A 136626-nucleotide genomic window follows, 5' to 3' on the forward strand; every position below is an offset into this window, starting at 1 on the left:
AATAATAATAATAAAAAGAAAATAATAATAATCCATTACTATTTCAACTACTATATTACAAGTGATAAAACTGTCACACACACACAATATATTCTAATATATTGTACCTGTGAATCTGTCTTTGGTGAAGCGTCTGTTACTCTCCATCCAGGGGAAAGTGAGCGCGCTCAGGTTGTTCATGGTTCCGCTGCCCGGCGCGAGGGAAGGATTCCCCCCGTGCAGAGGCCGGTGCGCGGGGACACGGATGACCCCGGCCACGTTTGCGTTAGTCCCGTTCACGTTGACGTTGACACCCATGTTCATGTGATAAGCAGCACCGCACGCGCTGCCTGCGCCGCTGTAGCCGGTGTTCGCGCACACGAACCCGCCACCGCCGCCTCCATTACCGCTGTAGGCCGCGTGTCCGTAGTCCGGCTCGTGCATTCTCGTACCCAGCATGCAGCTCTGCTCCACATTATTGAGGATTTGATCGATGCCAAAACTGATCGGCTCCACGTGCGCGTGCTGCTCTAGATGCGCCCCCAGTAAACCCATGTGGTCCATGACTGCAGCCGCGCGCTCCCCCTCACGCTCCGGCGCGAGGAACATTACCTGCTCCACGATCCACGCGCCGCACAAATGAGTCCTGAAGTTATCTAGTGGCAGTGTACCGCCCCCCCCCCTCTCTCTCTCTCTCTGTTCCTAAATACCTTAAAACAGAAAGCACCCCTCTAAGATAAGATAAGATAGTCCTTTATTTTCAAGTAATATTGAAAAACTTGCTCATGAAAATACTGTTTTAATGATGCGATATAATTTATGGCATCACTAGATTCTCAAACGCTCTACAGACCGTGGAGCTCCCACATCATACACGCTTATATGTGTGTGTGTGTGTGTGTGTGTGTGTGTGTGTTCAAGTCTGATCAAACTCACATTCGCTACAGATCATGTTCATAACTAAGTGACTTGTATGTGACTTTATAGGCCTCAGTGACACACACACACACACACACACACACACACACACACACACACACACACACACACACACACACACACACACACACACACACACACATTATTGAACTTACTGCACACTGAGGACCAGCATTTCCACTTTATAAATCAACACAATTACAAATATCTACTTCAAGAATGACATCTATATAGAACTACTGGTTGCAGTACCATAAAATGTCTGCAGGTGGAGCCCCAGAGCAAAAAGGGCTGGAAAACGTTTTCGATTTTTTTTTTTACTTTTTTATTTTCTATTTTTTTGGTCCAAAATTTGACAAAAATGTCAAACTATACTATGTCGACCAAAATTTGAAAAAACGATTTGACCAAAAATTTTTGGTACAAAATTTGACAAAAACGTCATACTATACTATGTCATCCAAAAGTTGACATTTTTTTATTTTTTTTTGACAAATTGAGTTTAGCATGTTATAGCAACCCAAGGAAGTGATTTCAATGAAAACAAAGTGAGGACCGACCAAAATGTCCTCACTCTGTAAAAATGACCTCACTTTGTTGGTTAAAAACCAACCAAGTACAAGAACACACACGCACACTCACACACACACACACACACACACACACACACACACACACACACACACACACACACACACACACACACACACACACACACACACACACACACAAACACATTTAAAAATGTATTTTGAAATTGTTTAAATGTGTTTTTTTTAATGTAGTCATGTATAATAAGTGGACTAATGGCTTTGAGAGTTCTTCTATAAATCAGTGAAAAATGAGTATTGATGTTGACCGTATTTACTGTAGTAAAGCGGCTCGTTATTAATTCATGCCCAGAGTGATGACACGCTGCAGAGTGTGCTGCATTTTCATTAGTTTTCGTGAGGACTAACGTGAGCCGAACACGCTGGAATATGTCACCACTGTTTCGCGACTGAAGAAGCCACCGCACACTTCAACTTTCGTCATGTTAAAACTGCAGATAAATAAGTCATTATTACATTCATTAAAAATATTAATGAGTCCGGAAATGATCAATGGCTCCTGCAGCTGCTCCAAATTGGGGGGGATATGTATGGAAAACTTTATTAGAACAAATGGATGAAATATGTTTCATTGTAGATCATAAATAACGAGCACATTTGTGCTGCTCCACGACACAAACCGCACCAAAAATTAAATGACAAATGATTTGATCTCCTTCTAAAAGCCGCTGGGACACAATTACTTAACATCAGACATTAACGCATTAATAATTGATTTGCTTTCAATGCTTCCCATTGGTCAATTGACCAACATTAAATTTTAATAGCCTATCCGCACATTCAGGTGCACATGTTGGTGTAAGTGTGCACCAATAGGCCCTAATGAATATTAAAGAAATAAAGAAATAAATCACTGCTGACAGTCCAGCCTCTGAAAACTTAGCCCACATGATATGATTAGTTAGACCACGGCTTAGATTCTGTTTTCTAACGTGTATTATTAAATATTTGTAGTCTATTTATTTGGTTTGGTGGTAAAAAGGTAAACTGAATACATCCACACTAACTGGTATTGACTGTTGATTTACCTTTGACCTAAACATCATCTTTGACAAACACCTGTCTCTGCTGCTGTTATAAGTACATATGACGTATTTATAACTAAAGCACTTCATTTATTAAACATGATATTAAACCTTGTTGCTGATGCATTTTAGTTAGTAACCTATGTAAACCTTATTGAAATGAACTGGCCTTGAATACAGCTTGACCAGGTATACATTTTTATTTACACTCCAGTAACATGTTACCAGAACACTATACATGGTCATGATTTATGTTTATACAGCACTTGTCTAGTTTTGATGAGCACTCAAAGCTGTTTTACACTATACAGTTTTGCCAATTCACACATTCACACACACACTTTCATACAGCGCATCTCTGTGCAGCACGTTTCCAATAATTTACCTTTCATATCAATTCACACTCTGCCGCACCACATTGTAAAAGTAAGCACAGCCCCCCCCCAGGCTACTTTTAAAACAATGCATCTGCAAACACTGTGCCAAAAAACATGTTTGTTGTACAGACATCATGTACAAGCTCATAACTCAAAGGACTGATGAGTATTTTATTGTGACACGACATAGTTTTACCGTGAGTGAGTGTTTTAAAAATGCATGGATGTGATCACAATGGGAGACTGTCCTCCTCGAAAAAACCACCACATTTGTACAAGCAGCGTATGACGACTGCCGGTTACGTTTTAAAATCAAGCGACCTCTTGCGGACGAGTAAATATCGACCCGCCGGTGTCTCACGGGATTTGTCATAAACTTTGACCTTCGTTACCAATCAATATCAATACAATAACATTTTAATATAAAAACAAAATGATTCCATCTCTTAATCATCCTGGTCACATGGGGCAGCCTTACTTTTAGCCTCTGCTGCAGCAGAGCTGCCTCAACTGCTTTATGGAGGACGAACATGCATTTTTGGTTTTCTTGTTTTAGGTCTTCAAAATGGCCTTGCCTTTAAGACTGAGAAATACATTTTAAGATGATGCCAAAAAGGTTGCCTGCAGGATTTCCAGACTCCAAGGAGGAATTGTGCCTGGAGAGGTGCAGATTGGCTGGACTGCATGTTATTCGAGACATGGTTCAGGAGGTTCCGTCACATCTAGACCCAGAGGGTGTAGAGCAACGGAGAGGAACAAGACTTCGGAGAAGATCTTATTGTGTCCCAGGGACCAGTTATTTATAGCATATGGACTCCTATGACAAGCTAACAGCTTTTGACATTGGAATAAATGATGAGTTTCCGCGTCATATAATGCAGTTAACAATCTCAGCAGGATCACTTATCCAGCGCCTGTGAAGTTGTAACGTGGCTAGTCTTCTCCTAAATGTCTTCTTCACTGTCGCCCCCATCATAAAACCATGTCTAACTTTAACAAACACATGCTGCATACTCACAGAAAGGTCAGAAACTCATCTAAAAGCTCATATAAACCATTCTTATGTTCACCAAACACAGTTAAAACACCGATGGATCAAACAGCAGGAGCGGGACACATGTTATTGTGTCATGTTTTCAGCATAGATAAAAGCTAACTGGGTAAACTTTAAATTATGAACATTTGAATTTATAAAAATTTTAGCTTCTATGCTACAATAAAAAAACAGTCTGATGCATTATGGACTATTATTGAATCCGTCTCTGAATTAGTTATTGCTTACTTCTGTAGGTAAACGTATGTGTCTAACAACCTTTTAAAATACAGCAGAATGGCATGTGCTTCATCAAAAACACTGCTAGTGTCTCCCTCCACACGTTGAGGATGTTGAGTTGATGTTGTAGACGATATAGATGCTTCAGCCCTTTGACCATCAACACAGACGTTCTTGATTTATGTCTCTGTTATTTGCCAGTGGACGTCTGACAGCTAATGTAAGAGAGACAGGGATGGAGTCAGTGTCCTAAACTGTTTCATCCACACAGATCATTGCTAACAGTTCCATATCCACTGACCCACAGCTTTGCAGACCTTTTCCATATAAGGTCTTGTGCCAGTGAGCAGACCTCTCAGGGAGGACTGACTGTGGCCGATGGGAGGAACTGACTGTGGAGAAATGGAGGAAGCCGTGAATGCACAATGTTTGGCTTGAGCTTTGAGTGAAATATGAAATGTTTACATGTTGATGAGGAAACCTCTTCACATTATGAGGTCTGATCTCTGACACTGAGATGACAGGTGGTTTCCAGAAAGGAGAAGATCTGTGTTGGCATTAATCAGATAAAGTAAGTGAGCACTAAATGTGGATAATCCACTGCATGATCTGAGTGAGTTCCTGAAAATCAAAAAGAGGAGGGATAAAGGTGCTCTACTTTTTTAAGTGTGGTGTCTCCAGATTCTCAAAGTTAATGCAAATCTTGTGATGGCAACATGTTTCATTACAGCCTGAGGTCATAGACACAACAACAGAACTGTGACACTGTGGTCCATCACCACTGTCAAACTGTGACTTCAGACAAAACACAATCTATCACGGGGAGGGTATTAGAAAAAACATCTAAAAAGTAAGGTCAAAATTGCTGTTCATTTTAGGTTGTGTCATGATTAATGAATCTGTGTTTCCTGTGTAAATACTGATTTTCTATCAGGATTTAGAAATGGTTGTAGCATCGTGAACGTTGTCATGCAAATAAAAAAACATCCAGCGTCAAAACTATGCTGGAAAACCCATAGACTATTATAATTATTTTTCAAGAGGATTTCTCAAAAGGTCTCTGAGAAAATCATTCAAATCCTTCTTCTTACACACTTACTAGACACACACACACACACACACACACACACACACACACACACACACACACACACACACACACACACACAGTCTCTCTCTCAACAGGTGGATTGTGTCCAGTCATGATAGCCCTTGTCAACACCCTGAGGCCCCAACAACTCATACTATCCTAGCAGTGGATTGAGTGTGTGCTTCCTGCTGTCTGAGTCAAACATGGTGGGATGAGTGCTGACTATTCTTGTTTCCAGCTCTCATCCATCCATTTGGTTTAGACAGATGGGAGATGGTAGGAATCATCCTGCTGGACACTTCCTTGTCACATGTGCCTTCACATACTGCTGACAGGCTGAGCTCTGGGTAATTACAATTTTTATCTGACCGCATCATCTCTACATGCACATGTATTTTGTACACAGCAAAATCTCCCAAATGAACACAGTCATTTTCTACAAAGATCAATGCATCAGTGTTCATTTAATCCTTTTATTAGAATTGACACATTACTGTCACTCTTATTTGGTGTAATTGACACTTTAAACATTCAACACTGTCAACACTAACCAGTTTTCAGTGCCGGCATAAACAAACTAATCGCTTGCTTAGGGCCCTGTAACCATGAGGTGGCCCTGACCAACATGATGCTCGTGAGCACCTGGTCGTCCATGTGCAGCCAATAAGGTTCAGACATGATGCTCTTGGTGAATAAACAAACAATATGAAGCTGCTGCTGCTGCTGAGGAGGACTGAGGTAGATCTGGCTTGTTAATGATGTGTGATGTGCGTCTGAACAAAGGCTTGTTCCTCGCACCAAGTCATAGTTAGGAGTTGGCACTGAAATAAAATGTTACGCCATTGAATGTATAATCATTTAAATGGTAAAATACATCAAATGTAAATAGGTTAATATGGTAACCCTCCTTATTATTCTCTAACCTCCAGGTAGTTTTCTTTAAAAAAGTCTAAAAAAGGTTGGTGACCCCTGCAGCATTTCATTATTTAGAAATAAGAATTGTTTTTTTGGACTATTTCCCACAGTTTCTTTCATGTTTTACATAAAACATACTAACTAAACTAATAATACATAATAATACAATTGTTTTGTTTCTGTGGCTCTTTTCTGTGCATATTGCATTTTTTTACAATACATGCACAGTCTTTTGTTTTATTTTGTTACTTTTTAGAAGGTTGACGCAAAATTCACCTCAAGACCATTCTGCTTTTTTTTTCCATTTAAGATTCAAGTTTGTATGATCTCCCTGTGTGTGTTTGTGTGTATGTGTTTCCTCCCATAGTCCAAAGACATGCAGGTTTGCGGATAAGGCATATTGGGCACTCTAAATTGAACGCTAGAGCAAATGGTTGTTTGTCTGGCCCTGTGATGCACCGTTGCTGCACCAGCACCCCAGCAACCCTCATGTCAAGGATAAAGCAGTACAAGATGAGTGAATGAGTATACTGACACCTTTTTGTTTGAAAATATATTATTACATTGTCTGAATTTAACTTTATGCAATTCTACATTTCATACATTTTGATTAATTGTGTTTTTTTCCTGTGTTTAATGGTTTTTACTCACCAACCACAAACCAGGTATTGCACCCAGAAAGGGTTGAGGATCTTGCTCAGGGGCACCCCAGCACTTGCCCTGTCCCTGGATTTGAACCCAGGTACCCACAAATTAACAAAATATTTTATTGCAAAATAGCCTTTCATTAACCAGGAAAGGTAGACAAAATATATTCCACTCATGGCTGACACTGTGGTGACAAAATGAATAAATAAATCCAACACAGTAGATACAGTAAAAAATAAATATAAAACTGGAAACTTAAAAAAAACAGCCATGAAAACACAATACAAATTTCATCCACAGGAAAAGCCCATACCAAATCCTTCTACACTTGATCCACCTCAGCACTCGTACCCTCTATCAGTCCACTGTTAATCCACTGTTCTTATGTAGTGGATTTCTTTCCAAGACTATTTCTATGTAGCTTATTCCTCTTTTGTAAAGCCCAATTTATACTCCTGCGTAAAGTGCTTTACGTCGATTACGGAGACCCATCTACGTCGCCGTAGAGCCTGTTGGAGAGCCTCTCCGTTGTCTCTTTGAATAAAACCGTCTGCTAAATGTAATGTAAATTGGACACTGGACCATAGGTGTGATTGTGAGGGGATGGTTGTTTGTCTCCATGTGGCCATGTGATGGACGGGCGATCTGCTCCCCCCTCATGTGGAGGATAAAGTGGTAGAAAATGGATGGATGGAAAAGTCCAAACGGCATAAAACATTCAATTATTCAGCATAGTTCAGGGGTTAGTATCCATGACATGACAGTGGTCATGACATTTATTTTCTCTAAAGAGCACTAACAGTGAGCCTGTGGCTAATGTGTCTAACTGGGGTTATGGGATACATACTGAGGGAGTAGTGGGATCAGTGACATGTTCATTCACATGCACAGACTGAGATGTGGCAGCTGTGTGTCATGGAGATCCATGGAGACCTTATGTATGGACGACTCTGTCAGGAACATGCTGAAGATTAAAAGTCACAAGTAATCAAACCAGGGATCTGCTCTGAAAATGAAGGATTTGCTCTGAAAATGCGACGTTTATGAACTGACCATTGCATTTTGGAGACCAGGGGAAATATGGAGGCTAGATTTTGGAGTGAGCTTGAGAGGTCGAGGTTGAGGGTTATAAGCATCGTAACTCTGGGCTGAGTGTGTTTCTTCAGCTTCCTGGGGCTGCTCGGAAGTGCTTCACTACATGCCTCTCAGGACTGTCCAACTCAGAGATATTTATGAGTTTGAAAGCCCAGAGTTCACACACTTTGTTAGGCAAACTGATTCTGGTCCATTTAAACAGACCAAAATATAACTGGGGCCTCCAGTCTTCTTCTTTTGTCAAGTTCACACTACATGACTTTCAGAATCGCAGATTTGCTGTGCATGTTACACTACAAACCTGCTGACGTGTGATCTGGAGTCTTTGATGTCACTGTGATTTCTCTCTACATTATTCACCAGGGGTCAGTTTCACAAAGCAGATCCAACAAACTCTGAGTCTAACCCTGAACTCTGAGTTGATCTACTCTGAGATAGGAACCTGTGAGTTTTCAGCTGATTTGAGTTAGTTTGATCAACTCGGAGTAGTTTCACCTGGAGTTATACCACAAGTATAAAAAGACAGCATTAGCCCCAATTCGAAGAGTCGCCATGGCAACGGGGAAGAGTAGGACTACGTTTTTCACCCCACGGAGTTGGAAATATTACTGCGCTCATACGGTGAGTTTTCGCATGTTTTTCGACCACTGCAGCAGCAAATGAGAGGGAGGTGGCGTGGGAGAACATTTAAATGTAGTCCTTATCACAATAATATTACAGGGAGAAACTGCTTGAATGGTAGCCTATTATTTTATTTCATTAAGGTGTAATCTATCTATCTATCTATCTATCTATCTATCTATCTATCTATCTATCTATCTATCTATCTATCTATCTATCTATCTATCTATCTATCTATATGTATATTTTTAAGCCTATTCATAAAAATATTTATTTCCCTTTCATGACTTTATTTTACTTTTGTCCCAACCGATTCTGATGGCGCTATCTACCTTGTAACTGTAAGTAGGCAATACTCCAAAGATTTTGTCAAATGGTAGTTTAAATTATACTGAAACGTATAACTCATCTATGGTGACCAGTATGAGGAAACTGTATCTGCTGCCTTTACAGAGGGGGATCCAGAAAGGCCTATAGAGGTAACATCTTGATATGTTATTGATAGTTCTCTTACCATTTACATTTCATAACATTCTGGTCAAATATAGAGTGACATTTAGCCTACACTGAAGTTTTAACATATTCTCATCCTTTTTTAACAGAACATAGCTGTGCAGCAGCAGGAGGCGTCACAGGAAGAGTTTCTCATGTGTGTGTGTGTCTGCTGGAGGAGTCAGCAGGGCATAAACAGAAAATCACAGTGATGCACCAGCCTCTAGTGATATTTGCCGTGACAGAAATACGAAATACAAAAAGTTCCTGACTGTTAAAAGAGGTTGAAATCTAAATTTTATATAAAATACACACCAAATTTGATGGCATATGCATTACACTATAAAACAGGGGTCACCAACGTGGTGCCCGCGGGCACCTGGTAGCCCTCGGGCAGCCAATATGGTGCCCGAGGGCTCACTTCACCTCAACTCACTTGCATGCATCCATATATTCACTCGGTAAAATATCATTGATATTGTTTATAAAAACTGATAATTGTTAGGAGTAAGCACTGGAATGAATGTGTATGCAAATGAATGCATAATATTAATCATTTGGTAAATGGTAAAAAAAAAAAAATGGTGCATAAAATGTTTATATGGTAGCCCTCCATATTATTCTTTACCCTTCAGGTAGCTCTCGGTCTCAAAAAGGTTGGCGACCCCTGCTATAAAAAATATATCAATATAAAAAGGACTTAAAGGGAGCCTGGCTGATCTCTGACAAAACAGACCTCATTTCACTGCTTAGCCCAGGATATCAATCATCACTGTTCAGTGACCTCCACCACAAATGTTTTATACTATTTGTGTAGTACTTTTTACATGCTGAATATTTTCTCAAAATGTTTTCAGATTTCCATTGTGTATCTAAGTATCTAAAATGTAGAGAATAATAAAAGCAAATCATTGATTTAAATTGTCACTCCTGAAGATAAAGCTTAGATCCCCCCTGGTGGTGGTGGTGGTATGACATATTTGATATATTAATGACACAATTCTAAGCATTCATGATTAACATGGTGCACATCTCTGTCTGTGCCACTGCCTCTCTGTCTTTGTGTGTGTGTAAAAAAGTACCACAAAAATAAATGAATAATGAAAAAACAAGTGTGTGCGTGTTTATAGTAGAGGTTGAAATTGTAACAGCCTTTTATTGACAAAAGTTTTGTTCAATGTTCTAGGAAAACACAGCAACATCAATCTAGTGCCAATTACACTTGACTACATGCCGACCAGGGCTTTAGTATCTGTGACAACCTGGATGATTGATCACCTACAGCAATGATTCTCTAACCTGATCAGGCAAATTACCATGGCGACCGCCAGGGCCATCTGAGTCCCACACTGCAAAATTAAATCCACAGAGCTCATCACCTCAACTCAGTCTCTCTTTCTCTCTCACTCTCTCTCTCTCTCTCTCTCTCTCTCTCTCTCTCTCTCTCTCTCTCTCTCTCTCTCTCTCTCACACACACACACACACACACACACACACACGCATTCTTGTACTTGCTGCACACTGAGGACCAGCATTTCCACTTTATAAATCAACACAATTACAAATATCTACTTCATGAATGACATCTACAAAGAACTACTGGTTGGAGTACCATAAAATGTCTGCAGGTGGAGCCCCAGAGCAAAAATGGCTGGAAAACTTTTTTTTAATTTTTGGTCCAAAATTTGACAAAAACCTCATATTATACTGTCGTCAAATATTTGAAAAATGTAATTATTTTTTAAAAATGTTGGTCCAAATTTTGACAAAAACTTCATACTATAATATGTTGTCCAAAATTTGAAAAAATCTTTGACAAAAAATGTTTGGTCCAAAAATCGACAAAAACGTCATACTATACTATGTCGTACAAAAGTCAAAAAAAAAAAAATGAAAAAAAAAATTTTGGTCCAAAATTTGACACAAAAATCATACTATACTTTGTCGTCCAAAATTAGATATTTTGTTTTTGACAAATTGAGTTTAGCATGTTATAGCAACCTAATGACGTGATTTCAATGAAAACAAAGTGAGGACCGGCCAAAATGTCCTCACTCCGTAAAAATGACCTCACTTCGTTGGTTAAAAACCGTCACTGGTCCTCAGTATGCCACAAATACAAGAACACACACGCACACACACACACACACACGCACACACAAAACCCCACAATTCCCACCCCCACCCCTTTGTATACACAGACATGGAGAGAAAGAAGGTCTAGTGGAGCCTCTAGGGGCTCAGCACCAGGTGATAGGAACACTGAGGGGACATGAAGACGTATTAATGTACTAAAGACTTAATGAACCTCCATCCAAAGAAGCTGCAGATGAGTGGGAGGAAAGGAAGGAGACGGAGGGGGGTGATGGTGTTTACTTTATTAGTTTACAGCAGATTAATGGGGATAATCATTTAAGTGATGGAGATGGATTACCCTCTTAAATCTGGATGCCCATCTACAGCCAGAACACACACACGCACTTACACACACACGCACACAGCTGATGAACCAGGGTTTGCATTACATACAGGTATGTGGTTGAACTGCTGTGGTGATCCTGTCACAAACAGATGTGATGCAGTCAGTCAACATGAGATAGCAATGAAAAGACCTCACGTGAAGAGAATATAATGTGACATTAAATCACACATATGTTAATTTGTCAGGGTCTCACAGGCTTTTATCACTTGACTTTTTCAAGTCAACAAAAAGAAAAGACAAAGATCATGTATGCTGTAGCAAACTGCTGTAAAAATACAGGACATTTGAACAGTAATGTACTGTTCTTCATGAATGCAGTTCAGTAAAGTAAATGTTGGGTAAATTCGTCGGTTAAGTCTGTATCAGAATCAGTTGTGAGAGTCTGATACGCTTGACTGATGTCTATCTATGTTTCCTGTTGTTATCCACATGTTTTTAGTTAACGTTAGCACAGTTCACTTTAGCTGCTAAAAGGACAACATTTGAGTCAGTTAAACCAGTGCTTGGAAAATACATAAAGATGATCACTTGCAACATATCTACTAAGAAATTGAGCATTTTTCACTATTTAGAAAAAAGTCATACATATATCACCATACAGATAGTAAGAGTATCTGTTTATTATTTAATATTTATTTGATGAGGTTCAATATTAAGTGCCAACACTCAATAATAACTGTGTTTTAACATTGTTAGGCACTTTGTTGGTCTTATCTTTGTCCAAGCCTTTTCAATGCTAGCAATTTTAATTTTGCAATATAGTTTATTTTAACAGCACAATAGCAGCTAAATAGCTCACAGTATTATACTGTAAAGTTTATATTCTGTACATGAATGAAGATTCAACAGTGCATTGCAGAAGAACTTCATTGTGGCAAATACAGCACACATTTGTGGCTGCACTTCTCAAGACAGATGTCGTCATGTCGATGGGTTTGAAGTATTGACTGTGATGCTACTGATTTCGCTAACTATCTGAGAGTTAGCACATCATCAGCCAGGAGCTCATTCAGTAACATACTGATACATCCACACCACAACACAGAGACATTTACATGTATTTCATTTTATTTGATATTAGATCTATCTTTGATCCTTCTAACTCTATTACCGTTCTGTTTTTTTCATTTTTATGAAATTTATATTCATATTCATATTTAGAAGTCTGCTCCTGGAGGCACAACATCAAGATCATGGGGATACAAGAGGGTGAGGAAGAAGGTAAACCCATCCAATTTGTCTCCAGATTAATCCCCAAACAGTTTGGCATCGTAAACTTCCCACGTCCAGTTAAATTTGACAGGACATCGCGCTGCTCTCCAGCTGAAGTGGTCGCCAAGGCCAAACCTCATAGCACTTTCAGGAGAAGGATTCTCTATCTCTCAGTCTTGGTTATTTATTATGTTTATAATTTTTATCATATAATCACCGTTATTATGATGCTATGATTAAAGTTAATATCAAAACATCCTAACTGATTCAGAACTGTCCTGTCTAAACATTTTTGAGTCTGTTTCTTCCTGTTTAAAAGGGAGTTTCTCTCCACTGATGTCAAGCGCTTGCTCATTGTATGAATTGTTGTGTTGTTCTGCTCTCTGTAATGTCATAAAGGTTTTTACCTTACTATGAACAGAGCCTTGGGATAATGTATGTTGTGATTTGGTGCGATACAAATAAAACTGAATTGAATTTATTGATAAATATAACAAATAAATGCCAAAGTTGTAAATGTAATTTCTTGTTCAGTGTTTTTGCAGAACTTTTTCCATGTTTTTTTGCTGCCTGTGTTTTTACTTTCCACTCCACCAGTGGTGAGCTATATGCATGTAATGCACTTAAACATAAAGTGGAGTTTTTATGGAACACTTGAGGCCAGTCTGCAGTCAGATTTAAATCCAAACTATTCAGTCTGAGTGAGAGTGGGCACTTATATTGTGTTACATGTCTGTAACCATAACCAACTATAGGAAACATTGGAGAAGTAAGGAAGGTGAGAGACAGTGTGTCTGTGTATTACAGTGTTTCTCCATTGGTTTGGCTTATTTCTTGAAACAGAAATTACATTCTCAAAATTCTAAGATCGTTTGGCAAAACAGTCTTAGAGTTCAGCACAACACCATGGTTCACCTGCAAAAGCTCATATCTCTCCCATAACAGTTCACTTATGTGTCAAAACTACATTTCTTTCTCATATAAATAGTCATCACCCCAGAATCCATTGTTCCTTTGGCATTGTGTAAACACTGCAAGTCAAAATGTTTAGATGTTTTGTCGCTGTGGCAGAAGACCATTGAAATATCCCTCATGTAATATCATCACATGGAGCAGGGACCTCTGAGAGAAGAAAGTAACTCACAGCCTTTTAACACCACTTAAATTAATACATGGACCCAAGTTAAGAAATTGTAATTAGTTAATTTAGATAAACCTTCTAAGTTGCAAGCTTTATTTTTTTGAGTTGTGATCAAATTATAATGTTGGTAATCAAATTAATTTTGTATAAAATGTATACTCAGATTTCATTGTTGGTGGGTTTAAAACAAAATTCAAGTTAGTAACTTTTTTTTTTAACTCAACATTGACTTAACAAGTTTAAGTTCCCTCTCCTGTGAAATGTTGCAAGAGATTCATATATGATATTCATGGTATTATGTTCAGGACCTTATCTATGTTCCCTGGGTCCTATGTTCCCCGCTTTCTTTGTGACCGGGGAACATAGGACCCTTTCTCTAATCCTAACCCTACTCTTTTTCAAAAAAAGGGTCCCATGTTCCCCTGTCACATACAAAGTGGGGAACATAGGACCTTTTTCGGGAAAACGGGGAACATAGGACGGGGGGAACATAGGTACGACCCCTTATGTTCTTGACTAATTTTGACAATGGAACAGACTATTGTGCAAGTGATGACTTACACAATGAAATGATGCTGACATGTTTTGCAGAGAACAACCATTAGACTGAGAATCGACAATCAGTTTAGATCAACAAGATCTATTCACTTGGAAACTGTGCTAAATGAAGGCTAACTGTGCTAAATGTAGGCTAACTGTGCTAACTGTGTGCTTCCTGTACTAAATCATTTGCAAAGATGTATTGAGATACTACATGTACTAAGACAATTGCAATTTGATGGGTGTTGAAAAAAGTAAAAAGCAACACGCACCCCCCCCCCCCCCACACACACACACACACACTGTGGTTGACAGAAAAGCCCAAAATGTCCTCACTCTCTTATAGGTTTATAATATATAACACAGCTATTCTTCTTAGGACAACTCATTGACTGCCATTCATTTGGACAGACTAATGTTTCCCCAAACCTTAACCATACTCAGTTAATGTCTAACCTAATGTCATAACTCAGCCCTAAACTTAGCCAGGAATTAGATTGTGCCTCATTAGGAGCAGGTTTGGGTCTCCATGAGGACTACTGGTCCTGACAAACTTAGTGTTTACAGTATACCACACACACACACACACACACACACACACACACACACACACACACACACACACACACACACACACACACACACACACACACACACACACACACTCGACTATGCACCCGTGCTCTGTCTCAATCTGTCACCTGCCTTGACAATGATATCTATCTTGCAGCAGTGTCCAGGAGATAGATGGGGAACTAAAGGACAGAATGGTAATTAAACCTCTTGGTGAATGTGTGTGTAAGTGTGTGTTTATCAGTATGTGGAAATTCACATTTTCACATTTGCTTGTTTGTATTTGCTCTTAGTACAACATACTCGTGGATGTGTGTGTGTGTGTGTGTGTGTTCACAATATAATCTACTGAGTTTATGTGAGTGTGTCTATGAGTGTGAGAATAAGCATCACAGCATGTTTGTAGGTGTGTGAGTGACAGTTTATTGCCAGTGGATGGAAACAGTAATCCCTCTTCAAGAGCATGGTGACAAAGTAATGTCTTAATTTCCTTCAGGGAGCTGTGACTCTCTTCATCAACTCCATATCAACTCTAAACTCAATCACCCAGCAGGCCAAGCAACAGGCTAATGTTTATTTACAGCTGTAAACACGAAGCAGCTGAGATCTCTAATGAAGTCAGCAGTGGGATAAGCTGAGAGCCAGTGTAGTGTTTATGTGTTGGGATTTGTTTAGGTGTCATTGTAGACTGAGATGAGCTGCTTTAGGCTCCAGGTGGAAGATCAGGGCTGAAATACTAGATGATGGATATATGAACTGAGAGAGAGAAAGAGATTTGATTTTTAAAAATAACATTTATTTACATTTTTCTACATGGAAAAACATTCATTTAAAACAATGCTTCACATCTAAAAGATTAAATTAAAAAATGTGCAAAAACCAGGTCATTATTTTTAAGACTGCATATGACATCATTAAAACATCATTGAGTTTTAAAAGATTTTTATAAAAAGCAAATTCTAGTCGTACTCTTGCTCTGATTTTGCAGGAAAACACCGCATTAACTTCTTGACCTTCTTTGTTCTCTAACTTGTTTTTTCTGGTAACATAAACAGCAAGCTTTGCGTCGCCTAAGATAAAGTTTAAAAGCTGCCATTTAACTTTGTTTGTTCTGTTAAAACCAACACCAAGAATAAAAACAGACGCAACAGTCGGGTTAATCACAGTGATGAAAGCATTGGAGGCTAAAGCACCATGTAAAATCCTCCACTGGAGGTCACCAGTCCTTTTTTTGAGGGGAGGTTTATAAAAACTTTTCCACTGCATCGCGTAAGAGTAAGAAGTTTAAAATGCGAAATAAAAAAAACAATAAAAATGTGAAAACATACTTTTTTCAATTCGCCATCAAGATGTTTTCTGACTTTGCGTACAAGTTTCCTTAATCTGTACACTTCTTGATCTATAAAAGCAGACTCCCCTCTGTTCTTCATGTGGAATCTAAGCTGAGTCACAGAACATTTCCAGATCAGGGAAGTATTCGTTTATGTTAGGCTGTCTCATATTTTTAGTTTCATGGAGAAACAGGCTAATCATTTTAGTGGAGTAAACTTTTTTTTGTTGACTGCTACTTAGTTTCTGCAGTGTTGCATCACTGCTGTCAGACATATAATCACCTTCACTGTCACTGTTTGTTTGTTTCTGATCACTCAGTCTACTGCTCTTCCTTTCACCACACACATTATTTGCTTTTGCTTTTCTTTTAGTTGGAGTTGGTTTAGACATCACTGCCTCTTCTACCATCTCCACATATGTTCCATTTTTTTGTTCACGTTCTTTGTTCAATTGTTCCTCACTTGTTTTCTCTTTTAATTTCTTACCTACCTGATCCTCATTTAACTTTTCTTCATCTACCTTATCCTCACTCACCTGTTCTTTTTGTGCCTCACCTGTCTGTGCCTGACTCACACACACACCAGTGTTACCAGTCACAACACACTCACCTGCATCCATGCCACTGACTCCACTCTTATCTACATCACCCTGTGTTACACCAGCACCAGTTTTTTCCGCAGCGTTACCGGGTCGCTCAGTCGCAGCTCGTCCTGCGGTCCCGGTCTGCACCGCAGCAATCGACTGCCAGGGCGCGGTCCACGGAGAGGCAGCGGCTCTGGGCAGCGTCGGTGGCATTCTCCCCATCTGACGTCGCCCCTGCTCGGTTGGGGCAGGTTTTAACTGTACGTCCCTCTTCACCACATCCAAAGCATTTCATTACTTTGGATGTGGCGAATAGGACATAATCGCACTCATCCACCTTTACGCGGAAAACCAGATCTAAATCAGCATCGCGTTTGTTCAGTATCATGAAGAGTTGTCTCCTGTGGGAGTAATTGTGCATCCTCCTTTTGCAGAAATAACAGCCTCTAAACGCTTCCTATAGCTTCTAATTAGAGTCTGGATTCTGGAGGAAGGTATTTTAGACCATTCTTCTTTACAAAACATCTCCAGTTCAGTCAGGTTTGATGGTTTTAGATTCGACAGAAGATTCGGCTCTCCCCAACGGGAGTTGGCTCTTCATGTTCACTATAAAGAATCGGCTCTTAGAGCCACTTGTTCACAAACGACACATCACTGATCATTTCACATGACAAAAATCAGGATCTGATCTAATTAGCTGAGCTTTGTGCTTGTGAAATTCGGTACTGCAGGAGTCAAGTCAGATTATGGACTTTACTCATTTATCACTTTTCTGTAATTCAAAAAAAAAGAGAGAAATGTATGAAAACTGGAGCAGTGTGAACATAGATTTTATGAACAAAACCAGCCTTTCATGCAACTGCAGGTCGTAGGATTAAGAAATGTGTAATGCAAGGCAGGTGATTACTACTCACAAGAAATACTGTTTCTTTCAACTGTAACTAACATTGTGAGCACATGATCACTGTGTGATTTCTGCTGTGGAGTGTTTGATTGTGTGAGAGCTAAACTTACAGTTTTGTTGTTTTGAAAGAGTTCTGATAATGAGACATTATTTGCAAACTCTACACTCAACAGACATAATCTATGATCACTATCTGTAATATGACTCCATAAAACCATGATCATTCATGCAATTCATGTCCTGTTTATTTTACAACAGCATTGCCCTCCCAGCCATAGCTTCTATGAGCTCCTCTGTAAAACTGAACATTTTCTGTGGTAAAATGATGTGTTTTCAGTGAGTCCACAACTTTCAGCTGATTTATTATACTTCATGGCTGCAGTGAAGTCAGGGTTGAATGATGCATGAGTGAGAAGCTACTCAGCAGATTTTTGGCAACTGTGGAACTTAACGGAGCGACAAAGAATTATTTTATATATTTGTTTATTTTATGTGACTGTCATGGAAAATAACGTCTCAACATACTACATACATCCTGTTTTCCCCTTTGCCATATTTACGGTTCAACCTCGTAAGATAGAAGCTTGTATCCACACAGGCCGGCCTGAGCCTGGGTGCCGAGGTCAAGTAGATGCATATAGACCCCTGAGACACAACAGTATAACTGTGCAAAATCTTCTTCATGATCCTCAGAGCCATCTTAGACTTGTCTCTGAGCTGTTCTTCTATTCACTCTCTCTTTGCAAAGAATAAACCAATGCTTCAGCAAGTTAATTTTGCTCCAACTTTATTTCTTCATCAGACATCTTACAACAAAATGTGCCACAACAGTGACAACATGACTACAACTGTAAGATAAATAATATTCCTGAAATAAAAAAAAGATAAACTTTTGGATGGCATTGTTGTTTTCTGCAATGTTGTGCTGATGAGTAGTGGTGCTGGAATGTTGCAGTGTCTGAGTGGTATTTATAACCCAGTTATACACTCAGCAACTGTAGACGTGCTTGTGTGATAGAGGGTCCTTAAGGTCACCTGAGAGGCACAGTCTGCTATTGTGTGCTATTGAGTTCACTTTTCAAGTTCACTTAATATATATATACACACACACACACACACACACACACACACACACACACACACACACACACACACGTCATCATCATCTTCATTATCCAGAAATATTCAGGCTTGCTTGTTGAAAACCAGGAAGTGGCCATATCGTCAAATAGATTATTCTCAAATCCAGTGTTTTGGATTAGGAATATTTTATTATTTTCACTTTTTCGATTAGGGTTGAAATCCCTAAAATGTGTGTGTGTAAATGCAGTACATGTATATCCTCTTTACTGTTTCTTCCTTTTTAAATTCAGTTAAAGCTAATTGCTTCCAGCAGGCTTTTCTCTCAGTCCGTCACGCTGCTCTCATCATGTGATTACACTGTGTGGGTTTGTTATCGTGAGGCTGTGGTTCTGCTGCCTGACCAACTGCACATGAACTAACCTGTCTTTGGAGGTCTACTGCAGTCGCCATGAGATTCTTTGTCGTATAGAGACTAAACCCATTTTGCTGCCTGCTGTTTGGGTCAACCTGACAAGATTTCCCAAATGGCTGAAGAGGTTTTAATGCCAGGAAAAAACAATGCAGTAAGTTGATACTGACTCAAGTGGGATTTAGATTCAGATCCAGGGTTATTATCTGACTGAGGATAGTTTCAGACATAGCAATAGCATTTACTACCATTTTTCAGACTGGTAGCCTCAAGTAAAGCTCATATACAATTTGCTACTTTAAAATAATTCTCAAAAACACTTTATGCTGCTTTGTAAATACTTTTAATATATATTTAGTTTGTGCATTTGAATTGACTAATTCTATATATGAGGTGTTTAGTTCTTCTAAACAATTCAGATGACTGTGTGTCAAAATATTGACTTGAATTGTAAATGGTCTGTGTTTATATAATGCTTTGGAATGATCAATAGCTGCAGCCCTGCACTGCTTATCAGATTATATCCTTATCAGATGAGTCTGTTTGGAGAATTGGGCAGAATTACTGGTATATACTGTAATTCAGCCTTTGTGGAAAAAAACCCTATTGAATTTAGAAAAGCAAATATATGCTTAATATCACACCTGCTGTAATTTCATGGATGTTCATGGCAAATTATTTCCATCTACCCTATTTGTTGATGTATCGTCTTCCTAATGTAAAGTCCTGCTTTAACTATGCTAGTCATGTCATCAAGTTGTTCCAGGAGTGATAATCAGGACATTCTGTGCTTTTAGAGGGTGTTCATGTGTAGTTGAGAAGTTCTCGGAACCCCTTGTCCTTCTTTCAGCTTTGTCACTTTCAGAAACAGACAATGGGCACTTTAGTCAAAAAGAGTGAAACGAAGATGAAAAAAGTAAGAGGCTGGACTTATTCACAGATATGTTTAATTTGTAACAAACTGAACTGAGACACCACAGAGAGAGAAACATCTGTTTGCTTTATATAACTATTACTAACTCACTAATCATTCAGGGGAAACTTTATTATTGCATAAAATATAACTACTTGTGTACAAGTCTTTGTACTTACACCTAGTGTGAGACTGAAACATGCAGTTTTCATTTGTAATTTGTTTTATTGAAGATAGAACAAGGAATCCATCGCTCTTCTACAGATAGCTGCTCTGTTATGTTTTGTATTATTTGAACACACTTCTCTCTCCCTCTGTCTGCAGCACCTCACCAGCTCTCTGTTGGCTGTAGCATTCCTTACATCCTTTGGTAGCTCCATGCTTTATGGCTACAATCTGGCTGTGGTCAACTCTCCTGCAGTGGTGAGATGGAACACACACACACACACACACACACACACACACACACACACACACACACACACACACACACACACACACACACACACACACACACACACACACACACACACACACACCGTGAGAGATTGTCAGGTGTGCCGTGGGAAATTATCCAATGTCACCTAATTGGTCTAAAAACATTTTTTGAAAACAAATAATTAATTATCTGCAAATAATATGGATATGAATATTCAAGACACTTTGATAAGAATGACTCAATTGTTAATATAGGCTACAGAGTATTTTTTTTTTTGTGCCTTGTGATTTTTTCAATGAAAAAAAATTACCTTGGCTCAAAAAAGGTTGAAAAACAGTGATTTACACAGTGGTCACCCCTTCTATACCCTTGGTCCAATTTATTCAACTGGGTATTAGACACTTCAGATCTCTTTATAGATAATAGTTTCCATTTGAGTAATTAACTGAAAAGTTTCGTCTCCCGAAGTATCACATCTTTAGGTATCTACAAGTAAGACACTTCCCTCTATCGTAAACTTTTAGACATAAGGCAGGCTTCCCTTGATAACATTAAAATTGCATGTGAGCAGGACCTGAATTTACCTACATCAGAGGACATATCCAAATAATTAAACACAAAATATAACCATGTAAAAATACCATGAAATATGTTATTTTAAATGCTCTAAGATCCTAGTAAACACTGACGGTGCTTCCTTCAAGTCTGCTGTACTGTGTTACCCATCATGTCTTTGGTTATTCCTGAACACCCCAAGCAAATAGGCCAGCCGTCAAGAGGCATTATGGGTGTAACTCTACAACATATGTTCTATGGAAATAAAGCTGGAATTCAGAAACTTTTTCAGCAAAAGTTTCTGAATTCCAGCTGCAATTCAAAGCTGCAACAGCACACTGACCCATGATCGATGTCGGAGGAGCTGCTATACAAGTATAATAACAGTTAGCAAGGCCAATGAGCACCAAGCACTTAATTATACATGAGCAACATGTATTTGCTATGCAGTGACAGTGAGACAATAATGCACCAACCAACCCACTGACGACAAATGAAAAACTTCTGATATTTTAGGCTGAACATCAATGGAATTCTGCTAGAGACACAGACCTACACTGTGACTGTTTCAAAGAACATCAACATCCTTTATTGTCTGAGCTTTGACGGCCAGTGCTACACAATCGTTATTCAATCTAACCTGTGTTTCTCTGAATTGTCTTTTATTCAAACACATTTGGGTTTTTGTGTTAATTCTGCCACCTCTCCTCACCTCTTATCTACCTTGTTTCCACACTCCATCAAACCCTCAGTATATTAAGGACTTCTACAACAAGACAGTGCTGCATCGAAATGGAACAGGACTCAGTGGGGAGACGCTGACTATCATGTACTCGCTCACTGTGTCTGTCTTTGCTATTGGAGGTCTGCTGGGCTCCGTCATTGTGGGTATGCTGGTAACTCGCTTTGGCAGGTGAGAAACAAGTTTGCTTACAATATATTGTGCCTGAAGCATAATATCACAAATCACAACATGCATTATCTCAAGGCTCTGTACTTAGACAACATCATTGAGAGCAGAGAAACCCAACAGCTCACACAATGAGCAAACACTAGGCGTCAGTGGAGAGAAAAGAAAGCAGAACCAGACTCAAAGATGTGCAGCATCTGCCTCAACAGAAAGGAAAAATGGAGGAGGAGACAGGGTGAGGGAGGGGGTGAGGGAGGGGGTGAGGGAGGGGGTGAGGGAGGGGCCAGCCTATAGAACAAGAAGTGAAAAAGAAAAAAAAACTGTTCACAATATTGCATCATGGTATCACACGTATACTTAATAATAATATTTATGATGCAAAATGAATGTATTATTTTATCAAAAACATACATTTATTTTAAATTAAATAAATATATAGTGTAGAAAATTGTAATTAAAATTTGTGAAAGTGTATGTTGTGTTTTCAAATAATGTTCCCTAAAAGAAGCATATACAAGGTAAAAAGTGTAGGCCCAAGCACTGAGCAATGATGCATTATCATTAACATTAACAAACTAGAATCAGATAGGTATGATTTTTTAAATTACTTTAGGAAATATTTTAGACCTAAGTCAAATTCATTGCAACTGAGTAGCAAATGTCAATTTTTCCAGAACTAAAAGTCTTCCTCCTTCCCCTGTTTGTCCATCAGAGAGCAGCAGTACAAGTTTAACCCCGATGCCCAATGTCGGCAACAATGTCAATTCATCATCATTGTTTTATAGAAACACTGCTGTGTGATTCCTTTTTTTGCACAGCAGCATTTGATGGCCGTTATGATGTATGAGGACATCTTATGTTGTCCATGCTGTTTCATAAACCTTTGGTTCATAGTGTGTGTGTGTGTGTGTGTGTGTGTGTGTGTGTGTGTGTGTGTGTGTGTGTGTGTGTGTGTTTCAGGAAAGGTACGGTGGTTAAAACAACAGTGCTGGTGTTTATTGCTGGCACACTCATGGGCTTCAGCAGGATTTGTGGTTCACCTGAAATGGTCATCGTAGGCCGCTTCATCACAGGGATTCACTCAGGTAACACACACAGGTTTCCACGTTTAATTTTTCATTAGTTTTTACAGCAGAAACAAACCATTACTTTGACCATAATCAGCTAATGCTTAGCCCAATCTTTAACCTAACAAGAACACACACTATTTGATGGATTGTGTTCAATTTACCAACTTCCATAACTACTACTTTGATGCCATAGTCTTTGTCAATCAATTCAAAGTCTAGTGCTCATATATCATCTTCTCTGCTTTTGGTACTTTAGGCATCTCTCTAAGTGTTGTGCCAATGTATCTGGGTGAGATTGCACCGAAGAACCTGCGGGGCTTCCTGGGTCTAGTGCCAAGTATTTTTATTGGCACTGGAGTCTTTGCTGCACAAATCCTGGGCCTACATGAGCTTCTAGGAAAGGTATTTAAACACTGCTTTCTAATAAGAGCTTTTATTCACAGATAATTCAAACTTGGGTGTACATGTGGTTAGGATGTGGAGAAAAATACTGACTTATGAAACAAGAAATGTTACAATAATTTACAGGTGAACTTTGATGCACCTTTAATATTCACATCAAGCAAGTGAACCAGATAAAATACATGTACCTGAAAGGTGCCGTCAGCATCTGATGATGAGCCAGTAAAAAGAAAAGTAATAACTGAGTACCAGTGGCAGTTGCTGGTCTTTGACACAGGGGAAGGTCATTTCAGATCCAGTTATTTATACATAAATTCTGCCCTCCACTCTTTCGCCATTGATAGTCTCCAAACACGACAAAAAGTCGTCAGATTTAGCAACAAAGTCTCCACTGCTCTGCCAGAGAGAGACTTTAAGATTACAAAAGAAAAGAGTAAAAAAAATGCAATAATGAATTTAAATTAAATGTGTTGTTGTGGTCACGCATTGGTTCAACCTGCTTTATTAACAAGAGTCATATTCTCCCCATGCATATAATTCAAATTGTGCTGGAACTATTACAGGAGGAGCACTGGCCCCTCTTTCTTTCAATAATGGTGGTTCCCACCTTCATCCAGCTGATGCTGTTGCCATGGTTTCCAGAGAGCCCCAGGTATTTGTTGATTGAGAAACACAACGTCCATGCGACCATCACAGGTGAGTGCTGGGCACACTGGCTTAAACATTTTGAAAAAGATGTGTTTAAATGCATCAACAGAAAGACACTGCAAAAACAAAACAATGGAAAACCAAAAACACACAAATCCCAAAGCAACTGCATGAGAGAAAACACATAACAGAAGTGCTCCAGGCCTGTGGGGGCGCTGTCGTGCAGCTCTACGACCAGCACTAATGAAATACATTGAAGTGGCTCTGTGGTGTAGTGTGGATGGATCAGTCTGTTACGAATGAGCTGATGATGTGCTAACTCTATGCTAGTTGCTAAGTCATTAGCATCACAGTCAATACTTCATACACAAAGCTGTATCCTTCACACATGCTTCAAGCACATCAGCACATGTTTGTGCTGGCCGTGGAGCTAGTGAATAACAATACAGCCACAAAACGTTCTGAAACGCACAGTGGATTATTAGAAGACAATTAACATTTGTCAATCCCTGTATGTATCCCTGAATTCAAATGAACACTAACGTTACGAAGATTAACAACGTTAATGAAAACTCACCCAATAAGAAGATAGAAGGTTAATAAGAGCTTCAGGGTGCTGGCGTCACATCATCATCTTAGACAACTACTGTGTATGTCCTGCTCTCTTTCCGCTGCTAAATAATCCATCTGTTTGTTGTTTTTGCAACGATGAAGTCTGCTAACATTTATGCTAAAAACTCTTGAAACTAGCACACTACAATAACACTCCTGCCAACTGAACTTTCAAGTAGCAATCACTCAATGTTTATATTAAATAATATTGAAAAATGCTGACTGAGGGTTATTCATTTCCCTCACAAATTGAATACAGGTGATACACACATCAGGGTGGGGCAGACAATCAAATAAGAGTGTACTCTTGTGTACTATTGAATCTTTCTATGGTGTGCTGTATACATTCTGGTCTCTTGTCTCTCAGCACTGAAGAAGTACAGAGCCAAATGTAACATCCAGGCTGAGATCGAAGAGATGCAGGAGGAACAGCGTTCCCTGTCATCAGTGCAGACGCTGTCAGTGTGGAAGCTGTTGCTGGATGACACAGTCCGCTGGCAAGTGCTCAGTGTTGCTGTTATCAACATTGGCATGCAGCTGTCTGGCATTGATGCGGTAAGGATATGCATGGTTTTCCTATCACCGTAAAACGTAGGCAAGTTCAATCAACACTATGATTATTCCATATAATGTAACAGTACTGGCTACACCAGAGCACCCTCTTTGTGCATGAGTCACTTCAATGGCTGCATACATCATCGCTTCCAACATCTTATCTCCTGCTTTCAGCTCTATCACTCTACATCAAGTTCTAGTATGCCATGTCAAATTATCCAGTCTAAATCTGGTACTGTCTTTATTGATAGTGGTTCATATAAACATCTCCATGCTGGTTTACCGTCACCTCACATACCACACACTAAGGTCTGCCAACCCAATTGTGTAGTTTCCCAATATTGAGGAACAAGTATTGAGCTTTGTTGAGAGGCTTTTAAGGAGAGGGAGAGTGAATCTCACACACGAAGGAAGCAAATAGAGATAGATTTGAGATAGATTGTAATCACAAAAAGGCTACAGGGAGAGTTGGCTAAGACTCAAAGAGGCAGATTGAGCGGCAGCAGAACCAGGGCTGCCAACTTTTGAGAAAACCGAGTGAGACATCGTGGCATGCAGGGCAAATGTATGGCTGGCCCAGTCGAGGTTACCACCACACACCCAATATATTTATTTATAGTAATATTTTATCCAAGATTATTAATGCTTTATACAATATGCTTTACATATTAATAATGCTTAATACTCATAATGCTTTCAACAATAATAAGGTAAAAATCATTGACACATTCTGGATTTGATCCGACAACCTTCCTGGCACAATTCCACCTACTCAACCACCGGACTATCACTATTATCCTTTTTGTGTAGGTGGGAGAAGAATATTTATGAATGTACTGGCTCAACCAAAAATAGTTCTCTGTCAGATATATTTGGAACCGTTTTTAACCGTGATGTACTTCTGCGTGAGAAATCGGAGGTGTGGCGTAAGAAGTCAATCAAATGCGCGTGTCTCACGGCCAATGGGTGAGGTTTGGCAGCTATGAGAATGGTTTTGTTAACTGCCACTGGGAAGCGGGGTGACACAACTGACGTGGATGATTTTTGTTGCTAAATAAATCCCAGAGATAACTGCCCAATTGAAACCCAATTTACTGACGAAGGGCGAAAAGGCCACATAGAGACAAACAACCATTCACTCCCAATTTGCCCTTTTAGTCAGTAAATATGATCCTGAGGAGTTTATGGTCTAAATCAGAGGACTTTAGTATAACATAATGTAAATTATAGTCCTATTTAAAGTCAAATAGATGATAAAGCACTGCAGGGGCCGCTGCACAAGTTTTCTTATACTATGCCTACACAAAAAATTTGATTAGAATGAAAATGTTGCTCCAAATATTTTCATTAAAGAATCTCTACGGTCACTACAGTTATCTTTAGCCACCGTCACACTTATACTGATAAGATTTATTTTTAAAAAACAATTAAAATTGCATCTCATGGTAAAGCTTAAGAGGCTTTTAGCTATTGTCTGATCATCGGCACTTAGAAAAACACTTAAATTTGCTTCTTGTCCGCAGATCTGGTTTTATACCAACGACATCTTTGAAAATGCAGGTATCCCAGTTCCAGAGATCCCGTACACCACAGCAGGAACAGGGATCATAGAGATCATCGCTGGACTCATTGGGGTAAACTTCCTGTGAATGTTGTCTCTTAAATGGTGCTAAACCTAATTTTTATGATACTTTAATTTAAGTCATGATAAGATAATAAGATATTTGCAGGAGTGGAAGAAGAGACCAACTTGAGGAGGGAGACATGGAAGGTGGGGTGAATCCTCAGTGATTGAGGTAGCTTGAGCCGGATGGAGGTGGGATTGATGATTTTATCTACGACGAAGGGGCCGATGAACTTGGGAACCAGCTTGCGGGACTCGACTTGGAGCAGGAGGTCCTTTGTGGATAGCCAAACTTTTTGGCCGGTTATGTATTCAGGAGCGGGAGTCCGATGGCGGTTAGCTTGCTTCTGCGACTGTTGAGATGCTTTCAGGAGGGACGCCCTGACTTGAAGCCATACGGCCTGGCAACGCCCCATGTTCGCCTGGACGGATGGAACTGCTACCTCCCTTTGCTGGAAGTCGAAAAGGGGAGGTTGGTATCCCAGGGAAGCCATGAATGGGGAGACTCCTGTTGAAGCAGAGGAAAGAGAATTATGAGCATATTCGACCCACGGCAAAAAAGAGCTCCAGTCTTCTGGATGGCGAGCAGCGACACAGCGAAGAGCCACCTCCATATTTTGGTTTGCCCTCTCTGTTTGGCCGTTGCTTTGTGGATGGTAGCCGGAAGACAGACTGGCGGAGGCCCCTAGTGCCGCACAGAACGCCTTCCACACCTGGGAAGCAAATTGTGGTCCACGGTCCGAAACAATGTCTGCGGGGAAGCTGTGGATGCGAAAAACGTGTTGAACCAGAGTCTTGGCTGTTTCCATGGCAGAGGGAAGGGCGGGGAAGGGAATATAGTGGACTGCTTTGGAGAATCAATCAATTACAGTCAGTACGGTAGTGTTGTTGTTGGAAGGAGGCAATCCTGTGACAAAGTCCACAGCAATGTGCGACCAGGGGCGATAGGGAATGGTGAGGGGGTGCAGGAGATCAGCCGGGGGACGGTTGGACGTCTTGCCTCTGGAACAGGTGGGACAGGCCGAGACAAAGGTGGTGACGTCTTGTGACATGGGGCCACCAGAAGCGCCCAAGTGTCCATCAAGTGTCTCATTGTAGACACATTCAATTTTGTCCAAGACGTTTCAGTTGTTATCAGAGCGTCATCTAAACGCAGAGCTTTGTTCCAGTCTCTTTTTGGCTCAGAAGAAGTTGTCTGCAACTTGCTGGGCTTTGCCCAACTCGTTGGTCTATTCACACAGCGGTGCCCCCTCCACCTAGTTATCACTGTGAATATTACCTCAGTAAGTTTACTGAATACAATGTTAATAGCGTTTAAAGTATAAAGTGTGACCTGACCTCTATCTCTGCTCCTGCAGTGTTTCACGATAGAGAAGTTGGGCAGGAGGCCGCTTATGATTGGGGGCTTCGCCATGATGGGAATGTGCAGTGCTGGAATCACACTGTCACTCATTCTACAGGTGTGTATGTGTGTGCACGTGTGTTAATGAGAACATGCTGATCCACACAGAAAGGTTAGTGGTTGACATATTATGTTTCTGTTTCTTTTGTCAGTTACCTAATTTTACTACTCATTATTAGTTGCTTCCTATGGGGTAAGATAACTGTCAAAAAGATGTGCACATAGTCGGTTGTGATTTATTCAACATGAATACGAATTGACAACCATGAGAATACGATTCAAAAAGTTAAAAAAAACATGAATCCACAGTTGTGAATGTACGAATCTGCAGCTGTCACATACTGTAACTCTCATTGATTTCACACACTGTGCATGCCTTGAGTTACACCCACAGTTATCTTACCTCATAGCTTCCTGGTAGCCGTCAAGTGCGAGTGGAGAAGAACCAGAAATAAGTAGAAAGAAAGACAAGTAAATGAAAACTAATTTGTGTGTATTCCTGCTGGAACAGTGATTTACAGTCAGGGTCATGTAGCAGAGGACTGAGCTGTGGAGTGTGACTGACGTTTTTTTCTTTCCTTTTCCCTAAAGGTTCACTTATCATTCATGCGCTACATCAGTGTTTGCTGTGTGGTTGGCATCATCGCTGGCTTCTGTATTGGTCCAGGCAAGTTGTTCTACACTGGATGTAAAACAAGGACTGACCGGACCGAACATGTCTGACATTCAGGGGTGGAGGAAGTACTGAATCTCAGTAAAAGTACAAATAACCAGAGAAATATTTACTTTAGTAAAATTAGAAGTACCAAAATGACAACCCTACTTAAGTAAAACGAGTATAACGAGCTGTCAATCACCCACATTGACCAAGGGGTAAGGCTATGGCGCTGCGTAACTGAAGACGCTGTAGAGTCACAGAGTTGTTATTACGCACCACACAGGAAGCATCGATTTACAACAAGTTTTTCGTTCTTTTTAGACCAATAGTGACATGAAAATAAAATTAAATGGGTTTTAATAATTTGGTAGGAAATCTCAAATGGCACAGATGGTGCCAAACTGTGCCAACAAGAGAACGCCTAGACATATTTTTACTAAAATCTTGGTCATTTCACTCTGCTTCACTTCATCAGACTTTGCACAGCTCATGTCCACATTGTTATATGACCTCCATGCATTTTTAAGCCCCTACTGCATATTTTAAAGGTGATATTTGCTTTAAAATGCAATAACAGTGGCATCTACAGTGAAACTGTAGAGCTTGTAACTGCAGAGATTTACTCTATTTAGTTTGAAAAAATAAATCCCCCCCCCCCCCTTTTTGTTATCTAGGCCACGCCCCTCTTCACCACACGAGACGCTCATTGACTCATTTGAATTTGACACACATGCTTTAACACATGTTGTTCCAGGAGAACCAGATAGGACTACGGGATTCATTTGAAATGTTTTTTATGAACATCGTGATAACATAGAATTGATATAGACCAGTGTAAACTAAGGGACACAATGTTACTAATTTCAGCTTGTACACAGGCAGAAGAAGGCTTTACAGTGAATGTGGAGGTCCTCCTACCTCAACACACTTAGACCTTAGGGCAGCACATTGGTTTTATTACATGGTTTTATGCTATCCTATAAAAATAAAGTGATTGATTGATTGATTGATTGATTGATTGAGTTTCATGTGTTTGCTTTGTTCATGTTTCAGCGGGTGTTCCCTTCCTCATCACAGCAGAGTTGTTTAAACAGTCCCACCGCCCGGCTGCCTACATTGTTGGAGGATCACTCAACTGGATGTCCAACTTTACTGTGGGCTTCGTCTTCCCCTTCTTACAGGTAAATGTTACTTTCATTCATTTCATTTGAATTTGTTTATTTGTGGATTTAAATTTGTGGAGATATTGCATGCAATCATTCCTAGAGACCACCTTTTACATAACATTCATTCAATAACACATGAATAAATTAAAGTAGATTAATTTATCAAATGCATCGTTACTGTTCAGAATAGTATTTTGTGTTACAGCAATGGCTGTAAGAATAGTCAGAAGCATTATATTATTATATTATAATACTAATAATGCTATTATATTAGCATATTTACTCTCGGCATGAATGATATTGTGAATTGGGTTACAATGGTTTGTCATCTTCAAAAAGCAATTCCCCTAAAGGTTTTTGATTTAATGATTTAAAAGTGATTTATTGCAATGAATGTAAATGATCTGAATGCTGAACGACCACTGGGCTGAATTGTACTGTGGCCCTGGTCTCAACACAAATGCAAAAGCCACAACCGAACTCAGCAGTTGTGCAGCTGGCTGGTGTGCACGGAAACACAAATTACCACAGTGGCATCTCGTGAGAAGTGTCAAACTGCCGATAAGCCTGCGCACCGGACAGTAACGACCCTACTCAGCTTCTTGATCTTCTATTCAGCATGTTTTGTCTGCCTTCTACTAGTAAACCTGCACACCAGCCTGCAGCATTGCCACGAAAACAGGGATGTACTTGGCCTTGAGTTTTCAGGGCCCCTGTAGAATTCCAATCTGTAGTTTAACTCTAGAAACTGCTTGTTACTGTGGGGACGGGATGATCTCTACAAAAGTGTCATTCTATTCTTACACCATTTGCTCTCTTCTTCTCTCCCTGTTTTTCCAACGACTCATCTTTGTACATACAACTATCAGATGTCAGCAGGGTCTTACTGCTACTTGGTGTTTGCCACCATTTGCTTGTCTGTGGCTGTTTACGTCTACATTGTGATCCCAGAGACCAAAAACAAGACCTTTATGGAAATCAGCCGATTGTTTTCGAAGGAGGCAGTCCTAGAGACCCAGGGCCTTTTCAACGTGGACCAGCTGAAGTTGAAGAAGATGAACGGTTATGGCGGTTTAGAAAATGCTTCTCTGGAGTTAGACAGCTCCTCTTCTGTACCGTAATGGAGCCTCGGTTTTTTTTTTACTGGGACTACAAAAATAGCTCACAACTTCCTCTTCCCCTTTTGTGTGTTGCAATATGCACATGTCCACCTTACCTAGTCTCTGATTGAATACAGCTGGGTTCACATTAAGGTTCTAAACTGCTGAATATGCAGGATTGTATGAACTCTTGCTCTGAAACATCTTATCAATGTGATGTGTGAGTCTGTAATAGAAACTGTATATCTTGCCTGTTTTCATAAGATGCAAGATCAGTTGAAGCAATTTGGAAAGAAAAATTAAGATTACAGATTACATACCCACTTTCTGTTCATACTGTAAAATGAGCACTGATCACAGTTTAATTTTATTTCAAATTATTATTGGTGAAAAAAACATTCTACCTCCAAATCAAAATGTTTAGATTCTCTGAATAAAAAAGCTGTTGATTTGTATTAATGTCACTATGTTCCCAGATTTTGGCTTGTGAAGACGTTGCTAAAAATTGACCATCAACTTGATGACATGACTCACCAAATTCATACAATGATATCAGAGCTCAAAGGCATCATTAAAAGTACAAAATGCAAAACTGAGCCCCAGCACATCTGCACAATGTCATGTGATATTACACTCCTGATCAACATTTTAAGACCAGTTGAAAGATTGCAAGAATTTACATTTTTCACTGTTGGATCTTGAGTATTAAGTAGTGCTTCAAAATGCAAAAAGAAGAAATGGGAGTGACACAAAACAAAAAATGAGTAAGGAAATTTATTGCAAACAACCATTAAACTGAAAAAGGCTGTTCATCAAGTTTAAGACCACATCCTTTAAAGCCTAAATCTTCGCATAAATGTGGATTCAGTGCCATTTTCTGTCAGGTATCCACACTGTCATGACCTCCTGATGGCAAAGGCAAAAAAGCTTTCTTTCTTTGAACGTGGTTGGATTGTTGAGCTGCATCAGCAATGCCTCTCACAGCCTGCCTTTGCTGTTGAGGACACATTAAGGCAGTCATTTTAAACTTCTTAAAAGATCCTGAGGGCCTGAGCCGGAGGATCCAATTGGCTGTCCGTCAAGACACGGGACGATCCTCGACCCAAATTAAACTTGTCACTGGTGCCAGCTGCAGTCCCATAACCATTAGACGGCATCTGCGAGAGAAGGGTTTTAAGAACAAAAAACACATTCAAAGACACAAAATTGCCTGTTTGGAGTTTGCACGAGAGCACCAAACATGTGACATTGAAAGGTGGAAAAAAGTTTTATTCTCTGATGAGATGTTTTCTGCACGGCACAGTGGAGGAGATGCCATCATGATCTGGGGGGCTTGGTCCTTCAATGGAACAATGGAGCTTCAGGTTGTGCAGAGGAGTCTAACTGCAACTGGCTATGTGGAGATGATGCAGGGGGCATCCCTCATGACTGAAGGCCGTTGTGTGGTAATGACTGGGTTTTTCAACCGGACAACGCTGCAGTTCACAATGACCGCCTGAAAAAGGACTTCTTCCAGAGAATAACATCACTCTTTTGAACCATCCTGCGTGTTCCCCTGATCTAAATCACATTGAGAACATTTGGGATTGGATGGCAAGGGAAGTTTACAAAAATGGACACCAGTTCCAGACAGTGGATGCCCTCCGAGAATTTTCACCACTTGGAGCAACATTCCCACTAGTCTCCTGGAAACACTAGCATCAAGCATGCCTTTGCCATCAGGAGGTCCTGACAGTGTGGATACCTGACAGAAAATGGTACTGAATCCACATTTGCGAAGATTTGGGCTTTTAAAGGCTGTGGCCTTAAACTTTTGATCAGCTGATGAACATTCAATTTAAGTTTAATGGTTGCTTGCAATAAATTGCAAACTTCTTTTGTCCCTCCCATTTCTTCTTTTTGCATTTTAAAGCACTACTTAGAACCTTATTAAGATCCAGCAGTGAAAAATGTAAATTCTTGCAATTTTTCAACTGGTCTTAAATTTTTATCAGGAGTGTATGTTCACTGACTTGCATTAAATCAGTCATGAGTCCAAGAAGAAGGTGTGACTTTGCATCAGTACACTGCTGTATATTTAAATGGCTACAATTGTTTCCTGATATCTTGTAAGGTTAAATATTGGACCCTTAAAAACAGGTCAGAGAAAGAAAGAGTGGTGATAACATTTTACTGTATTGCCAGCAGGTTGACAAAAGAAAGGAGAAAATGTGCATTCTGAATATGTGGAAAAACAGAAGATAACCTATTTAAAAAATACATTTATAATCATTTGCATATAACAGTTGAAATGTTTATGCATGTTTGGATATCTTTATATTGTTGTTAACATGTATTACTCCCAAAATGAACACTGCCTTGTTCCAAAGTCCATGTGTGGCAGTGAGCCCACAAGCCAATAGCCCCATTGATCATTTTTCTGTAAAACCTCTGTAATTCTCTACGCACAACTCCAATGCAAATCATGTTTCACTGCTGACATCTAGTGGACAAAAAGGGAATCGTCCATTCAGTCAAGTCTTTTTGACGCTCTTCCAACACAACAACAGCTTCACCAGTTTTGTTAATTGATCTCTTTCTCTCTGTCTGCACTAAAATCTTAGAAAAGGCAGTTGCTAATCAATTATGTGAGTATTTGTGCATTAATGGCCTGTTTTTAGATGACATCATATCACAGACACAGCAACAGTCAGGGTTAGTCAGATTAGCAACATTCTCTTGGCCTCAGATAATGGTCTTGTCTCTTTATTTGTCCTGTTAGATCTTAGTGCTGCATTTGACACCATTGATCATGATATTCTATTGAAGGAACCGGGGCAGACGATTTGGATTACAGGTACTGCCCTCTGCTGGTTTAAATCATACTTATCTGATATATTCCATTTTGGTCCTGTAAATGATAACGCCTCATTGCAAACAAAAGTTAGTTGTAGAGTAATATGCCTCCTTTAGGGACCATTATTAGAAAGCATTAGAAAGCATTAGAAAGCACAACATACATTATTTGTACCATGACAATTTCCAGGACAGCCTTCTTCCACCTGCAAAACATTATGAAAATTTGAAACATTCTGTCCTTTAAGGACGCTGAAAAACTAGCCCATGGTTTTGTTACATCCAGATTCGATTACTGTAACTCCTTATCAGGATGTTCAAACAAGTCTGTTAAAACGCTTTAGTTAATTCAAAATGCTGCAGCAGGAGTTCTGAGAGGAACCAGAAAGAGAGACCATATAACTCCAGTTAGCTTCTCTACACTGGCTCCCCCTACAGTTCAATTTAAAATCCTCCTCCTCACGTACAAAGCACTTAATGGTCAGGCCCCTTCATACCTGAAAGACCTAGTTTTACACCCCAACTGATCACTTAGGTCCCAAAATTCAGGCTTACTTGTGGTTCCTAGAGTCTATAAGAGAGGCAGAGGCTTCAGTTACCAGGCTCTTCTCCTGTGGAACCAGCTCTCAATGACAGTTTAGGAGGTGGACACTCTCTTTATATAAAGTTAGACTTAAAACGTTCCTTTTTGATAAAGCTTATTGTTAGAGCTGGCTCAGGGAAATCTGGACCATCTCTTAGTTATGCTGCTATAGATCTAAACTGCTGGTGGAATTCCTGTGGTGCATGAACACTCACTCTCTCACACTCAGGATATGAATATGACTTCATTATATTAACCTTGTTCTTTCTCTCCCTAGTTTCTGTCTTTGCTTCCATTCCTATCTCTCTCTCTGTGTCCTCATCTTGCAGGCTGCAGGATCCAGATCCAGTATTGAGGCTACTACTATTATCATATATAATATATAACCATTATTATTCTGCTATAATTAAAAGTCAATATCAGTATAATTTGTTATCAACAATCTCTGCTGCTGCTTATATAAATGACACGGTACTTCCATAAACATATCATCATTGACTGTCCTGTATAAACTTAGAACTTGGTACAGTTGTTTTTTGTATTTCTGTTCCTTGTCTCTTTCTTCTGTCTCATCACCCTCTTTTCTTTCCCACCTCTCCTCTGTTCCCCATTTTTCCTTTCACCCCAACCGGTCAAGGCACAACTTTAAGATTTCTTCCTGTTAAAAGTTAAAGTTGTTTCTCTCCACTGATGCCTATAGTGTTTGCCTCATTGTGTCAGTTGTTGGTTTTCTCTTCTCTCCATGATGTTGTCTATGTACAGTGCCTTGAGATAATGTATGTTATGTCCACAGTTGTAAGATTTTGACATATCAGCCACTATTTTCTAACTCACACAGCACATAGCTCCAGAGGATAATCCATTCCAGTCTTTTAATCCCATATCTGTCAAATAGTTACAGTAACTTGACAGGCTTCACTAGAACTTGGCAGGTGACTTACTTACTCAGACTTAACCCAGTTTTTGCAGGGTCAACATTGCCAGTGTTTGGATGAAATGAAAATAATGTAAATCAATCAATCTTTATTTATATAGCCCACAGTTTACAAAACATAGTTTGTCTCACGGGACTTCACAGGGTTGGTAACATCCTCTGTCCTTAGACCTTCGACCAGGGTCAGGAAAAACTACCAGGGAAAAAACCCTTGTAACAGGGAAAAGGGTAGAAACCTTAGGGAGAACCACAGGTGAGGGATCCACTCCCTGGACGGACAGATGTGCAGTAGATGTTACCCAAACATATAACACACAATGACAAAGTAAGTAAAGCCAGCAAGTAAAACGTCTTTTAATGGTTTGTCACAGTCTGTAGTGAAGGCTGTTGTGGTCAGAGACTTGAAGATGACGGAGTCCTCTTCCCTGTCCAGGCCTCGTTCACTGGTGTCAGCAGAACTCTAAGAGATTAAAAGTCAGTTAGAGATGAGCTACATGTGGATTTATGTGCTACATGTCATGGGGGAACATAGGGTAAGTGGTGAAGGTTGAGAAATTGAGGACAGGGTGAGAGTTCAGCTCGTGCAAAGTCTGTGTGCTCTTTCTAAGTGCATGATGGGAAATTCCCCCCAGCAGCATACGTTAGAGTATTCTAATCAGGACATACCTGATCTAGCTTCTACTATAGTCTATGTTAAAGAGGTAGGTTTTCAGTCTCACCTTAAAGGCAGAGACTGAGTCAGACTGTCTGACTGAAAGCGGAAGTTGGTTCCACAGGAGAGGAGCCTGGTAGATAAATGTTCTACTACCTATTCTACTTTTATGAATTTTAGAACCAACCAGTAGACCCAAGTTCAGGGAGTGGAGCGGTCTGTTGATATAAGGTGATTACATCCCAAATATAGGGGCTGGATTTTTTAGTGTATGCGAGAAGTAGTGTTTTGAAATCTATTCTACTTTTCACTGGGAGCCAGTGAAGAGAAGCCAAGACAGGAGTTCTATGATCACGTCGTCTGGTTCCAGTCAGTATCTGTGCTGCTGCGTTCTGGACAAGTTAAAGTCTTCTCAAGGACTTACTAGGACATCCAGACAGTAAGGAGTTACAGTAATCCAGCCTAGAGGTTATAAAGGCGTGGATTAGTTTCTGTCTGTTACTGACCACTCAAATGCAATAAAAATTCACACACATAAACACAAACACACACAGAAAGCTGTGAGTCATATCAGTCTTTTTCAGCTCCTCGTTCTGTTTTTTTGTGTTGTCTTTGTTCCGCCCTCCATTCTAAAGAGCTGTGGATGTGTTGTGTTGTTGTGTAAAGGTTCTGGCAGATAGTTGATGAATGTGGCACTGCTGTGCTACAGGCTGAAAGTGTTTTGTGACAGAAAGTGTTACGACTCTCTTTATGCTTTGGCACCAGTGGCTCTGCGGTGGTGAATACTGTTTCTGCCGCATAAACGTACAGGCTGGGAATGCCCTGAGAATGATTCTGATTATAATTGTACAGCACTTTGTGATTTTTTTCTATTAAAAGTGCGATATAAATAAACTTTACTTACTTAAATGTACTTTCATATGTGTTTATGATGTTTACTAGAACATTTAATTTTCTTGTTCTTGTGAAGAGTTGGTCCATACAAACCAACACAACTCTGTCTTCTTAAATCTATGATAGCTTAAGATTTGCCACTTTAAATCACTTAAAAATGTCCCGCTACTGGTGCATTTCTCTCGTGACATCAGAAGTAGAGAAATACTAAAAAATATAGTCCCTGGGTCCATACACACACTGTCCTGGTGTTTGAAATTAGTACTTGACACATTAAAGGTCTTAACCTGAGAAAATATCATAAGGGTTGAAAATCCCACAAACGACAAAATGTTAAAGACAATGTAATGACTGCCAGTCATCAGGAGTAACATGGATTAGGTGAATTGGTCACTCTAAATTGACCGTAGGTGTGAGTGTGTGAGCGAATGGTTGTTTGTCTCTATATGTCTCCCAATGTCAGCTGAGATAGGCACAGCACCCCCCCGCGACCCTCCGGTGGAGGATAAAGCGGTATATATAATGGATGGATGGAGGAGTAACATGGGTCCATGCATCTTACCCCACATCAACGTGTAGATTAGCGTCGCTGGGAATCGAACCCACATTCCAGTTAAAAGACAAGTCATTCTACACCCTGGTAAACATCTGTGGGTTGTATAATCAGAATGTAATCGCTGCATCACCAATGCAAACAGGATGACATGATATGCTTCAGTTATCTCACAAGAGAATATGACTCTTTCTCACCTGGTGGTTCATCCTGGATGTGACTCCTGTGACCACATACTGTATCATCAGATCTGGCTTCGCTTCCCTTTCTTGGAATACCCACTGCTGTCATGTTTGTTTACAAGAACTAGATGGTATTTTTTGGAGGAGTCCATCTCTAATGTATCTTGAGTCAAGGATTATGTTTGTGCTCAGGAATGAGAGGCTACATGTGTGTGTGTTCAAACCACCTCCCAATGTGGTGTCTGTGATCTGGGAGTGTCCAGAACTGAACATAGCACAATGTGGACATGATCAGTTCCCTCAGGATGGATGTTAACACTAGGTCTGCTATTAATCATTTCACCCAAAGTAAAAGATTGTGACACATTTAAATATTGTGAACCATTAAGATTATTCATTAAAAAGAAACACAAATAGCACAACCATTAAGAAAACTAGTGTGTCTAACTCTACCTCTACCTTAACAGGAGAGTGCCAAAATGTGGGACAGTATGGATCGATTATTGTGGTAGGGTTAATAACTTTCAACAATCAAAAGGAAAATAATTGCCTCAAGGACTTAAGTGAACATGTCTCTGGCCAAACCGTTATCAGCTAAGGCCCAAAGCACATAGAATTGGTTCAAAACATAAACCAGAGAAGAATACATTGAGCATGTGCATACAACGTGCACCGTGTACAAACTTACATTTTTTATTTATTTATTTTTTAAAAGCTTCATTTGAGTAGGACACTCTCTAACGTATACAATCACAGAGACAGAATGCAGAAAAGCGTGGTGACTAAAGAAAGAAAATAGCCTCTAAGCGCTTACTTCAAAAATGAACCAGTTGCAATATTCCCTCAGAGCTGGAGGTGGGGGTAGTGTGGGAGTCCTGTGCCTGTTTTAAATGTTAATCACCACTATCTTACCCTGGGGCTACAGACATGGCCACAGATACTGGCATGCTAACGTGTCTGGCCAATAAGCATCTGAGCTGAGCAGGTTTCTGCCGAGCACTCCACTCATGTTTATTCTCCCACATCATTAAAGGCCCTCACATGTTGATTGCAGCCTTTCATTCCTCAGTGTGTACGTGTTGAGGTGATTTTCCACCTGCTGGCTTTGATGTGGATTAGCAGAATGTATGTGTAAAAAGTACGGCAATTGCCAGGGTCAGAGGTTGATAATTAACCATTTAATGGTATCTTAACATTCATTAAAAGAAGTCGTCCGTCTGGATGAAAAGTTCACAGATGTTCATTATCAAAATGACTTTAACTGTTCAAAACCTTTGTTTTAGCCACTAATGTGACCAACCAGAGGATATGAAGCATCACAAATCAGCAACGACATGACACAGTGGTTTACCAGGTTTAATGATTATTACACAAAAGATTAAATCATTCTGCACCACTTCAGGATAACTGAATGGTTAGAGCTTGAGCTGTACTTGACAAATGCACAAGGTAATCATTGTCAATTGGCTATAAACATATATACAATATAACTTGCAAATTCATTCATTTTCAAATGACTTTAAACATTATTATTTTTATACATACTGTATATTCCCTTTTATTCTGTCTATATGATGACTTTTTAACACCTGTCTACAGGTGACCCTATTGGCTAATTCTGGTGCATTTACAGTAATGTTTATGAATGTGAATTGTCCCTGTTAACTAAACCAATGGAACGATGAAAGAAAATAACATACAACCTATAACATTATAATATACATAATAATACAGTTTATTCTGGTATATTTCCATTGTCACTGTCAAAAATGACACAAACAAATGAACCCTAACCCTGAAGACTGAAAGGTTTCAGCAGATCTAAGTCTTGGTTGCATGTACAAATAAAATGAATGATTCCAGACTTTTTTTTTGTTGAGGATATTTATACAATTTTTATACACTACTCAGATTTACAAATGATTTACTGTAGGTCTATAATATAACTGAATGTTTATACTCTCTGTTTTTCAGTTAGCTGTAAATATATGGTATACTGTATGTTAACAGTATGTTGAGTTCTGTTTCTGCACTTTGCAGAAAGTGCCACTAGAGGACACTGGTAATGTTTTCAAAGCTGACAGTTGCTTCTTGTATCAGAGGTTGGACAAAGAAACATGTGGAACTACAGCAGCTCATCTTTAAAGCCTATCCAGCCTCTCTCTCTCTCTCTCTCTCTCTCTCTCTCTCTCTCTCTCTCTCTCTCTCTCTCTCTCTCTCTCTCTGTTGAATTACAACAGGGTCACAACGACACCAGTCACCTCGACCCTCCATTCACTGTCCCTTGACTGGAAAACATAGCACAGTCATGTTATTACTCTGTTCATTTACGACTCTCAAACCCTTGAAAACAACAAATCACCAATACACAGCTCAATACGCAAGGTGGCTCTCAGTGTCTGTGACCTGACCCTTCTATTGAGCAGAGGGAGTTTACCTTGAAACCTATTTGAAGTCATTGTGCCCATGCAGCACTTCATTGTGAACTGGGCCCTCATCTCAACAAGAAGTGACACTTCACAACTACCTGCCATGGTGGATCCCCCAACAGTGCTCAAAAGAGTGTCTGCCTCATCGAATGACAATACAACTGTTTCCCAGTTGTGACCCCAGTGTTTAGTCCCTGGGATCTTGAGCCCTATGAAGTCACTTTATGGTCACTAATACATGAAACACAACAATAGCAGACTATGATTGGCTGAGCTGTGAATCGAGTCAGTGTGATTTACTTTTGGAGAGCTGAGCAGAGTCTGATTAGGCATTAATAGTGGTTAAGTTACTAGAAGTGCACATATAGACTGCAATGGAGTAAATGTCAACAGTTTTTTGTACAGTACCAAACGATTACCTACAGGTCTGAACCCTCCCAATGGTTCCTGAATTCATGCAACATGTTCAAACGAGGTGGGTTTTCAAGTTTTTGATTCCAGGTTTACAGGAATCAACATCAACTCAGTCTAACAGTTTCTGCATTAATTTGTTTTTCACCCTAACATTTGGTGTTTAGTGGACGGCAGTCAAGTCTGAGCTTACTTGGCCAGAAGAGCTGTGGTCAGAGGTGTGTCCAGCCTTGTTAGGTGGAGCTCAGTCCTCATAGAGCCCAGCACAAACTGACCATTTGTAACCTGTGATTTTAGAAGCAGCCACATTCTGAACCTGGCCCGGAAGATACTCTGATCTGTGAGGTTGACCTCGGTCAACTTTCAGTCCCAGAGTCTGTCATAAACTTATACTACAACATACTTGTGTTGCTCTCTGGATGAGGTTTAAACTTTCAGAATGCATATATTCTGTATGGTAGGATCTCGTTACCATTTTTCACAGCAGACATTTTGACATGAAAAACAGGTAACATCAATAACAGTGGTTCCTTTAAAATGTCTCTTTTCAATTCCTTATAATCCAGACAGGGTGGCAGTAATCCAACACACACCCTGAAACTGAGGAAGATAAAGCCATGAAGAGTTGGAGGATTACTGTACATCCTCTAGTGGGTGGTGTCACACATCTTTCAATATTTTAACAGAACAAGTTGCTGACTGATATGTCTTGTCAAAAAACAATGTGGTGAATATAACACAGGGACACAAGCAGTGATGCATAAAATCAAGCTTAATCTAATTCAGTTTCATGTCTATAGGTCCATTGCTGTTTATTCCTTTTCTGTGGTAATGGGGGTGAGACTAGATAAGCTTTGCTTCTCCCGCTCTCCCTTTCGGTCATGGTACGAATTTAAATGTTGATGTGTGCAGATGTTGATTAACTGTCATGCCCGAAATAAACGAATAATTCATTCATTCATTCATTCATTCCTTTTTGTATTATAGATAATGGATGAATAGAAGTCAAAACTGTAGAGGACCAAAATTGTTACAATCACAGTATTTACCTGTGATGGTCTCACCTTGAGGTTATTCTCCAAGTTTGTCTTTAATGTGGCGTTATGAGGCACTGATACACAGTGTTCTGAATGCACTGTGTGCACTAGGATGAGACATAGAAGCTCACGCTCAGTGACAACATGACGGCAAGCAGGGACACCACGAAAAACCGATTTCTTAGACAGCTTAAGTCTAAGCTTTCTTAAGAATATGTTTGCCACTTCGTGTCTTTTAAGACTGGAAATTTACTTTTATGAATCTTTGGAAGCCACTTACTCTCCAGCCAAGTCCATGGAATGAAGCCAGCAGATATTATATTATATTATATAACAGCATAGATTTAAGCTGTAGATTGTATAGTTTGTTTTAGGTGGTCAAGAAGTCATTGAACATTACTAATTGTTAGTGAAACATTTTAAACACAACATAGATGTGCTGTATGAAAGTGTGTGTGAATGTGTGAATGGTAAAACTGTAGTGTACAGCAGCTTTGAGTGTGCATCAAGACTAGAAAGGTGCTATATGAATACATACCATTTACCATGTCCATTAATGACATGTGGACAGACCTCTTACTTACCTATACTACAAAAAAAGCACACAATAAGTCAATATGGATGTAACTGTCATGTTGATTTACCTCTTTGTCATCTTGACAACACTCACAATAACATTCACATTCTCTATTTTCACTGACAAAGAGAATATTTCTCTTCTCTTTCTAGTCCACATTCTTTATTCTTGATCCAGCTCCATGTGTCCCAACTAGTGTTTTTACCCTGGGAGAAGCAAAGACATCTAATCATAATTTGTCCAAATCACAGCACAGACACGGTATAGTGAGCGGCCCACCGCAGCTATGATGATTACACTGTAAGCAGTGGTTAGCAGGCCATAATAATAAGTGGTGGGAACTGACAGGATGGGTATGGAGAGAGTATGAATGGAGATGTGAGGGAGAGAAAAATATGCTGAAGATGTACTATATGTTTGCTTGTTATTCTGAGAGACAAACTAACATGTTTTATTCCTCCATAAATATAATACAATAATCCATCTTATTCCCACATATTTACTTATTTACACTTTATGTTATGAGCTATAGATATAGTCACATATGTAAATGTGTGAATATGTAACTGTTTGCATTCATTTCTCACAAAAACGTGAATGCCAGTTTAACCACAGTACTACTGCCGACTGGTGGTATGTAGCTGTAAAGATCATTTTTCATTCACCACGGTCAAACTGCAGGACAGAGCACAGCCCGCTCACCAGCGCCCCCGTCTGTCCGACCAATCCAGTCATTAACGTTCCCCCTGAGACCTTCCAAATACAGTCCATCATAAACCACAGAGCACCAGATCCATACTGTAGATCCAAGACTGTGAATAACAACAACTTACACCCCATCTACTCCATTCCTGACACCACCAGCTCTACTGAGATCCAACAACACCTGAAACTGGCTCTACTCAACACCTGCTCACTGACCAATAGTGCAATCCCACATTAATCAATCACTGACAATAAACTGGACTTCTTCTGCCTCATCGAAACCTGGCAAAAACCCCTCGATTACTTCTCCTTAAACCAGACCACACCAACTGGCTACACCTACACCGACAAACCCCACCCAGACGGAAAAAGAAAAGCTTCAAAATGTCCACAATCTTCATACCTCCTGCTCAGTCCTTCGAACATGTTGTCCTCAAGCTGTCTGGTCTCACTTCCCTGGTCATTGCCATCATCTACCATTTTCCCTAAAGCTGACAACTCCTTCCTCTCAGACATCGCTGAATTCCTCACCCAGCTGTCCACCATGTCCCCCTTAATCCTCCTGCTAGGGGACTTCAATATCCACATCAACAATCCAAACTGCAAAATTGCAATAGACTTCCTCGAAACTGCTCCACTGCCTTCACTTCACCCAGCATGACAACTTCCCCACCCACTGTCGTGGCCACATCCTGGACCTAGCCTGCTCCGCCGGTCTTAAGGCCACATTATACTTCTCCGACTGCGTATGCGTTATCCGACTGCGTCACCACGGAGACGCCTCGAGCCTTTATACTTCTGCGTCGTGGTCACGGACACGCGCTGCAATTTCCCGCCCGATCAGTAGGGGTCGCTGCGCAAGGTTGTTGTGCTTCTGGCTACAGTGAGCAATGGCGTCCGAGAAAGAAAGAGAGCGAAAGACTGTTGTTGTTGAAACAGTGGCCGTTTCTCACTTTTCTGTGTCACTGAACGCAGTTTTAAGATAATTTGAGGCGAGAAATTGTCCATTTAGAGTCTAAACATGTGCTGTGTGTGTTAAGATATGACGTATTTATAGTTTGGCAGCGACGTTATCGGCGGGGTCAGCTCCGCGTCTGTGGATGCTCGGTGCTCACTGTGAGCCGGCACAGAGCAGCTTATCTCGGCCTGTCCTGAGGACCAATCACAGCTCTTGTCGTGTCCGTTGTCCCTTGCCGGAGTGACGGACACTTAAAAAATATTTAGTGCAGTTGGAGACGACGTAGAGACTCTTCGACAGGCTCTGCGTCTACGCAGAGGACTCTGAGTGACCTACGCAGAGCACTTTATGCAGAAGTATAAATTGGGCTTCACCCTGCACCAACTCTCCAGCACCAACCTCCACATCTTCGATCATCTGTCCATCACTGTGGACTTCAAGACTCCCCTCCCTCCTCCACATCTTCAATACATCCTTCAGAATCCTTCAAGTCCATCTCCCCATCAGCATTCACTCACTCGCTGGCAAGTGGCAACTCTCTGTCCACATCCACCTCCCTGCTGACCCCCAACCCCTCTGACCTGGTCACCCGATACAACAACACATTATCCCTCTGCCTCGATAAACTGGCTCCCTTAAAAAGAACAAAACTGTTGCATCATTTGTAAATAAAACCAATGTGAATGTGGAGATGTAGTATTGTTCCAGAGACACTGCAGGAGAGAAGGAATGGAGCAGTGCCACAGACAGCAGAGAGCGACTGTACATCAACACACACACAAACAAACAAGTCAACAACAGTTGTTTTAGCTATGTACGCCATGTGTCTCTCACACACGCTCACGGACATTCTTGGACTCATCACAATTGACTGTGCTGACACAGTGAGGCCAAGAATAGCATTGAAAAAAAGGACCTATTGCTAACCACATTTCACGGCTTTATTCAGTGGATATGTAGACATGCTGGCACTGTTTTGGCAGTTATGTAGCATTGTCTAGTGCATGCACATACACATACACACAAAATTGTGTTTAATTATTGTGAGGGGTGTACTGGGCCAATCTCAGCTGAGCAGGGTGATAGGCCAGGGTCAGTTTGCCATCCCCATCCCCATATTGCATGTTTTTGGACTGTGGGGCACACACGGGGAGAACATGCAAACTCCATGCAGAAAGCCCCTTGCCCCAGCCGGGGATCGAACACAGGTCTTTTTGCTGCAAAGGCAAGAGTGCTAACCACCTACACCAACCCCAACCGTGTGGCCACGGTATTGTAAGGATCAGATATATATATATGATATATAAATATTTTGCTTGATCTACCCGGTTCTCCCCGGCTCTCCCCGAGCTCCAGGAGTTGTCACAGTGAGCAAGTGCCATTCACGTGAGGGCAGGGTTACCCAAGGCACGTGGAGAGCCAGGAGCACTGAAGAGGAAACACAAACGTTATTCTGACTATCCCGTAATTTGTAGCTGCATTTATTGGAGACATGGAGCTCCGGCTAGAGGATGAGTGTTGTCACAGAGTATGAGAGTTGTTGCAGGTTTTCAAAAAATAGCACGTCAGGACTCCTAAAACACAGTTTATGTCTGGATAAAACAGCAATATGATAAAACATATCTTTGCGCAGGTTCATCTAGACTCTCCATGATGCTGTAAAACTGGGAGCTGCTGCCAAAGTGGAAAGCTGCGGTTTCTACTGCATGACATGTTTTTTCAGGTTTTAGGGTTCACATTTTAATTGTCTTAGTCGGCCTTTATTGTTTTTTTCCCTGAGTGTTCCAAGTAGGTGATATGTCATTAAATATATTAGTATTAGATGTGTTAGATATGATTGTAAGTTTAATTCAGATATTCAGTTTAGTGACATTTCATTACTGTAATGGTCTGTTTTCACCAGCAGCAGCAGTGTGTGTGTGTGTGTGTGTGTGTGTGTGTGTGTGTGTGTGTGTGTGTGTGTGTGTGTGTGTGTGTGTGTGTGTTATTAGCATATAGCTTCAGCCACAGATGGATTGTTCTGTTGGTCTTATCCTACAGCTGATTGATCTGTTAACAACAGTTTCCTTTACAGACCTTTGATTGAGTGCTGGTTACCTTTGCCTGAAAGCCCCTTGTGTGTGTGTGTGCGTGCGTGCGTTTGTGTGTGTGTGTGTGTGTGTGTGTGACTGGAGGCTGGCCCAAAGCAGGCTCAGTTGGGGGTTTTTCAGGTCCTTATTTATGAGGTCTTCTTTACATATTCATTCTGCTGCTGTTATACAAAGGCCACAAGTTGCTTTGCACCCTCTGTGACTTTAGTGCAGTGTGTCAGTGTGTGTGTTGAAAAGGCGAGACAGTTTTTCCTCTAACTTCTCATCTTTCCGCCTGTCATTCATTGTTTACCTAATCAGATGTAGTTAGGATTTGATTGAAATAATTGTGGTTTCATGTTACAGATGATATTTCGGGCCATAAAAACCATCCTTTGTGATCATGTCTTTGGCCTAAACTCAAGAAAATGTTTTGTCTGAGCCCAACTCAACTGAGCCCTACACAGTCAGAGTAAACTGAAGCATACTTTGACTATGGTGGTTGTTCACACACACATATATGAGTTATCACTAGCACTGATATGAGTATAACAGTCAGCATTAATGACATTCAGTTTTTCTTTAAACTGTAACCGCTCACATCTTTTTACATTATCCAACCAACATGGGTTGAATTGTTGCAGAGGAAACATTTTTTTCATGTTCTATTTATTTTTCCTTCTCTCTCTTCTCTCTAATAACCTGGTGTTATCACATTTTCTGTATGCTGGAAATGAACTTGTCTCTGCGATGCATCAGGATAACATTGACACATCATTGACCATTAAGCACTCAGCAACTGTGGATCTTGTGCAATTGTCTGTGAGTTGCAGCACTTTTCTCATGTTCCCATGAGAAAAGTGCAGTTATCAGTTATCCACTGTCACAGACATTTGCAACTGATCAGCGGCTTCATGTGTTTTATTGATCTATTCATCTGCAACATTAACAGTGATCGTGTAGTGTAACAGTCAATGATTCATTGACTCTTTCCTTTCTTTTTTTTTACCATATTTGAAATATATTGCACTTCTGTCCATTCTGTGGACAACTGGGATTCCTCACTTTTGACTCTACTAAGTTGTGAAAGGTTACTGTTCTCACCGCTGTCATTTAGACATATTAGAACAGTCCAGCAGACAAATTTGTTAGGTCCAGACGGAGGTTGTCCCATCATGGTTCTAAAGCTTTTGTATCCATCATACAGTGAGTCAGAAAGAAAGAGAGAGAGAGAGATGACAGCTGCCGAGATAACACAGGCGTGGTTGCCATGGTGAGGGCGTTTGATTGACAGCTGGGGGGTGGCATTTGATTGATAAGGACCCCCCTGCTATTCCAGTGACAGCTCCTGTCAGAGTGCCAGCTCATCTCACATCAGATGTATCAACTGTTACAGACCTCTCCCTCCCCCAACACACACTCATGTACCTGCTCTCTCTCTCTCACACACACACACACACACACACACACACACACAGGTTTGTGCAGCTCACACAGACCACTCATTTGAACAGCCTAAGCAAAGTGTTATATCTAACTGATATCCAGTTAATGCCTAACCCAAACCTTAACCTAACCTTAACTTTAACCTTAAACTTAACCAGATTTTCTGAAATTGGGTTCTCATTAGGACCAGGTTTCCATGAAAAGTACTGGTCCTGACAAGATAAGTGTTTTTTCCAGAAATGGTGTGTGTGTGTGTATGTGTGTGTATATATATATAATATACATGTGGGGGTTTTTTTGTTTGTCTATTTTTTTTCAAAAAATTCTTCCAAAGGCTAAATATCTAACCATTGTGTTGTTGGCAGTGTGCTGTTCATAAGTATTAAAAGGACTAGAGTGAATGTGCTCTGCTGGGATTGGATCATTTTCAAATCCTTAGTCCAATTATACATCCTAGAATCCATCCTGAAGTTGGGGGTGGTAACGTGTTCTCTCCTCTTCATCAGTGTAAATGTACCAAGTGTTTCCTTTTTCCCCCTTTTTAAATGAATGAACACCAGCATCACCACTAAAAGCGAATAAAGTCTATTTCTTCTGGTGACAAAGGGGCTTTTCTGATCATTCTAAATGAATCACTTAATGTGATTAGTGACAGTTAATCAAAATTCACCTCACTTTAAAGCGGCAGCAATGTTTTGCTAGTTGAGATTTTCTCTTTTCTGATCAAGCAGTACTGTTCTTGTAGTGTTGCTAAATGTATTGTCAGTGTTTCTCATTACTTATTTAATATGCAGCTGTTTTATTTGTCCCCAAGCAGCTTTATAACCAAAAGTATTGTGACATTTCTCAATGTTTCAAATTCACTGACTTGCAAGTGGTCACATAACAATATTTTGCTTATTTGTATTCTGATTTTCTTTAAACAAGGACTGGTATTATGTGAGGGAACCTCACCATGTGACACACACTTCAAGGTAGATAAGACGACTGTGCACTTCAGTGATGGTTAAAATGTGCAGCAAATGAAATGCTTTGCTGGTATTTTTGGCAGTGGGTGAGTAGCCAAGGAAAGACTCAGTTTCCCTGGAACACCCAGGACACATCAGTGAAGTAGCTCTAAGATCAGACAGGTGTCAGTCTGAGCTGCTTGTTAACTCAGATAACTATTTCAGTCTGCTGATAAACACAGAACTTGTTCTGGAAAGGTAGAAAGACTTCATTGTCCAAATTAGAAACAAATGGGCAGACACTCAGTTACTGCAAATGATCAATATGTTCAATACCTTAGCTCAGTCTTAATGGTGTTTTTGTACATGAAATTATAATGGACTAATGTTATCATTGTGGCCAAGCATATACAATGATGTCGTGTATAATGTAGAATAATTACACACAGGTTTTAGCTCTTGGGTGTGAATGTCAAGGTGGTGGATGTGTCATTGTCTTACCTGACACTGTGTTATTTTTGCAGTCCCTACACTAACTAATAGTGTTTGTATTGTGTATAAACAAATGATGTTGTTACTGTATATTGTCTAGAAGTTTGCTGAATATAAACAAAAAAAATACTAACTACCAACATACTGTTTTTGAATATATAAGCCCAGTTTACTTTGAGCACTCCCACACTGACTAGAGATACCTGAGAAGGTGTCTGTGGTGGAGTGAATGTGCTGTCATTCCATAGCTGGACTGTCAGGGTCTCTTCTGTGTGGTTTCTCTGGGATATTATCTTTTCTCAGATATAAGCGACCTCCTCTGTCACCAGCCAGGGGTGAGAGCACAGATAAAACATCTGATGGACAGCCTCGACTTCCCCCTATAAAACCACCTCTGCACTTCCCACACCCTTCAGACATCAGTCCACTAGGGTTTGACTTCTGCCTAAATACACAGTGGAGTAGAGACGGGCATGAAAGGCAAGAGGAGAGTGACTGAGTTTGTAGATCAACAGCAGCAGAAAGGTCAAACCATCATACAGGGCCAAACGCCAAGGCTGCTATAAGCATCATCATCATTGTTATATTTTCTACCATATTTTTTTTGTACCATAATGCTTTTTTAAGCATTTTATTCTTAATGCTTAAAAAAAAATATATATATATATGTTCAGCAACACACTGTCTGTATAAGTTGTTCTCAAGTTTGCACAAACATTTCTTCATGACATATACTGCCTGCAGAACTAAATATTATTGTGCTCTCTCAACGGACAGTTCTGAATTACAACTACTTGTGTTATAACAGGAGGAGCTCAGGCCTAATTTCTGGCAGGACGACTACTCGTAGGGAGGTTAAGGCCAAAAAATAGGCCTTTGACTTCAAGTCATGATACAAAGGTCCCCTTTGGTATGGAAGTACATTAGGGTCATACAAATCTGACTGCCATCCTAGATCCAGCTGAAATGGGGAAGAAGCATGTGAAATCCTTGCCACCTCACTAAACAACAATGGCTCTGGATGTGTCACTGCCACCTGATGAGGTTTTGAATGTTCCTGCCCTGAATACCAACAGTCATCCTCATCCAGCCTCCCGTCCTCTCATCAGTGTGATTGAAGAAGGTTAGAGAGAGGTTAGTGGTTAGAAAGAGTCAGAAACCTTCTCGTGAAAGAGAACCTTCAATCCGGAGAATGGATCTCATGGGCTGCATATTATGGCAGCATCACAGAGGCTACTTCCCCTCCTTGCTTGGCCTGCAATAAAAGTCCTTAACAAGCTGATCAACCACTCCTCACACTGGCCAAGTAACTTCAGTGGAAGTTTCCCCAGACAGAGCTTGGCGAGGATTCCTTTCTGGTAACAATGCATACCGAGAAGATGCTGTGGAGTGTGTCTGATGACTGACTGGATGGCAGTGGGTGAACCACAGCTCTTACTAAAAGTGGCATCTCGACTAGTGGCAAAGCTCAGGCCTTCATTAGATGCACCCATTGCCATTTTTTGGGCCAATTGCAATTTCCGGTTGTTTCTGGGAGTTTGACCTGCCAATATCGATTTTAACTTCTCTTTCTGTCTATTCTCTGAGGTAACTTGCTATCCGGAGCCTCTGCTAACTGCTAATCCCGTTAGCCTCTCCACCTGTACCAGCTCATGTCACAACGCGTGTTGCTGTTGCGGCGCGCTGTTGATCATGTGGCGTGCATGTGCATTTGACCGCTATATCTCTGTCTGACTGGTCGGTCGCCGTTCATGGCCGATCACGTGAAAATTGGCCAATTCTGGTCACCGGCCGATCAATCGGTGCATCCCTAGTGTTAACCGCATTTGCAGAACCCGATACATGCGACAGGTGTCTGGAGCTGCTCTCTATGTGCTCATGAAGATTATGATCAGTACATGGAGCTATGCAAATGTTGCATGCAGAGGCAGCCTTGCATGTCGCTCTGTGGATGTCTTGGCTCATGTTCCCACAGTGGTACAGACATCTAGGGAATCATCTTAGTGTTGTAAATGGAATGTGTTTTTGGCATGCGTTTTTTAAATTAAAAATTGTATATTTTGCCTCCAATTGTCATGGTAAGGAGAACATTATTGTTTTTAGTCTTGGAACCTATTTTTATTGGATTCCTTGACCCCACAAATTTACATTTTCACACAAAATGTGTTATTGTAACTATAACAGAAGCAAAGATATGGGCCCACCTGTTTCCATAAATATGTCAAAAAATCATCTTAAGAATAATAGTTGCAGTACGAGTCTAATAAGTCTAGTCTAATAGTCTAATAGTCTAACTCCAGACTCCAGGCTGTTATCCCGTTAATATTGTGACAACATCCATCCATTATCTACTGCTTTATCCTCCACCAGAGGATTTTTTTTATCAGAGGTTGAGATGATCAATGTTGAAAATGGATAAATGGATGTTGAGGGTGATAGTCTGAAAATGCTGGTTACAGGCCAGGTTATAATGAAACATTAGCGTTCTGCAGCAAACTGAAAGTAAAGAAAAAAAAGAACAAGGAAATATGCATGAAGGGATTTTTTTAAGGATGAACAGAGGGTGAAATAAGTTATTAAATTGGATGGATGAAGAGAGGAAGGAGAAGGGAGAAGTGGTTATGAAATCCAAGACAAATTGAACATGATGGGTTATTTGGCTTGACAACTGATGAGAGGTGCGGTTGACAGAAGTGAACTAGTTCTATCACACCCTGTCAACCCTGTTACTTCATTTGAAACATAGTGGTATGGTGTTACCTAATGCAGGTAATGGCGCATTTCCACTGCATAGTCTCTGATCACCTCGCCTCGGCACAGCATGTCTCAACTCTGCACGGTTTAGTTTTCCATTACTATAGTACCTCCTCAACATGGAAGTTATCACTGCATGGCTGCATGAAACCACCATGACTTTGTTTTACACAAGACACACACAAACTAGTCACTAGTGACTTGTAAAGCAGTTGTTTTCAGTTATTTCAGATATTTCCGTGATACATGACTGATATGGCAGTCTGACAACGTCATGCATAGCATCGGCTCAGCTCGCTTTGAACCTCGCCAGAGCAGGTAATAAAAAAAATGACCAGATACCAGATCCTATCGCTAATAGGAAAGCAAAAAAAACATGCTGTGCCGTGCCGAGTCGCACCGTGCCAAGACCGTGCAGTGGAAAAGCTCCATAAGTGTGCAGAGCTGTGCTCCAGCTCTAACCCTCTGAACAGTGTATGGTAAAGTCATCGAGACCAGCATCTCTTTGAAGATGGAGACCCAAAGAAACACAACAGCTCTGAACATGATGCAGTGTCAACCTTATCCACCAGCTCCACATTTTCCTTTTCCTTTTTGAAAATTCCTACAAGACCCTGCACTTCTCTGCTTTTTCTATTTATTTTCCATCTTGCTCGGTGCCTGATATCCCCTCCCCCCCCCCCTCCATCCCCCCCTCCCCCCCTCCCTCCCCACTCTTTCCACTTAACTCTACCTTGTCACTAGCCTCTGCTCTAGTGCTTTCTCTCATTTGCTTTCTCTGAATGTTCTTCACATACCAATTGATTTCTGATGACTGTCAACATTAAACATAGTTGTTACCACAAACTTCTAAGTATAGACAAGGGAGACAATATTTGCTCCACCTCTGTTTTTATAAGGATTCTTACATACTTTCTAAATCTCTAATAACATTCACAATAATTGATTTGGTCTTTTATCATCTTTGGTGCACTGTGGGTGTTCTGCCACTACTGTCTTTATATGATTTTTTTTAAACAAAAGTGGTCCTGTATTACACCATAACAATAATAACCATTGCCTTGTCTGAACTGAAAAAAAAGTTAAATGTAAGTAAATTAACATTGCTAGGCTCCACACTGATTACCTTCCCCCATCAGTCAGTGGGCCTAAATAACGGCACTCTACCTCCCCTCCTGTTTAAGTTACCCTGTGACATCACTGTTGAAGTCAGTATAGCTACCAAAAAGAGGAATACTTCAGGCTCCAGATTTTATTGTGAAAATGTGTCAAAGAAGATTATTAACTTAATAAATAAAACAATAACCTTGCTGTCTGTTTTTATTGAAAGTTGAAGAATCATCAACACTATCCCTCCTCCACCTCCCACACCAACAACTGCAGAATGAACCATTTTATATATGGAGGAAATAAATTACTCATTTTACAGACGATTATTAATCTGTAAAATGAATGCCACGTCTGGTAGGCTGGAACAGAACAGCTTGTTGTGGCTGTGGCTCATTTACATGTGACAATGCTAATTGTTCTGCGGACCATGGTCTGCAGAACAACATGCATGTTTGTTAGTCTAATTGTGTAGGTGTGTCTGAAGTCAATGTGTTTATGTGTGCATTGACTTGAATGACAGATCGTGAGTCAAAGCAGCTGCTGTAACATGAAATATGATTTAACCATTAGCAAAGAAATCATATGAAATCACTGTTCCTTTTTGTGGTATATTGAATTTTACTTGGACATGAAATTACATTATTGTAGTCATTCGTTCATTCTTCCACTCTCACACCTATGGTCAATTTAGAGTTCCAATTTGCCTAATCCCCAAATCTCCCATAGCGTCAATCCCCAAACCCACAAATCCCCAAGTTCTAAATTTGTTTAGATCATCTAGACCAGGGGTCACCAACCTTTTTGAGACAGAGAGCTACCTTAAGGGTAAAAAATAATATGGAGGGCTACCACATTAACATTTTTTTTTTGTTTACCATTTAAATGATTAATATTATGCATTCAACTGCATACACATTCATTCCAGTGCTTACTCCTAACGATTATCAGTTTTTATAAACAATATCAAAGATATTTTACTGAGCGATCATATGGATACATGCAAGTGAGGTGAAGTGAAGTGAGCCCGCGGGCACCGTATTGGCTGCCTGCGGGCTACCAGGTGCCCGCGGGCACCACGTTGGTGACCCCTGATCTAGACTATCTTATATACTGGATTGTGCTACACTGTTCTGCCACAACCTTTGGGAAGTTAAGTAAATAAGTGGAACATCCTGTGTGGTGACGAAAGGAGCTGCACCTCTTTTAGCTTGTATAAATCAATGCAGCTCAGACGCTCACAGCTGCACTTATTATTTTGACTGACCATGACTCTGTTTTATTTGTTGTGAATTATACTGTCTTGTGTTTGTGTGCTTCTATTTGCTGCCTCTTTAGGACATTTTCACTTTATCAGTACAAGTGGGGAGGAAACAGTAGATCAGTGGTAGAACAAAATGTCTTTCAAGTAGAAGGTTGTGGATTTGTTTCCTTGTTCTGCTAGTCTACATGCCGATGTGTCCTGGGCAAGACACTTAATTCCACCCTGCGCCAGCACCGTGTAACCGTGTACAGTAAAACTGTAGTTTCCTGGACATTGTTCTCCAGAATCTGCTGATATTGAGTGGAATCCATGCGACCCTCAACTTTAACATGATTCCCAGTCCCTGCACTGGTCACACAGCCCCACAGCATGATGGAACCACCACCAACTGTTACTGTAGGTAGCAAGTGTTTTTCTTGTAATGCTGTGTTCTTTTTCCACCATGCATAACGCCCCTTTTTTTGCCCAAATAACTCTATTTTACTTTCATCAGTCCACAGCACCTTATTCCAAATGTGTTTTAACATACCTCAAGTGACTCTGTTTGTGACGGGTGCAGAGAAAAGGCTTTTTCTGCATTACTCTTCCATACAGCATCTCCTTGTGTAAAGTGTGCTGAATAGTTGAACGATGCACAGTGACACCATCTGCAGTAAGATGATGTTGTAGGTCTTTGGAGCTGCTCTGTGGGTTGACTGTGACTGTTCTCACCATCCTTCACCTCTGATTATCTGACATTTTCTCTTGTTCTGCCACTTCAGGCCTTAACTAGAACTGTTCCTGTGGTCTTCACATTCCTCACAATGTTCCTCACAGTGTAAACTGAGAGCTTAAATCTCTGAGATATCTTTCTGTATCCTTCCCCTAAACCATGATGTTGAACAATCATTGTTTTCAGGTCATTAGAGAGTTGTTTTGAGGCTCCCATGTTGTCACTCTTCAGAGAAGATGATAAAGAGGAGAAACATTTACAATTGATTGGATTCACCTGTGTATGGAGGTCAAGGGTCACTGAGGTTACCGAACCAATTTTGTGTTCCAATAATTAGTGCTAAAGGTATTGAAATCAATAAAATGTCATGGGTGCCTAAATTATATATGCACATGCCTAATTTAGTTTAAATAATTCTTGCACACTTTCTGTAAATCATATAAACTTTATATCACTGTGTTTTGTCTCCTATATGATATATTTAACTGACATTTCTTATCCAAACAACCAATGATCTATAAAGGAAAATCATGAAAATGTACACTTTTGCATACCACTGTATATATACATATATATATATATATATATGTGTGTGTGTATATATATATATGTATAGATATAGTATATACAGTACTAGCCAACTTAACATATGTAAGGATCTTGACACTGCTCTCAAATGCAGTATTATCTATTATGAATCATTTATTTAAATTGTTCACTGACTATTCATTAATGAAGAATGAATTCACTTTTGATTTGTTTGGTCTAAATAAAGATCAGTTGAATGAATACAACACTAAGCAAAGTTATTTATTATGTATGTAGGGTATAAGTATAGTAATCAGCAGTGATTAATGAAAAAAGCATTTTATTTGAATATGAAATCCTTCTCTGCTTTGTGGTCCTGTCTTCTCTCGAGGAAAACAGTTACATTACATTTGTACCCTAAAGCAGCAGCATAATCAAAGTAAAAGAAAAGTTGTATTTTTCAGTAATGTGGACGTCAAACATAGCAACTGGTATATGTTTCAAAACTAAAACATTAAATTATATGTAGAGTTGTTTAGGAACAGCGAGATGAAGCATGGGAATGGAAGGATGACGACATTTACATCACAAAGACCACAGTGAACCTCAGCAGACTGTTGAAGGTGAAAACCTTGCAGACATTTAACATAGATAATTTAGTACAAGCATCACAAAACAAGGCAAATATTTTTTTAAAAGGAGCAGTCAGGACTTACCCTATCTATCTATCTATCTATCTAGATGAATCGAGTTGCTGCAAGTTGATTTTTATTACAGTTTTATACCAGTGGCGTGAAATGTTAAGAAATGTAAAAAAGAGGATGGTAAATAGATGCAGCAAATGACGAGGTGGAATCTAATCCAGGTCACTGTGCGTCAGCTCTACTAACTGAGCACATCATTAAAGTTATTTTGTGTTTGTATGTCCTGTTTAATTTAATTATAAGCCCGACACATGGAGTTTTGATCACGAGTGGAGGAGCAGAGGGAAAAAGGCCAGTAAAAGCCGAGGGGGAGGAGTGCTGGCCTCCTGCAGAGCTCCTGGAGGGTGCAGGTCTCCTGGGGTTATGAGGAGGGCAATCAGGCCCAGAGCTGGAGTCCAGAGCGGCAGCTACCTGTCAGTCATCGTGACACAGACGATGCAGCCACAAACAGAGAGAGTGAGATGCTAATGGAAGAGAGAAAACAAACCCTCATAACATACATTGTGTCAGACGGGCAGATTATTGATGCCGGGCCCTCAGAGCAAAGCCTCACTCATGTCTGAAATTGTCATATATAAATACACCATCAAGGACAGTGGGCAGAAGTGCCTCAGCCTCTGCAGTGCCCACTGGTGGACCAACCCAGTATGTCAGACTGACACTAAAGCCTGTGATGGATGATGGGAGGCTGAATTATCTTCAGCTATTTAGATAATCATGCAGACATTTAAGTCACCACAAATAATTAGTCACGACTGGACAGAGAAGCAACCTTTGTGCATGTTCCTGACTCTGTTCATGATTCTCCTGAATCACCATGATGTCAATGATGGGTCACTTACCTAAATGACTACTTTTGTTTATTACACAGAGTTTGCAGAGTTTCTGTGTCCTTGATGTGGCCGATACTGAGCAGTCTAATTAATAGCCAAATCAATCAATTAAGTCTAACTGCTAATGTCATTGTTCAGTGGATATAAGGAGTTAAAAGGGTGCGGTTAGCAGATAATTCATCGTTAATTGTGTTAAACATAGAATTGGGCTGTTGAGCAGCTCTTGTCTGCTCAGTCTTAATTAATTGATGTTTCACTCTGTCATCAGCTCTTCAGTCACCGAACTTAACGTGTTCATTCGGTTAAATCCGCGAGTTGTTGCAAAGGTTTCCGTTGCAGCTCAAGCAGGTCGAGTTGATGCTCTGAGGCCAGAGGACAGAGGCCACAACCCGGGCTTTATTTAATGACGGGAGGGGTTGTTTAAAAACGCTAATCGCCTGTAATCCTTTTAATGTCTCACGCGTTGTTTGGTCAATACACAAAGCTGAGCTGCTCTGGAGAGAGAGAGAGAGAGAGAGAGAGAGAGAGAGAGAGAGAGAGAGAGAGAGAGACAAGAGTATGAAGCGATGAGCGGAGGGTCGTTCATTCATTCATTCACTCACTCACTCATTCATTCATTCATTCATTCATTCACTCATGCATCAGATGACGCGCTCAGATATGCACAGCTCGATGAAGAAGAGCTGCTCAGAGTTCGCTTTATTGCCTTTTTTTTACATAGTTGTGTTGGCGGCATGTGCAGGCTCCTCCTCGACCCCCCATCTGTGTGTGTGTGTGTGTGTGTGTGTGTGTGTGTGTGTGTGTGTGTGTGTGTGTGGACCGCTCCGCAGGTGAAGAGATGTTTTAAGTCACGGGGGGGAGGAGGTGGAACGGGGCCATGGGGGCGATGTCCACTTTTGTTCTACAGAAAAAGGGGCTTGTTCTTAACAGTTCTTAACAGGGATTGTGTGAACGCCGAGCGAGAGGCTGGACACGGGAGTGATGGGAGCACAAGACATGATCATCAACGGCATCGAACACTGACACAGCGGAGCAGCCTGAGCCTCGTCTCCACACACACACACACACTCAGAGCAGCAGAGGATATACAGTGTGACAGCACCAGGCAACTTGTTTGCGCTTCCATTTTACGCACAGCTCCACTTCTGCAAAGGCAACATCGCAGTTGTTGACAGACCTTTTTCTGTTAATGGTAAATTGCCATTCATCACAAGTGATAACTGTTCCAACTCTCTGAGTCGAACCTGGCGTTGACCGGTGATGGACACTGATTTAGTGAAGAATGCGTCCGCAGTGCGCGCGTGATCTTCTCTGTCCTCTCTGACTGTGGATTTCACTTCACTCCTTCACTACATTTCTTAACACAATCGGCGGGATTTTGCAGCATCGACGGGATCCTGCTCATCATTTACTGGAGTGTTTTTTTCATTGCTCTCCAGGATGCGACCCATCTCATCCAGACCCAGCTATCTGTAAGTGCTTCACCTCCGTCACCTTCACGCGCTCTTATTATGCTCCTTCATTCCAATGAACTAAACACATGTTATCTTTTTCTTTCTTGCAGGCTACTACACTTATTTGCAATGTGCTACTATACTCAGGTATGTCACCACTTACCCTTCTTTAAATGAAATGTTTTGCAATGTTGTTGTTGTTTTTTTTAATTATGACACAACTATAAGTTAAATATACCAATACACCAATGCTGGTGATTAAGCGGAGGAAAGATGAGAGATCATCACAACATTATGTGATGACTCTCCGTGGGCAGCGGAGGCGCGCGGCCTGCCGGCAGGTTGTACTTAATCTCCCCGGCACTGGCATAGGACGCGCGGCGGGGCAGACCTTCACCAGCATGTGGGGGTCAAGACATGGAAAGCAGCCTATTGTTCATCACAGTGGACTGGCTGAAATAAAAGTGTGACAGGATGAGCAGCAGTAGCGCGGCCACATTCTCCTGTACACAACCTGTAATCACAGCGCGTCTGCTCTGGAAGTGGTTTATTCCATTTGGCAGCTGCAGACCGGAACTTGTGTCCAACACAAAAATAACTCACTACAATTTCTTATCATACAATAACACGAGCCTGGCTTGTGGCTCACAATTTCAGTTAAATGTTAAGTAGAATGAAAAAAAAAAAAAAAAAGACGTAAAAAAAGACTATGTACTGATTGTGATGGCATCTAATTCCTGACAGGTAACCAATCAGTCCCCGCCTAATTTCACGCAGCATGTAAGCGAGCAGAGTAAAGTGACGGACCGCATGAGCCGCAGGTTGATCCGGATCTACCAGCTCTACAGTCGAACCAGCGGCAAACACGTCCAGGTCCTGCCCAACAAGAAGATCAACGCCATGGCCGAGGACGGAGACGTTCACGGTAGGAAAAGCTCACACAAGTCCCGCAGCGTGACATTCATGTTTTTATTTCTTTACAATCCCGCATTTAAATTTGCCAAATTTAGTGGAATAAAAAAAACAATAGGTTACCACATTCTGAAGGTCACACTTTCTTATATTAAAAATGATTTAAAAATGAATGCCATTAGCTTATTTTAATATCACATTTTATTCAAATATTTTAATAGTAAAGCTTGACTATTTAAATATTAAACATGTCAAAACAATCAAACAGAAACCACATATTAAATTAAATTCACTGTAAGATTGAATATCGTAGTATAAATCAGTGTAATTCACTACATTTGTACTATGAAGTTCTATTTGTTCAAATGCTGCTGCATCTCTGGCATTTTCAAAATATGCTCTTATATATAAGTGAGCTCCTCTCACCTCATGTAGTGAGTGTGGTCTCAGTGTTGGGTGGAGTGTGTGTGATGCTGAAGGTGATCCTCCAGAGATCCTGCAGGTCTGCTAGAGCCATTACAAGTCATCTTACTTTTAGCTCCTGAACATTTCCTGCATAGCTACTCACTCTCTCTCTTTCTCTCTTTCTCTCTTTCTCTCCCCTAAACCCTCACCTTCAGCTTCTTCATCCAGACTCACATTCATACATGCATTTGTCAGGCTTTGCAAATCTCCTTTGTATTTATATTAAATGCAACATTAATTCAGTGATTGCCGTCTGTTTAGGGAGCTCTTATGGACCTGTGTCTCTACTCTGAACGCAGATTTAACCCACAACCATACAGTACACTGGTGTGTGTCATTGTGTGGTAACCCTCAGAGACCCCACTCGTCCTGTGCTTCATATACAGTATATGATGATGTCACTTCACAGAGTGGAAACACAGCACCCAGCCTCATTGTTTTCTTTTAAAATTGTTTTATAGCCACCCAATAAAGCCACATTCGACGAATAGCCAGTGTTTCACTGTCTCTCGGTGCTTTTCAGAACATACAGAGATAAATGTGTGAGGTCATTGCAAGTTTATTTGAAAAGGAATTCTTTATCCATTCAGACCTCTCACCATTTTTGATGGGAGCACGAATCCCCAGGAATTGTCTGACATGTTTCAGTGTGTTTGAGGGGAAAATACATTATTAATACAAGGATTGTTGTACTGTTTGTAAATATAACTGTTGTAAATATCTGTCCATCCCTTTGTGCCCTGTTGTTGATGTTTGAAGAATGATTGAGACAAATAATGACATTTAAACCCACTCTTTCTTTATTTGATTTAGCTAAACTCATTGTGGAAACGGACACGTTTGGGAGCCGAGTGCGCATCAAAGGAGCTGAGACGGGATTCTACATCTGCATGAACAAGAGAGGGAAGCTCATCGGCAAGGTGAGGAAGAAAAGTTGACTTGAGCGGAGAGAAAAGTTGAGGGCAGGTCCCACGCTGAGATTTATGAGGACAATTTTCAGTCAAGTCAGGGTGGATTGTTATACCAAGGAAGGTCAAATCAAATTGAAGCTCAGTCTACCTAAAATATCACACTGCTATGTATTAATGAAACAAAACAGGTGGGTGTTAGGAGACTGTGCACAGCATGAATACACATTGAGATACATAAATAACCAGGGATACAATTATGAAAGTGGGAAATAAGCAACAATTAATCCAACAAGGAATGCCACCAGTCTTTTTATCACCATATGTTACATTTAAATTAACATTTGCAACATGTGTGTATACATATACATATATATATATATACACACATGTTTGTGTGTGTACTTATTAGCCATAAGTATGAGGTGCATTAGACTCTACCTAAAACACACACACACACACACACACACACCCACCCTGCACCCTGCGTCGTGCACCATCTGCCCTGAGCTACAGCCTCAGTCACAGCTTGTCCCAGAGTGTGCGCATGTTTTGAAGGTAGATAGAATGAACAGAATGTTTGCATTATTTCCGACATGTGCATGCACTTCTGTGTATCAGGCCAATTAAAAAAAATAATAATCATCATTTGAACGCCTCTTTGTTCAAAAAGGTGAGAGCACGTTGTCACTGTGTATCATCATGACAGTTATATTTCATCATTAATTGGAAATTATTTTCAAACAATTGGCAAAAAGAAAAAAAACGATTACAATCTAATTCATCCTGTCAATGAATCGTCTTCACACTCTGAGCTGAAGTCGATGAACGTGTCTAACAGGGTTTGACCTCAACACAGCAGTGGACTGATGTGTTAGTTTAACTGAGTCACAAATATGACAGGAAATCTAAGCTGAATTGAAAGTGGTCATTGGTGTCTTTGTTAAGGCTTTCTGTACTGAAGGACTGCTGGATGTTTGCTGAAGGGGGAGAAGAGCCATTGCTTACTCTCATCCCCCTCTTTCTGATCTGTAATGACTGTAGCATATGCTGCATGGATGTGGGGAGGGCTGTGTGAATATGTGTGTGTGGGTGTGTGTGCAGGGACAGGCTGCCCAGGGATGCCTTTTTCTATTTTTCCCATCTGTAAATCTTTATCAACAGCTCTCCTTTGAACATTAACATTTACTGATTTTCTATTCATGTTTTTTTTCTGTAGCAAAATGGACAAGGTCATGACTGCATCTTCACCGAGATAGTTCTGGAGAATAATTACACAGCGTTAAGGAATGCCCGCTTCGAGAGCTGGTACATGGCCTTCACTCGCCGCGGGCGGCCACGGAAGGGCTCGCGGACACGCCAGCACCAACGTGAAGTCCATTTCATGAAGAGGTTGCCAAGGGGGCAGCAGCCCACACACTCCAGCAGTCACCGGGCTTTTGACTTTATCCACTACCCGTTCAGTCAAAGGACTAAACGTGCACGATACTCATCGGAGCGCTGAGGAGGAGGAAGATAGAAAATACAGAGGGAGGAGGAAAAAGTGACTGAATTAGCAGCAGACACACACACTTCCTCTGCTCTCTACAAAAAACATTTTATCCTGAACATTACTATATCCTAATATGAAGTTAAGTAAAAGGAAAGTTGTATATAAGAAAAGATTAGAAATTTATTTTTGTACTCCAGACTGACTTGTGAAAAAAAAACGAAAAAATATTTGTGTTTAGATGTACTCATTACTTATTTTCTGACTGTTGTTGGGGCTATATTTGAAGAGCATTTTTTTTTCCTTTGTTCATACCATTTTAACCAGTGTAGTCATTTTTTGTGACTCTCTCCTGCTGCGCAATGGGACTTTATGATTGAATGCACTGCCAGGGAATGCTGCGTTCACAGACACTGTCAGACACTGTATTGCATTAAGAAGCAGCGCAGTGCTGAAGCGTTTAACAGCGTCTGATGGAACAATGTAGCAGCTACATTTCATAAACACAAGTTTCCACTTGTTCCACTGACTATAATGTTGACGTGTGCATAATGCATTAAGTGTTCAAATGCCCTCAATACACCACTCACCCTCATTCACCTGTGTTCTTGTTGCCCCCTGAATGTCTGTTTTTATACATATATAAATATATTTTTTTTGAGGATGTATAAAATTATTTTAAGGATGGAATATTTATTTAAACATGTAATAAATGTAAAATAGATTACTGATATTAAACTCTTGTTTTACACTGGCTTGGCTTGTACACATCTGTGCACACAAGCATGTTTATGCTCTGTATGAACTGCTCAGTGTTGGTGTGATAGCACTGAGTCCTGCTTCGGTTGAGGAAATAAGGAACTTTGTGCAGACAAATTATGATTTTTCTACAGACCATGGATTTTAATTGAAGAGTGAGGAGTAATGTAGAGCAAAATTGCAATCAGGATGTGTTCAAATCCATTTTAGATGTGTGTAATGACTTAACATAAGTGGTGCAATTTTGTTGCATATTATTGAAGTGAACAGTGGTGAAATACTACACCACTGATTTAAGATCTGGTAATAGTGATTCAGTCACACATGCAGTTCCACTCCGGTCCACAAGGTGGCGGTAATGTAGAAGACTTTGCAACACCAATGTCATTATTATTTACTACAGAATGTGCATACTCCAACCAGAGGGGTCATGTTCTTTCATAAAATGCTAAAGAAAAAAATGTAAAACAACATAAAAAGCAGTCTTGAAGAGGCACGTTTTGAGGAGTGATTTGAACGAGGAAAGGTCAGAACAGTCGCAGATGGGTTGGGATAGTGAGTTCCAGAGGGAGGAGGCTGAAATGGAGAAGGTGGTGGCTGCAGCTGGACTCTGTGGACCTGGAGGCTGCAGCATGAGGTGAGGAAGTTCTGTGGGGTAAAAGGAGAACTGGTTATGGAAGGCTTATGAACATGAAGAAGGCAATTCACAGACTTAATACATTTCTATACAGAAAAAAAAACATGTTCCATTGGGGTTCAGACAATTCCTCCTTTTGGAGAAGTTCTCCTGCTTTGGAGAAAATCTTTCACAGGGTTCAGATGATGATTTTTGTACAAATTGGGATAAAGGCTCGAGACACGATAAAGGCACTAAGTGTAAGTGGTTCTTTTGTGGAATTAAGTATGTTCAGAAATTGTGCCAAAACTCGAACAAGTTCCTGAACCAGTGACGCCCCCCCCCCCCCCCCCAAAAGATAAGTAATGAAGGAGACCTTCATTACAAAGGATAACATGGTCATTACTCTGGATAACAGCAGCCTCTCAGTCTCAGTGTTTATGTTGTTGTGATGAAACCACTATGTTTGTTTTGGCTGTAAAACACAATGAAAATAGATAAACAAGAAAGTTGTAAACTGAAACACTACTGACACATAAAAGAATAAGATTTGTAATGACTGGAGAACAACATAATCCAAAGCATGCATGGAAACTCCATTCACAACCTCCCAACATGTGACAATATTTTGAGTGATTCATCAAAGTACACCACTATAATGCTAGAATCATTAAGGAAATCTCTGAATTGTGTGTGTGTGTTTGTTTAACAGCAGGGGAGCAAAGTTCCAGCATACCTGACTGAGAGTTGGTCATAAAGTTCCTTCAGAAGGACATTTGTTGCAGATGCTTTTATGTTCCTCTCACTCTACACTGTGGTGTTTGAGGAGCCAGTATCTGCTATATGCTCTTATGTGTGGACATGTTCACATGTTAAACTGTTTACTTGAAAAACTGTGTGAACCCATTCATTCGTCCTATCACGTTCCATATAGATGAGGTTTGATAGACACTTTTAGCTTTCAGTCTTGCTTCTCAACTCAGCATTTATGAACCCCCTAGAACACTGGTGCACTTTGCCATCTTCACTGCAAAGTCTGCAAATGATGATTTATAAACATTTCCCTGTTCTTAGTAACCAGTTGCTGGATGTAGCATAAATCGTGTCTGAGGATAAATGTATAGCATGCATACGGTGTGAGGTGGATGGATAAACTCCTCATCTTGCAGTGTTAACAAAGCAGCAGTTGAACCAGGCTGAAATGCAAACAAATGATCAAAGTGAAGCTTCAGCTCCACAGTTTATGTTCAGGCCTCATGTGAGACCTGTTGACTTTTCCAATTGGAGCTGTAAACTTTTGTTTGTCAGTGCATTTCCAAGACTGACTGTCAGTCTGATCTGAACAATTACCAGCTAAATGTGTTTGCCAGCTCGGACAGAGCCTCCTCCCTCTTTGCTGCCCTAAAAAGATCAAAAGAGAAAAACCCCCTCCTCTCCCAACATCCCTCCTCCCAAACCTCTTCATATCCTCTCAGCCATGACAGTTCAGCTGCAAAACCAACCATAAATGATTTTTTTCGACAGCCCAGTGCTTGGGACATGGTCTTTTTGAGCACTCAGCTTTCAACAAGAGGACACGTCTTGAAGGAAAGAAAACGATCTGCATATTTCAATTATGTGCGGTTGTGCTCAGCTGATCAAAGAGCTGCATAGATGCAACTCAAGTCTTCACAACCCTCATGATGGGAATGATCACAGTTCTGTGTCTGTGCTGCCGTCACTCTTGGAAAAGAAGTTTTAAATCTCAATGAGTTTTTTTACCTGGTTAAATAAAGGAAAATCAAATTATGCTAGTGATGTTCAACGGTTAGGATGTCAACCATGATACAACCTTTGCACTTTTAGTGGCTAAATAACCTCTCGGCTGTGCTGGCTGTACATTAAAATATCATTTTTTTGAAATAAAATCTGGGGGATTATCCTACACTGAAAACATGGGACTAATTGTCAGCCCTGGATCTTCATGGCTCGGACCAGCCCACATACGTTCAAAACATTTTACTGGAAATATTTAACTTCCCTTAACACTTTGTATAATATGAAATAGCACTCGATTCTGTACAACATTGTTATTTATTCTGTATTTTATCAACATTCAAATTTGCAATTCGACAAGTTAACCAACTAATATATAGCTGTCATTCACACTGTAAAGAGAGTGACAACCATCTGCACCTGCATTAAATCACAATACAAAAAACAATTTGTAAGGCACTGACACATCTGTCACATTTAAAATGTGTTATATATTTTTCTCAGATGTATGACAGCCCATTTTCACTGGTTATAAAACTTAGACTGGATTTTTTTTAAAAATACAATGGTTAAGTCATAGTCAACAGTAGTCGTGGGGCGATAACACTTGTCCGATGTCCGATACCAATATCACAAACTCAAGTATCTATCAATACCGATATCAGTCCGATACAGTCATTTTAGACCATTTATGAACTATGAAGCTGTTAACAACACATTTGTGTTGAGTCATTTCAAAGACATAATTCCCCAATTGTGTAACAAATATCGTTCTCCCAAAAAGCTAAAATGCTTTTGCTGGTGGTTTTAATTTACATTTTTACTAGTGAAGCATATGATATATAGGATTTTTGGATTGTATTGTTGTCCAATATCCGATCCAGTGATTTTGTGATTTTCGAACCGATACTGATACTGACCAATACAGATTCCCATCCTAGTCAAAAGTGAAGAATGTGCGATTAAATGTCAATTATTTTTTATATTTCTTAATTATGATTTACTTTCTGGGATTAGGTAAATTGAACACTCCAAATTGATCGGTGATTGATTGGTGATTTTTGGAAGCAAAATTGACGGCATAGCCGCCAAACAGGAAGTTAGCTCATATATCGGAACGCTTTCACGTATCGAAACCAAACTTTCGAAACAAAATCATTAAAAATGTATGGATATTTCACAGATTTATTTACATGATGACCACAGCAAGTCAACTCTACACCTTTGTCACTGCCCCTATCTAACCGTATACTGACACAAGTGCAGCTCTGCCTTACCATATCAGGATCATGCATGCATACACCCAGCAAATTCAATACATTTCACAGTCATGGTGTTCAAGTCTAACTTGTTTCATTGTGATGATAGTACAAAAGTTGATAGGAGAGTAATATTCCAATGTTTACATCTATAAAGGCATACAAATGAATATATTTACGTAAGATTATGTATTATTTTGTTGCTTTGAGGTGTTTTAAAGACTAGCAATGCATTCTGGGTAGGCAACGGCCATTTCACCGAAGCTGTAACTTACTATTACCCATAGAAACGTTAAGTTGCTTTGCATCCACTGGGTGAAACAGGTATATTTATATATCCATAGACATTTCAGATTACATGTTGAACCTGTCAGTATAGCGAAAAAAGAGGTTCATCTCACACTTTTAATGTTAATGCATTTATACACTAGGTGGCACTGTTGTGTTACATTTCACATCTAAATAGATTAAATCATTACAATTACTGTGGATATTATGGTATACACATATGTTCTGTGTGTCTGTAAATGGAGAAACAGCTGTTACAAGCTGCTCGCATTAGTGAAATGCACCTGAGCAAGAACACTCTGCAGTTCCCCCAGAAATGCATTCTAGTTACCGCTGATGTTGATTAGTTATTGTAACTGAGTACAACTGTGTAACTGTTTCGTTAGCTCTGGAAAACATTGGCATCAGACCTCAGTGATCTGACGACATGCAGAGAGAAAGTGAAGTATAACTGTTCACACCTGGAATTTAAAATGAGTCCTGAATGTGTCTCCTGTGATCGTGTGATAGGATCTTGTTTTCCTCTTCTCTATACAACACCTACTGATGTCATAGTGCCACGGAGAGAAAAATAGTCAAGCAACTTGAATGAATGATTAAACATTATGATGAGTTGAAGAGCTGATGTCTGGCCCCTCGGGCGACACATGGGGTCACATGTCACAAAGTGGCCACTGCAGTGGGTTTCACACTGATGTGTGAAAGATAAGGGAGCTCGAGAGACGGAGTTTTATGGACCTCTTGGTTGTAAACCAAAGGGCCATGTTATGCTCCACCGTGAATGAGCTGATCTCCAACAATACTATACTGTAGAGGTGTGAATCTTCACTGGTCCCACGCTTAGGTTACAATTATCCAGTCAACGATTCGATTTTCGTGAATACTGCACATGGCTTTGTTTTCATCAAAGGATACAAACAGTCTGATATATATTCATATGGACTCCCTTTTTATTTTATGTGCTCTGGGAAAGCACAAACATCGCAAAAGCTAGAAGAACAAGCTTATGTAGTGTTTCTTGTTAACAATATGTTAACTGATGACATGTTACTGATTTTTTTTTTTTTACCAGTGAACAGCAATAACTGAGATAAGCCGAGCCTATCTGTTGTGTGAATAAATCTGTGAAGTGGCTGCGTGACGGGAGCTTATACCGTGACTCCAGTGTTCTCAACAACAGAATAAGGCCTTAGAGTCGTGGCTATGAAAGCTGCCACAGATTAGGTTATTCTCTTCCCTTTCTCCAAGCTGGACTAGGTCTGCTGTCCTTTTGGCAGCCGCTGACGTTGACCTTAGCCTCTCTGGGTGAAAGTGGCTAACGTGGTTTCTAAAGGTAGTGGTATTCCTCAGGTATTTGAGTTTTGTCTGACACTACACACCACGTGTGCCTTGTCCAGCTCGTGCTCGTCAGTGTCTTCATAAAATTCTAAATTTGTCCAGATGACCGCTTTAAACATGCTAGGTGCATTTTTAATCACCTTTTCCTCAGCCATGTCGCACAACGAATGAGGTGACGTCGGTCAGATGAAAGAAAGCAGGACAAACATATTTCCCTCGGCCATCAGAACTTTGAACACACTTTTTTTTGTTTGTTTTGTTTATTAACTTATACATATTTGTTTATGCTCAGCTGCAGGTCAGTGAACAACTTAGTTCTTCTGGAGTGAAGGAGAGACGAGGATGGATCATTTCCCTCCAGCAGTCAGTGACAAACATGGACAAGTTCTTTGTGTGATATTTCATCAAGAATTGTAGGAAGTGTCTCAGTGGTGATTCTCCTTCTACAACCACAGCTGTCAAGAACTATTACAAGATCATCAGAGTCAACAGCAGACAAATCGCTGATTGTTTGCATCAAAACCTCACATTATTGGGTGCTCACATTGTTGAAAAGCATCTGCTCAAGGAAGGCGAGTGCAAGTTTGTTTGGCATATACTGACAATCTTGGTAAACTTTTAACAAGACTCTGCCAACTGCTTTCCATGTTTCAGCAGGATGATCATGGCACATGAAGGGCATTTTAACTGATGTGCTGAGTGTGCGTCTATCAAAGAATTCATTCCAAAAGCAAGTGCAAAACATCACTCAATAATATATATCTATATATATATAGATATAGATATATATAGATATATCTATATATATCTATATATATAGAATCAATCAATGAATTAATTGATTTATAAAAAAGTAACTGATAAAGGCTTTAATAATTTTCCTCTGCATACCTTGTTCTTCTAGTATGTTGTGTATTCCTGTTTCTACTTCCTGTTCATTCCATTCCTGTCTGAAAACATGATATTTTGTACAGTACATTAATACATGCTCAACATCTTACTTAATTTTACTTAATCTTGTCTCTGAAAAGAAAACGTTGTTTGTGTACAGTAGAAACACAAGCCGCTCTCCACGTCATCACGTCACGTGACCGTGTCGTCACGCGCTGTCAGCTGACTGCATGGACGACTTCCGGTTTCCTTCTGAAAACATGGCGCACGTTTTGTTGGAGCTGAGCCGTGTGTTGACAGAGCAGACGAGGTTAGAAGAGTTAGAAGAGCAGCAGTAACAACATGTTCCTGCAGCAGCTGCCGGAGGATGTTCTCTATCACATCATGTCTTATCTCGACTGCACGTCTCTCAGTCGCATGTGTCAGGTGAGCACGAGCATCTGCGTGTTTGTGAACCGGGACGCTGTCTGGAGGAGGATCGCTAAACAGGTTCTAAACACTGGCATCAGTCAGGACGGGACGGACATGTAAGTGACAGCTTCACTCTCTGCTCAGGAGTCAGACAGTGATCTTCACAAGTCTTTCAGCCAAACCCCCAAAATGACAGCAGCGATTCACGACCCATGTGTTGTTTCCTGTGTTTTGATGCAGCTGTCATGTGTTAGTCCATCCATCTATCCATTTTCTACAGCTTTATCCTCATCAGAGAAAATTAAAAAGCTTATATAGCACATTTTCAATTCATATTCACATTTTTTTAAATCTTTTGTTACAATAATGGATCATTCCCTTCATATAGTTCCTTGTTGCATTTATAAAATGAATAGACACCAGTGCAGATTTAGGTGTTTATGCCAAGTCTCATGTGTAATTCGTGAAATGTGCATATGCCACCCAATCATGGTGTAGGCATGATCAACCTTTGATAACATGGCAGCTGAAGATAATCTTAATTTGAATACCATGTTTTATTTATTTTTTATTTAACCTTTATTTAACCAGATAAAAAACCCATTGAGATCAAGATGTCTTTCACAAGGGTGACCTGGTCAAGAAAGGCAGCAGCACACATCAAAAAGTTAAATAAGAAGCAGGAAATGCAACATTTACAAAACAAAACATTGAAATATAAAATTGCAACTAGATAAACATAAAGTGCAGGAGTTGTGATCACAGTAACGATTTAAGAACATAGACACTGTTCAAAGGATTTCTGATGTCTGTCTTTTAAGATGGAGCAGAAAGCTCCTAATGAAATAAAAGCCGGCATTTTAAGTTCAGTTTGGAGAGTATTCCAAGCAGCAGGGGCAGAGAAAGTGAAAGCTTTTTTCCCATCTCGGTCCGAACACGTGGAGCAGACAAGTGCAAAATGTCATTTGAAGTCAAGGCGTAGTGGCTTCTGGTTCTCTGAAGAAAAGTGCTTAAATAAGCAGGAACCAAGACAAGAAGAGCCTTATAGACCAGAGTCTTACAGACAGGGAAGACATGGAAGCATTAGCATACAGTTCACAGTGATGAGTGAGGCGACTACAGGCAGTGATGAACCTCAGAGCACAATGATAGACTGGTGTCAAAGACTGTAGACAGCTGTTAGAAGCACACATGTACACAACATCGCCATAATCAAGCAGTGGTAAGAACGTGGCAGATATCAGGAGCTTCATGGATCTGAGGGAGAAACAAGACTTGTTTCTATAAAAAAAGCCGAGCTTGTCCCTATATATTCATGATTCCCCTTGAGTTTATGACACTGAGATGTGGAATGTGATTACAGTAAATGACACAATAAAATAGATCAATGGAAATCTAATACGAACATCATCATCCAGTGTGGTTCCCATACTGAATAACCTATATTTCCAAAAAAATATACATTTAATTGTAAGAAATGCACACAACTCTTCATGTGTTAGGGTTCTCGCCGTTGCTCACAGACACTGTTCTCTGCCCTTTAGCAATCAGCAGTCCAGTGCAGGTTTTTTTTTTTTTTCTGACCTGTTATGGACCAAACGATTAATCGAGAAAATAATCGTTAGTTGCAGCTCTAGAAAACAATAAAACATTTTCATATTGCTCTTTATATCTTTAACACTCGGTGACAAAAACAAACACTAACAACATATATGCACTGGGAAATTGTGTAAAAGTATAATTTTGTTCTCAGGAATAGAAAATGTATCACTGTTTATGGTCATTACACAATGTGTGGGGAAGTGAGATCTGATCACGTGGTCACAGAGAAAATGATTTGCAGTTATCATATTAGACATGAAGTTAGTGCAGTCTGCATGTGATTGGATCACAGTACAGATATTAATACATGTTCTGAAGTAAGACAGGAGAAATTGTAAAACTGATGGACAGAGGAGAACCTCAGAGCAGGTATTTTTATTTATGCATGCTCACTGATCTTTTTTCCTGAAATTATAATGACCTAAATAACTAAGTCTCATGATTTGATTCAAATCCATCATGCATTGCAATCATTGCATCATTAATGATCTATATAGATGCAAATGATCACCTTTTCACAAGCAGTCACATATAGTATGAATCTAAATATGAAGTTTGAATATTTCTTTACAAATGAAATGGAGATGTTCCATGACCAAAAACAAAACTATTACTTCTGCAGCTCACAGATTATGTTTTCTCTCCCTCCTATCTATTATTTTCCTCTCTCATCTTCTCAGGAATTTTTCTTTGCAAATGTATAGTTTGAGAATGATGGATTTACTTTTACATCTGTGTGTATTCAGTGACATCAAATCATGTGATCTGACATTGTTTAGTTGATTAATTACTGATAGCATTCTGTACAATAAGAATATTGGCAAAGAATTGGCCTTTTTTATCACTAGTTCTGTGAATTTTAGTTCTCAAACTCCTTTGTCATTGCAGATATCCTCACATCCCACTGAAGGAGAGAGTGAAGATAGCTCAAAACTGGTGTGATGGAGTCTGCAGAAGGACAACTCTTCTCAAATGGAAAACAAAGTAAGCAAGTTGGTGTAGAAAATAAATGATCAATAACATGTGTTTTTTTATTTAATGGCAGAAAAGCGTGCATATCCTTAATAAACATGTTAATAATATTAATGAAAAAGATTCCAACACCAAATTTCTACACAAATGAACCAGGAATTATCACTGTCATATTGAATAGTACTGAGCCAGAATAATCATCAGTGCTAAAATGATCATATTTTAATCAATTATCTAGAGCTAGCATGTTTTTCCCCAAATCTAAATAACCCAAAAGGCAAATAGTGAGTGTGTGATTCACGTAACCCTAAGTTTTTGCTGATGACTCAATTAAACAAAAACCTTTTTTTTGCATATTGTTTTCTGTAAAATTTCACAGGAATTTGTATCTGTGTAGCTTCACTTTCTTCACTTCTACATTTGTAGTAAAAGTCATTTTATGTTTGTTGTGTCTTCAGACTGTTGCCATGGTTGCAGCTGGAGAGGGATTTACTGTTTCTATCCCAGGCTGCTGATGTTGGAGTTCATCGTTTGCACAAAGACTCTGGGAGGCTCCAGCGCAGTCCTTCACAAATCTACTCGGGCCACGATGGTGATGTGTGTCGCTTCGTTCTGACAGACTCTCACCTTATCAGTGGAGGAAGGTAGCTCATCATCATCATCATCTTCTCAAACTTACGCTCAATATTAAACAGTGTTATTCAGGTTAATTAAGGTGTTGATCATACAATATTCAAGGTTTTATAAAGCAACTAGTAACATCAGTTAACATAGTAACAACTGTTAGTTGTTTATGACTTTTATTTTGGAAAGTAACAAGTAATGTGAAGCATTGGTTATCTTTTTGGAATTGATAGAAACTCTTAATGAATATAATACAATAGGTGAAGAATCACTTGTGTCTTGGAGAAGTCCCATTATCACAATATAGGAAAAGCCTGTTTCAGTTTAAAGCTGTACATAAAGGTACGTTCAGATAGCATTCACATCCTGAGGTGATTATTATTTTTTTTCTTTATTCTCATAACAACACTGTGTAGGGATGCACCGATTGCTCGGCCAGTGACCGGAACTGGCCGATTTTCACGTGATCGGCCCCCAAAAGATTTTAATAAGCCGATCAAATGCACCCGCATCGCGCAGCATCAGCAACACACGTGCACGCAGCAACACACGTGCACGCGGCTACACTCACATGTAGTAGAGTGTAGGGCTGGGCGGTATACTGGTTCACACTGAATACCTTTTTTTTTTCCCGTTATGATATGAATGTTTAATATACGGCCATACCGGTGTATTTGATTACACAACATCCGCGCAGCTGCGGCGCTGCTGTCTGCTTAGCGAGTGAGCGCTCTGCATGTAAACGTTTCATTAATGTTTATATATTTGTATATATTATATATTATATATCACTGAACGAAGCCTGTCGTATTTGGGACAAGAGTCAGGACCTTAAATCACTTGCACAAAACTTTTGATCAGCACTTGTTTGTTTGTCATTTAAACCAGTTTGAGCAGAGAGCGCCGGGGGCGGGAGAGAGAGAGAGTAAGAGAGAGAGTGAGAGAGAGTGAGGTCTGCGCTCTTGGTCATTAGTTAATTTACTTATTTGTGTGTAGGTAATATGTTGTGAAATATGTTTAAATTTAAATAAACTACACATACAGGTAGTGATTCGTTTTTGTATTTTTAGTTGGATATTGGATGTGAACTGATTGTATTTCTATGTTAAAATGTTCTATTAAAGAAAATATGCAAAAATATATATCTTTCTGTATGCTGTAAAGTGGTTTAAAAAATTGTAATCGGAATCGGCTAAAATTTGTAGTGGTACGTCAAACTTCTTGAAAAATCGGAAATCGGAATCGGCCCCAAAAATGGCAATCGGTGCATCCCTAACATTCTGCAACATTCCAGATAGACAAAAAAGGTAAGACATTTATAGATATGTTTAAACAGATAAGTAGGTTAGTGAGCTAAGTTGAAAACAAAATCTAATTTTTCAGTTCCATGAAAAAAAGGCTCTTTTTTTAACCCACATCATCATGGTAACTCAGGCTCTAAACTGATGAGGATTTGGGATGAACATACCCAGGAACAGCACCGTCATTTTACTGTTTCTCTTCTAGGTGGATAAAGGAAAATGTTATTCAGTTAACCATGAGAATATTGAACAAAGTCTCTAGTAATAAAGCTGGTAAACTTAATGAATTCACTAAATCATTTTCTTCCACGTTTCAGGTGATTTTAATGTCGCATCTGAGGTGAACAGACACTGACATTCATGCAATATATCATATAATCATAATGTATCCAACACTGAAAGCATGATGAATGGACAGAAGTTCTTTCTTCATTTCTGTTCTCTTTAGTACAGACGATCAAATGTTTCAGTAAAATAGTTTTTAACTGAGAATTCTCCATCATTGACAGATCATAAAAAAATAATAAGATAATTCACACTCAACACTGTCAATAACCACTTGTAAACAGTGGTGCCGGCAGCCGTGATCCTGTGTCATTAAATATTAACCTCTGCATTTTTATTTTTTTTTATATGAAATCCCAATCCAACCTCAGTTTACATTATAGAACAATAAACTCTGTAAGTATTTATATTTGGCTACATATGCTTTCAGTCGGTCCACAGTTTTTCTCTGATCTTATTAAAAGGGACTGTATCGTATCAAATGTTTCATAAGTTTAAATCTGTGGTCGACCTTCAAAAAGAAGTGAACGTGCACTTTCCAGGATAACCTGGCTTGACCAAACCCCGCCTTCTTATCCTGGTTTGACGTTTAAGACTCGCTTTTTCAGATATCCTGGATATCTTATTTCTAAAAAGCAGGTTCTTCTTGTGTGTGTGATGAAAGTGATCTGCAATTCTTGGGTTCCAACTTCAAACAGGGAACATACATTTTGTGTTTGTTATCAACTATGTCCTTCATGAATCACCAACAAGGCTGACACTGTGTTTTTTTTCTTTCTAAATTCTAGGTCCTATAATCACTATTATTAGGCACACATCTGCTCTTGTCTGCACTGGGCTGCATGTGTGTCTGACATGTGTAGACAGTCCTGAGCCTTATACTCTTTAAGGTGTAAAACAGTGTAGTTTTAACCTTTTGTATGCATACTTTTAATTATTACCATAAAAGTATAATTTAATTGGCAGGCCTGATTGTTTGAGAGGTATTCAAGTCTATTCATGCTGATTTGAGACAATCCAACCAATCATATTAGCAAGTGTGGAAAATAAGTATTGGTAACATCTTAATTTATTTATGGATTCCTATCAGGATGTGAAGAGTGTGTAATTGAATAAGATAAATGTGTTTTAGAAATCAATTACAGCACCTTTATGTAAATACCTTTTGTGTGTCAGTGATGGCAGGATCCTGGTCCACAGTAGGACAAGCAACATGTTGATGGAGTTATCAGGTCATAACCAGGAAGTGAACTGCGTGGACTCTAAAGATGGACTAATTGTCAGTGGTTCCAGAGACCGGACAACAAGGGTGAGAGCACATTTTCTGTAAAGTGATGTGCAATATCATTGGATTATCATTGTGTGTTATATTCCTCAGTCATTTTGTTTTACAAAGCATATCAATGATGATAATGATAAATTGACTGTAGGTGTGAATGTGAGAGTGAGTGGTCGTTTGTCTTTGTACGTTTGCCCTGCGATGAACTGGCAACTTGGGGGAGGGGTCGGCAAGATGGCGACCTGTTCAGACGCTTTCTCTTGAGTACCAGGTTAGCTGCTATAAACTGTTGCTAGCAACATGGGTCATTGATGTCCAAGAGAGACACAAAGAGGACAACTGAACAACCTGAAAAAGGGACAACTGTTCTTGATGCTATTCCAGAGCTTACTCAGGTTTGTGCTCACCACTACCTATGTCTCCTTGTAAAAGTCCCAACACAAAGAAAATCTGCACTGAATAGGAGGAACAGGTGGTTTCCTCTGTCCACATTCTGAAAGCCATTCAAAATCTGTACGACCGCTTCTCCAAGTTTGAAGATATGGTAATTTAAAAATAAATAAATACAATAAAAACAAAACTTGGATTTGGATTTATGGTCAACACCAAGAGAGAATAAGAGCACACTCGTTCAGACACAAGGTATGGAGAGCATCTCATCAATGTCATGAAGAAGACAAATCTTCTTGGCACATGGCAAGGCCCAGTTGCCATTATTGACTAGATGGATACAATATTGACTGCGTAAATCTGTCTCTGACTCAGGTGTCGCAATCCCTCTGACATCAATGTGAAACCTGCTTTTATAGGTGGTTTATTTCCTATAACTTTGCTATATGTTCACTTCATTTGTGATAAGACAAAGATGTGTGTTTGCATGGTTCTCATTTAGTGTTTTCTTAGCTAAGAGTATCTAATTGTTCTGCATGTTCTGTAGACGGTAAAAAGCTGATCTCATTTTCTTACAAAAGCCTCATTTCGTTGATAATGATGTGAAGTTCTGGAAAATGGCGGACCACTGTTATTTTTGACATGCAACCCAACTATTGGCAGGTGTCCACATCTTCTTTAATAATTTAAAGCTGATACTGTTGAGTCGGTCATTGCTGATTAGAGCAGCAGGATAATCCAATATAACAGTATGTCATTTATATAGCCATAACAACAACAACATTCATTTTTGGAACATTTTTGAAAACCCTTTAATGGAATTTTTAAAAGGATGTCTAAATAAAAGAAATGTCCACAACTAGCTGACGATACAACATTATTTCTAAGAGATAAACATCAGATAGAAAATGCTTTACTGCTTATCTAATATATTGATGGCTGTATCCAAACACTACAAAAAGGTTTCCTGTCTTAAGATCAGTTCATCAACGATGCCCAGTCAGTCTCTCCCTTTTTGTTTGTGATTGTGGTTGAATTGCTCGTTTTACATATTCTACATAAGATACATTTACAGCTGCATCAGGCTTAAAACTGTGCTTATTTCAAACTGGGGACAAATCTTGGTGATATTCCAGTTAAGAACTGTGTTAAATATCTTGGCATACATATTTGCAAGGACTCTATGGAGCAACTCAACTTCTCCCAAACTGAAAAAAAACTAAACTATTTTGTGGCTTCAAAGAGATCTATCCATTATATGAATTCTACCTTTTGGGTTAAATGGCAAAAAAAAGTTTAAAACCTCATTTTATTATGGTTAATATATTTAAATAAGTGGGTGGTTTGCATTTTCCCTGTGTAATTATAGTGAATGAATGAGTTACAGTAAAGTTATTACTTTGATCCATGTGCAATGTAACATCAGCCTTCAGATTCGGTTTGATTCAAATTCAACTGTTCAGTTTTTCATATGATATACTCTCTTTTATTTAAATGATGCTTACTGAATACCTTGATTTCTTTAGATATGGACTTTGACCTCCAGCTACCCAAGAGTCACAATTCCCATGTATGAAAGAGTGTGGTCTGTTGCGATTAGTCCCACAGTGAGGTAAGCATTTGCTTTGAGTCTTTCAGAAGTGTTTGTTTATCAATTTTTACAAAGACAAACACATTTTCGTGGCTTTTGTCAGTCGCAGAGTTTTCACAGGTTTTTCAGGTTTTCAGTTAACGGGAAGGTTCATTCTTAAAGCAAACGTGTTAGTTCCACTTTCAGAAATTCAGTCCAGTACAACTTCAGTTTTGGCTAACATGTTTGCATGTCTTTTAAACAGTTTCGTCTAACCAATGAAGTCATTATATCTGCGAGAAACGTGCGCAGATATTATGGAATCGGTCTCGCACTTCCGCAGATTTTAGCCGTTAATGCGATAACTGGAAAGGCGTTTGAGATTAAATGTTCTTCTTTTTTATGGGTCACATACCCCCTGTTTTGAGCTGTCTACCATTATTATTAATTAGTCAATTAATTAATTAATGATATAAAAACCATATTTTGGCCTGTATCTTCCAAAGTATTGCAGGTATTGGCTTCAAATTTTGCATGGGCATCACATACCACCTGAGAATTATCCCTATCTTTGTAGCTTTATTATTAATTAGCAAATTAATTAATTTATTATGCTAAAAACACATTTTGGGCTTTATCTTCCAGACTGATGGAGATATTGCCTTCAAATGTTGTACAATGATTCATGTAACAACTATCTACAAGTACAATCATTATTACTTTGGCTATGATTGGTAATAGTTACATAATAAGTTCACTGGTTAACTTATTAGTGAACACAGAAAAAATAGTTAAGGCATTTTTTCTTTATTATTGAGCTCATTTGGACACATTGAGGATATCATGGGTTTATTTAGCACTTATTCATAATATTATTACATTATAATATACATTTATTAATTATCATATGAAAAATAGTTAAGCCTCCATTTCTTTATTAATGCATTGAATGGAAAGTTTGAACATATTGTAGCTTTTTCATGAAATGTAATAAACTAGTTCATGACATTTGGACACTTTGAAGATATGGCAGGTGTGGTTAGCATTTTAATATTCATAATATTTAACAAGGTATAATAGGTTAACTAGTTTGATTAAAAACTAGAGAGAAATGTATGAGTTCAGGTATTCTGTGTTCAATATGGAGTTTATATGGATACTTTGAACATGTATAAAGTGTAGTCAGCATTATATCATAATATTTAACTGTTATTTTGTTGAATTTATTAATAATTCATTAAAACAGTTAGTGGCAGGTGTGAGTGCGTATACTTTGGGTATTTTGGAAAGTTGAGGATTGGACAAGTTCGCGGATATACCTCTTGCTGTTGGCCCCCGACAGTGTAGGCTAGTTAAATTATTTCTTATGTAAACATAAGATCAGAAGTGGTCTGGCCATATGGACTTTGTAATGGCTGAGAGTTAGACTCAGATGCAGCACACAGTACAACAGACAGAGAAAGCTGGACGTCAGCAACAGTCACACACTGCCACAGCAGACAGGAACCAGTGGGTCTAGGGCAATTCTCATAACCGGGGAGAGTAGACTCAGTTTGTGCCTCTGTCCTTATAGAAGCAGGGATGTAGGGATGAGTCAGGAATGTCCTTGGCTAGATCTGGCCCAACATTGACAAAGAAATTGATGAATCTCTCTGCTATGATTTCCATGTTATCTTCCTTCGTGTTATTATCCTTGAAGTAGGGAGGGTAGCTAGGTTTTGTCTTTTTATTTTTGATCACATTGTTTAGAATATCCCACAGTTTTTTGGTAAGTTTCCTGTTTTCTGGTAGTAGATTACTGTAATATTCTGTCTTGTGATCATTTAGGATGTTATTTGGTTTGTTACTGTATCATTTGTATCTTGTTTCTGACTGGTCTGTCCTGAACAGAGGCGTGCATCATCATTACTCTGCCTTCGTTTAGGAAATTAATTCCACTTTTTGCAGTCAGCGAGCAGAGCAGTCAGGGAATCACCTTTGGAGACATTTCAGCACACAACATTAAAGTAGTTTAAATGAGGAAAGTCTAAGAGGCTGTGTAATGTAATGTCTCTATAATGTCTGATCCTGAGAGGAACAAACAGATTATCTACATCATTAATTCTACAATTTGCTGGCTGGCTAATGGACACCTGCTCACTACTTTTCACTGAACACCAGCCTGGCTAAGGTGTCGGCTTACTGACATATTTGTTACACTGACCTCTGCTCTGCACACCAAGCAAATCACAACTCCATCCGGTTCTTTAAAGAAAAAAAAGAAATCACCTCAATTTACACAACAAAAGGACACACAAAACAAACCGTACTCAACACAATGTGCTGTGTAAGTGCAGCATCACACAGTTGTGTAGCACACTTAGCACACTGGACCAGTGTTGGGGCAGTTACTGAAAAAAAGTAATACATTCCACATTACTAGTTACTTTAATAATTTTTAAAAACTTTTAAAAAATGACTAGTTACATTTTTTGTTACTCGCTGCTTAGAGTAATAAGTTACACTACCAGTTACATTACATTTGGATTACTCCATGACATCACCTGAGATGTACCATACCTTAGTTGTCAATTGTTACACTGTAAAATTAAACACTATGCCTAAATCAGTGTGTGTTTGTGTGTGATGTCAGTGAAGGTGTGTAGTGAAGCAGGAAGTAATGTGTCACCCTGCATGTGTTTAAGTTATTTTCCGTTTTGTGAGAGAGTCTCATAATAACTAGAGAGGCTGTGCATCATCCCTGCAGTGCTGTAAATAAAAGTGCTGTTGTTCAACGCAGACGGAGTCCTGTAGTTATGTGTGGTTGCTGTATGACCTAATGCAAGCTAAAGGAGCTAGCGGTCTTCGGGGTCTCCCTACCACGGTTTGGAGGTCTGCCAGCTTGTGTTTGTTACAAAAATAAGTCTATAGCCCTCATGACATTAGATGATGATGAGAATTCAAAGGAAAACAACACTGAATATGTGCGTCCTTCCGCTACCTATCAAAAGCGATTCGGCACGGCGAGCCGCTCCTGGGACGCTGCTGAGATGTTTCCGCTGGTAATGCTCTCATTGATTAGAATGGAAGCTGCAACGGAGACCACCACGCCTCTGACGTGCAGCGGCTGTAACACGTCCAGTGGAAATCCGCCTTTCCTTTTTTTTGCTCTCAAATCTCTTTTTTGGTTTCAAATCTATTCTATTTGATTGAATAATAAAGGAACATGTTTCTCTCCATACTCTCACAGCATTCCCACACACATACACAGTGCATTGTCTCTAATATTGGTAGGGACAATCTGTTGTACCTGACTGGCCAATAGTATCACTCAAAGTCTTGCACACAAGTCTTTTTAAAGTAGATTCATGTAAATATGTTTGGTATACTCAAGGGTGTAGATTTGCATATGGACGTTATTATTTGAAAATTGTTATTATTTGGAGAATATTTAGAGAAACCAGGTCAAAAAATACCAGAATTTCCCCTTTAATCCCTCCTGGTCCCACTGGTGATCTCACCTGTATTAAGCAGCGTTCTCGCCTTCTCGTTCTAACCCTAACCCTAACCCCAACCACAACCTTCAGAGAGTCAGACAGAATAGTTACAATAGAAAAGTTATTGATAGAGTTGTGTTCAAAATAATAGCAGTCCAACATAACTAACCAGATCAATCACTGTTTTTGGTAGAAATTATGTTGGCAATTTCTACCTCTATTCAATGTAGTTAATTACCCAGGCATAGTAGTCATAGAAAACCAACAGACCCAACATTCATGATGTACATGCTCTTGAGCAATTGAAAGGGCCATGTTCAAAATAATAGCAGTGTTCAAATAGTGAGGAGATTAATTCTGTGAAAAAAACAAGTGTCAATCAGGTGGCCCTTATTTAAGGATGAAGCCAGCACATGTCGTACATGCATTTCTCTCTGAAAAACTGACCAAATGGGTCGTTCCAGACATTGTTCAGAAGAACAGTGCACTTTGATTAAAAAGTTGATTGGTGAGTGGAAAAGGTATAAAGAAATGCAGAAAATGATAGGCTGCTCGACTATAATGATGTCCAATGCTTCAAAAGACTACCATTAGAATGGATGGTACACTCTGAAGACAGTGAAGCATCGTGATGTGGATGTTTCTCTTACTATGGTGCTGGGCCTATTTATCGCATAACTGGGATCATGGATCATTATGCATCGAAATATCATATTTGTTGCCTTATACTGAAGAGGAAATGCCCTTGACATGGGTGTTTCAACAAGACAACGACCGCAGCTTTAACTTTTGCAGTTGTGTTTGGCCACACCAGTTGGCAAAGCTAACTGTTATAATAGGATTAGTTCTGCAAGTGAATTTGTCACTAACTGACTTAAGAGCTGTAATCTGGTCGTGTATGTCAGGTGTATTGTTTGCCACAGTATTTAAAGGTGACATCATCATTGTTGCTCCTAATGTGCATTTGTTGCTTGCTATTCACTGTGGTGGCCTAGTGTTCCGACCATGGTGTTTAAGTTTGTCCTCAATAGCCCTTACTGGTACATGGAACTGGAATACATGTGCTCACTGGATAGGCCTGTTTCCTTGCAAAGGCCTACAGTATGTCAGTATTCCAGTGTTCTAGAACAGTTCTCTATAAAGGTGCTTTAATCATTCCTACCACTCCAACCTAAATCAGATTAATTCAATAAGGTTATGTATCTTTCAAGGTGCTGATGAAATTCTTGTTGTGAAAGCATTATGTGACCTTTTATTTTTACTCTATAACAGTCATTGCTCTCCCTGTCACTGCTCTTGCAGCCCAGCTGTTTCCCTTGAGTGTTTGGGTCTAGGCAACAGGAAATGGGATAGGTGGTTGGCTAATAGAGGAGTAAGTTGTTTCCTGCAGCTCTCACTCAAACAAGACTCAACAGGTGTGTGGGTCAGGTACCTGCACATGTGTAGTTGCAAGTCATGGCTCATAAGGTTTCTTGACCCAGGCAAGCTTTGAGCTCAGTGATCAGCTGGTGTCTGTTTGCATGGTGCAGCTTGCTGCTGCTAAATACTATAGTGATTTTAGTGCTATCACGCTTACCATAATGAAGCAGAAGCACTTATTTGAATGTTAATATATAGTTTTGATCCTCTTTCTAATAAATTAGTATTATTATAAAAATGACATGTAATGTAATTCTAATTAGTAAAATTCCAAATAGAAAAATACAATAAAAAAAATAATATAAAAGCTGAATGTTCTGAAATTGAAGTTTCTATATTCAAGGATGTGGAACTAGTAGACAGAAAAAAAAAAAAAACGGTTGTAGGAGAAGAAGTTCAATAAATGGCTGCTGACATAATGTAGGATTTTTTGCAGCAATCACACTAATAAAGGGGAAAAGCCCAGATCTAATCATTCAAATGACTAGGATGTGTTTTATTTTTCCAGGTGCACCAAACCTTCTGTATTCTCTGTCCACGTGTGATGGGATCATTGAGGATGTTTGGTGCTAGGTCTGAATTGGGCCTTAGACCCTTACAATAAAAAGTCCCATTAATGTTGGCAAATTGTCCACTGCTGACATCGAACAGAGTTGAGTTTTAATGTTGCGGGTATACTACACTGTCTACTAGTGTAAAGAGGGGGGCTGGGCAGAAGCCAGTGAAGGGAGAAGCTACCCTGAAGAGAGCTGAGAACAGAGAAGGGGGAATTACAATTGTTTTGTCCAGAATTCCTCATGCACAACTACAAAGATGTTGCTGGGGCCAAAAGCGCTTTTGAAACTTTCCAAAAGGAGAACATGAGTGTTGAATAAACCATCCCCAATTCGCCACTTTCTCACCACTGCTGGGGGGCTGGTGACCTCTGACCTCCAGTATGAAAGTACAGGGTGACGCCAAAGCAGCCACCCAGCCAGCCAGAGCCGGACCTCTCTGACTGCACCCCTACCACTGCTGCCGCCACCACCCAAGCTCACACACTCCAATTTCACCCCCACTGCCCTGCCCCACTCATCCGCAAAAAACCCTGAAATTCATGTCTTTCTCTTTGGTCTCTTCCAAGCCGTCCCTGTGGCTCAGGAGTCAAGAATTCAGTTAGTTAAAAAAAGAAGAAAAGAATGAGGCTGCAACAATGCAGCGATAAGGGGGCAGAATGTGTGTTCCCACACACTAAATACAGGGCGCTTTCCCTGGGGCCCACAGAGCCAGAGGACCTGCACCGCAGGAGGCGAGAATAATCACAGCTCCCTCTGAACCCCTCATTACACACACACTCTCTCTCACACACACACACACACACACCTTACATTCCTCACACACAGATAACTTCATGCACACATGCATTGTAGGCAGGCATTCTCTTGAAGAGACACACACCTTGTTCCACATTTAACACACACACACACACAGATTAGTCCAGCTATTCTTCCTACAACACTTTGTTGCCTTCCATTCATTGGATAGTCTAAACAAAGCAGTAACCATAATCATTTAATGTCTAACCCTAACCTTATCTTTACCATATTTCAAATATTGGTCCCAAACATAACCAGTTCCAGAAATAAGGTTCTGCCTCTTTAGGACCAGGTTTTGGGCTCCATGAGGACTACTGGTCCTGACAAGGTAGAGTTTATACCAGAAAAATTCACAAGAGATAATAAATGCACACACAGACCACATGAAACCCTCTCATTACATGCTGCCATTATCATAGAGCCAATCTGAGTATTCACAGTGAACCTGATGTTTGACAAACTGCAAACAAAAATAACGTCAACTCTTCTTTTTGTTTTCCAAAGATCAAAGCAACTTGGACCCTCACAGTAAACATGTAGGTTATTTGCGTTTTCATCATGAGCTTCACTCAGAGAATGTTAAGATATTCTTCTGTTAAAGGTCATAGTCGTGACATCCTAGTTACACATTAGCTTCAAGTCTTTGGTCCATTTTCAAGAGATTATCAAGTGATATTATTTCCCATAATTATAATCTTCTTTCCTTCTCCACTCATCATTCTGGTACTAAGTTAATCTTTGTTTTATCTATGGAGAGAATCCTTTTCTTGAACTCTTTAGCCTTTTTTTTTTCTTAAGATTTTTTCTGATAAATCTTCTTCCTGTTCTTTAGTATTTTTGTAAACTCTCTGTATTTACATTCATGAAGGTGTCTCTTATTTGTAGACTTGGAGAATGATATGCCAAACTCCTCTGATGTGTTTGAGACTTGGCTGGATGATTTAAAGGAGTTTAAAATCCACACTTGTGTATATATGTATATATGTATGTATATATATATATATGTATATGTATGTGTGTATATATATGTTATATGAAGCTTCTGAAATGCAAAGTCAAATCACTGTGTTAAGGTGTGCATGCATGAATAGTTTCAGGCAGCATGGAGCCATAACAGCGTGTGATGTGTACTGGCACCAGTGTTATTCATACAGCACATTATCCTAATGAGCGTCACTCCCACTATATTTCCAACAGGGGGAAGCTCTGTGATCACTGATGCTCTGCTTCTCGTGGTATCCAATTTAAAACTTGTCAGTCGCGCTCCTTGCTGACCCTGACTATAAAGACACTTTTCACAGCGGCTTCCTTTCACTGTCTCTTACCACAGTGACACCAAATGTTTGTGGATGAGTTTGTAAAAAAACTTTTTTCTTTTCTTCATATTCATTGTTTTGAATAGTTTTTGCTTTCATTGTTCGGTATTTAACCAGCAGCTTAGTGGGTTGTTTTACCAGGGGAAACAATGAATGCAATGAAATGCTTGTTAATATCAATACTTGTCTGCTCATCTGCTTACAGAAGCAAAGGACAAAGACCTGTGATCACAAAGTATTTGTATTTTTCTTGGAATTGATTTTTGTAACAAAAATTAACAGTTTTGTTACAAAACTGTAATTGATCAAGGGAACTACAATACTTAAAATAAAGTGGTAGAGGGCTGGAGAGTGGAATCTAACGCACAGGTAGTGAGGATAATTTCTTTTGAAAGTAACTATTTTTTAGCATTATTTCAAATATACAATGCAAACAAACACACAAATGACAGAAAACAAGACCAAAATATAAAACCATAAACTGTGCATGGTCCCGCCCGATTTACGTATCATCATCGTTCACTATCATTCAGTCTTTGCCATGTTAATAAGTGCCATTTTACCCATTTCTCCACACATCGTTCCTCTTCTGTTCCATCCCATATATCTCACTCACAATTGTCAGCCATGTATCACATGTTGGTGGGTCTGGTTTCTACCATCTTTTTGTAATGGCTTTTTTACAGACTGCTATCGTGATTTTGAATAGATATCCATCAGCTCTTGACACAAAATCTCCTGCCATTCTACCAAAATACAATACTATACAAGACTTAGATATTTAGACACCCAGGGTAGTGACCATAGTCAAGTGTACTTCATCCCACAACTGTATAATACCAGGGGAGGCAGGGATTATTTCATTGAACAACACAAGACCTGGTAATCTAATGGTTGGGGAATTTTGATAGGGATTTTTCCCCCAAAAAAGTGGGTGGGAAGTAGAGTGCTGCAGGCAGCTGGAGTGCACAAACTCTGTTCAAGCAACAACATATTTGAGTCCAAACAAACAGTTTGAGCTCAAGCGGAGGGTTTGAGGCAAAGCATCACAAAATCTGAACGTTTAATGAATAAATCCTAGATGAACTTGTTAACTGAACACAGTTATCACACTTGTCACATCCAGAGTTGTGTGTGTGGTTCATACAACAAAAGATATATCATTTCACATCTAAAGCTGTGAACCATGACACACTTCACGATGTTATCGGATGTAATCGGATTATTTAGAGGACAGGTCTGTGTAAAGGCCACATTATACTTCTCCGACTGCGTATGCATTATCCGACTGCCTTCATACTTCTGCGTTGTGGTGGCGGATACGCGCTGCAATTTCCCGCCCGATCAGTAGGGGTCGCTGCGCAAGGTTGTTGTGCTTCAGGCTACAGTGAGCAATGGTGTCCGAGAGAGAAAGACTGTTGTTGTTGAAACAGTGGCCGTTTCTCACTTTTCTGTGTGACGGAACGCAGTTTTAAGATAATTTGAGGCGAGAAATTGTCCATTTAGAGTCTATACATGTGCTGTGTGTGTTAAGATATGACGTATTTATAGTTTGGCAGCGACGTTCTCGGCGGTGATCAGCTCCGCCTCTGTGGACGCTCGGTGCTCACTGTGAGTCGGCACAGAGCAGCTTATCTTGGCCTGTCCTGAGGACCAATCACAGCTCTTGCCGTCTCCGTTGTCCCTTGACAGAGTGACGGACACTTAAAAAATATTTTGTGCAGTCGAAGACGACGCAGAGGTTCTTCGACAGGCTCTGCGTAACCTACGCAGAGCACTTTACGCAGGAGTATAAATTGGGCTTAAGGCACTCGATACAATAAAATAGATCACAACACAATACAACTTTATTCCTCCCCATGGCACAGTTTGTTGCAGAGCAGCCCAACACACAAATACAAACTTCATGTAAAACAAAAATGCCAATGTATTTAAAAAATAAAAAAAAAGACTTGGTGTTGATACCAGAAAAAGCAATAGATTCCCCCCAAAAATTCCAAATTTCAAGCAATGTGATCATTGTACCATGCTGTTGATGGGGACACTCTCATTCATTCATCACTCTCGTCATTTTAAGGTGCATACGTGGTTAAGATGAGACTAGTAGTAGTTAGGGTTAAGGTTATTAAGTCTCCAGAAAATTTATTTAGTCAATGTGTGTGTGCGTGTGTGCGCGTGTGTGTGTGTGTGTGTGTGTGTGTGTGTGTGTGTGTGTGTGTGTGTGTGTGTGTGTGTGTGTGTGTGTGTGTGTGTGTGTGTGTGTGTGTGTGTGTGTGTGTGTGTGTGTGTGTGTGCGTGTGTGCGTGTGTGTGGGGACAGTGCTGGGACCTGGTCTGTCTGTTCCAAGTGGCTGAACAGAGCCAAGGGGGTGGTAGCCTGAAGAATGTCCTGGTGACCCTGCACACTGGAGACACAAACAGAAGGCAAAAGAGCCACAGGGGGCAGGGATGGGACAACTGGGTCCCAGCTTGTTTGTATGTACGTATATGTGTGTTCATGCACAACAGTGTGAAGTGTGTGTCTGTGAGAGAGAGAGAGAGGGTGGGGGGGTGGGTGGTTTGGGGGGTGTGATGGTGGTGATGGCTTGGGGGTGGGTGGGGGGGGCACTCCCTGGGAGTCTAAAGCCAAATGCCTTCACATTCCCAGGTTAGACATGTAGACTTTTCGCTTGCTTTGATTTGGGATTGATTCTAGGGTAAAAACTTGAAAAAACTGTTTATTGAATCAAATGTTTATGTGATATATTCTGTAAACAGGTTACTTGTATGGAATAACCTTATTACAGAACATTCTAGAAACAACAAACACACTTTATGAAAGGCAAGTCCTTAAATGTGTCATGCAGGATTCATCTTAAACCGAAAATCGTCATCACAGAGACACATACTGTGTTCACAGGATACATCATAAAAGTAAAAATGTTTTCCTATATCTGTTGCCCATCAAGTAAAACAAATATCTTAGGATAATGGTCATTTGTACTGGATCAAGCATAACCATTGTTATGGTATATTACAAACATTGAAATTATGATAAAATCTTTATTACATCATTGTGTTTTATATATTGTTATTATTATTATTATTAGTTTGTCACAGAAACCCAGCTGTTTGGATCATTTTGGTGTAGAAAATGTAACAAAATAGTCATACCTTTGACAGTAATGAGCTGTATTTTTTTATAAAGAGCAAATAACAATATCAACCAGAATCATAAACTGAATAAGCTGTCAACACCAGTGTGTTTTATTCACTCTGATACTTGTTCCCTTTCTGGGTTTGTAAAAGTTTGGTTAAAGCTGGATTGAAGTACAAAAGAGTCCGAATAAAGATGCACCATCTCTGTGTTCACCTATAGCCTTAATTATATTCTGTCACACTGAGAACCATGCAACGTTTCCAAGTTATGTTTTGGTGAAAGGCTTCATTCTTCTCTCTAGTCACTACACAGTGTCGTCCTGCTGCCTCTTTCACTTACATTGCTTTGTGTAATCCAGATTGATATGTCCTTCTGTCATCTTGTTTATTTGTATCTATACAGTGCATCAGTTGAGCAAATGACAAGATCAACTTTAGGATGATCTGTCAGATGGTTCAAAGATTTAGTGAAGGTCCTGTCATTTTGTAAATAGCTCTGCACATGTGCTAAGTTCAATATTTTATTCAATATCCCATGACTAACAATTTAAGATCAAAGCCACAATATTGCCCATTGAAATGATGTTGCTCATGTGAAAGCTGCTCTGTTCCCATTGAGAGCTCAGTGAGTTGGTATGACCCTGCCACATAGGCCCTTAGATAATACAGCCAGCTGATGAGGTTACCCAAACGGCAGCAGAGGCCCAGCATGTTGCTAATGATGAGAGGCATAGTGAGGGTTAGGCACTGATCAGGAGAGACGATTGTGACTCTTCTGATATGACTGTGTATTTGGGGGGGAATCTCCCCCACATTAGGCGTGAGAGGCTCTGACCTTAGCAGCTATAATATCAGTGCAAACCCCGACCCCAGAGTGGGCCGAACTGGTGCTTCAGAGGAGTGAGGTAGTTTGAAGAGATGAGGGAGCAGTTGCTCTTTCATTGTATGGTCCGTGCCCCCCCCACCCTGCATCCACCAGTGCCACAGCCCAGTGAGGGGTGAGTAATGTGAGTAATGGAGAGTAATAGGGTCCAGATAGTGAGTGTGACCATAACCCTATTGTATCCTGTGTCAATGGGTCAAAGGTCACCCACCACGCATACTGGTCCCGGGCCTGCCCGACCCATTTGGGCCATAAAAGAGTTTACCCAACACTAATTACTGGTGGCCTGCCAATGGGCTGTGTTGCTTAACGGGTCTGGCAGCTGCCCTCTGTGCTTCACTTCGATGACCTCACCCCCACCCAAAGCACACACAGGCCTGTCCTGTCCTAGCACCCCTTTAACCCCCAACACACACACACTGGCATGCACAAAAACACACACTAATCACCATTGCCTTAAGCAGAATATGTCTGTGTGGACATTTTTACATTTCCAGTCCTACACACTCCTACACGATTAATCTGGAGTCCTGTTGGATGCGTTCGGTTTGAAGTTATAAAGGGTATTGGTAACATATTACTGCAATAGATGCCCTAAAATGCATATCCCATCTGTAAATGAAAGTTGGGTTATTGATGGAGACCATGTATTTGCATATTTCCAAAAAGGAGCACTCTCCGTCATAACATGAAATAATCTAACTCTTGGGCCACACTGGACGCTTTTGCAGGATGTGACGGCTGCATCATTAATCTCCACCTCTGTCTTTCACAAAGTCAGCTGCAGATCTGCTGTTCACCTTTGTTGTAAAAATAGACTTTTAATTATAAATAGCAGACAAATTTGAATGCAATGTGCATTTAATTTCTGGGTTTCTGAATTTTTGAATTCACTCTTATTAGAAAATGCAAAAATGTCATTTTTACAGTATATAGAAAGCCATCTGATTTAAGTTGCTCTGTAAACTGGAGATACAGATAAATATATTCAACAAGCACTGTTATGTTGATAGGCTGGTAATATAATGTTTAGATTTAGATCCATGGTAAATGGTATTTTAAGAAATCTGTGTCCATAGAGGTCGACCTACTGACCTACGATTTTCAGAAGTCAGTGCAGACAATTGCTGATATATATTGGGGATTTTTTTCATTGAAAAAAAATCGACAAATAAAAATTGCTTACCTGCATTCTGTATCTGTATCTGCACTGCAATGCACCTGTATATTTTATATGTTGTATAGTAGTAGCAGCAGTAGTAGTATATAATATACGTATATAAAGAATATAGTTAGAATATACAAACTATATTAAATACAAGAACAGGTCATAAAAAAATAAACTTAGATTAATAAATGTTTGGTTAAAAAAATATTTAGTGACTATATTTAGCAGCATTAATCAAGTTTTTGAGAAATAAATGTTAAAAGGTATGTATAAGAAATAATCGTTCCTACATAGTAGTAATAATCAGCTAATTAATTAAATAATGATGGACTGATGCTTAAAGGACATCATTTGAAAACAAAATTTAATTGGATGACATCATCTCAGAAGTCATTCATAAATTAAAATGATCAAACAATCTTAGTGTATTCTCTCAAATGTATTTGACTTTAATTTCATTTGATATTGAAATTGTTTCTCTTTAGTGCAGTTAACAAACTGATGAAAAGACAGAACATTAGACGTCAATGATGTTTGTCATGGTGAAAAAAAATCCACTGCAGTTATGAAGAGTGGGTTAACAGTGTGGTTTTATGGTAGATCATAGTAACCATGCATTAATGGAACGCTGATCACAATATTGGACATCAGAACATCTCTTTGTGAATACATTACTTTAGCTGTTAATAGCACATTTCCCTCGGCTCCGCCCACTTCATGGTGACACAGAAATGTGTCTGTCTCTCTGTGTCCATCTACAGTATTCTCAAACAGCTAATAGCATTTGTCAGTAACTACTTCTCTGTTTGTAAAAAGTGAGTCCTCCCCCCTGTCAATCAACTCTGTAGGAGGGCACTAAGCCCTGAGACTCAGGTCCGGTCCAACAGAAGCCCCCCTACCACCACCACCACTGGTAACCAGCCCACCCTCTACTTAGTTTCTTACAGCAAAACACAGCTTGTCAGTCCTCTGTGACAGTGCTCCTCCCGTCTCCTTTCACCACTCCCACACTGCTCCACATGCACGGCATTCATTGAACATAGGCTGCTAATTCCAACCTGCCACTCCAATCAAAGGATCATGAGTGTTGTAGTTTCTTCTTTTTTTATTCTGCTGGGAAACAATACAAGGTGGAGGGAGGGAGCAGGTTTTGAGAGTGTTGTTATGTGATAGTAATCCACATTTGATCAACAACACTATGACTTACTTACTTCTGTTTACATTTACTGCAATCCTAACTATTGGTAAATTAAGTCAGTACAGTTGTTGGGCCTTAATAAATCAAATAAATGTTTAAAATATCAACTACATGCTAATGTACGGATTCTGAAGCTCTTCAATCAGAGTTTGCACGTTCTCTACATGTGCGTTTTCTCCTGGTTCTCATGTTTCCTGCCACTGTCCTAAAACATGCAAAAGTTAACTGGACACTTAACCGTGTGAATGTGAGAGTGATTGTTGTTTGTAAATTTGACCTGTGATGGATTGACAAAATGCCGATCTTGTGCCCCGCCTTTCGCCCTATTGTATCAGCTGGGATTTGCTCCAGTCCCCCTGCTACCCTCATGTGGAGGATGAAGTGTTAGACTGGCAGTGTAGTAAAGGTTAAGTGCACAATATAGATTTGCCAAATTTGTGAAATGCATCTGTAAGAAATAAGCCTTTTGTTCTCGGAAATCTTTTTTTTTTTCCATTAAATCCGTGGAAAATTGGAAGACAGACACGTCTGGGTGTGTTCAGATCAATATCAGCTATCATTGTTCTACTATTAATGTTAATATTTGGAGAATTTTAGTTCAGCCAGTTTAAAGTTTTTGCAACCTTTTAATTATTTCTCTCTCGTTCTCCCCTCATCTCCCTCGACCTATGGTACAGCTCCTTTGTGACAGGAACTGCCTGCTGCCAGAACTTCTCCCCTCTTCGCATCTGGGATACTGAACGGTAAGTTAGAGGAAGATGCTATAACACATTCTACATCTTGTCTACAGCTTGAGATGATTTTAGCTTTTGTAATATGGAGCTTTGTCATGCTGGAAGTCACCATTAGAAGATGGAAACCTATAATCACAATAAGGTGAACATGGTCATGTTCAGAGTGATCTCTGCTAACCTTGTGGGGTATGATGGTATGTTTTAGTAATAGATCATGCAGATAATTGTGTGGTTGTCTCTCCATATTTCCTGCTACCTCCCTTCTTAGTTTTGTTGATTCTGGATGCAACTGCTGAATATGTGTACACTTTCCTGAAGAAAGGCTTTTTCAAAGGTTCTTGGTAACACTAATGGTTCCAGTAAGAACCATTTTGATCCAGAGAACCCTTTTAAACCCCTATCCTAAATAAAGGGTTTTAAAAGGGTTCTTGGTGGAATCCTCCAAAAAGCTTCCACCTTGGGTAGTCAATACCAAGTAATATGAGCATAATACTTTTATATTATTGTGTCATTTATAGAAGCAATAACATGAATTGGTGTAAAAAAGTAACAGGTACCTACTGAGGACAGGGAGGTTATTACATGATACTACTAATACTATTATAATTTTATTAGTATTAGGGTTATTAACATTATTATCAGTAGTATTAGTATAATAATAATAATAATAATAATTATAACAATAATAATAATAATAGCATCAGGTCTGGCTCTGGATCCTGCAGTCTCAGAGTCACATACAGAGTTTAGCCCAAACTAGGGAAGTGATAGAACAAGGTCACTGTCATGTCATAATGTCATCTTCATACAAAGAGTGTGAGTGTGAAATGTCTGAGCTAACTAGGGGCAGAAGTAAGAGTGACATCATGAGCTAATGTTAGCGTCCCAGTTCTACAGTGTCTACAGAGTCCAGTGCACTATGGGTTTAATGCTGTGATTATCAGTTATGAACAACTTCCACAACCAAACAATGTCCTTTTGTAAACCTAATTTGCTAGATTAATGTTCCCACATGGCTTGTGTTCAGTGCGTGAACGCAACAACAGTGTGGCCCTTTATTTGTAAAAATAGCAAATGAGCCACAAGTTTGGAAACACCACAGAATACACTAGTCTTGAGAACGGACCAGTTCAAAATGTGGGGGCCTCTAAAAAATTCCTGTCTTTGAAAGGCAAGGCTTAAACCTGATACAGCTTTGACAAGGCTGCTGTAATTCCCAGCTTTACCTGAGCCAATTAAAACAAGCCAACACGACACCATACAGGCCTAGACACAAAAAGCTGCTTCCTGCTTACAAATAGACTGGAAATCTGAGGAGGCCAGAGGACGGAGACACACAGAATGTGAAGGAAGGGATGAGAGGACAGGTTTGTCTGGAGTTTGCAGGTGTTGAAGAAATTGGACATGGTTATAAGGTGTAGCAGACCTGAATAATGCATGTGATCTTGCATTATATCTTGGTTGTTGTTGGTGGTGTTAAATAATTCACTTCTAAGACGTTGTCGTCTGTGTTTCTTTTTGTGTTTTCAGTTATACTCACACCTGTCTGCATAAGTCTCACTTTACTAGGACGATCTTGCTGTCACCAGCTTCTGTCTTGATATAAAATGATTCACTTCCTGTATGCAGTGAGAACGTTGCCAGGCGACTCAGGATCTAAACGTTACTATACTATACTAAACACAGAGTTGTCTGGAGCTGTTAAATCAACGTTACAATAACTAATCTATGTTGTATGTAACAGACAATAGTTTATATTTAAGTAACGCACTACAGTTTTAAGGATGGACATGCGCAGAACGGATCAAATTTCCGGTACAGGTCGGGTAATGACATGCATCACACCGAAAAAACATAATCAACAGAGCCTCAACAGAGGCTGTAAAGCCCAGGGCCCTGTAGAGCTCTTGAAGGTTTGAGTTTAATTTCATTTAGTGCTTCCTCTTTTTCCCCCACTGTGCTTAATTATATCTTGTGGTTGCTACAAGCAAAGCTTATGATCAACCATATAGAGGGGGATCCCACACAAGTGGAGCCAGCAAAGCAGCACCCCAACTTTTCCCACTTCGCTCATGGCTAAACACAGAGGGGAGAAAAACTACCAAAGAGAAAAGACCATCACTCCTAACTCCAAAGATTCCCCTCCGTCCCTTCAGAAAGGCAGTCCTCCTCCCTTACAATCAAATGGCCAGGCCAGGATTCTTGACATTCCTGAGAATGAAAGAGCAGGGTCAAATGTCTGCATTGGGCTGGATGCTATACAAATTGCAGCTGTATTGTCTTTGCAGTGCATGCTTGTATGTGACATTTTGAAAGTGGTCATTGTTGATGGCTCCCAGGAGCCAATGCCCCTTCTTTCCACTGTGTCTCACATTCCTGCTGCAGTAGTTCTGCAGTGAGCTCAGAGGCACAGGCTAAAGTGGGTGGATGTGCTGCAGGTTGTATGACTCCCCTCTATGTGGTTTACACAGTAACACCTCAGCAGGACTCCTTTTCTCTACCTGTCTGAGGGCTTTTGACAAGAGCGCCTGTTTCCCAGTTCATCCCCAGGCTCCTGTTTAGAGCTCAGACTTAACTTGACAAGAGGCTCCAACCACTCCTTCATAAACATAAACACACACACACACACACATCTTTTCATTAGCCCACCCCACACTGATGCCCTTAGCTTCTTCTGTTTTAGTTTTTTCAACATTGTCAATTCATTAAGGATTCCTTTCACAACAAACTGTGTGTGTGTATTAAAACCAACCTGACTCCTATAGCGACAGACAGATTTAAATCGAGAATTAAGGCCAGTGTGTCACACAGGCAGTGGCCTCCATTAAGTCTGTTCCCCCTCAGACCAGCAGTCTACCATCTGACAAAGTAGCTTCCACACTGCAGCTTCAACTGCTTCTTTGTATTTCTCTCAAAATTTATAATATTGCTTTTAGCTTTTTTTTGCCGTTTTGTCTTTTCCAGCATCAACAATTGCTGATGTTATGTCTACAGGTTAACAATTGGTTGTTTTGCAATTTATGTAATTATTAAACTATTCACCTGCGGAATATTTTAAATCCTTGGTTCTCTAACTCTGTCCCACCAGTGGTACATAAGCATCCTCTCGTGCTACTTGGAGGGAAATCAGAAATACAGTTCTACTGTATGTACCAGGGTATGTGATTGGAGTCGAGCTGAGGAATCGGAATGCGTAGAAAATGAAACGAGAGAAATCATAATAATTAGGGTCACTTTATCTCTCACACCATCTTAATCTACTTCCGCTATACTCGTGTTTGAAGTATGTGATTCTGATGAGCTACTGTATTCAACATTTTAAATGAAAGGTACAGTGGTAAAAATGAAGGGAAAAATTGGATGGGAAACTAAGTCAGTAGTCAGGCCCATAAATATTGGGACATCGACACAATGTTCTTCTTTTTGGCTCTATACACCACTACAATGGATTTGAAATGAAAGCAAGGTGTGCTTTAACTGCATACTTTCAGCTTTCATTTGAGGGCATTTACATCCAAATCAAGTGAACGGAGAATTAAAAGCTGTCATCTGTTTCGTCTACCTGGACGACATTATCATTTTCTCTCAGTCTTGGGAGCAACATTTATATGATGTCCAAGCTGTTCTTGACAAACTCCGAAAGTGCTGGGCTCTCTGTAAACGTGAAAAAGTGTAAGCTGTGCAGGACATTTCCGAGATTTCTGGGTCATATTGTATCTGCCACGGGAGACACAATGTCGACCCAGACAAGACAGAGGCGGCTCACAACTTCCCAGTCCCCACCAACCTGAAGGCCTTGCAGAGGTGCATGGCAGGGTGATATCATCGGTTTGTTCATAACCTCTCACAGATTGTGAGCCACTCAATGCCTTGAAGAAAAAGGGAGCTCGGTTCCTCTGGTCACCTGCATGCTAAACTGCTTTTGAGACACTTAAAGGAAATCTGGTTAAACCCCCAGTCCTAGGTCACCCAAACTTTCATGCTCCTTTTTTGGTCTATACGGATGCCAGGACACTCAGGCTTCAGGAATTCACCTTCACTGTGGAATACAGAAAAGGGAATACAATACTGTATCAGATGAGATCAGGGAGATCAGCTTTCCTTACCTGGCTGTGCTACTATCATGATGGCCACCTCGAGACCATCAAAAGATCTTCCCATCACCATCGAGGCTGTGTGGAAAACGCAACAGGAAGACCCTGACAGCATGACCCTGTATCAAAAGGTTATGGAAAATGGAAACGTTGTCATCAATGCAAATACTTCTTTCAGCATAATGGAGGACCTTATCCACCGTGTTGTCATGGTGTATATGATCCTGTATGTCACATACAGGATCATATACCAACTTTACATACTGGTCTGCTTCAGGATGCAACTTCTGGAGTATTTCCATCAAGACCCCCTCTCTGGCCATCTTGGAAGGCACAAAACCCACCGCAGATTGCAACACCCGGTCTATTGGCCAAAGCTGAGTTGGGATGTCCGACAGCATGTTCAGAACTGCGTGTGTGTTCTGAACATGCCAGAAAAGTGTGCCAGAAATATAAACCGGAGAACCAGACAACTGTCAGGAAAACTTCAGCTAACTCTGGTCCAACGCCCCTGGGAAATGCTTGGCATGGATTCCCTTTCCAAGGAGCTCAAAGCGAAATGTCTACCTACTTGTCTTTGTCTATTACTCCAAGTGGGTGGAACTGTTTCCCTTAAGAAAGGCCACTGCAGAAACCATAGCTGAAGTCCTACCGAGCTGAATCTCAGTCATTCTCTGAGAGGGGCCCTGGATGTGGTGCTGCAACCTTGAGAGTCTGCTCATGACACCACTACCTACACCAAAATCACTCAGCTGGAAGATCTCTGTTCCTTTGTTTCCAAAAACCTGGTCCCCAGAAAGAAACTATGACAAACACATATGAGACACAGTTTTTGAAGAACAAGATAGAGTCTGGGTACGAGCCCACACTCTCTCCAAAGCGGAGAAGTCATTCACAGCTAAATTAGCCCCTAAATGGCAAGGGCCGTATCGGGTGGTGTAGCAAGTTGGGCCAGTCGACTATAAGTTGTTTTGGAGGATTCTGGCTTCTTAAAAATTGTCCACATTTCCCACCTGAAACCCTGCTACCCTAACACTCAAGAGCTGCAGGAGCGAAAGTGCATCCTGGAGATCTCCAATGAGGAGTCTGATGAAGAGGACTTCCTTGGCTTTTCAGACACTGCATGCTCTGCTCCCATGGGTGAAGGGATATTTGAAGAACAACATTGTCATCATATTTGTAGTGTTTGAGGGACTTAGGTTATGAACTGTGATGGAGACACCATTAGTTATGATTGAACAGGCTTGCATCCCTTTAACTTGAATGAGTTTCTTTTTGTGTGGCATGTGCTAAGCTGCTTGGTTTTAGTGGTAAGAGGAAAATGAGGGGTCACTACCCCACGCAGTCTCAAATTCAGCCTCATCACAGACTCCCCATTGGCCCAGGCTTAGTCATGAGATCCTAGCACTGAGAGAGCTCTCACCCAATAAGGCACCCTCTGGGGAAAGCTGTAGTCCAATAAGAAGGCCCCCTGTGGTAAGGCTAGAGGATTACCAGCCCAATTCTGCGAACTGAGCTCCAGGGCAAGGGAGGGGGGCACAAGTCAAAGCACAGGGCCGGTCTGTCACCATGGCCAGTGGACTCCTTTAAATGGTTGCTACGGGGCAGGTATCAAACATGCAAGAGTTGCACAGAGTCACGGTCATGGAGGGTATTACATAGCAACAAAGAGACAGTTATGCTGCAATAATCTGCCCTGCTGAGTGAAAGTTTTTCTTCAATAATCAAGAGGCAAGAAGCGAGCGCGGCACAGAGCTGTGATCACAAGAGCATGGTGCTGCATTTTCACACACACACACACACACACACACACACACACACACACACACACACACACACACACACACACACACAGGTTTGCATTAGTTTGGACAGACCAAATCCTTGACATTAACCATAACCAGCTAATGCTTAACCCCAATCTTAACCAAACCAAACTAAATTATTTAATATTTGCTCTAAACTTAACCAGTTCCTCAGAAATAAGGTTCTGCCTCATTAGGACCAGGTTTTTGGTCTCCATGGGGACTACTGGTCCTGACAAGGTCAATGTATATGATAGAAAGGATCCTAAAGAGCAAACACACATACACACATACTGGTCACACCATCAACCCCAAAATGTTGTAAATTTTTTATAAATTTAGCACATATTTATTGAAATGGCTGCTCGTTCTGTGGAAAAAAAGGAAGTAACAAAACCACCAACATTCAGGTACAATACAATTTGCGTATAGTGCGAAAAGGTTACAGTTATTGTACCACCAACATTCGCAACAGTCACAATTGGCTATTACAAAATTAGAGGTAACAATATAAACAACATTAAGGGCCACAATAGGCTATTTTTGCAGAAACATAAGTAACAGTACCAATAATATTCAGGTACAACTGCTACAGTTGATAATCTCATCTGTTAACCCGTTAAGGCCTGAAATGCCTGGAAAAAATGCCTCTAAAACCTGAGGTTCAATGCCTATTAAATTACTTCTCAGCCTTTGTAGCAGATATAGGAACACAATTCAAAAAGTATTTGAGAACTTAAACCTGTGGATTTCCTGTGAAATTGACTTTATTTAGATACAAAAAAAAAAAGTAACAGTAAAGCGAATAACCATTTTCAATTAAAAAACAGGAAGAGGGCCCACGGTTGGTGTAGTGGTTAGCATTCTTGCCTTTGCAGCAAGAAAACCCGGGTTCCTGGGTTCGAGCCCCGTTTGGAACAACTTCGGAACAAGGGCCTTTCTGCAAGGAGTTTGCATGTTCTCCCCGTGTGTGCGTGGGTTTTCTCCGGGTTCTCCGGCTTCCTCCCACAGTCCAAAAACATGCGATATGGGGGTTAGGTAAATTGGTCACTCTAAATTGACCGTAGGTGTGAGAGTGTGAGTGAATGGTTGTTTGTCTCTATATGTGGTCCTGTGATGGACTAGTGAACTGTCCAGGGTGAACCCTGCCTATCGCCCTATGTCTGGTGAGATAAACACAGCGACCCTCTGGTGGAGGATAAAGCGGTAGATAATGGATGGATGGGAAACAGGAAGAAAATAAAGCAATACCTGGATTTAGTCCTGATGGACTGGGAAGAACAAGAACAGCATGTAATGCCTGTAACAGTCTGCTTCACATGTGATGGTGATGGTGCTTGCAGTGGTGTGGTTGAAAACACTCCGTCGATTACGGTGGTAATTCTTCGTCTTCCATCACTTTCAAAACCTTCAAACTCATCGTCGTTATCGCCGACCTCGTCGTCTTCAAACATAATTATGTCGTAACCATAAATCCCGGTCGATTGGTTCAGTGTGTTCAAAGTTATCAGCAATGATGTCATCGAAGCCGAGAAACTCCTCAATCCTCAATCCTGCCTCCAGAAAAATCTTCTTTATATATATATTCAGTTAAATTGAAAATATGAAAAGGAGCAGGACTTAATGGTTTGTGTTTATATTCTTATCTTGAATTTATGATACATATTCATACAGTGCATGTCATACCCCGATATTTTACTGAGTGATCATATGAATACATGCAAGGGAGCTGAAGTGAGGTGAGCCCCACGGGCACCGTATTGGCTGCCTGCGGGGCTACCAGGTGCTCACGGGCACCACGTTGGTGACCCCTGGGACACAGAGTCATGTATAGGAGCCAAGGATGGAACCTCCAACCTTCCAGTCGGTAGGCAACCTAGTTTTTGGACATGTGAAAACACTTATAATTGATCCTCTGTTTCCTTCCTCAGATTGGAATGCGTGTGCAGTTTGGGCTCAGAGTTTCGTCGAGGGGCTGGAGTGTTGGACATGGTGTTTGAGTCCCCGTTTCAGCTCTTTACCTGTGGTTATGACACCTTCGTTAGACTGTGGGATCTGCGACTGAGCCCACGGTATGACACCATCTCTCTCTTGTCAGCAGTAACTGCAACATTTGCTGCTTCTAAGGACTTTTTCTTTGAACCCAGTAGCATTTTCAATACGATCCCAGCTACAGTTTGGATTTGGATTTTATGGTAGTGATACCAAAACAGTGTGCTTGAGGCCAGTGTGCTTAACTGAATCTTTAATTAATGATTACAGGGAGCAACATGTATGAGTGCAAAAGCAAAAAGAATTAAAATAATTTCTATAAGTAATAGTGTATCTTTTACCTCAGGGTGGCAGCAGCAATTATTGTGCAATAGTGACACACCACTATAATAAAGTAATGAAACATAAATTAATTAAATAAAACTTTGCTAAATGTGTGACTCTAATTTAAAATTTACTGCAGTGGATAATCTGAATAACTTTGACCTGCATTAACCTGCAAAAACTTTTTTAATTTTTTCATCACCTGTTTAAATGTACCTCAAGTTTGTATTTATTAAGAAAAAAAAAAACCAGTATTCACAATTGATTCAAAATGTTCAAAATGTTAACCCTCACTTCTTTTAAGATACTTTCAGAAGTAGGGCTGGGCGATATATCGATATTTAAGATATATCGATATATTTTTTAAATGCGATATGGAATTAGACCCTATCAAAAAAGAAAAGAAAAAAAGAGAAACAATGCATTGTTTCTTTTTTTTTTGAATACTTTCAGGCCTAAATTTGTGTTTTGTAAAACTAAAAGAGTATTCTAATCTTGTATTTGTGCATATTTGCATCTTAGAAAATGAGCAAAAACCAAAGTAGAAGAATCCACACACTGATAAATATTTCTCATGATTAGAAATAATTATTTCAGTCATGTCACCAGTTACAGCTCAGTTAAACTCATTCACCACATTGACGATACAGAGTATCAGAGTAGGTATGTCAAGCAAACTTCATACACAATTAAAACATTCACAATTTTCAGTCACAACAAGATTAACTAAGATTTTTTATTATGCATTCATTTTTTGCAAATGATTCCATGAATAGGGGGCAAAGTACGAAGAGGCATTTTTCAGTTTTTTCCAGTTCAGCACCAAGTCAGAATAGTTACAAGTTCAAAAACATGGGTTCATCATTACAACTTGTTTACACTAATAATTGATCAAATATTATGAATTATCTTTAACAAAGTTGGGAATTATTTCTGATATAGACAAATCCAGAAAATTCAGGCTTGAGAAATGAATTGCAATAACTATAAATCATTTCAAACGAATAATTAATAACTATAGATAATTTTAAATGAATTATAATTATTGAAATTCATGGGCTAACAGCGTGTTTGACTTGTGTTAATTCTTCCTTCTGTATTGTCATCTTTACAAGATGAAAAAAGCCTCATGGTATAAAAATCCTTCAAAGCTTGTTTTTCTCTCCAACAGTGTGAGCAAAGGGAGTGAAGCATCAATTGTGTGTGGTGTCCATATTAATGTAGTTGCTCTCCTCTCAGTGTGTGACATGATTGTGTAGAGCATCATTTATTTAGGACAGCAGGGGTTCACTGGCTGTATTTCAGGACCAGTCAAGTAAAACAAATGAGATGTGATCAGCAGATTTGCTCTGGGGACTGTGAAAAAGGTTGGTTTGGGGTGAAGCGTGGCAGAGGGGTTCCCTTTTTAGATATCAATAATTAAATTGGTCAAACCCAACTATCCTCAAAAGGCTCTCGGGGCCATTGAGGAGGTTCAGGTTCTACACTCACCATGACAAATAACAAATGTAAATGCTGTCTGGTCCACAATAGAATGATCAGTTTCCTTATGAACCCAAGTTATTGTTTTGATAAGTAATAGTTTAATGGGCTATAATAGTTTAAAGTCCTGCTATATTGTAATTTCTATCAAGGTGTCTGTTTTTGCAATGCAGTGAATCTGGAAATCAATACTTGTGGATGATAAGTGTGTGAGTGAGTGAGTGAGTGAGTGAGTGAGTGAGTGAGTGAGTGAGTGAGTATTTTATGGAGGTATTCTCTGCCAATATATATTGATCCTCCATTAGAGCAGCTTCATCAATAAGTGATGGAGAGATACCAGAAGCAGACAGTGGGGAGACAGAGATGTCTGGAAGCTCTCTCTCTCTCCCTCTCTCTCTCTTTCTTTCTCTCTCTCTCTCTCTCTCTCTCTCTCTCTCTCTTTCTCTCTTAGGGAGCAGCTAAAGTGCTGAAGTGTTAACCTTAATCATAACCAGTTAACGTCAAACCATAAACTTAACCTAACTACAATTCAAGTCTTAGTCCTAAACTTAACCACTCCCTCAGAAATGAGGTTCTGCCTCATTAGGACCAGTTAAGAACTATTGGCCGTGACAAGGTCCAATCAGAAGAGGTCTTACATAGGACCCTTACCCTGCCCAGCCACCAGGATAAGAAATGACAGAGGCTAAACCACTCCTGGCGTGGGTAAATTCCAAAGATTCAGGACCACACACACCTGAGAGAATGAAGATCCCTTTAAAACTGTGAATGGACTGTAACAAAAATGATGAGCTCAAAAACAAGCAATGTACATATATATTGTATATATATATATATGACCATCTCAATATGTGTGTGTATTTCCCAACAGTAAGTGTGTGATGGAGTGGGAGGAGCCTCATGACAGCGCTCTGTACTGCATCCAGACAGACAGGAACCACATGATAGCCAGTGGCTCGTCATACTACGGTGTTGTACGACTCTGGGACAAGCGGAAAACTGAATGTCTGCAGGTAAACACAGTATATTCTCTGAATGAAAGACATAACCATGTACCTCATGAAATGAAGGCCATATGTCTAAGGTTTTTGATATGTGATTGTATGAGGTACAGATATATTCTATGCTGAATTCACTGAACCACAGGTGCCCTAGCTCAGCCATTCTCAACCTTGGGGTCCCGACCGTGATGATTTCTGGGGGTCGCCAAATAAAAAAATAATAATAATAATTTAATCAAAATGAATGTAGCGTCCGATTAGACGTTAGAATGACGACGAGTGGTTGGGCTGAAAAAGTAGACTGGATACACCAGCTTTCCACCACCTGACCACCATCTGGAGACACATCCGTGCCAGCGGAGAGTTTTTCCCTTTTTTTTTGCCCCTCATTTTTATTAGCGCTGCTTTGATGGTCAATATTGGACAGTACAGCCATGTTTTTGAGCTTAAAATGAATTAGTACAGTGTAGAAGAGTTTCCACCCCCGCAAAAAAAAAACTAGACAAAATTTGACACTAAACCTCGACAGTCAACTCTCAAAATGCCGTGTAATTCCCATCCCTAGTTATCGTTTCATTTCATTAAGAAGAAAAAGAAAGTTTGCGTTATTTGTTTACATTTTAACCGGCTCAACTACCAGCAATACGATGGGATGAAGCGACAATTGTCAGTCTATTACTCACGTGAAAAGTTACCCTCTTGATGCTGCTGTATGTTTTTCAATAAATCCAAAAGTGTTTCTAAATAAATACTAATAGCTGAAGTGTGTAAGTGCTTGTCTGATTTGTAAATGCAACGTAGCCAACGGTGTATTGATCGGGCGTTGTTTCAGCACCACGGACAGTGCTTTATCCATCATACCCATCATGCGTTCACACCGGTGTGTGTGTGTGTGGTGGGGCGAAGGGGGCGGGGTCGCGGACAGTCGTGCATGTTAAATTTGTGGTCGCGACTCAAAAAGGTTGAGAACCACTGCTCTAGCTGATAACATGGCTGCCGGAAGGGTCTACAGCATTTTAAGAACATGTTCACTGCTTTATCTCACTGTTAAACAGACCTTTCTAGACCTGTCACTTTAAATAATAATGTAACTATGAATTCATGTGATTTTATCTTTTGTTATTTTTCTGCAGTTTTTCCAGCTCAGCACAGAGTCAGTCAGCAGTCCGGTGTACTGTTTACGATTCAGCAGCACTCACCTGTACGCAGCTCTGGCTACTTCTCTACACTCACTGGACTTCAGGCAGAACTCCATCTGCATCAGATGATACACACAAACTAACTCTGTCCAATCGTATCAGATTATTAAATACATTTTGATAATAAAGTTTTCCCACTTTAAAAGAAACAATCTTTGTCACTTCTGTGCACATCTTTTGCTTTGGAATAATAGTAGAGCAGATTAGCAAAAACAATCTTTCACAACTGGAAAGAAGCACCAAAGTTTGACTGAATGTACCTCTTGGGTCATTCTTTTGAAAAATCCCATTAGCCACGTAAATTTCAAAATAGGGCCATTTCCAACCATCTTTTACATCAGAATTTCATTTCCTGGGCCGATTTCAGTGATTTCGTTGTCAAATGATAGGTAAAAATTCTAATTAATAAATCAGAAATCCTTTTTATATCTCTTTCTGCCATTTACTCAGAATATTTTAATTTTTTTTAAATACTGTAGCAAATATGCACAAACACAACATCATTCTAGCAAAACGTTTATTACAAATGGTCAATTTATTTGTTCATGAGGAGTTGAATACTTTGCTTGCATGACATACAACAAACAAAATGTTATAACTAATTATAACCTGAACATCAGAATCAATGTACATTTTTCACATTTACATCTATAATGTGAATAAACCTAAACATTCTCCAACAGTTAATATGGAGGGCTACCATAATAACATTTTATGCAATTTACCATTTAAATTATGATGTGTTGTGGAATTCATACTCTGCATTGATTACAGCAGGCAACCACCATCTGTCACTTTGAAAAAAATCATTTGAAAAAAATCACAAAAACCGTCATACGAGTGAACTTCAAAAAGGTAAACTACAAATCTTCAAGCATTTATTCAGGTAGTGAAATAAATCAATGAATCTGCAGCCTTGCTGAGACTAAGAAATACTTATTTTGGTTCTCTAGTACTTTTTTGTGCTGCTGGTGCCAATCTCAGCTGACATCGGGCGAAAGAGTGCACCCGCGACAGGTCACAAATTAATCAAAGGACAAAACCATTCACTCTCACATTCACACCTGTGGTAAAGTGTGTGTCCAATTAACCTCTTCATGTTTCTGGACTGTGGGAGGGAACCAGAGAACCCAGAAAACCCATGTGCACACAGGTAGAACATGAAAACTCCACACACAAAATCCCTCAGCCAAACCACAATTTAAACTGGCAACCATGCTGAGGCAAATCCATGTGGCCCAAGATCTGTATCTGAATGTGTTGGATAATAATACTGATGTAAATGGTAACTGGTCTGAATTTATATAGCACTTTTCCAGTATGATGACCACTCAAAGCTACTTTTCACTCACACTTTTATACAGCGTATCTATGTGCAGCGCATTTTCTGCACACATCTTTCATACCCATTGAGCTGCAAGCAGGACACATTGGAATAGAACAGGACCAGGCAGACCACACTGTGATCAGATCTTAGGCAGGTGTGAATGCAGTCTGTGAGACTTCAGTCCTAAAATACACCAACCAAGTTGAAAGGTTATCCGTCTCCATCTCAAACAAAATCTGCAGAAACCAGATAGCATGTCTTCCTCTAAACGGAGGACCCGAATGCGGACAGGACAAGGTAAGTGTGTAAAAAACCAGTGTTTATTTAGCCTGAGTTTACAGCAAGCTAGCGAGCACGTAAGTATAGTCAATGAGGGGGAACGTGACAGCTAGCGGGGGAAGGGGAACGTCAGCGATTCCACAGCGGCAAAAGTTCATCAGGTTGGGTTCCAAGGAACGAACTCGGATTCCACCACCGGCTTGAGGAGGGAAACATGGAACGTGGGGTGGATGTTGAGTGACCGAGGGAGCTTTAGGCGAACAGAGGTGGGATTGATGATCGGATCGACAGGAAAAGGGCCGATGAATCTAGGTGCCAACTTGCGTGACTCAACTTGGAGTGGGAGGTCCTTGGTGGAGAGCCAGACTCTTTGGCCAGGTTGGTATACAGGGGCAGGAATTCGATGACGGTTGGCCTGTTTCTGGGTCTGCAGAGAGGCTCTCTGGAGGGATGACCGCACCTGCTGCCACACCGCCTGGCAGCGTTCCAGGTTGGCCTGCACAGAGGGAACAGCTACCTCCCTCTCCTGGAACTCAAATAGAGGGGGTTGGTAACAGAGGGAGGCCATGTAGGGGGAGACGCCAGTAGAGGCAGAGATGAGGGAGTTGTGTGCATACTCAATCCAGGGGAGGAAAAGGCTCCACTCTGAGGGATGACGAGCGGAGACACATCGGAGCACCACCTCCATGCTCTGGTTTGACCGCCCTGTCTGACCATTGGATTGCGGATGGTACCCCGAGGAAAGGCTGGCAGAGGCCCCCAGAGCCGAGCAGAATGCCTTCCAAACTTGTGATGCGAACTGGGGGCCACGGTCCGACACAATGTCAGTGGGGAAGCCGTGCAGGCGGAACACATGTTGGACGAGTAGGTCGGTGGTCTCAAAGGCAGAGGGTAGTTTCTGGAGAGGGACATAATTGACCGACTTTGAGAATCGGTCCACGATTGTCAGAACAGTGGTGTTGTTGTTGGACGGGGGAAGGCCTGCGACGAAGTCAACCGCTATGTGGGACCAGGGGCGATGAGGGATGGAGAGAGGATTCAGGAGACCCACAGGGGGCCGGTTGGAGGACTTCCCACGGGAACAGATGGGGCAGGCGGAGACGAACGTGGCTGCATCCAAAGACATGGTGGGCCACCAAAACCACTGCTTGAGGAAGTAGAGTGTACGGGCGGTTCACGCAAGTTTGGAGGAGTGGCACCACTGGAGGACCTCGTAGCGTATGGCAGTGGGAACGAACAGGCAGTTGGGGGGTCCGCCACCAGGGTCCGGCTCGGTCTGCTGGGCCTGACATATCCTCGTCTCTACTGGCCAGGAAGCCGCTCCCAAGATGCATGAGGGAGGTAGAATGGGTCCAGCCTCCTGATCAGGAGGGTTGGGAGCGTAGAGGTGGGAGAGAGCGTTAAGTTTCCAGGAAGCGCTGGAGTTGCTTCCTGGTGGAGGGAGTAGGCCAGTCTTTCACCGCCGAGATCTTGCTGGGATCGGGAGAGAGACAGCCCTGTTCAACAATGAACCCCAGGAAGGGGACGGATTGGGTGTGAAAAGAACATTTTTCAGCTTTGACGAAGAATGTCATCCAAGTTCATCAGGTTGGGTTCCAAGGAACGAACTCACTCAAGGTGGAGAGACGAGGAGAACTGGAATCCAGCTGAGGAGGCTGCATGTGTGATGGTGGAGGTTTCCGCTGACGAGGAGGAGACGATGTGATAAGGCAGGAGGAGGAAGTGATTCCGGAGGAGGTGGAATCCACTGGAGCCGCAGGAGACGTGATGACCGGCTATGCGAAACAACGAACTGACGCTGGTGAATCGCACAGCCCCGCCTTATGAGTCTTCTTGATCGTTGATCAGACGCAGCTGAGGCGGAGCTGTGCTGGTGGAGACAATCACCAGCGTCGTCTGGAAAGTAGGTCAACCACGCCTCCTGCTGAAGAGAGAGAGAGAGAAGACCAGGAGCAGCAGGGAAACAAAACAAGGAACTTGTGGAATGTGAGAGTGTGGATTGTGACATATATAATCTGATTACAAACCCAGTTCCCTTCTACTTGGCCACACCTGCCCTATTATTTGAGAGAAATGTGTCATGTCTGCTGGAGACACAAAGGTATAAGGTGTCACTATTTACATGGCAACACAGAGACATCTCACGTCATTTCAGTGAATATTTTTTCAAGTTAAAACATGGCTGCCAGAGAGATTATAGATCATAATCTCCTGCTCGTATCTCAACCTTGAAGCACCACTTATTGTTTTTGTGCAGTTTATCTGTTGACTGATGAAAGATTATTACTTTCATTTTGATTTCCAGCTAATATGGTAATATTAGCTGGAATATATTATGAATGAAGGTGCGGGTGTGATTCAAAGGGCCAGTTATCCAAATGTCCAGCCACAACTGAAGTCAAAACCCACATGAGACAGTGGAGTGAAAAGCAGACCATATAGTATACATCACAGTATGTTAATTTAGCACAGACATACAGTAACATGTGTGTTATTCTCTAACAGCCACACCTGAAGGGACAGGTGTGTCCATTAATGGCATATTAGATCATTGGCCATCCATTAACACTAATGCCTGAGCTACATAAGAGGAATGACCAGGGTCCGTACAAATATTGTACATCCATGCAGGAGATGTGACCAACAGAGACTCCAGATGCTTAAATTAATCATGAAGTCTGGGGATGGGGGTCATCTACACAACAATAGCACATGTCACACCATTAGAAGAGGATCAAGAGTTACCACAGCAAGAATACTGAAGTAGAGGATTGTGAGGGACCGAGCCAATGGGCAAGGAAGTCAGAAAATTACAATTTACGTACAATAATGGAAAAGGGAATACAAAACATGTGGGCCACGGTAATGGTTTCAATATCTTAATGTAAAACTGCCCAGACTATCAAAGACAATATTACATATCAAACCACAAGCTTTATTTAAACAATAGTGCACTATCAGATTAAATTAAACATGAAACCACACAAATTAAACGTAAAGTTTAGTGCTATCCAATAAAATAAACAATTTTAACCCACTCAAAGAAACTACAACTACAAATACACTGTGCTGCATGACAACATAAATTCTTGCTTGCTCAGAGTCGCACTGTAGGTGAATGTGGAGCCAACTTCAGCGGTGTGATGCGAGGAAGACATAACTGTGGGTGGTCGGCACAGAGCAGCGTTAGCTCAGCCTGTCCTGAGGACCAATCGCAGCCCTTGCCGTCTCTATTGTCCCTTGACGGAGTGACGGACGCTTTAAAAATATTTTGTGCAGTTGGATACCATCTTCTATTTTGCTCAGTCCACCTAGAATGAGATTTGATCCAAAAATGCTTTTTAAGTTGCTTTCTTGATCACTTTCTTGATGTCTTGTGACCAGGTCCACCATCTGTAATGTGGCTCCACTTGAGGTGTGAATTTTATCTGCCAGTAGTTTTAAAATGAGATGAGTTTCTTGTGATGACATTGTTGTGTTTAGCTGTCACTATGGTATCTTTGACAGCAATGACCTTGTATGGGCAGGGATTGTAAGCAGGGCATAGCTTTCCTGTCAAGTATCTGCCTGTCGTCCTGCTGAATCAATCTTGGACTGCAAAGAAAGAGATCCAGATCACTAGTGGCCTTCCAAACCGCTTTGTGTCTGCAGTGCTTGCTACTTGATATGTTGTGCCACTGTTTCCACTGTACATAATGCACCTTGTGTTCTTCTCTGCTACTGCTTTGTTGCCACCTGGAGCTACAGCATTTTGTAAAATGTCAAAAAAAAAGTATTACATATTTTCACATGCGCAACCGCTTTCATTCGAGCTCACCCTCGACAGACCAGAGGCAAAGGTTGGTAAAGAATGGTGTGCATACTCCACCCAAGTTAAATGCTCGCTCCAGGTTGTGGGATTCTGTGACACCAGGCACTGGGCCTCTCCGTCTGCCCGTTGGACTGGGGGTGGTAGCCCGAACTGAGACTGGCAGTGGCCTCCAGCAGGTCACAGAACTCTTTCCAGAACCTTGACATGAACTGTGTACCCCGGTCGGAGACTTACGTCCCGGGGGACGCCATGAAGCCGAACCACCTGCTCCAGCACCAGCTTGACGAGCTTGAGGACCGTTGTGTTTCCCCTGGAGGCGTGCAGGCTGGTGACGAAGTCTAGCGATATGTCACTCCATGGTCGGCTAGGTACTGGAAGGGGTTGAAGAAGTCCCTGCTGGGGTCGGATTGAGGTATTAATTTGGGGCGCAGACCGGGCAGGCTGCCACATACTCCTTCACGTCATGGTCCAGAGAAGGCCACCAAAACCTCTGGCAGACCATGTAGCTGGTTCGCTTGGCCCCGGGATGAGTAGTCAGCAGCAAGGTGTGTGCCCAGTCAATAACCCGAGAACGCAAGGTCTCTGGGACAAAGAGCCTTGGTGGACAACCGCTAGGCACATGTTGTTGACTAGTTGTTCTATAGGCCAGGAAACGCCTCCTACCACATGGTGGTAGGATAGGTGCTGGATCCATGGCCATAGGCTTGGGGTCGTGGAGGCGGGCCTGTGAGACAGGACAAAGTCAAATCTATTAAAACTCAACAATAAAAAAAAATCAACCTTTTGGCTTTGCGGATATACTCAAGGTTTTGTGGTTTGTCGACAACAAGAACGGAATTGGAGCCCCCTCCAGCCACTGTCTCCAAAGCTCCAAAGGGTCAAAGCTAAGCTTCTTTGACCCCCAGCAGCTCTTTGTCCCCCACGTCGTAGTTGCGCTCGGTGGGGGTTATCTTTCTGGACATGAAGGCACAAGGGTGGAGTCTGTTGTCCTGGGCCGAGCGCTGGGAGAGGACACCCCCGATCCCTCCATTGGAGGCACGACCTTCACCACAAACTGTCTCTGGGAGTCTGTAATGGATGGGTGCGGAGAAGAAGGCGCTCTTCTTAGCACATTTTGGTGCTGATCTTACGAGGATGCAATAATCAAACCAAAAATAATTCAGTTTATTGAAGTATATTGAAAATAAATAATCGATTGCGTTTTTTTAGACCATGCAATTATGGTGCATCATGACAAAACTTGGCAATTTAAGGGTTAAAAATGATGATGATGATGAGGATGATAATAATAATAATAAGTGTAAATTATAATATAAAGGGACATTAACATGAATATTGTGTCTGTCTGTCCTTTGATTAACTTTCTAAAGGGAAACATTTTTATGTCTCAGTTAAAGTTTACATGCCGGTGGATGACAGTTAGTGGCTGTGTTTGTAGATCAGTGTCAGTGATCATGAACATGCTTTCTTGTCTGCACTTGTCTTTCCTTCTCTGTAGTGTCAGGTGTTTAGACCAGAGCTGGAGAAAAAAGCCTCATCCCTCTATTCCCAATGCCCATGTTTTGGGTGACATAATGCATATCAGAAGGTGCTACGTCATGAGAAACAAAGCTCCTGTCAAGTGTAAAGAAAGGACAGATGATCCACTGCAATTCCTCCCAAACACTCTTGTTGTATGCTCACTCAAACAGTCAAGCACATTAAATGACCTTATTTTTTAGTGTTCTGCCAACCACAAACTTAAATTTGAAACACAATTTTCATAAAAGTTTCAAATTGTCACAATGATCATGTTTAAATGGAAATGTAACCAAAGCTAAGCCCTGCAGGAGTGGGGGGAAAAAATCTGCCTTACTTTCACATCTGGAGTCAAATAAAATAATATGAGATAAGTGCATATAGCTGTCTGTCACAAGTGGGTTCTCAACTCAGAACTTTAGGTTCAAATTACTGTATCTTGTGACCAGCTGAGCTAATGAGGGTGACACATAATGATCTTTGGCAAAAATACATAAAATCGAAAAAGCAACACTTATTACAAGTACAGTTATCTCAAAAGGAGGCAGAGGAGTAACTAAACGTGAAGCACCAGAAGCATCATCAAGAAATTCAAAGAGAGCCACATGATACAGAACAAGCCTGGCAGAGGCAGGAAGAGAAAGATTTCAAAGACTCTGGAAAGAAAAGTGGTGAAAGATGTGTCTGAAGACCCCAGAACAACTGCCAAGACACCAGTGAATGACTTAAACAAGTGAGAACATTGTAGTCTCAAAGAAGATCATCACGAGAACTCTGCACAGAAACACACTGAAGGTTTGCAGACCAAGAAGAACTCAGACAGACTGAAGTATGCTAAGGACAACCTGGAGAAAGATTAAGCAAACTGGAAACATACTGTCAGATGAGACCAAACTAGAGCTCTTTGGCCATAGAGACAGTGATTATGTTTGGAGAAAGAAGGGACAGACGTATTACCCAAAGAACACGTGAGTATTATGTTCTTGGGATGCTTTTGTGCGTCTCGAACTCATGAGGAAAGAAGGATATGTGAAGATCCTGATGCAGTCAGCAGCTAAACAGGCTCTGGGTCGTTGTCGTGCCAGAAGGCAAAGTGAAAGTCACTCCTGGTGAAGAACCACCCCCACAAGTGGAACAATTACATTTCTGTGCAAAGTCAAATAATGGAAGCATCCAAAATAAAACTAGGATGTTTTGAAAAACCTGTGTTGGTTAACAGCGTGATATACTTTTAAAACAATAACATTTACAGAGGGGGCTAATTTTGTCCTCAGGTGTATACTGTACTGTACATACATGTGGACAGTTTGACTTTGCTGTTTCTTCAAGCAAACAAACACAGAACCACTGCAGCCACCTGTCACACATGTAAATTGACCATCCTGTGTCTCATTACCTTTGTCACAACATATAACCTGCACTTAACCACTGTGGTAATGTGAGGAGAGTTGGAGAGTCAGTGACTATCTTTGGCTTCAATGACTGGAGCTGAAAGGAGCAGAGATTCTCATTCACTGCATGAGAAGCTTGTTTCCAGGAGCTCCAGCTGCACTGCTGCTTTCTTAGAGAAGCTTCTATTTGTATGCAGGAATCTACGTGACATATTTGTTCCATTGCTGCCATCTAGTGTTCATAAGGTGAAGTTATCACATCTAATGCATCCTATTCATTCATCCTAATAATGTTAGTAATATTAATTTCATGCCCTCAACATGTGGTTTACAGGGGTTTGTTTTATGTGATTGGCGTGTGTGTTTGTTTTTTTTACTTTTCCTCATCCTTGTTGATGATTGGAATAATGTTGCGCCTTATTACAGTTTTTATCAGTTGCTTTGGTGCTTTTCTCACATCACTATTAACATTTGCTCAGCAGTCAGTGCATTTCTTAAAACAATTAGTGCAAACTGCAAAACCTGGCGGATAACCTGCAAAAGCATGTCACTTGCTCAAAATGGATAGTCCATTCCTCAAAAGCAAGTCTTCATGTCAATGAAACTGCCAGTGTCATCAAAATGAGAAGTCTTGACGCCATCGTTTATGAACAAGATCGTCAAATGGCTTTGTCGTGTTTTCATTACAACAGTTTATTCTCTCAGTGTTTTCCAATGCAAAAAAAAAGGTCAGAACTCGGTGACACGACCTGAAAATGATCAAGACAGCACTATACACTACTTGTACGGCCAATTGAAAACTACAGTGAAGTTACACATTACTGTAACGGCTAAAACGGTAACGGTAGCTTTATTATTAATTAGCAAATTAATGAATTTATTATGCTAAAAACATATTTTCAACTATCTACAAGTACAATCATTGTTACTTTGGCTATGATTGGTAATAGTTACATAATAAGTTAACTGGTTAACTTATTAGTGAACACAGTGCGTCATTCATGCTTCATGGAGAAATCATTGTTGGAAGTCTAATCGCAAGTATTTTTGAAAACTAAAGTGAGAATAGGTTTTTGTTATTTTGTTTTAAAAACCAGTTCTTGATTTCATGGATTGTTATATCGTTTTTGTCACGATCCACACTCTCACATTCTCCAAAGTTCTGTGTTTTGTCTCTTGCTGCTCTGTTTCCGCTCTCTCTCTGCAGGTGGCGTGGTTGACCCACTTCCAGATGACGCTGGTGATTGTCTCCACCTGCGCAGCCTCGCCCAGCTGTTCCTGATCAGGAGGACTCTAAAGTCTGGGCCCCGCTCGTCACCGGCATCAGTCCGTTGTTTCGCTAAGCTGGTAAAGACGTACTTACTTCGCTTTTAGAAACTTGACTCCAGAATCGTTACTCATCACTCGCTCTCTCTCAGGTCGCCACGTCTCCTGCAACCAAGAGAACACAGAGGACTCCGTGGATTCCATCTCCTCCGGAATCACTTCCTCCTTCTGCCGTCTCTCCTCGTCATCTCCTCGTCCACGGAACTGTCGCTACTCCATGTCTCTTCCTCATCTGGGATTCCTGCTCTCCTCATTCTTCCACCTTGAGTGAGTTCGTTCCATCGGAACTGCCAGATGAACTTTGTTGCCACTGTGGAATCGCTGACTGTCCCTGACATTACGGCTAGCTGCTACGAAGCTACCCCTGACCATACTTACGTGCTCGCTAGCTCTCTGTACTCCAGGGTTAATAAAACTATATGTTATATACCTACCTTGTCCTGTCTGCATTCGGGTCCTCCATCCTCTACAGTCCTTTCCCCTTAAAGGGAAACGTAACATCACGGACTGACCAAGAATGGACCCGGCAGACAGGGAGGTGTTTAAACAGGCGCTAACTGCACATGACGAAGGTATTAGCCGGCACGAGGTGCTGCTAAACGACATCACTATCAAGAACCGCTACGCCTTACCCCTACTGGACGCTGCCTTCAGCCCCCTCAGCAAGGCACGTATTTTTTCCAAGCTGGACCTGCGCACCAGTTCTTAGTGGAGGTCGACGCATCAGACACCGGGGTCGGGGCGGTCCTCTCCCAGCGGAACCTCGACGACCAGAAGCTCGAGTCACTGTCCTGCGCGATAAACAGACTTTTTCAAACTTGTCTTTGCTCTCCGGACACAAGAGTCCTGCTGTCTCTATCGTGCATTCTTTCAAAAACTCGCCTTCAGAGAAAGGTTTGATAGCCTTTGCTAGTTTGAATGCCAGCAAAAAACTTGCCTCGGTACTTGACTTTTGAATTGCAGTTTGTCGTTGAAAAAAGCTTTGCTGAGTCTGCAAATTAGCTGTCAATCTCTTTGCAGTAGCCGCCCGTTCATGCGCTGATTGCTTGTTAGCGTAGTTAGGATGCTTCGAAGCAAAGTGACGACTGATATTGTACTCTTTGAATACTGTGACCGTTTCTCGGCATATCAGACAAACAGCTGTTGATCGGACTTCAGGAAAAGGAAAAGCGAGTAACCAACCAAGAGAGACCAAGAGAGTAAATACACCAACAAAGGCCACTGTACATGGGGTGTGCCATCTACTGGGGAAACGCAGCCATTGCAGGGAAAATTCCATATAAATAAGGTTTAATAATATTATTTAATAATTTAGACAGGTTCGGCGGGCCGGATTAAGAGGCCCAAAGGGCCGTATATGGCCCGCGGGCCGTAGTTTGCCCACCCCTGCCCTAACCCATCAAAACGCTCTCTCAGTGAAGGCTCAGAAGAACTTGACAGTCCCATCAAGATTCCATTGGTGAAACCCAAGATGTCAAAGAGGACACGGCCCCTGAACGTATTCAGATAAAGACAAGAAGACAACAGGGAGGGAAAATTGTGATGACACAAACCTGGCAAATGTTTCTACTGAAGCTGCAAAAAAAGAGAGATGGTGCCAGAGTTTACAGTAAGACGCATTATTGTTTTTATTGTCCCATCGACTGCAACAAAATGTCACGGCACTTAACCCGCAAACACAGCAACGACGACTCACTAAGTTTTCTTTTGAAGTCAAAGGAAAGAAAATTTAATTTTGACCTCATTAGAAATAAAGGAGACCGTGCTCATAACAATGAGGTCCTTAAAAGTGGTAGTGGCACACTGATCCCAAGTCAACAAACTGCAAAACCAGTGAAAGCAAGCGACTACATGCACTACATAAACTGGGAGGCTTTGCTCAAAAGAAAAGCCTTATGGGGGCACATGTCCAGGTGTAGGCTTTCCCGAAAATCTAGCAGGCTAAAGCCAGGCAGAAGTCGGGTCCAGGCACTCTGTGCCTATGCACAGCCTGTCCGAGATGGTGTTAGCCGAAAGGTTTGGGAGCTAGTAAGTGCCATGCACCAAGATGTAGTCGCAACCATCATCAACAAAGAGAGAAGCGTTTTGAAACTTGGAGAACAATTGTATGCCAAGGGCAGACATGACAAAACCAAACATGACTACATACAAAAAATGCAGGAAGTCGGACGTCTAGTGCTGCAGTCACAGAAATGTAATAAACTGAAAAGAATTAAGGACTTCTATGTGCCTTCAAATTTTAACAATGTAATTGAAGCTGTGAAAGCTGTGGTTGGCTTTGATGAGGATAAAAACACCTACAAAATTCCATCATTGGCTCTGAAGCTGGGTCATAGTCTCAACAAGATTGCAGATATTCTTGAGTGTGAGGCACAGATGGCAAAGTCTGACAATGAAGAACTGTGACCTGCCACGGACCAAGCGGGAACAAGTCGGCCGAGCGCAAAAACGAGAAAAAACAGGAAAAACAATCCACAGCTCCTTCCTTTCATTGAGGATGTGAAGATCATGCACATGCACCTTGAAAAGTGCAGAGAAGAAAACCAAAGGAATCTGAAGAATAACCCAAACAAGAAGACCTGGACCAAGCTGGTTACTGTGACGCTTGCTGAGGTGATCCTGTTTAATCGCAGACAAGAAGGTGAGGTGTCCAAGATGCCACTTAGTGAATTCACAGTGAGAGAAACTTCTGCAGTCCATTCAGATGTGGCACTAGGACTTTCAGAGCTGGAGCAAAAGCTTTGCCAACATTTCCAACGCATTGAAATAAGAGGGAAAAGAAACAGGAAGGTTGAGAAAGCAGGTATCTACACTGTCAACAGTTCTCAACCTGAAGGACAATGAGATGGACACACTGGCAAATATTCTTGCTCACGACATCCGGGTCCACAGACAGTATTACAGACGACCTGAAGGAACAATGGAGTTGGCTAAAGTCAGTAAAGTGCTGATTGCACTAGAACAGGGCCGGCTGTGGGACTACAAGAGAATGAACTTGGATGAAATCCAGATTGATCCCAATGGTCAAGGAAACTTCCTCTTAACACATTTAGTTTCATCTCAGAGTAAATGTCTTTTTCTCATATATTTGTTTTTGTTTTCCTGGTGTTCAGAACAGGTAGTCGGAGCTGTGGACAGTGAGCTGTCAGACAGAGATGGATAAGGACTCATCTGTTTGCTCATCAGGTGGGTTACACATTACTTGTGTACATTAAGGTCAATCATGTACTAGTTAATGACAAAGAATACATTTTAAAACTAGTAATAAAATGATTAATAATGTGCAGCACGTGGTTTGCTGAAGGAAACTGTTGCTGAGGATGTGATTCACGTTAGTGCCTACAGGATCGCAAATCACAGAGAACTATGGCTGAGGTGAATCCCGTTCCTGCTGTCATTCACTCAGTGATTGGTGATCCTGCACGATCACGTCGTCAACCACAGTTCTCTGTGTGTAAGATTGCAGATCATGAGTGAGTGACAGCACTAACATGAATCACGTCTTCTGCGACAGTTCTCTGCAGCAAACGACACCGCCAGCGTGTGGGCGGCGGCTGTCACTCATTCGCTTTTTATATGAAAACATTCAAGGGGACCGTATCTATGTTCCCCGGGTCCTATGTTCCCCGCTTTGTATGTGAACGTGGAACATAGGACCCTTTCTCTAACCCTAACCCTACCCTTTTTCCAAAAAAGGGTCCCATGTTCCCCTGTCACATACAAAGTGGGGAACATAGGACCTTTTTCGGGAAAACGGGGAACATAGGTACGACCCCCATTCAAGTCCACAAATATACTGTATATAATATAGAGAACTCTGGCGGCTGCCACTCTTTATTACCTGCTCAAGCTGTGAACATACTACTGTTACTTCCTGTTGAGCCGTACAAGCACTGAACGATTTGGTGAACACATTTTTGGTACAAATCATTTAAATGAACGGATTCTAGGGATTCAGTTCACGCAAATGAACTGCTGTTCCCATCACTAGTCCTCATCCCTTTATTCACTAAAATCTCCTGCTTCTATAGAGAAAGCAGGCACATAAAAGTCCTCATACAATGGTTTTCATTCAGACAGTGAAGGTGTGCTGTCAGTTAGCAGTTATTATCTTGTATTAATATAATAATAATTCTTCCTTATCTTAACAGGGACCCCAAGCTCTAAGAAAAGACGGCAGTCTGTTGAGTCTGATAAAAATCCCTCAAACAGGTATTAACACGCTACATGTGCTTATCACAAGTTATGAAATGATGTTTACTCTCAGTTTTACTAGACAATAAGTCTTACTGGTTTTCATTCAGACAGTGAGGGTCTTGTACATTACCAGTTATTATCTTGTATTAATATACTAGTTCCTCCTTATCTTAACAGGAACCTCGAGCTCTAACAAAAGACGGCAGTCTGTTGAGTCTGACAATGACGACCCTCAAATAGGTATCAACACACATAAGATAATAGTTTACTCTATATATACCACCAATCAATATTCTACCAAGTGGCAGCCAACTGCTTTTGGAAGAATGAAGTTATTAATTGATCAGGCTGTTTTTGAAGTTAGTCTGTCAACCAGCCAGTCAAGCTGGGCTCTGCATAAGAAAGCTGAACGACTGCATGAAGCATTATATCTGCTTCATCTGACAATAATATTGTATATTATATGTGTTCATTGTGTCTGATGATAGTGGACTGGACTTGGTATTTACCAGCTACCACATGTGGTGCAGCAGTTGAGTTATGGTCATGAGTTCAGGAGGATATGAAGGTCAAGTAAGGTGGGGACTAGACTCATTATCCCTCACCTGTCTCGTGGACTCTGGAGCTGATGAAAACTTCATGGACAGACATATTGCAGAGATAGACAAAGATAGATGCGGTGAAGGATTGGCCAACTCCATCTACCAGGAAGCAATCACAACGCTTCCTCGGGTTTGCTAACTTTTACCGTCGTTTTATCAAGAACTATAGTCGCATTACTGAACCCTTAACAAGGCTTACATCTCCAAAACAGACTTTCATCTGGTCCGAGGCACCTGAAACAGCCTTCTGACGACTAAAAGAGATGTTCACCACGGCCCCTATCCTGCTTCACCCCAACCCAGAACTTCAATTCGTCGTCGAGGTCGACGCGTCTGACACTGGAGTGGGGGCGGTTCTCTCCCAACGGGATCCCAGCAACCAGAAGCTTCACCCCTGCACTTTCTTCAGTTGCCGTCTTTCCCCCGCCAAGAAGAAATACGACGTGCTGAACAAGGAGCTTCTGGCCGTCGTCCTCGCCCTGCAAGAGTGGCGACACTGGTTGGAGGGAACCGCCCAACCCTTCATTGTGTGGACAGATCACAAGAATCTGGCATATCTTCAAGATGCAAAAAGACTTAACTCTCAGCAAGCAAGATGGGCCCTCTTCCTGGGTCGTTTCAGCTTTACCCTGACTTTCCGTCCTGGTACCTGAAACGTCAAACCAGACGCTCTCTCTCGCCCGATCCTCCGAACCAGGAACCCGAGTCCATACTGCCTTCCTCCTGCATCCTGGGCACAGCTTCCTGGGCATAGAGACCAGAGTCCGCAAGGCCCAGCAGACCGAACCAGATCCTGGGGGTGGTCCCCCCAACCGATTGTTTGTCCCCAAGGCCATTTCGTCTCCATGGTTTCCCGGCAGATATTGTTTCCGATCATGGGCCGCAATTCTCGTCACAGGTATGGAAGGCCTTTTGCTCGGCCTTGGGGGCATCAACAAGTCTTTCTTCTGGTTACCACCCACAGTCCAACGGCCAACTGAAAGAGCCAACCAGACCATGGAGGTCGCTCTCCGCTGCGTCACCGTCCGCCATCCAGCCGATTGGAGCTTATTCCTCCCGTGGATCGAATACGCCCACAACTCCCTCACTTCTGCTTCCACCGGCATCTCCCCTTTTATGGCCTCCCTGGGTTATCAACCTCCGTTATTCAACTTCCAGGAAGATGAGGTGGCAGTACCCTCCGTAAAGGGCCAACCTCCAGCGATGCCAGGCAGTTTGGCAACAGGGTACGCACATCTTTGTTAAAAGCCTCTCAAATGTCTCAAAAGCAGGCAAACCGTCACAGAATCCCGGCACCCGACTACCAACCAGGCCAACAGGTTTGGTTGTCCACCAAGGACCTTCCCCTCCAGGTGGAGTCTCGGAAGCTGGAACCTCGCTACATCGGTCCCTTCCCCATCGACAAGCTCATCAACCCCACCTCTGTTCGCCTGAAACTGCCTCGATCCCTAAACATTCATCCCGCATTCCACGTATCTCTACTCAAGCCAGTGGTGGAGTCGGAACTTGACGCTAACGCTAACTAGTAGAAGCAGTGCTTCAAAATGCTGTGGAGGAATTTCCTGCTGTGGGTTTAGTAAGAAAACTATTTAACTTCTATACTTTATATTTTGTTTATAATGTGAGTTATTTACAGTGCAATGTGTAGTTTTTTCAAAGTTATTTACAGTATTTTATTTATTCTATTTATTTATCTTGTCTTATAATGTGGGTTCTTTGCAATGTAATGTTTATTTTTTACTAAGTTTGTATAGGTTTTTACAAGTTATTTACAGTATTTTATTGTTCTTTACATTTATCCATCTATCCATTATCTACCGCTTCATCCTCCACCAGAGGGTCATGGGGGTGCTGTGCCTATCTCAGCTGACATTGGGCGATAGGCGGGGTTCACCCTGGACAGTTCACCAGTCCATCACAGGGTCACATATAGAGACAAACAACCATTCACTCACACACTCACACCTACGGTCAATGTAGAGTGACCAATTCACCTAATCCCCATATCGCATGTTTTTGGACTGTGGGAGGAAGCCGGAGAACCCGGAGAAAACCCACGCACACACGGGGAGTCCCTCTGTTAATGCTAATAAAACTATCCATTTTGTCATTAATAAATTTAACATAATCTACGTCGTTAAGTAGGTATGTGGGAAATCGCCAAAGTCTGCAATTTTTTGTAGCGTTCTTTTGAGACATCTGAAGCATGAGAGGAGCATGGTCCGAATGAGTCATAGCTAGATATTTTGCATGAGGATATAAGGTGGAACCTGTCAGCATGAGTGAGAAAGATATCGATTCTGGAGTAGCTTTTATGAGCATGTGAGTAGAAGGAATAATCACGTACTGACTTATGTTTTTCTCTCCAGACATCTACAAGTTTGAAATCTGCTATTTCTTTTTTGAGAGTCTTAGCTGCTTGGGACAGAGTTTTGGGGTAAGAGGATGAGCGATCTTTGGATGGATCCAGAACTAAATTCATATCACCACCTATAAAAAGTTCGCTAGGAAGACAAGTTAGTGTGAAAAACAAACTTTGGAAAAATTGAGGGCAGTCATAGTTTGGGCCGTAGATATTAACTAGCGTGATAGATTCACCTGATAGGGAGCCTTTAAGTATCAAGTATCTGCCCTGTTTGTCTTTCTCAATATTATCTACTTGTAGCGGGACATTTTTACCTATCAACGTGGCAACACCTCGTGAATGGGATGTGAAGGAGGAATCAAAGGTCTGCCCCTGCCATTGACGTGCTAGCTTAGCATGCTCAGTTAGATGAGTCTCCTGTAGTAGAGCTATGTCTATGTTATGATTCTTGAGGAAGTTAAGTACCTTTCTACGTTTTGACACATCATTGATTCCATTAGTGTTCCAAGTCAAATACTTAAAACCTACCGAGTCATTTTTAAAATCTATTTCTCCTATAAGGTGACGTAGGATCAATAGGGCAATAAGTCCAGGCTATTGTCTTATCTAAGAGATACATTTATATGTCCTGTGCACAGAGTAAGAGTGTAAAAGAAAGACTGAATGAAAGAAAAGACAACAACAAAAAAACAACATATTAACCTCCACGAACCCCCCTCTTTCCCCAACTGAGGAAGTGCTGAAACCAAAATCTTCCTGACGTTTTTTTAATGCAGATGTAACCTATATTACTGCATCATTAAATGGTGCTTAGTCTCCTTAAAAGTAAGTAATCTTATTAGCCATCAAGCCAGGTTCACAACAGAAAATTACACCCATTTAAGGTGAGGGAGCTATGTGAGCACATTAAACTATATATATATATATAACAAATCCCCACAACAACACCGTGGAGGGCCTCCAAGATTGGGGGATTCCAAACTACACTTACACATGTGAAACCACAAAGCCAAAAACTAGTCGTTAACAGACCCTTTAGTTATTAAACTATTATTGATAACTGAAGAATGAATGAAGAATGTATGAATGTCTAAATATTGCTCTGCTTCAGCCAGATGAACAGCAAAGTTAACGAAATCAGTCCATCTCAAATGGGAAACATTTGAAGAGCGTTGACAGTCATGTAAATATAGCAACAATATGAAAAATAAAAAATTAGAGCAAAATAATAGAGGTAATAAGGGCAGTGGTCTGTTTGGTTTATCAGAGGAAGAACACGTTAACAGGCAGCTATAAAAAGCATAGAGCATTTCTGCCTTAGCTATAGTGATTTGAACATTTTTATAAACAAGTTACCTACTTACACATGGAGTCTGCAACAGAGATGAAAAACGAGAATGAGCAGCCAGGCAATGTGCCCAAACAGGTCCAAGTTATTCAAGCATTGTTCAGCGGTAAAAAGAAAGAAGAAGAAAGAAAACAAAAGAGGTTTCTTCGGCCATCGGAAATCAGTCCTGTTCATTCGTCACTGTTATAAATCACGGAACAGGGCCGGGATGTGTAATCCAGTCCACCTTGAAATAAGTTAGTCTTGAGGCAGCACATCTGGGTGATATTTCTTCAGATAATTTTCAGCAGCCTGTGGTGATGTGAAGGTGCGTCGTCCCCCGTCCAGATCCATTGAGAAAGTGGTTGGATGCAGTAATCTGAAGGTGATGTTCTTCGCTTTTAGTTTCCTTTTCAGTGGGACAAAAGCTTTCCTTTTCTTGTACAGGGCTGTTGACATATCTCTGAATATCATTATGGTCGAGTTGCCATATTGTAGTGAACTTTTGTTCCGGGCTGCCTCGACCATCTTGACCGTGTCAGAGAAGCGGAGCAGTCGGATCACAATGGTCTGGCACAGTTTGCTGGACGTTGTTGCAGAGAGAGAGATTTCCCCGTCTAAGTCAAGCATCTTGGGTAGCCATTCTTGTATAAACACCACTGTGTCCTTCCCCTCCACTCCTTCTGGAAAGCCGACCAGCCTCAGGTTCTTCCTACGGGCTCGGTTCTCTTGGTCATCCAGTTGTTTCCTCAGGTCACTCAGTTCACCGTTCGTAGTTTGTTTTGTAGTCATCCAGCTCACGCTGCATGGCGGCCAGCGAGTCATCAAACTCACCTTGCTTCCTCTCAATGCTTTTTTACTTTGTGTCCAATAGCTTCGTTGTCTCTGACAATCTTTTCCATCGTTTCAGAAAGTCTATTTAAACGTCCTTCAATCATGGACTCGATCCTCTCTATACCTCTCTCCATCTCAGAAATAAACCACTGAGGTGTAAGCTGTGGAGGAGACGGCGGGGACTGGTTAGCTTGCCCGTCGCCGCTAGCACACAGTGACGGCACTTGCTTGTTCTTCACATCTTTATTTCCGTCGTTCTTTTTCCGTGACATGATGTCGTTTTCAGTGTTTCCACTTATTAAAGCACGGTTAGTTTGGCGAAGAATCGGCAGAAGGCTCATTTCAGTGAGCTAGCAAGCAGAGCACAGCACCATGGATCTGTTCCTTATGCTTCCATAACCGGAAGTCCAGATCAAATTCTTTATAGAATCACTTACAGAGACACAAAAACTCCCACCACAAGCTGCACTTAATTGAATTACTAATAACAGATTGCCAATTTAATCGCTTGTGTCCACTCCTGATTTTCTTTTTGTGTTTTCTTTCATATGAACCTCAAAGAAGAGGAGCTGGTCAGCTTGTGAAGTCCGCGCTGTGGAAAAGACACTTAAATCTTTCATTGAAAGTACCAGGGAAATCAGACTGTGTTGTCTGCATTAAGGTTTCAACAGAGGCCCTGGAAAAAAGAAGTTGGACAGGGGTAAAGTTCTACATTCAAAATTGTATCACTGCCATTCAGCGTGAAAGTGCAACTCTCTAATCATTCTGTTAAACCAGAACATAACAAGTGAAGTGTATTAGACACTTTAGCAAGAAAGTCTAGAAAGTTTAGAAAAGTCTTGTGTCACAGTCTCATTCTACATCATCATCTCATCACCTGGTGTTCTGAAGAAGAAGGAAGCCTGACTAAAACGACACAAGATTTATAATACAGAAAGTAAAAAAAAACAAAATCAATTTACTAAGCAAAAGTACTATGAACCTGGTGCTAAGGCAATGAAGCTGCGTTCATGGAGACGATGAAAACAAAAAAAATTTAATATGCCATAAACTAGAAGAAAATCAGCAATCATTTAAAGCCTACTCCAATGATGTATACACCCAACCTGACAAAGCTGAACCTCATTACAATCTTTCAGGTCACTTTACTCAAACCCCACTGCTGGATCAACGGGGATTAAGATAGAGAGAGGATATCACCAATGTTCTTAAAACTGCCTACACCATTTGCTCAGACTATAGGGGAAGATCCAGAAAGGAATGGGATTCGAACTAAAAATGTCGAATATAAATGAGATTAAGTTGGCGAACAACCGGGAATCTGTACCTCATCGTCTTTGTTGACTACTACACTAGGTGGATGGAGATGTTCCCCCTTCGCAGAGCCTTGACAAAGGAGATCCTTACATGATGGGGTGCCTACGTACATCCTTTCCGATCATGGCCGTATCAGCAATCTTTGAAGAAGCCTGCCACCAATAGAATGTGAAACAACGGAAAACAATGTGAAACAACGGAAAACATCTGAGTGACCCAGACACACCGGCATATGCTACTGCAAGCCGTCTAGGAGAGTTCAAGGAAATTGTGAAAAACAACCTGTAAAAAGCAAGACTGAGACAAAAGCACAATTATGATAAAAGGAGAAGAGAGGGAGATATTGCAGACAATGACCACATTTGGATCCGTACTCACCCTTATCAGTGTGTTGTCAATGTGGCCCAGATGAAACCCTGTTATCCCACAGCTGAGGAGTTGGACCGAGAGCGGCGTCATCGCCTCCTAGAAATATTTCAGCAGGACAGCGATGAAGAGGATTTCCTGGGTTTCTCTAGCCCTGATGTGGTTGTACACATGCAAACCAAGCCGAAGGAGGTCGGAAGTAAGCCCTATATTCCGACTTCTTTCAGGGGGGGAGGAGTGTGACAGCCAGACAGTCCACGCCCTGGTAGCCGCCCTCGCAGCGCGATGTCCGGCGATGATTTGTTGGTACGCTCCTATTCTCGCTTTATTTTCTTCTCTCTCCTCTCTTTGTAAATATGATGTTTTGTCTGTGATCTGCTGAACTTGTTTCTGCACATGACACCTACTGCACGTCTGTCCATCCTGGGACAGGGATCCCTCCTTCGTGGCTCTTCCAGAGGTTCCCATTTTTCAGCTCCCATTTTTCCACTATACAATGTTTTTTTTTTAGTTTTTACTTACTCACAGGGTCTAAGGACATAGGGTGTCACTTGCTGTACACTTTGTAAAGCCCTTTGAGGCAGATTGTGATGCTGGGCTATATAAATAAAATGTAATTGAATTGAATATAAGAAAACAGATTCATGTAAGTGGCAGTGTGTCTGTCCTTCCACCTTTTGTTCCTTGAAGATTATGATTTATTTACTCTTGCTTGTTTTTAAAGCATTGCATGTAACTAGTAACTCAGTAACTAGCTGAACTTCTTCATAATCATACTCCAGCTAGATCACTGAAGCGCTATGTCTCCTCAGCTGTCAGTAATTCAGGGTCCCTGGTGCTGACAGGTTTACAAGCCTGTCAGACCTCCAGCAGCCCCTCAAAGAAACATTGTCCTTCCCATCACAGCCCACTCCTTCCTCTCCTGCCTCACTCCCATCCCTCTTTGGCCTGCCAATGAAAAATAAAGTCACAATGAAGAGAAAGTGGCCAGGGGTCCTGCTTTGCAGATCAGTCAGTGGATAGCCTACCTGACTGTCACTCACAGAGTTGGGCCCTTAATCCTATTGTTTCTCAGACAGGATTACTCTCTGTGGTCCCCCTCTCCCTGTGGATGCATGCCAGAGAAAGGCCAGATTAAGGGGATTAGCATGTATCCTCCTGGCTTGTCAAACTGGGATGTAAGAAACCATTGACTTTGCTGGACCCCTAAATGTGAAGAAGCAGAGAGGTGCCTAAGGAAGAGGTCAGAAAAGGCAGTGAACAAGAAAAAAAAAATCCTGAAAGGACAATGTAATTTGTTTGCTTTTGTTCCTTCAAACTGGGCTGAAAGGTTCAAAGAGCTCGACCTGAGGAGAGAACACCAAGAGAGATGGGAGGAGAGAGGAGAAGGAGTGGAAGAGGAGGAGGAAAATTGACATTTGACGGACTGATTTCATATCAGTGAAGTCAAAGACACTTGCACATCAGATACTGCTATACAGGGTGTTTCTAAAATCACAATGGCAGAGTGCAATAGCGAGACTGTCCTTTGATTCATTATGTGGTACAGTGCATAGGGAGTTTGTCTTCTGTAGTCAGTAGATGATGAAGTAAGTAACTTTCAAAGTGATCAGGTTCAGGGATATTACATCATGACACAAAGAAGTTGTCGATCAGCTGCTGCCTCCATTAGTAAATTCAAATTAGTTCTTTTTTTGACCTTGATGTTTTTCCTTCACTTTTATCTTAGTGACATAGTCTTACCAAATGAGATTACATATCCCCACAAGCTGAAAAACTTGATTTCTCTCTATGGATGAAAAGCAGTTTGCACACTTCAGTTTCCAGTCAGAAAAGGTTGCAGCAGAAACACGGCAACACAAGGGCGAGGCTAGTCCCTTAACTCAGCAGCCCTAAAACTTAGAGTAAGAAATGTTGTCATTCTAAAATTTTTGTTCGTCTTTGACAAGCTTAGATAATATCCAAAAAATACTCCATAGTTTATGGTTTAAAATGTATATTTTAAAAAAATGAAAATGATAACACTCCCGCCTAACAAATGATATCATCCTCTTCTCACGGCTTCTTCTCTGTACCTGCACCACTCTGCAGCCCATCGTCCCGCGCAATACACATCCATAGTGAGAATCCGGTTTGTTATGGTGTTGTGAATCAAGTAAGTTGGTCCAAAGCTGTCTCACACTTCTTTCCATTCATGCGGGCGAGGGAAAGAATGAAGAGACAGAGGAAATACAAAATACAGACCACCAAGCCAAAGCAGCAGGGACAGAAGAGATCTGTTCAGATTTAGGGGATAATGATACTGATCCTAACCTTAAGGGTGGGTGGTGGTGGTGCGGCTCATTGGGTGTTTAGCACCCCTAAAGCTCTGACCCTAGAATTGGCCCTGTGGTGAAGTAACATGGCTGTCTCTGTAAAGCAAGACTTGTGTCTTACCTAGTACATACATATTCACATCTTTCACAGAGCAGCTGGTGCAATCCATCCTGCATAGAGTAAAACCACGCAAATCCTCTGAGAGGCTCAGAAGCAGGTTGGCCAAAGACTGTTCCACTCAGCTAGGTGGAGTCATCACCAGACAGTTTCAACACATTTTGGGTGTGTCCCTTACCAGTGGAAGGAATCCACTATCATTCCAATCCCCAAGAACCTGAAGGACTACAGACCAGTGGCCCTGACCTTTGTGCTCAGCAAATGTATGGAGCGAGTGGTGTGGTTCTTTGTGCTCCCTGGTTTGGGTCATCAGGCTGTACAGATACGAATAGCTGGGTGTCATCTGCATAGCAATGGAAACTTATGTTTCCTGTGGAACTCTGTAGTTAACTTTAGTGAGTATGGAGGATTTCTCATTTACACTAACAAACTGAAATCTGTCCGACAGATAGGACTTAAACCAGACAAGTTCCGACCCTTTAATCCCGACATCTTGTTCTAGTCTATGTAGTAGGATCTCATGGTCTATTGCGTCAAGTGCAAAGAGCGAGATCTAGTAAGCTCTACTAAGCCAATTTGTGGTAAGGAGTCTAGCTGGTATATGATCGAGCTGACATGTAGTTAGTTTGGAGGAGGAGACCAGTGAGGTCAGCTCTGAAGAAGACATTGTAAACATTTACTTGCTACTTTTGCTTAAACTCTATCTTTCAATCAATCAATCAATCTTTATTTATATAGCCCACAGTTTATAAAACATAGTTTGTCTCACGGGACTTCACAGGGTTGGTAACATCCTCTGTCCTTAGACCTTCGACCAGGGTAAGGAAAAACTACCAGGGAAAAAACCCTTCTAACAGGGAAAAAGGGTAGAAACCTTAGGGAGAACCACAGGTGAGGGATCCACTCTCTGGACGGACAGACGTGCAGTAGATGTTACCCAAAACATACAATACACAATGACAAGAATAAAAAGTGAAAAAGTCTTTAAATGCCAGGATCATCTGGATCACTGGGTTTGTCACAGCCTGTAGTGAAGACTGTTGTGGTCAGAGACTTGGGGATAACGGGGTCCTCTTTCCTGTCCTGACCTCATGTCGTTCACTGGTGTCAGCAGAACTGTAAGAGATTAAAATCAGTTAGAGATGTGCTATATGTAGATTTATGTGCTACATCTCATGGGGGTACATCGGGTAAGTGGTGAGGGATGAAAAATCCAGGACGGTGTAGAGAAAGTGCGGCTCGTGCAAAGTCTGTGTGCTCATTCTAAGTGCATGATGGGAAATTCCCCCAGCAGTCTAAGCCTATGGCAGCATAAGATAGGCTATTCTAATAAGGACATACCTGATCTAGCTTCGACTATAGTCTATGTTAAAAAGGTAGGTTTTCAGTCTCACCTTAAAGGCAGAGACCGAGTCAGACTGTCTGACTGAAAGCGGAAGTTGGTTCCACAGGAGAGGAGCCTGGTAGATAAATGTTCTACCACCGATTCTACTTTTATTTATTTTAGGAATAACCAGTAGACCTGAGTTCAGGGTCTATTGGGTTGATATAAAGTGATTAAGTCACAAATCTAAGAAGGTGCCTGATTATTCAGGGCCTTGTATGTGAGTAGAAGTATTTTAAAATCTATTCTACTTTTCACTGGGAGCCAGTGAAGAGAAGCCAAGACAGGAGTTCTATGATCACGTCGTCTGGTTCCAGTCAGTATCTGTGCTGCTGCGTTCTGGACCAGTTGAAGGCTTCTCAAGGACTTACTAGGACATCCAGACAGTAAGGAGTTACAGTAATCCAGCCTAGAGGTTATAAAGGCGTGGATTAGTTTCTCAGAATCTTGTCGTGATATAATATTTCTAATTGTCTTGATGTTGCAAAGGTATAAGAAGGCTGTTCTACATATATGCTTAATGTGTTCATCCAGTGATAAATCCTGGTCAAACAGGACTCCTAGTTTCCCTAATGTAGTGCAAGGGATTGAAGTGTTACTGCCTAGGTTTAGAGCTCCACTTGAAAGTGCTGCTCTTATATCTTTTGGCCCAAGGACCATGACCTCAGTTTTTTCTGTGTTAAGCATCAGAAAGTTCCGAGTCATCCACGTCTGTATGAGACGTGGATGACTCGGAACGTCTGTATGACACAATCCTGGAGTTTAATAGATGGGTTTGGGTCGTCCGGTCGTACAGATACATATAGCTGGGTGTCGTCTGCATAACAATGAAAATCTATGTTGTGTTTCCTGATAATGTTGCCTAATGGCAGCATGTACAGGGTAAAATGAATAGGTCCGAGCACGGAACCCTGAGGAACGCCGTAGTTAACCTTAGTGAATTTGGAGGATTCCTCGTTTACACTAACAAACTGACAAGTGCTGATCCTCTAATCCCAACGTCTTGTTCTAGTCTACGTAGCAGGATCTCATGATCTATCGTATCATGATGACACCCTGATGACGCTGGTGATAACTGCACTTTTTCTTAAGCGGGAACCAGCGGTGACTCCAGCGTCAGATTGTAGTTTCGCTACCGCCGGTCGCCACGTCTCCTGCTGGCCACGAAGACACGGAGGTTTCGCCGATCTCAATCCTCCTGAGATCACTTCCGTCTTCTCCCTCGTCGCCTCCTCGCCGTACAGCAACTGATGTCTCTCCGGGACTTCTCCGTCCTCCGAGATCCTCCTCTGCTTCCCTCGTCTCCGCCGAGGCGCTGTCTCTTCCTCCTCTTCACTCCGGCCGTCGAAGATACGTTTCTCTCGTCATCCTCTCCTACGAAAGTGTCGCTCGTCTGCCTCAATTCTCCACGTCGCATGGACAGCAAGCACACACAGCAACTGAGTGAGTCCGTTCCTTGGGTAACAAACTACGAACTTTAAACTGCCACAGAGGAACGGCTGTTCCTTCGCCTCCCAGCAGCAGTACTGACTCTCACTCATACACCCATACTTACACTGCGGTCACGCCAGCCGTCTTTCGTTTTCCCGTGGTCAAGCCAGCCGCTCCAACATTTCAAGTGCGCCCTTACTGCCAACACTATGGTCAGCGTGTTGGCTCGCTTACTGCAGCGTATAGAAACTTCCCGTTTTCAAAATAAAACATGGGTATTGAATGTATGAATATATATATTTTTATTATGTATATATATTTTTTTTTTTTAAGAAAGAAATAATGTGTCTCATGAAGCAAGTGTGATCCTGCACTGATTTTGGGAGAGCAGCTGAAATAACCTGGAAACTATTGAGCTAAAATGCTCATATTTAAATTATAAAAATTATAAAAAATATAAAAAGGACTAAAATGGAATAAAAAAAGGTGTGTCCTGCCTAGGCAGTCTAGTACTATGTGTCTGCACTGATTTGGAGTCTTTAGGTCACATGACCTGGAAGCTATTGAGCTAAAATGCTAATATTTAAATTATAAAAATTATAAAAATTATAAAAAATATAAAAAGTACTAAAATGGAATAAAAAAAGGTGTGTCCTGACTAGGCAGTCTAGTACTATGTTTCTGCACTGATTTGGAGTTTTTAAGTCACATGACCTTGAAGCTATTGAGCTAAAATGCTAATAATTACATTAAAAAAATTATAAAAAATATAAAAAGGACTAAAATGGAATAAAAAAAGGTGTGTCCTGACTAGGCAGTTTAGTACTATGTGTCTGCACTGATTTGGAGTCTTTAGGTCACATGACCTGGAAGCTATTGAGCTAAAATGCTAATATTTAAATTATAAAAAATTATAAAAAATATAAAAAGGACTAAAATGGAATAAAAAAAGGTGTGTCCTGACTAGGCAGTCTAGTACTATGTGTCTGCACTGATTTGGAGTCTTTAGGTCACATGACCTGGAAGCTATTGAGCTAAAATGCTAATATTTAAATTATAAAAAATTATAAAAAATATAAAAAGGACTAAAATGGAATAAAAAAAGGTGTGTCCTGACTAGGCAGTCTAGTACTATGTTTCTGCACTGATTTGGAGTTTTTAAGTCACATGACCTGGAAGATATTGAGCTAAAATGCTAATATTTACTGTATTTTGTGTATTAAAAATTCATAAAAATTAAGAAAAGCATTAAAATGTGATAAAAACAGGTGTGTCTCATACAGCACGTGTAGCTTTACTGCCCTACACTAATTTAGCCAATAGGAAACTCATGACGTAATATTGACATTATAATTCATTAGAAATGAACAAACGATTTAAATAAAAACAATACAATACAAAAGTTTAATAATAATAAATATAAAAGCAGCATACACCATTGAACAACTCAGAACAGGAACAAACATAGGAACATTCCTAACAATAATACAGTAAATTAAAAAAAATAAAATAAAGTGTGAATTATGATGAAAAAAATAAAGACTTCAAGCCAGTCTGGTTGGTCACAGGTTTTATGTGCAAAGGACACAATTCCAGTTGCCTGCCCTTGCATTTTGGAGTTTGTCTTCCTCCAAATCCAGGCATTCTTCATGGTACCACCTTTCACAAGTGTCACACTGTATCTGTAAAATGAGGTAAGCAAACACAATATCAGTATAATCTTCTCAGCAACTCCATTGAAGTATACCATATAGAGTCATATCTGGTTGTAGACAGAAAGAAAATGTGCGCTCTAATCATTTATATTCAGATTCGTATGAGGACGATTACGTCAAATGCATCAGACTTTTCCAAAGTGTGTAATGTGCTGTTCTTAATTCAAATCATTTTATCACTTGTGAGAAATGTGTGAGACTGTGTGTGTAATGTACTGTAATATGTTTAACAATTAATATATGCCAATTTGTTTGTGATATATCATAATAAAAATCTTTGACGTTCTGTATTAATATAAGAATTATATAATTTCCCGCAGAAAAATAAGGGGGGTAAGGTGGTGATCAAGACCCTTAATGAGCTCTATTTTAGAGTGTATGAGTAGATAACTGTATGGGTTTAAAATAAATGTTAAACAAGAATTTTTTTATTTTTTTATTCCATTTTAGTACTTCTTATATTTTTTATTATTTTTTAATGTAATTATTAGCATTTTAGCTCAATAGCTTCAAGGTCATGTGACTTAAAAACTCCAAATCAGTGCAGAAACATAGTACTAGACTGCCTAGTCAGGACACACCTTTTTTTATTCCATTTTAGTCCTTTTTATATTTTTTATAATTTTTTTAATGTAATTATTAGCATTTTAGCTCAATAGCTTCCAGGTCATGTGACCTAAAGACTCCAAATCAGTGCAGACACATAGTACTAGACTGCCTAGTCAGGACACACCTTTTTTTATTCCATTTTAGTACTTTTTATATTTTTTATAATTTTTATAATTTAAATATTAGCATTTTAGCTCAATAGCTTCCAGGTCATGTGACTTAAACACTCCAAATCAGTGCAGAAACATAGTACTAGACTGCCTAGTCAGGACACACCTTTTTTTATTCCATTTTAGTCCTTTTTATATTTTTTATAATTTTTTTAATGTAATTATTAGCATTTTAGCTCAATAGCTTCCAGGTCATGTGACTTAAAAACTCCAAATCAGTGCAGACACATAGTACTAGACTTCCTAGTAAGGACACACCCTTTTTTATTCCATTTTAGTCCTTTTTATATTTTTTATAATTTTTATAATGTAATTATTAGCATTTTAGCTCAATAGCTTCCAGGTCATGTGACTTAAAAACTCCAAATCAGTGCAGAAACATAGTACTAGACTGCCTAGTCAGGACACACCTTTTTTTATTCCATTTTAGTCCTTTTTATATTTTTTATAATTTTTTTAATGTAATTATTAGCATTTTAGCTCAATAGCTTCCAGGTCATGTGACTTAAAAACTCCAAATCAGTGCAGACACATAGTACTAGACTGCCTAGTAAGGACACACCCTTTTTTATTCCATTTTAGTCCTTTTTATATTTTTTATAATTTTTTTAATGTAATTATTAGCATTTTAGCTCAATAGCTTCCAGGTCATGTGACTTAAAAACTCCAAATCAGTGCAGAAACATAGTACTAGACTGCCTAGTAAGGACACACCCTTTTTTATTCCATTTTAGTCCTTTTTATATTTTTTATAATTTTTTTAATGTAATTATTAGCATTTTAGCTCAATAGCTTCCAGGTCATGTGACTTAAAAACTCCAAATCAGTGCAGAAACATAGTACTAGACTGCCTAGTCAGGACACACCTTTTTTTATTCCATTTTAGTCCTTTTTATATTTTTTATAATTTTTTTAATGTAATTATTAGCATTTTAGCTCAATAGCTTCCAGGTCATGTGACTTAAAAACTCCAAATCAGTGCAGAAACATAGTACTAGACTGCCTAGTCAGGACACACCTTTTTTTATTCCATTTTAGTCCTTTTTATATTTTTTATAATTTTTATAATGTAATTATTAGCATTTTAGCTCAATAGCTTCCAGGTCATGTGACTTAAAAACTCCAAATCAGTGCAGACACATAGTACTAGACTGCCTAGTCAGGACACACCTTTTTTTATTCCATTTTAGTCCTTTTTATATTTTTTATAATTTTTTTAATGTAATTATTAGCATTTTAGCTCAATAGCTTCCAGGTCATGTGACCTAAAGACTCCAAATCAGTGCAGACACATAGTACTAGACTGCCTAGTCAGGACACACCTTTTTTTATTCCATTTTAGTCCTTTTTATATTTTTTATAATTTTTTTAATGTAATTATTAGCATTTTAGCTCAATAGCTTCCAGGTCATGTGACTTAAAAACTCCAAATCAGTGCAGAAACATAGTACTAGACTGCCTAGTCAGGACACACCTTTTTTTATTCCATTTTAGTCCTTTTTATATTTTTTATAATTTTTTTAATGTAATTATTAGCATTTTAGCTCAATAGCTTCCAGGTCATGTGACCTAAAGACTCCAAATCAGTGCAGACACATAGTACTAGACTGCCTAGTCAGGACACACCTTTTTTTATTCCATTTTAGTACTTTTTATATTTTTTATAATTTTTATAATTTAAATATTAGCATTTTAGCTCAATAGCTTCCAGGTCATGTGACCTAAAGACTCCAAATCAGTGCAGAAACATAGTACTAGACTGCCTAGTCAGGACACACCTTTTTTTATTCCATTTTAGTCCTTTTTATATTTTTTATAATTTTTATAATGTAATTATTAGCATTTTAGCTCAATAGCTTCCAGGTCATGTGACTTAAAAACTCCAAATCAGTGCAGAAACATAGTACTAGACTGCCTAGTCAGGACACACCTTTTTTTATTCCATTTTAGTCCTTTTTATATTTTTTATAATTTTTTTAATGTAATTATTAGCATTTTAGCTCAATAGCTTCCAGGTCATGTGACTTAAAAACTCCAAATCAGTGCAGACACATAGTACTAGACTGCCTAGTCAGGACACACCTTTTTTTATTCCATTTTAGTCCTTTTTATATTTTTTATAATTTTTTTAATGTAATTATTAGCATTTTAGCTCAATAGCTTCCAGGTCATGTGACTTAAAAACTCCAAATCAGTGCAGACACATAGTACTAGACTGCCTAGTAAGGACACACCCTTTTTTATTCCATTTTAGTCCTTTTTATATTTTTTATAATTTTTTTAATGTAATTATTAGCATTTTAGCTCAATAGCTTCCAGGTCATGTGACTTAAAAACTCCAAATCAGTGCAGAAACATAGTACTAGACTGCCTAGTCAGGACACACCTTTTTTTATTCCATTTTAGTCCTTTTTATATTTTTTATAATTTTTTTAATGTAATTATTAGCATTTTAGCTCAATAGCTTCCAGGTCATGTGACCTAAAGACTCCAAATCAGTGCAGACACATAGTACTAGACTGCCTAGTCAGGACACACCCTTTTTTATTCCATTTTAGTCCTTTTTATATTTTTTATAATTTTTTTAATGTAATTATTAGCATTTTAGCTCAATAGCTTCCAGGTCATGTGACTTAAAAACTCCAAATCAGTGCAGAAAAATAGTACTAGACTGCCTAGTCAGGACACACCTTTTTTTATTCCATTTTAGTCCTTTTTATATTTTTTATAATTTTTTTAATGTAATTATTAGCATTTTAGCTCAATAGCTTCCAGGTCATGTGACTTAAAAACTCCAAATCAGTGCAGACACATAGTACTAGACTGCCTAGTAAGGACACACCCTTTTTTATTCCATTTTAGTCCTTTTTATATTTTTTATAATTTTTTTAATGTAATTATTAGCATTTTAGCTCAATAGCTTCCAGGTCATGTGACTTAAAAACTCCAAATCAGTGCAGAAACATAGTACTAGACTGCCTAGTCAGGACACACCTTTTTTTATTCCATTTTAGTCCTTTTTATATTTTTTATAATTTTTTTAATGTAATTATTAGCATTTTAGCTCAATAGCTTCCAGGTCATGTGACTTAAAAACTCCAAATCAGTGCAGAAACATAGTACTAGACTGCCTAGTCAGGACACACCTTTTTTTATTCCATTTTAGTCCTTTTTATATTTTTTATAATTTTTTTAATGTAATTATTAGCATTTTAGCTCAATAGCTTCCAGGTCATGTGACTTAAAAACTCCAAATCAGTGCAGAAAAATAGTACTAGACTGCCTAGTCAGGACACACCTTTTTTTATTCCATTTTAGTCCTTTTTATATTTTTTATAATTTTTTTAATGTAATTATTAGCATTTTAGCTCAATAGCTTCCAGGTCATGTGACCTAAAGACTCCAAATCAGTGCAGACACATAGTACTAGACTGCCTAGTAAGGACACACCCTTTTTTATTCCATTTTAGTCCTTTTTATATTTTTTATAATTTTTTTAATGTAATTATTAGCATTTTAGCTCAATAGCTTCCAGGTCATGTGACTTAAAAACTCCAAATCAGTGCAGAAAAATAGTACTAGACTGCCTAGTCAGGACACACCTTTTTTTAATCCATTTTAGTCCTTTTTATATTTTTTATAATTTTTTTAATGTAATTATTAGCATTTTAGCTCAATAGCTTCCAGGTCATGTGACTTAAAAACTCCAAATCAGTGCAGACACATAGTACTAGACTGCCTAGTAAGGACACACCTTTTTTTATTCCATTTTAGTCCTTTTTATATTTTATATAATTTTTTTAATGTTATTATTAGCATTTTAGCTCAATAGCTTCCAGGTCATGTGACCTAAAGACTCCAAATCAGTGCAGACACATAGTACTAGACTGCCTAGTCAGGACACACCTTTTTTTATTCCATTTTAGTCCTTTTTATATTTTTTATAATTTTTTTAATGTAATTATTAGCATTTTAGCTCAATAGCTTCCAGGTCATGTGACTTAAAAACTCCAAATCAGTGCAGAAAAATAGTACTAGACTGCCTTGTCAGGACACACCTTTTTTTATTCCATTTTAGTCCTTTTTATAT

The 136626-nt window shown here is 40.3% G+C and overlaps 4 protein-coding genes across 5 annotated transcripts in view; 3 read left to right on the forward strand and 1 right to left on the reverse strand.

Moving 5' to 3' along the window:
* Window positions 1-543, reverse strand: part of tlx1 (T cell leukemia homeobox 1) — a gene marked incomplete at both ends in the record, with an annotated part of 2165 nt that extends 1622 nt beyond the window's left edge. Inside the window, one exon of the mRNA XM_083897228.1 lies at window positions 108-543. Coding sequence (XP_083753354.1) covers window positions 108-543 — 436 coding nt within the window. The remainder of the gene's footprint in view (window positions 1-107) is intronic.
* An 18895-nt stretch (window positions 544-19438) lies between these two features.
* LOC310934213 (solute carrier family 2, facilitated glucose transporter member 9-like) lies at window positions 19439-31398 on the forward strand (the record flags this gene model as incomplete). The annotated part of the gene is made up of 12 exons (XM_083897886.1): window positions 19439-19477; window positions 20561-20659; window positions 21983-22143; window positions 23101-23225; window positions 23467-23612; window positions 24176-24308; window positions 25240-25427; window positions 26951-27061; window positions 28410-28511; window positions 29045-29120; window positions 30165-30292; window positions 31147-31398. 12 exons carry the CDS (start codon window positions 19439-19441, stop codon window positions 31396-31398), a joined length of 1560 nt encoding a protein of 519 aa, XP_083754012.1.
* Window positions 31399-58423: 27025 nt separating this feature from the next.
* On the forward strand, window positions 58424-62226 carry fgf8a (fibroblast growth factor 8a; the record flags this gene model as incomplete). The annotated part of the gene is made up of 5 exons (XM_083898212.1): window positions 58424-58455; window positions 58548-58584; window positions 59182-59362; window positions 60628-60734; window positions 61942-62226. The coding sequence occupies 5 exons, from the start codon at window positions 58424-58426 to the stop codon at window positions 62224-62226; spliced, it is 642 nt and encodes a 213-aa protein (XP_083754338.1).
* Window positions 62227-69376: 7150 nt separating this feature from the next.
* Window positions 69377-104260, forward strand: fbxw4 (F-box and WD repeat domain containing 4). Of its 2 annotated transcripts, none has more exons than XM_083897646.1 (9): window positions 69377-69644; window positions 72019-72114; window positions 72561-72746; window positions 75489-75621; window positions 77508-77593; window positions 92181-92246; window positions 100068-100208; window positions 102806-102947; window positions 104069-104260. In XM_083897646.1, the coding sequence occupies exons 1-9, from the start codon at window positions 69460-69462 to the stop codon at window positions 104201-104203; spliced, it is 1170 nt and encodes a 389-aa protein (XP_083753772.1). In that variant the 5' UTR covers window positions 69377-69459; the 3' UTR covers window positions 104204-104260. The 2 variants fall into 2 exon arrangements, with proteins under 2 accessions (XP_083753772.1, XP_083753773.1); XM_083897647.1 differs by having other exon boundaries at window positions 69377-69543.
* The last annotated feature ends 32366 nt before the right edge of the window (window positions 104261-136626 follow it).

The sequence above is a fragment of the Microchirus variegatus genome (genome assembly GCF_963457635.1).
Source record: "Microchirus variegatus genome assembly, chromosome: 11".
In the NCBI taxonomy this organism is placed as follows: domain Eukaryota; kingdom Metazoa; phylum Chordata; class Actinopteri; order Pleuronectiformes; family Soleidae; genus Microchirus; species Microchirus variegatus.

What these genes read in the sequence shown, in the direction of transcription:
- fbxw4 (XM_083897646.1), top strand. Translation starts at nt 69,460, where the DNA reads ATGTTCCTGCAGCAGCTGCCGGAGGATGTTCTCTATCACATCATGTCT. An exon ending in GCGATTAGTCCCACAGTGAG is followed by an intron (nt 77,594 to 92,180) that starts GTAAGCATTTGC and finishes CCTATGGTACAG; the next exon opens with CTCCTTTGTGACAGGAACTG. An exon ending in CGCATCTGGGATACTGAACG is followed by an intron (nt 92,247 to 100,067) that starts GTAAGTTAGAGG and finishes TTCCTTCCTCAG; the next exon opens with ATTGGAATGCGTGTGCAGTT.